Source organism: Argiope bruennichi, chromosome 1, assembly GCF_947563725.1.
Source record: "Argiope bruennichi chromosome 1, qqArgBrue1.1, whole genome shotgun sequence".
NCBI lineage: Eukaryota > Metazoa > Arthropoda > Arachnida > Araneae > Araneidae > Argiope > Argiope bruennichi.
Genome location: NC_079151.1, coordinates 75,343,522 through 75,464,506, shown reverse-complemented (window position 1 = coordinate 75,464,506; position 120,985 = coordinate 75,343,522). Strand labels below are relative to the sequence as shown.

Genomic DNA, 120,985 nt, shown 5'->3' with positions numbered 1-120,985 from the left:
ATATATATATATATATATTATTTGTTATACATTTAATCGTGAATATATACTAACATTAACAGTTTTGTTTCCTTGCTGTAAGATCTTATCTATCCATAATGTTCATGAATACTCAAATGGAAAATAATCACTAAATTCGGCATGAAACACATATTGATTCACTAACAGAAAAAAGTGCAGAGCCAAATGCAAAATAAAAATAGCGTTGAAAGAAAATATTAGTAATAATAATTGAAGTGAGAATATTATGAATCAACATAAATATAAAACAATAAAAATTGCAGATCTCAACTCATTAACCTTTGCTATAATTCAGCATAAAAATGCGTCATAAAATGTGAAATTTGCGATCATGTAATTAATCTTTATGCTTAGCTTTATTCGCACACCAATAAATCAGCCAGTTTGGAAAGGCGACAAAAAATGTCTCAGTTGCTAGAAGGCAAAATAGGAGTTGGGATTTAACATCTGATAATGAGGAAGATCATTAGAGCTGGTATAATTTTAACTTCTCTCAGCATTACAGAACACCGGTGGAGAATTATACTATATACCGATAATAATGTATAAATTGGCGCTCTTCAAGCCAGACCATTTGATCTAAAGTTATCATACTTGACATATATATGCTTTTGAAGGAAATAATGTACACTTCGGAGCAATTTTCTTTAAATTTTAATTATTTAAAAATTAAGAAAAAATTAAATGTTTTCTGTAGTAGCTTTCAGAAATATTACGGAGGAAAAAATAATATTGCATCATTTTAAAGTTTAAAAAACAATCTTTTCAAAATTATAAAGTTTTTATTGTTGTGGAACAAGCTATAAATATTCGGTTTATATTTCCATATTGAGTAGATTTGGTATAAGGTATGCTTTTAATAAATAATGGTTTTTTTTTTTTTTTACATATTTTAAAGGTTTAAGATCAGAATCAAGCAATGGTGGAAATTTTTAAAGTGCGCTCATTTTTAAACAAAACTGCTGTTTCTTCTGATATATCTGAAGATGTATACAGAAAATAGGGAAATGTATAGCGCAATGTACATAACAGTATAAGGTTTATAAAATAAAATGAGCTGTATGGCTATCAATCCTATTTTTGGTATATTTTTAATGCAAATTTTAATAAATTCAATCAACAAGCAATATGAAAGCAGCATTCGAAGTATATGCTTTCATTAGGTCCTGATAACAATGATGAAGTCTTTTGTTTTTTGAAAAAGGAAATAATGATTCAACTCTACAAAAAACGTTTTTAAAAAAATAGAAAATAATAAAAAAAATTATAGTTTATATCATTTGAATAGAATTTTTAAGAATAGTTTAGTTAAAATTTTAGATATCATTAAACATTAGTAAAGATTTATTGTCACTTGTGCATTTTGCCAGAAGAATTCTTTATCTTATTTTCAGGTGGAAAAAATATAAGAATCAAGCATTTAAGTCAATTTAAAGTTTATTTTAGTTTTGTTCTAATATTGATTCAAGCTAGTATATTAATCATTTAACTAAAAGAAGAAAAAAAAAAGTTTCGAACGAACATAAAAATCACAAAGAATAGATCATAATTATGATAATGAAAATATTTTTAAATTTAGCTTTTACTGTAATATATAGAAGAAACCAAGCACATTAAAAAAGTTTCGTATTTCATATGTAAATTGTAAATATTTCTATTTACAATTTACCTAAGTAGCGTAGAAGAAAGTGTGAGATAAATTTACGAGTTTGAAATTGAAATTCTATTTCTTATTTTATTTTTCTCAGGCTATCTGCAAAGTCTTGATATTTTGATTAAAATTAATCTGAAAATAATCTTTTTAACAATATTTTATGGAATTCCGAATGCAGTTTGGAATGCACTAATTCTAAGAAAATTAAATTTACCTCAGTCAAAGCAATTTCATTCTTTTCCCCAAGTCCCATTCCACATCAATGTGGAACAAATGCACTGATATTTATTATTAAATACTTGAATAGTTAACAAAAACAGGTGAGGGGATTGTTATTTTTATTTCATTTTTTTAATTTAAGTGTTGTATTGATTTTGTAGAATACTAAACGGACTGTAGCACTTTTTCTATAAACTTTCGACGAGTGCTGGTTCGCTTTCTGAATGATCAAACTAATTTTTAATCAACGATATTTAACTAACAATTCCATACTTTTCATCACAGAATGCTCACCTTAGAACGCCAACCACGAAACGAAAACACGAACAAGAATAATGAAGACTGATACAGTTGAAGGAGAGCCTGCTTCATCCAGAAGCTATCTCCTGTAGTGGCGTAGAGTTGCAGAATTTAGCCATGGTGTTTGGTGGATGGCCTATACTTATGGTTCCTCCATGGTGTTTCGTGATGGTCTGACGCTTTGCAGAATAATGAAGAACAAAAATCAGAATTTATGTAGAAGAACGATTGCCACAATTGGCGAACTATCATCTGACATTGCGATAATAATAATATTTTTGCTTGATATTTAACAGATTTTGTTATGGGGTAACCTTTACGATTATGCAAATACAAAGATTCATTAAATCATTATATAACTAAGTCACGACGCAAGGTAAATTCTTCAAAATTTACCAGGAACATAATTTCCAATCACTATTCTTTTTGCCGGATTTACACTCGGTCAGTTAGGAGACGGCAAGTAGGCAGCGCATGTGTAGAAAGGGTTAAAAATGCTGTTCGGTCAATGGCAAGTAATTGTCCCGAGGGGACAACTATAAGCTGCTGTACTATATTTTTTTCTTATTGCGCATGCGGTTGTAAAATTTAGCGATTTTTTTGGCGTGAAAAATGGCTCACTAATCATAGATTATTTCTGCTCTTTCTGAAGAGAGGTTGCGTTCTTTTTTCATTTTAATTGCTGTTTCTTTTCTATACTTTTCCAGATTTAGGTATGTTGACCTTCTTTTTATTTTACCATGTTTCTTTGTGTAAATATCCGTCATTTTAATGTGATGTGAAGTAGAAAGAAAAATTCAGGGAAGCCAAAGCGACAATTTATAGCTAAGCATGGAATGCCTGAATCCATCTTATAAAATTGTGGTAAACATAAAGCAGTCCCTTTCTACGCATGCGCTGCCTACATGCCGCCTTATAACTGGCCGAGTGTAAACTTTTGTTCCCGCTAATATGATGAGTGAAAAAATTCTATTTTTCTTGAATTTATTGTCAGAACACACTAATAATTCTTATCAGCAAGCACTTCAAATCTTTTTGTCTTCTCTCTCTTTAGTTACTATGTTTTCCAGTAGGTCCAGTCCGCGCATGCGTTTGTAGAATTTGGCGTTTTCTTTGGTGCGAAAAAATGGATCACTTATCGTAGACCAATTCATATATTTTTTATTTTTTGTTCTTTCTAATGCAAGGTTTTTTTTTTTCATTCTATTTGCAAATTTTTTCATATAGTTTTCCAAATTTAGGTATGTAGACCTTTTTTTTAAATTTTAATATGTTATTTTTTGTATAAATATCCATCATTTTAATACGATACGTATTGGAAAAGGAAAATTCAGGGGACGCTAAACCGGTAGTTTATAACCAATGCCTGAATATATCTTATGAAATTGTGGCAAACATGAATTAATCCCTTTCTACGTAAGCACTGCCTACTGGCCTTCTTATAACTGGTCGAGTGTAAACCTGGTACAACAGTATTTAGATTTTATCTTATTACACCACGGGGACCAACCTGATCGACGGAATATTGGTTTTCCTGGGTCTTTTACTATTATTGAAAAATTGGTAAATATTTAAAATCTTAGCATTGCTTTTTAATAAGATTTAAAAATATGATTTTAAATGAAAATTAAAGTTTATGCAAAAAGGAATCGTGTCTTTCTACAATTGCTTTAGAAAAAAATAACTTTAACATTAAACACTTTAACATAAGGAAGATTAAAAAGAGAAGCACAAAAAAAAAAAAAGTTGTTTGCATTACAATATAATACGAAATGTGCAAAATATAATATAAAATTTTCAAAAAAAAAAAAAAAACTGAAATAATTGGGAAAATGAAATTAAATTTCTAAAAATAATGTTACAAGAATTTTAAATGTCATTTAAGAGCTAACTTTAAGATTTTAACCAAACAATAAATTTTGCAAAGAGTTAACATCATCTTTTGATTTTTTTCTTACCAAAAATAACTTTAAAAAAAAGAAATTGAAATTATATAGCTTGTATAATTAAAATAAAACTAACCTTCAGTCCATAAAATTCAAGCCCATTTTCTCTCTGTTGATAATTTAACCTTTTACAACAGTTTATTTACTTATTTTTACTTTCTCGTATACGAAATATAGAGAAATATTGTAATAGTCAAAGAAATTTGAATTCTAGATTTTGGTGAATTTCCATGTTTTAGACTCCTAACTTTAAAAAACACGTTTTTGGAAAATGTCCATCTTTCTACTTGAGGCAAAGATAACTAGAAACACTTTGAGATAGACGAATGAAATTTGATATACTGTCTTTGCCCGAAATCCATAGATTTCAATCAATTGGTTTTCTCTCTAAAGCTGATTGATTAAACAAAATCCATTCATAGTAAGTCAGTTTGTTCAATTGTTCAAATATTAGTTAATTTGATATTTAAACGAAGAGAGCTAGACAGATGAAATTCTGAATACAGATTTATCATCTATATTGTAGACACCTATCAAATATTGTAAAAAATCCAACAAGAGATTGACCGTTTATCGGTCTGTGCTTTAAAAAAGCGATAATTAATAAACATAATGACTTAACATATCAAACTTCATGCGCAGTTTTTGTGTCAGTTGGCTGGGAGGAACTTATCTAAAATCCAAATCTGAGTTCGGATACTTTTAACCACATACCAATGATAAATCGCCAAAGATCACAAACTTTGGATAATTCAGCAAAAATATTAGTCACACCAAAGGTTAATATTTCGAAACTGTTATGTGCCAATGCCATGCAAAGCATTCTTTGAGATAACACCTTTATTAGAGAGTATGCGAGAAAGTTTTTGGGAGATCATTCCAGCTTTTTAATATTGGGGAGCAAGAATTTTATAGCTGTAAAGTGCTTTATGTATTTGGTCGTATCTGTACAGTAAAAAACCAATTCGAAACCAAAACCGCGGCAGCCAATAAATACACCAGAAAATAAAACTAATATATCATTTTATTATCGATTCGTAAATTATTTAAGGAATCTGTCAAATTGTCTTTTTATGTAACGACATATTGAAGCGATGATAAAATAAGATCAAAATTTTATACTTTAAATGGGCCAGTTTTTAAAATGCTTCCAAGACACTAAATTTTCTAACTATTTAGCACATTGCAAATGGAGTATTTTAAATTGTCTCAGTCTTGAATTCAAATTATTTATGGGAAAATATCAATTTATATATAGCTTTTAAATCTTTCAATAACTTTCATAACTATTCATAAAGTACTCTGATAGCTCGAGGTTGACAATACACACAAAAAGACTGAAAAGAAAATCAATGTTTAATTTTTCCTAATCTATTGAATTCTTAAAAGTTTTTTTAAATCTAACCACATTATACGATGCAAAACAATTTATATTTAAAATAATGTTTACCCTGTTGATTATGTTTATGTAATAAAAATTGTTGCTCCACCAATAAAATACGATTGCCTCCATAATTTTTGTATTCAAAATTTCTTGTTTGAACTTCCGCGTGGCGTCAGTGTGATGGTAAGGAGCATCATCATCATCACATATCATGGCGATCTGTTTTGGATAGCGCGAAAATAATTTCGTGGATTTGTCATGTTTGTTTTAGTGTGACTGATATTATGTAACTTTGCACTGGTTTAGTGAGTGCAAGGGCTTTGGAATTTCTTATTCGTCTGTTTATGTGTTTTGTGCTAAAAATGGATTACTTATGGAAATCAGTATCTATTTAAGGAATAATTAACAAGCTTAATGTTTGGTGAGATTATTTATTTTGCATAAGGATTTTTTTATTATATCGGTCTTAATTTTATATACTGTTTTATGCCTATACCTTTTGTAGAGCGAATTCATTTGTTTAATTCTGTGTGCTTATAATTCGAAACTGGAACTAATACCTGGAAATGATGTACGTGCCGGTTAATACTTTCGATTTTTTTTGTTGGATTCGGAACTTGCCGTTCGAAATGACAAGAATTGAAAGTTGAACTGTTGGAAACTCATTATTTGTTTCAACATTTAGCTAGTAAATTATCAATATCAGATTGAAGTTTTGACTTTCCTGTCAAATCATGGTGTTAATAAAAATGTGGTATGAATATTAATTGCAAATGTTTAATTTTAAACATTTCAAAAATAAAATTAGTTGATAAATGTAAAAGCAAAATTTATATTTCATTTAGATCATTGTTGGCAGTGACAGCTTGAAAAATTGTTTATTCAAGCAAATGTTAACTCATTCAAACTTTTTGAAGATGGAATGATATTTAATATATCACATCGAATTAATTTTTAAGAACATACTAAAATACCACATAATAAAGCGATTATTTACCAATTTTATTTTTTTTTATTTATTGAAGATACAAATTAAAGTATAAAAGATAAAAAAATAAAATATGGATTATACATTAATTAGTTATCATTTGTTATAATAATGCTTGACACTATGAATCTTCAAAAAATTATTTAGTTATGCCTATAATTGATCATAAAATAATAAATTTTTTCTCTTTTTATTTAGAGTGAGTTTAAGGAGTTTTGGATTTTCATGTTCCATTCCTTATTTTGGTTTAAATGATTCGTTAGCAACGCCTCAATAATGGCGTTCAACGAGGTGAGTTTAAAATTTATTATGTTAAAATAATTACTTCAGTATTTTTATAATGTAATGTCGCATGAAAAAATTAGAGGGTAAAATCTTGTTCTGTTATATTTTTACTTGTTTAAAATATTTTATAGTTTATTTTTACACTGGATCTGTATATAATTTTTTCAAACATTTCAGTTAAAAGGGTATTTATTAAAATTTTAATTTGCTGCTATCAGAGAAATAAATTGTTTCGACATCCACTTAGAGTCCTGAAGTATTAAATAAACAAAGTACACAACTAACCGGTACCTAGAAACATTTGAGGATTCCAAGTTCTTGATTTGTTTTTTACAGCACTTTTAAGATAATTTAGTGCTTTGTTTTGATTTATAAGGATCATGTATTTGAACTTACTCAAATTAAAATCTTCTGCGCATTATTCTGAATATCATTTTATTGTTTTTAAATACGCTTGCAAATTTATCTGATCCCATTTTTTAAAAAAATAATTGAATATCTGGTTTTTAAGATACAATTCTGGCATGCGTTTTAAATATTTAAAATGCATGAAAAGTTTTGTAATGTTTTTTTTTTTTTTAAATTTGTTTGAAAAAAAATTACTATTAAATTTAGTTTTAACATTATGTACAAATTCTATTGAAAGTGCACAATTAAATGTTTTATTAATTCAATTTGTAAAAATATTAATTATTTAGAAACTACTTATATGGGTATAAAGTTAATAAATAAAAAAAATTACTTGATTTTGAAAGAAAAAAAAACTCCTAAAACTTGCATTATATAAAAACATCTATCATAGTCTATCCCCAGACAGAAAATTGCTTTAATTTCAGATAACATTTTATTAATTGATTGTGGACTTATAGAAATATTTCGTGGCTTAAATGGAAAATATTGTAATTTTCTAAAATGGAATAATTCTCATGAAATTATAATTTAGTGGTTTGCCATATTTTCTTTTCTCTGCCTTCTATTGAAGCTGAATGGTGATCAATGGATGTGTTATCTATAGATATGATTATATCAAAATTTAAGTGGAAGCATGATTGTTTTAATGAAAATTTTACTTTAAAATCTCTATTAAAAAACTTTTTTTTTAATGGCAAGAATACTAAAAGTAAAATACATTTTTCTTTTAAATGAAGGTATTCTTAATACCAGTCTTCTAAATGCGTATGTATTGTATATTCATGTTCATTTACAAGATTTAATTGAGTTATGTAAATATACTTTAAAAAATTTTTCTAATTCAATAGATTAAATGTAAATACATTTATAATTAAAAGTGCATAGATTAATAAAAGTATTTTCCTAACAGATTATTAAAAGTATTTAAAATAATACTAAATAATATAATTTCTAAAATTTGTCAATCAGCAGAAGTATATTAATAAAATGGAGCTGAAATATACAACTTAGAAAGGTAAACACATCAAATCAACACATAAATTTATTAGAAGTAAAGTTTTCTCTTCTTTTCTGTACAAGACAATTATTCGATACAATATATATGAATAATTGCTTGGACTGAATTGTATTTTTCAAAAAATTGCTAGAAGTTCAGCATAACTGTTACCTTTATTTTACTTCATAGTAGAAGCGGTTGATTGAAATTTTATGTATTTGATTAATTAGTTCTTTTTAAAATTTGTTTTTCAGAATTATTCTTAAGTATAAAACTACTAATTTTATTTCTATGAGGAAAAATTAAAGCAGTTCTTTTTCAAAACCACATTGAAATTATTGTTTTGGTAGATCTGTCTATATATTTAATTGCAATGTACTCTTAAGTAAAATGCCTGTGTATATTAATCAGTCCTGATTTTAAAAGAAAAGAAACGATGAATTTTAACTCTTAGTAATCAATAATTATCACTCTTAGTAATCAATTTACAACTGTAGTTTTTAATTTTGTATGTTTCATTTCATTAATTTCTTTTATGTAAAATTTTTTTTTCCAAAGTTATTTTTGATTTTCTTTTTCTATTCAAAGTAAAAATAATTTCCCAATTAGAAATATTTTTTTGTATTCTCTATTGTTCATGGGAAATAATATATATATTTACATTTGTAATATTCAAAACTTTAATGTAAATTTAATTTAACTAATAAACTTTTGTTGATATTTTGATGGGCTGTTCAAAATAAAGTAATAAAATAATGTGATAATAATAAAGTAAAAAAAAAACCTGATTGGATATTTAGATTTCTAGAGAATATGCATGGCCTTGAAATTATTTTAATTTTGCCCATTGATGGCTAATCTAATTTAATGCATAAATATTTTTGAATTCTTTTAAAAAAATTGTGAGGATGTCAAATTAAGATAACTGTGAAGTAAAATTTAATTTCTGGGAAAAAAAGTAAATCCTATAAAGAGGATACTGGGTTTAATAGTTTAAGTCACATTTATTTTGCTTTAATTTATTATTCCAGTGCCTTAGTAATTTTTTTGAGAACATAAATTTCTAGAACATAAAAATTTGAATTAAGTAACATAATTAAGAATTAATTGATTCAAGTATGGCCTTTTTGATGTAATAAGAATTACATTTTTATATTCAGGCCTTTTATAATTTAAATGGTATATATTTATGTAATTTTAAAATGGGATTTGGGAAGTGTAAATTTTTATGTTCTGGAAAATAAATCAGCCTATTTTTTTTAATACCATATTAAATTATTCTTTTTTTGATCCTTTAATTAAAATTTTGTTTATATATGGTGTTAATTAAAAATTATGGTATATTAACAAAGTCAGATGTTTAGCATATACAGGATGAATCAAATTAACCAGATGCTTCTGAAATATTGTTTGTTTGACTTTGAAGCTTATGGAGAGGTGTATGAGTGGAGCATTTTTTTTTTATGGTATTAATATTTTAGGTTGTGTCGTATGCTGCTCTAATATCCTTAGCCATACTTTCACTTTTGATTGGTTTGTAAGGAATGGTAAATTATTAAATTAAGAAATAGTAATTATTTCACAGATTCAAATTAAAGTTTGTCGCTTCACTTGAAGTTTCCTTCTCCTGATACAATTGCGAATTGATTTAATATTGATTCCAGAGTTTCATAGATGAAAAACTATCTGTTAATCCATTTATGATATATACTCCAGAATTTGTAGAAAGGGTAAGGGAAGCAATGTTATAAATTTCACTTTGCTACACTTGGAGACATTCAACAAAATTTTACTGCCTTGCAGGAAATGAATTTTTTTGCAAAAGGGGATTTTTATATTTATGTTTGTAATCATGAATGTGTATTTGTAAATATTTTTTCTTCCCAAAATTAAAATATCCTATTAATCTGCCTTATCCTGTACTACAATAAAATGGCCAATAATTGTAATACAGCATTTTTAATATTTTGAAAGTTTTATATTCAAATCATAAAATTAAATTAGTTTAAGATAAAATATTTACTTTGTTTCATATGACAACTATGTAAAGCATTCTGATGATAAAAAAATTCAGTATTAAAATTTTGATTCCTTTTCATGTATTAAATCCTGCTTGATTAAATATTAAAAGTTGTAACGGTCCATATGCAATTAACCTGACTGGAAACATGATGAAGATAAATACAGTTTTTATTTTATATATGTGCATATGGGATGCTTGTGTGTATAAATTATTGCTTTATAATTTTTGACAATTGTTTGTGAATCTACACTATTACATTGGAAATAAGAAAGAAAAAATAAGGAAGCTGGTAAAAGTATCGGCACTTTACTTCGAATTGCATCTTTACCCAGTTAGCTTGATAATGTATGTTCATAAATTAATATCAAATAAGATGTGTAATAAATGATTTGCAATGGTTATTGTTTTTAATAGTCATCTGAATAAAATTTTAGAAAATTATTATTATTTTATTTATTATTATTTTTAAAGAATAATCTTTAACCAAAGAAGATGAATATCCAGTAAACCAAATGTTTCTATTCTGACAATAAGAATTGTAGCCAAAACTCGTAGACAGTCAGTGAAAGGGAGGGGAGAGGGGGGGGACATCAAGGGCATGAAAGTAAACTTTAGATACAAGTGGATGAAAAAAGGGAATTGATTTGCCTTGCTCCAAATAATGATTGGTTTATTTAATGCCTCTAAATTTAAAGGGATAAAAGGTGGTTTGTAGTTTCCGAATCAATGAAGAGTGCTGAGAATATTCAGAGATTGTTTGCTGACATTCACAAATTGCTTCTCTTGCTTGTTTCATCTTCTGTCTTTTCATGTTCTTTCTTTTTTTCCCTCATGGTCTTTGATTATTGATTTCTCAATAAGAAAAAATAAACTAACAGCATTCAACTCTCAAAGTACAAAAGTTGACAAATTAGGCAAAAATTGGAAATGCAGTTTTGAAAAATAATTTCAAGCCAGTCCTGCTTTTCCTGCACCAGTAATGGGCAAACCACCTTTATGTAAAATGCTAAAGTACACATTGGGCATTTTTTTTTTAGATGAAATTAAAGATTTTGAATGCAACATTTTTAAACCATTACAGTGATAAAACATTCCTAGTTAAATTTCATTGTCCATCATCTTGGGTACTTTTATCCATTTTCATCCATATTTAATTGGATTTTGGTTTTGGTCTGTTAGACTAGTTTTTTGATATTCTATATTTTATAAATATAGATTAACAATATTCTGCAACTGTATAAAAGTTCTTAGTTCTATATAAAATTCCTAAATTCATATGCTTATTATTACACTGATTTAATGAAATTTTGATTTCTGTCATGTTTGAAGGAAAATTTAAGATATTTCAATTCAAATTATTGTTTTCTTATGAACAATTATCGGTGATTTTTCAATTTTATCTGTTTTTCTACACTTTGTTTAAATATGGTTATTATATTTCAGTAAGCACATTTGGAGAATAAGGAGCAAATTTCACTCTCATGTTAATAATGGATCTTTATTTAAAAGCTAGAGGCTTATCCCAATATATCTTGCATATTTTCAAACGGGATGCTAAAATTGAGTCAAATAAAATATATCTTTTTATCACAGACCGAAATGTTTTTCCCCGTGATTTTGAATATCAGTTACATTTATCCTTCTAATAGAATGATTAGGAAATGATGAATATATTATGCTTATTGCATATTGTTTTTAATTTTGTTTTGATTTGCTATAAATGACAGAAAAATGCTATCAAATTTTTAAATATGTAAAAATTTAATAAGAAATCAAATTTAGTCATATAATGTGTATGAAGGTTTAGTAAAATATTTGTTATTATATATGAGTGTGGCTTTTAAAAGATAATCAAAAAAAAAAAAAAAACCTTGTTTCCTTTTAGGAATTTCAAGAATATTTTTTAAACATAACTACTGTATTTTATCTCAATGCATAAATCGTTGATCCGATATATATAAATTTAGAGCATTAGAAAGAATAAATATTAGTTTTATAAATTCTTAATTAAAAGATTTTTTATGTCTGTTTAAATCATCGGGATCTAAAACCATCAATAAAAGCAAATAAAAAAATAAAAACAAATTGATTGAATCATATGTAAGAGGATTAAAATACGTTGGGTAAAGGTAGAATAAAAAATATAATTAATGGAATTTGGCTTGTTACTCGCGTAATATTACTAATAGGATATGGTGTGTAAATGGGTAATATAAATATTTCAAAGATTGAAGGATGAATAATCTGGACAGATAGAATGAATAAAATATTTTTTGATTGCTGATATTTAGAATGAACTGATTGAGAATCAAATTATAAGCATTGTCTTATTTTTTCTTTCTTTCTTCCTCCAATGACAGCGATTGAAAGAACATTCTTTGTATTGCTTTTATTAAATCATTCATTTCTAAATGAAAAATAATTAGACATTGATCCTCCCTTTCCAAAACATTTGTTTCTTTTTTAATTCGAAAATATTTATTCTTTCCTTTTTATTATCTTCAATTTACAGGTGTTTCAATTTTAAGTTTTATGTGGTTGAAAATTAATCCTTCATCCTGATTTTAATTTCGTCATTCTATTCTCTTCCCCCCTCCCCAGTTCTAACAAATTTGCATTTTACCGTATTATTATTATTTATATTTAGCGAATAATTTTATAAAGTAACTGCGCTTTTAGTAATAATGCTTATGAATTTTTATTAACGGTGAGCAGATGTTTACAAGAGATATAAAGCTAATCTACCAGAGGTGAACCTGTAGTTGGTTATTCTTATGCTTCCATGAATTCATCCATTGTTTTTGTAAGCACATTAGTTATATTCTGATACTGATGTTTCTAATTCAGATTTTTCCATTATATTCAACTGTGCGCTTCTGCTGATTTTCATTTGTAAAATATGCAGCGTTGCATTTAAATTTGCTGTTTCATTTCCTGAATACTTAATATTTTTCCTTGTGCGTTTGTTAATGCTTATTTTTCTTTTTTCGGATCGGCTAGTCTAGACTTAAAGAATCACTTCAGATACATTTCCTTAAGGTTATATAAGCAGATTCTTTGTCATTTGTTGCAGGAAAATTAATATTCCGTAAGAATAAGCGACATCGCTCACCTACAAAATGTTGTTCTTAAATTTTGACTTGTGTATATCGACCTGCCGGATGCCATTTAGTATTTCACAGAAACATTCAACCTTTTAACAAATGCTTTGAATTTCAATTATCAAAACTCGCCTCTTTTTTTTTTTTTTTTTTTTTTTTTTTTCGATCCCTTGTTGAACATACAATCATGTTTCTTGTAAACTACGTTTTTTTCTTAGATAAACAAAGAATTGGGTCAAAAGACAGTTTTTGTCGTATCCGGTGGAATACGGAAATTTTGTCATTGTCTCAACCGGAAAAAAATTCTTTCTGCGTAAAATTGCTTCCATTTCTTTAAACGGAGAGTTACCCTTTGTGTTTTCCGTGACAGTTTGCTATGGTATATCCCACGATTTTCTTGCAGCAGGAATGATATATATTGTTGTATTATATATAAAAAAAATTATTGATGAAAAATCTGACTTCTTTTCCTGTCCCCAGTTCCTATTATGCAGTGCTGGAAAAAAATAATAAAGCGAAAATCTTCTATAACTTTAGTACTACATGTTTGAAATTTATGGGAGTTAACACAATGCTAGAAATAAGTTTATAAGAAAAATTTGATAATTCATTTTTTATTCGTAATTTATTTGTCTTTTATACATGTAGAAAACTGGGGGAAAATGCTAAGGCGTTCTCTTCTTTATTTACAAAATTAATCTGAAAACGTTTTCTTCTTTTCAATTAAGTTAATCACTCTTGAGATCTTGGAGTTAGAAAGTTTTTCAAAATGTTGTTTGAAATGTCCCCCCCCCCACCTATTTCAACCGCCACTTTTTTAGTTGTGTGAGTTTTATTATTTCCGTAAATTTCATGCATCAAAGTGCCCCTTAAATTTTTGTGGAGTTCAGGTCAGGGCTTTATGAGCGCCACTCAAGAAGTTGAACATTGTTATTCTGAAACCAGGATTTTGTAAAGCTTGAATTGTGTATGGATGCATTGTTCTACTGGAATACATACTCTAGATGTTATCAGGCGCGCCTCTGGTAATGAATGCCTTGGTTGTCTTCTGAATTAGTTTTTGCTTTCAAAAAAGCAACCGGTGTCGTCCCATTTAGCATCAGAACCGCTTCAAATCCTCACATATCAGCCCCCCCCCCACCATATTGTCCCTTTGAGGAACTTGATATACACGCATATCATGTCAATAATATCTAAATCTGTCTGGCCGGTCGAGTTAAATTTTTTCATCTGAAAAACAACAACATTGTGCCTTTTATCCCCAAAAGTAACATGTTTCTTTGCAAAATCTAAGTGTTCTATTTCATGTCTCTTAGTTTGAGGCTCGTTTCATTTTACTAAATTTTATAAGTGGATGTTTTGATAAAATACTATACAGTTTGGATGGTCCTGGCAGGCTCAGATCAGCCATAATTTTGAAGAAGAAAGCACGAGTTGTTCGATTAACAATTGCCCTTATTTCACGAGAAGTTAGTGCAGTGCTAATAAACTCTGCATTATTACCATTATTATTTTAAAAAATTATTCTCCACAGTCTTAAACCTGCTTAATCTTGTAGCTGTTTACCGCAAATTCAAGCCATATTCTTTAAAAGTAAAGATCTTACCTTGTCAATCAAGTTAATTGTTTGCATCTTCATATTTTGACAAAAAGTCGCACTTTTTCTCGGGCGCGCATGTATGATTTATTAACCACTAAACTGTTTTGCCCGAGTGCCATACGTGCATCGATTTATCGAATTTTGATAGTTGTAAGCAAAAAATAAAGTATTCATAACAATTATAATTCAATATTAAAATTACTTCGAATACATAGATAAGTCAAGTGTTCAATGGATTTCTATTTGAATCAAAATAAGAAAATATTTCCAAAATAGAAGGTGTCATCTTATTAGATAGTAAAGAAAATAAAACAGTTAAGGGGTTAAAGAAGGTTCACAGCTTGAAGGTTAAATGCCGCAGAAAATAAATACAAAATACACTTTAAAATTGTGGTTGGCCTTACCATATTTCAGACTTTTCACTTGTGTATACATACAAAACAAAACTATTACAAAAAAACGACCAGCATTATTTTTAAAAATTTTTTTTAAATTCTAATTGTTATGACATGTATAGTTAAAATAATTATTTTCTGCGCCATGTTTAAATAATTTTATGAAACTCAAAAGCGTAGCTGTGAAAACAATAATATTTGCTTGCCTTATTCCATTTTTTCCACCACTATAGACCATCATGTTCTCTTATTTTCAAACGTGATCTTGCCTAAATTAAAAATAATCTCTGAATTTTTTAAAATGCTTTGTTGGTTCTTCTCGTTTCCATATCCTTTGACAGAGCAGAGGAAAGTTAAAACTAATAAAACATTTATTTATATAACAGCATATGAACAATTAGCATGAATGTTTTGAAGCCATTCATATGATATAAAAGAAATCTTCATCGAATAAAATATTACTACATCAGTTTTTCAAAGAACGATAACCAGAAATATTTTAATTCATTGGTCTGTTTTCAAATCTAATAGATTGTACAGAAACATAAGAACATGACCCGAATTTTGATTCTGTCTTTCGGCTGTGAAAGTAGCGACAACATACATATAGTAATTATATTAGAATTGAAATAATTTTGAAACTAGATTTCATATGATTTTTTTTGTGGAAATTTAAATTATTATTCCGGTTTGAATTATTGTTTCTGCTCTAATGAGATTTGTCATATTGATCTTCGTAAATACTATTTAAATGTATGGATAAAACTGTATTAAAAGATATTTGTGATGAACGATGTACAATTTTTAATCTCAGATTCAATGTTAATATTATTATCTCCTAGAATTCTAATTTTTTTAGCTTATTTTTGGTGTTATTAATTTCCAAGCCCCCGTCTTTTTTTTACATAACAAATTGTATTTTACATAACAACGTCAACCTTTTTTAATATTTCTTTTTTGAAAAAAATATTTAGTCAGTTAATGCGCAATAATGTTCTACATTAATTTTTTATTCAAGAATTAATGCAGTCATTATAATACTATCCTGTATTAGTCTTCTGTACAGTCAAAATTCTTTTATCTAAATAATTTTTGTAATCAATTCTGTTTTTATAATATTGATATTTACCTTCAAAAGTGTTAAATGATGCACTATGTAACATGTTGTGCCATTCTTGATATTCGTCATAAATTTAATTAAAAAAAATTCCTCTTGAGAAAACTTTTAACCAGTTTTATTCAATTCCTTAAATATAAATGAAAAAATTATAGTGAAATGGAAATCTGTGTGGAAATTATTCACCGAATATACCAATTTTTGCCATTATTTTTTTACTTTTTGTAGTGTATTAAACGTCTTAATTTTTTTAAATATAATTATTACGTTGAGTAATACATTTTTCTAAATTTTGTACGATACACTTACATCTGAATATTAATTTTTTAGAATGGAATCGGATAATAGTTTATGCTGAATAAATATTCTATTTTGCGTGATACAATGAGAATTTATAGAAAGCGTCTCACAGTGAATATTCAGTAGCTAGCAAGAGACAAAACTCGTTTTCCGGCATCGGGAGAAACCAGAGAAGTTCGCTTAAAGCACGCTAATTGTGAACCTGCGCGGCTGCATTGTAACGGGGAAAACGAAAGTTGACTGACCTGCCTGGATGATAATATACTGCGAAGAGCAGAACCATTATCATAACAACCCCCCTTCCCTCCCTTTCTTGTTACAGCCTCTTCTATCTTTGCTATACCTTTTCTCCTCTGGCTACTCAGTGGTGCTTAAAAACTTATTTTTAATTGCAACCTGCTGGTTAATGATTCGTTATGCATTTTTCAATGCACCTTCGTGGTGGGCGTGGTTGTGTTTGATTTTAATGATTCGTGTTCCAACAAAATTATATTCTCGAACTGGTTGGAAATCAGTGATACATTGCATTTTTTTTAGTGTTCTCTATGTGGAACAATTATTTCTGCTGATGAAACTAATATCGATTTTTTAATTATTTTACTATTTTGGATTTTTAGAATAAAAGTAAAACATATATTTAACTAAACAACCTTAAAACATTTTGAAACAAACAAACATTGAGTAATTTTTTTTTCCCCCAGAAAATTTTAAAATAATGTAGCAGGGCCGTAGACTAAGCCTGTTGGCTGCAATTGCCACATCCATGTTCAGAGCTCTCTATGTTTAAGAGCATTAAAGGATAATCAGGGTGTGAGGAGTTTATATAAAAGTTTTGCAATGCTGCTTATAATATTCAGTTTGGAATATTCTTAAAGCATAAATTAATCGTCTGTTAGCTTACATAGATGAATAGTTTTGTATGTATTTCATGTTAAAAGCAATGGACTTCAATTAAAATATTATAATTAAAGTTGTGGAGATTTATTTATCTTATACCTAAAAGAAGAAGAATTTTGAGAAGAATTGGAAATGTTAATATCTAAAGATAGTTTAAGAGATAAAGAAAAATCTAGTAAAAAAAGTTATTCTTTAGTTCAGGAATTAGAAAACATAGAGAAATTATTATACCAAATTTGACAAAAAACATGCATTTCATTTTAATTTGAGGTTTTTCGTTAGAAAGTACTATCAGACATTAGAATTTGTAAAAACAACATCTGAAAATATAAAATAGCGTTAAAACGCATGTAAATGTAAATATAAAAATAAGTTTAGCTTCACAAAATATAAAACAAAATTCAGGCGGTTTAAAAAGAAACCTGTCCAAACAATAAGAATGTTAATTTTTTTTTCATAATTTCACACACAAAAAAGTTGACTTTTTAACATAATCATCTACTTAAGCTTCTAATTATAATTGACATTAAAGCCGTGTTTTTTAAAATGTCTTCTCGCTGTTTTGTTTATTGTGTTCATGAACAAAATGGATTGGAGTGTCATTAAATCACTGGATTCCACTCATGTGGGGCCATTAATAACGTCTCTTTCCAGGTATTCTTTTTCTTTTAATTGTACTTTGAACTTAGGGGTACTTCAATTTCTTATTCCGCAAGCAAATTGACGTAGAAAATGAACAGAATCTTTCTTCTTGAGCTTTCAACATTTCATATATTTAATAGTGTGAGGAAAATTACACTATTAAATATATGAGGAAGTGATGCAATTTTTTAAAATTTCACTGCGACAATTAAATCAATTATATAAAAAAAATTATTTAATAAATGTCAAAATTCCGAAAAAAAATTGCTCCTTAACTAAATTGGCATAAATGAAAAGATAATTTTTCTTATTTTAAATGTTGTAAAAGTTAGTTCTAGATGTTACTGTATACAAAAGTAATGCCAAAATCTCACTTAATTGCTAATTAGTTTGAATTCTTATTGAAATTTCAAAAAATATTATTCTAAAGTACATATTTTTGCCTTCCAAAGTTTGTTTGTGCTAAATTTAGTAGTTCTGTATCATATTGTCTATCCTGTAGAGCATTAGCAGGCTTTTTTTTGTTAATGAATAATGTATTTTTTGTTAATAAACAATATATACTAATACATTATATAATATTTACTGGTTTACTTGCCCCCCCCCCCGAAAAAAAACTGCCATTGTATATTTGCTTTTTTTTGTTAAAAAAATATTTTAATAGATGATTTTTTGACAACTTTTTGAGGTCTAACTGCAGGTAATCTCAAGTTTATTGTACCAACAATTCTCAAAAACCCGGCAGTTTCGGCATATATATTTGAATTTGACCTGATAATTGTTCATTTTTGCCTTTCGAATGACATGCATTTAATAATCTGAAATAAGAATTTATATTTGTTTATTTGTGTTAGTCATATCATTGAGCATCCTTTTGCAAGAATTACAAATTGTTAAATTTTCTATAAAGCGAAACAAGGACTTGTATTGACGAAGCTTTCCGGACTTCTTATTTCTCATGAAAGCGTGTTTTTTTTTGTTTTTTTTTTCTCTTTCATTTAAAATTTTTTAAGCGTGAATGAACTTTTTCTGTCTCCCTTTCTTTTTTTCCTTTCCACTTTCTTTTTCTTTTTTAGAAAAATTCAAACTGATCAGTCACTGGGAATTAAAATCCATTCATCCAGAAAGAATCGTCGGGAAGAAAATTCTTTATTTTGATATGAAATGCATCTGGATTTCGAAATCGTTTGCTGAACTAATCTGGGAATAATTTTTGTTTTCTTAATTAGCTCTCAAAGTATATTAAAAAAAATTTTACTCAAGATTGTTCGCAGTGTACCAGAACACCGTCTCTTTGATAAGATCACCTGGTTAAGTTATTGTGATGGGTAGAGTATTCGTCAAGGGAACTGCTTGTTCCGCACAATAGCGTGTATCATGAGAAATGTCTTTTTTTTTTCTTTTTTCTTTGAACGGAACTAACGATGGTATGGCTGCTTTGTTCTTTGTGACGTATATAGTATGAAGTGTACGTCACTACTCGATTTTTTTTTTTAACTTACGACCTTGCGTCAACGACTCTAGATGTGTTATAGATTACTCTTCTATTGTTCAAACCACATCGATTTTAACTATGTGATATATTCTATTTTAATCCGGAACTAAAATATCGGACCACAGTTTAAATAGCTTACTGTGATTATATAATAGCGGATGGTGTTTGAATCATGACTCTGTAGTAAAAAAAGCAATGGAATTGACATTTGAGTGGCAGCTAAATAAATCTTTTAAAATAACCGTGAATTTCCAAGCCTGTTTAATCATAAGCAGAAATAAAACAAATTACATTCCAAACTTTCTGTAATGATTGTTTAAATTAATCTAGATCAATTATCCTAAATTCCAAAAATAAATGAATAAGCCTTGTTCACTTTGCCATTAAAGATTCACCTTATATTGAGATTCCAAAAATTTTCAAGGGAATTTTTCTTATACATATATAATGTAAAAACATATTTTTGATACGTCAGTTCACGACGAAAGAGAAGAGCGAAAACAGACCGAAATATTTCCCCCCCCCCCAGTGATTTTATACTATAAGATTCTGATAGGTAAAATTTTCTGTAAAAATATACGGGGAATCTCTGACACGTGTAGACTTAGGAAAGGGAAATACTGGTATCTTTTAAAAGAATTCGCTTACCTTAACAGATTTTTATTCCTCCACTCGGAGAATGTAAAAATGCTGATTAAAGCAGTTTTACAGAGCTCGTGTAGCATTAATTAAATAAAAAAGGTGGAATTGAATGAAGGAATAAGAGAATATTTTAGAATTAAGTTAATATGGGTTAAATTAAGATAAAAATTGGGGAATTAATTAAATTTAAATTAGTTTTTAAAATATCATTACACACATATATATGTAAAACATATTTTTAGCCGATGCGTAGCCGTGAAGAAGAAACGTTTGAAATTTAAAACTTCGATTTATTTCACCACGGGTGGCATAATTTACGTATAAAGAATAAAGAGTAAATACACCACTCTACATAAGAGCAGAAGAGGAAAAAAGAGACCCAAATTTTCCCCTGCAATGAGATTATGATAAGGATTTCTTTGATAGGTGTAGACTTAGGAAAGTGAAATTTAGATATCTTTAAAAGAATTTTTTTAAAAACTTTTTTGAGGTGAATTGCATGAAAAATGAGCTTTTTACAGTCTGTCATTTTATTTGACTGAACCTTATACTTGTATGAAGAAATTTAATAACCTCAGAATCGATTTTTGATTATATAAATAAAAAAAATAGAGATGGATTAAATTTTCATTTTTTTTTATCCCTTCCTTTCTATTTTTTGGTTAATTCTTCCAACAATGTTGGATACCAGAATCTATAAATATGTTGTATGTGTGCGGATTTTTCCTTGCCTAGAAATAATAGATACTATTTTAATTAAATTCAATTAAAAAATTTAAATTCCGATTATTTACTATGTATAAAATAAGAAAAGAGATATCAACTGAATTTCTCAGAAGTGTTCGTTTCATTCGTCAGCTGAATGAATGCGATTCTGAAGATATTTAGATTATACATTTTGATAAGTCTCTTTTTATAACCGCAAAAGGAAAACACAAGGAAATGAATGTCGTGCGTTTGTATTTAGCCATTCCATTACCTTACTAGGCTATATCAGCAAATTTTTGAATGGCGGTTCTTCTCCGAATAAATAATATTGTTTCTTCTTTTTTTTTCATCTAAATTTTTTTCTGATACATCATTAATTTTAATCGAGATGTATAATTGTAAACATAATTTATTTTTAAAACTTTTTTGAAATATTACTGATATAAAAAATAACACGTACATTAACAGTTGGAAAAACATAAAAACATGCAACGGGCAGCTGTTTCGTATCTGCATTGAGATTATTATTTTGTCTTTTTTTGTTTAAATATAATGATAAATAAATAAATGGAATGAATTCTTTTATTTAAAGCGTATAACATGCTTCGGTGAATTTTGGCATTGCTATTTCCTCTCAATTATTACATTGTAAGCTATACAAAGTTGAAAGAAAATGAAAAAGTTAATTTTTAACACACTATTTTTGCGAATTCCAAATACTTTTAACTATACGTGATATGTCAACGGAAACCAGTGGAATAATTTAGGTCGTTTAGTACATGTTTGAATTATATATTCAACACTGTTTAATCTTCTGCGAGCTAAATAATTAAATCTAAAATAAATAAAATGCTGCAAAGTGTATTTACATTATGTTAAGCATTTTTTCTTTTGTGGCGCCATAATCAAAAATAGGCAATGTTTCATATGCTTGTTGAAATACTTTCTCCTGTTGCAATTTCTTTTAACCTGCCACCATTTAATTTTATGGACGTCCAGCATCTTGAAATTCATCATTTACGACTTGTGATTATTTCTTTATTTTTGTTTAAAATTCATTTTTTCCTTTAAGTATTTATAAAAAAAAATATTGATTTTACTTAAATTAAAAATGTTTATTTTTATAAAAAAATTACAAATTTTTATGTGAAATTTTTATATAAAGATTAATAGCTTAATTATTTATAAACTACATTAATTTCATTTGTAGGTTTGATTTTGCAACTTAGTATTATTAGCTTGATATTGCCCATGCAGCATTAATATTCTATTTATTTGTCAGTAATTTATGTCGTCTTGTGTAGGTTGTAGAAAAAAAAAGGCACCTTTATTGAAAAGTATTGTCTAGTTTCCCGATGTTTATTTTATCTACTCTTATCATATTGATTATTATAGATATAGACGTTATTTATTTTTCGAGATGAAAGATAGCTTAAGTGTGATATGTTTATGTTACAGCTGTTGCATGTTAAGTATTAATAACATCAGCTATAATAATTAACTCAGTAGGTTTAGTTTAGGTTTTAGTTTTGTCTCTATGTGACCTCTATCTCATTTTTGTTTTAAATCTGTTATAATTTTATCCAACAGTGCATTAAAATATCAAAAGAAACTTCGCAGAGAACTGTAAACAGGAAGCTTAATTTTAAAGTGTCTGCTTTGTGGCTAGAGGGTTTAGGTTCAAAATTTGATTATGTGGAGAAACCGCTTTGCTAGCGTTTCGATCTGTCAGGGGTTGTGGTCGGTGCACGCTATATCTGTGAGGACCAGATGTCTTTCCGCTGGTGTATTCGAAATTTGGAGAGAGAAATGCTGGCTTCTTTTTAGCTGACCACAGGTCAAAATTATGAGGTCCAAAATTCCATTGTGAGACTTCAAACTGAGATGTAAAAATAACTAAACTTTGTACTGGAAAATACTAAGTTATTGAAAATGAGTCATTCGATTTCAGAAGTATTTTATGTTTAAAAATAAATGACACAGAATAAGTTTATATATGAGAATGCAAAAGAAAAGTACACAAGCTTTAGGTTATGAACAGTGAATGGCGTTTGCGTGTCGATTTTCTTTTCTTTAAAGAAGTGAAAATATTGTCTAATAAGAATTTTTTTTTTTTATAAACTCTGTTTGTCTTATGCCAGCCAGTAATCGCCTTGCATCATAAATTTGTCTCCATGCAATTTCTTTATTTGGTGGTTTGTAAAAATCAGGCCTACACTGCCCGAAAATCTGTGTCAACTTAAAACTACACAATCCGACTGTTTTTTAGTAATTGCCAACGACAGTTTACAGGTGGTGCAACTGAAAATTTTAGAACATAATCGCATTCATTGTATGTTTGATTAAAGGAAGTTATATCATACCTTGTAATATTAATAATTTTATATGTTTTACCTTTTTATTCATATATTTTTTTTCATAAAATGTCATTTGTTTTTAAAATATAGAATTTTGAAATTGAATAGTTACTTTCTGAAGGAATCTGTGAAGTTAAGAGTTTTGTAACAGTTTTTATGATTTATGAATTTCAAAATTCAGCAGTTCATTTATCTGAAACAACATTAAAAAAAATATCGGTGAAAACTCATCTTGTGCCAACTTCCGATTCGCTATCATTCGCCGGCCTCTGAATGTGACACCTGTCTTTGGCTTCACATCGATCTGTTTATGCGTGTAAATAGATCTTGAAAGAAAGTGGCTTTCAATAATCCAGTTAAAAATTCATGATTTGAATTGCATAATTCATTGAAATTGTAAGAGCGCCCATGTATCAATAAATATTTATTGAATTGTTCCAAAATGGAGTGATGTGCTTGCTACATCCTATAATGTCGCCAAATACTCAGAAATAATTTAGTTTATAATAAATTTTATTATGGTTCCTGTTTCGCGACGGTAGAAATTTTATTTTGTCTCATTTATCGACGATGTATTTTAACTTCTTTCTGCCTTAGGAACTCTTAATATAACTTGTGAAAATGGAATCTCCCATTATGACCTTAACTCTGCACATCCATCTTATAAAAACAGTAGATTATTCATATTTAAAATAAATGAAAACGATTTTATTTTAACTTTGAAGCATTTTTTATTAGCACTCTGGTTTTTCTCCCCACCACCCCCAGACCTCGTAGCTGATTTTGTCGGATAAGTTGATCCATTATTTAGAAAATAAGCAACATCTGCGATTTTTACTATCTATACATTGAAATTCTAAGTTCTTAGCCATACTAGATTTCACGTAGCAATACGATTTTAAATAGCATAAAAGAAATATATATATTCTTGAGATGCAACTGTCGTTGCACTATAGAATTTTGAATAATTTGAATTCATTGATTTTTCTGATTAAAATTTCTAATTTTTTTAATGAATTGTTTCTAACATCATTGATCCTTCCAGAAGCTTTTGCAGGCATTCCCAAGAAATAATTTGAATTTAAGAAATATTCTTTTAATTTTGGAATTTTCTTCAATAGAATTCTAATACAGATTTTATGAACGAAGTGCTTAGGAATTGATGATAATTTCCTAAATATTATGATGCCTCATGTTTTCCTCCATCCATCATCGGAATTAAAATTTATTCGTTTAATTATCTCTTTTTTGATGATTGAGCACATACTTAAGTCTCTTTTCTAATTTTTTATCACTTCATACATGATGTAGCTTCTAAGTGTGAAATTCTTCTAATTTTTAAAAATTGGAGATGGGTGGTATAGATCGTTTTTTAAGTGTAAAATTTAGTTATATTAACGTCCTATTTTAAAGCAATACTAGAGCTATTTTGTGACGGACCTCGTAATTTTCAACCGCGGTCAGATGACGAGGACGGCACCTGAGCTGGCACCCCTCCCGCTTCAAACTTCAACGCTACACCAGAGGAGGCAGTTTAGTCTGACTGATTTAACGTGCACCAGGCTTTCTTACACGACAGTTCTATGGGGGAATTGGGCCTGGAACCAGAAATCCTGTTCCGAAGCCACTAGGCAGTTGGAGCCCTTTCAAGTGTAAGATTGTGCAAGTGACAGAAGACTAGGGGCTGCTAAATAAAAGGAGAAACCATTACAAATGCAAAACAGCAAGACACCAAACATCCTCATGTTAGGGTCATGGTAACTTCAGGAATGAGGAATGCATTTTCAGTAAGATGAGAAAACGGCAGAATTATGAGGTGTCTTTTCTTAAATTTGAGGCCTAGGACGCAGATATGAATATTATGCTTCCAGGAAGATTAAATCCTGATGCATATTCGAAAAGCATCATATAATTTGTTCTTTGTATAAATGAAAAATGTCTTGTGTTACTGTCAAATGTAAGTGGATTGATTCTTCTTTTGGGAAACGAGAAAAAAATTCAGACACCGAGAAAAATAAAAGTTTTTAATCTCATTCTTAAGAGAGTTTTTAATTGAGATTAATTATTTATGTTTCCTTGATGTAAATTTTTTTGAACAGTATTTAGAATTTGTTCTTGGTCAGCAGTCTAAACAAAATATCCACGTGTTACGGAAATAGCCATTCACGTGGAAGAATCTTCAGCCAAAAACACATCTATTCTTTTTTCCGGATGGAGAGAGAATGAAATGAGATATTTACGTATACAACAATTATTCAGCTCTGGTGGGACATCCGTTCAAAACACAGTCTGGGTCAGTCGACCATTATAATGACCACTTGTTTAGATGTAAAAACAAACACATTTCAGTGTACTTCAATGTTACTAGTGTCCATAGATTGCCAATGAAGCCGTATTACGCCTACATATATAGACTTGAATGCGTCTTTTTATTATGTTTTTTTACTCGCTTTTTATTCAAAGGAAAACCATTGGCTGCTGTGGACAAGAGAAATGTTTCATAGAATTTATTTCCGTTGTTATCGAGAACAATACCTTGTCAAAATTGACGATTCTTATTCCGTGCGGCGATTTTTCTATTTCCATCAAGTCTGTCACGCGTTTCTTCAGTGTTTGAATAAAGTATATTGTTCTTGATCTTACTCTTATCTCGTAGTGAGGAGCTTATAATGTGAAGTCTTAGTGCATTTCAGCTCGGTATTTACAATTATTTACATTTTCACATAAGGCCGATTTTTAAGCTTGGCAGTCTCGCGGTGCTATCTCTTCTTTAGATGCTCAGTAATTCTTCAGGCTGAATTTTATGTGTTGTACTGGGTATCTTGATTTCCTTTTCTATGTTAAGTTGTATTTTGCAAGCTATTTGAATCATTAATTACTTTCCCCAAAAACTTTTTATCAGTATCTATTTCAGTTGTTACTTATAAACTAAACATAAACATACCATTCTTGTGTGGAAAAAAGAGTTTTATGTGAAAGCAAATTTGATGTTGTTAAAACTTCTACAAATTTTCTGTCTTTTGCAATTTCTTTCTTTCTTTTTGTTGTTGCTATTTTTAGTTTGACCAGAGCTGATCCTTCTAGAGTCTTTTAGCAATATCAATTTCAGGGCCTTCTTATTCCCTTTAAAATTTCAAAACCAAATATTTTTTAAAATTTTAACTTAATATTTGTTACTTTACTCTAGAATTTGACAAATTGAAAAAGCAAAACGCTTAATTACAGGTCATTCTCTAAAAAGTTTATTTCATTATACAACGTTTTAAAAAATGTACAACTGAAATTCAAATTGACTTTAAAAAAACGATGAAAATTTTCTTACCACATTCTACATATTTAATAAATGATCGAACAATTTTTTTAAAATATGATAAAGCACTACATTTTTTTAAAACTATAAAATAACAATATTAAAACTTTCATTGATTAATTAGAAAAGTTATTAAAATATTGTTCCGAAATTTACAAAAGAATATTTCGTTTTAATTTGAATAAGTTCCATTACACCACATTTATATTTAAATTAAAATACAATTAACTCTAAAAATATAGCAAAAATAAAATCCTCTTATAATTGTATGTAGTCCCTGGGCAATTGCCCAATTAGCCTATTTAATAATCCAGCATCCCTCAGTTAATTCTCGCGTTTTAATAGATTTCTTTTAAATGTCGACTACATTACTCGTGAATACAGGAAAAGCAAAACACAGTTCCTCCCACTAACAGTACATCTTATTTTGTTTTTGGTATATGCATAATTAATATGAGTATATTTGTAAATAAAAATTGAGTTTTTAAAACTTCCTATAACATTATCGTAATTATTTTAATAATGTAAAAATTTAACTACATTATACTGAACATGGCATGCAACAAACCTATATTTCCATATCGCATCACACATGAAAATTATAGAAAATTCAAAACAGCAATTCAATTCTTTTCTTTTGTGACGCAGTATCTGGCATTCGAAATAGCACCGCTATTAGGAAAGAAGGAAAAAGACTATTTGCTCGACATTATCGTAGAATGATTATTTCCTTCGAGAGATTTCCCAACATTAAAATGAAAAGAGTCAACCTTTCAAACCAATTCTCGCCTTCTTGGCCATTAAATGAGAGCGTTTTTATACCATCCTTTGTACGTTGCGAATTCTGCTTTATAACCCTCCCTATTAACTGCCTCTTGCAAATATCATTCACCTCTTACTATTTTTCGGACCATTGAGCAGGGGCAAGAACCAGAACGGCACATAGCGAGCAACGTTTCTTTTAAATGAAATAGTTCTTACTTCGATTGTAATTTTTTTTTTTTTTGTTCTTTCGCTGCCAAACATATTGGTTTGCAGGTGGTGAGAGGAGCTGGAATTTCTTTACCTCCTTTTAATTATATAAATAATAATAATAATAATAAAAAAAAAAACTGCCATTATTTTTATGTGAAACATAAAGATTAATTTTTGTTTGCATTTCTCAGCATTCTCTTTTTTTGGGGGGGGAGGGGAGAAGCAGCACGATGCTTTTGTTTATTTTGATTTGCATATTGTTTGCCAACGGATTCTAAAACCCTCCGGGCTTTTGCGCATGCGTTAAGATGTTTAATTCAGCAAAATAGGTGTGAGAGGAAAGAGAAAAGTAGATGTTTACATTTAACAGTTTATAATAAAGTAAATTCCGGAAATGCGCACCTCTTCCGCTTGTCACCCCTTAATGAAATAGAATCGTCGAAATCGTCTCAGAATACTGAAACGAACAATATATATTTTTATATTGCGTGTTTTTTTTTAATTTCTTTTTGCCGCTGTATATTTTAATAAGTTGAAAGGTCCCGGATTTTTGTTCATATTCCTACTTAATGTTACGCTGTCGGCTGATCCTAAATTACCGTTATTATACAATACACTCCCGAGTATCCGACCTAATGTGGCGGATACTCGGAGCGAAGGTCGGTAGCAAAAAGCTGGCTGGAGTTTGATGGACTTATTTCTTCCCAACCAATACCAGAAGGCACAAGTTTTATACCAAAATTCTCTTTTATAATACGTATTTTCTCATTTCTTATTGAGTACTAAGCCTTCTATTTATCTCAAGCCACATAGAATGTGAACGTGGGCGCGGCCTGGAGAATTATAGAAGCAGTTGCCGGAAACGTATCGAGTTAGCCCTTTGGCTACCAATTTTTTAAAATATTTTTCTCTGCAATCGCGTAGAAAATGAAAATAATAGCTTCTGTATTAGACAAATCTGTTGGATTTCTTTTCCAAATGTTTTTAAATCCCCCATGGCTAGGACATAATGGCCAAACACACCCTCTGCCCCTACAAAAAAAAAAAAAAAAAAAAAAACTATTTAAGTTGATTTTAAAAGATCTGTGGGATGTATATGTCCCGTTGGTAGTCAAAAGGTTAAAATAGAAGGATCTATACTGGTAGTTTATATATGTTTATATACTGAACTGTACGTTTCAAGAATTTATTAGAGAAAAAGTAAGTAAAAGGGTATAAACTGTTCACATTTTAACATAAATTCTGTTATGCCCAACTTAAATGCAAGAAACATAAAACAAACTGTTAACGTAAATCGTAGGCCCAATTCATAAGAAAACTGGCTCAAACTGATTTTATTTTTCACTGATAAATGGTTACACAGATATGAAAATGTAATCCTAAGGGTCAAAACTTAGTTTTTCGAAAAGTCTTTAATAGATGACTTAATAGATGCCCTGCCTTCCTCATTTAATTACGAGAAAAGAAAACGAGGCCGGATAATACGGAAGCCGGATAGTCACGAATCGGATATTCGTAAATGTATTGTACTTCTATTTTGCGGGATGTTTATTTTACTTTTGCGCTATATATTTGAAAGGTCCCAGATTTTAGTTGTATATCAACTTCATATTCCTATTGATGCTGTCGGCGCTTATCCTAAATGACCGTTATTATACTTAGTTTATGAGAAAAATTTGAATCTTTCTCACGTATGGCATTTAATTTTTCAAAACAACTTTTCCGGACTTCGAACAATGAACTATTATAATGCATTACTGTATCTCGAAACTAGTTTATACTTATTCTATTGCAGGCGATGATTCACTTTTATGTGTGAAAAGAACCATTAAATTTTGGGATGACGTAATAGCTGTCACGACTTGTTTGTGTTCAAATTTACCGTTTTAGCGGTATGTTTTGTTTGGGGGGGGGGAAGAAGAATGAGTAATCTCAGATCAAAATGATTGTTCTACTGATACTGATTATTTCATGGAATGTAATATTAGTTCTATTTGGCATTTCAATTTATTTCACTCGTACAAAATCTTAGGATTGATGTTAAATATAAACTATCACTAGTTTTTCAATAAATGTTTTTAAAATGGTAATTATGAGGACTGATTTTATTCCTTTGTTATCTAACATTTTTCTGAACATTTCATAGAATTTAAAACCGAACCGAACTATTTTTCTTGTCAAATAAGCTCTTAATTTTTGAATAGAGTATGTTCTATTAACGTATTCCCATGGCACAACGAGAATTCTCATGTTGCGGTAAATAAAATCATTGAAATGCACCGTTTTGATGTGAACATTGCATCAAAAATTATAAGCTTTCTGGAGTTTATTTTTGATGAAACGTAGCAGCATTTTCGAATGATTATGAATTGAATTTAAAATTGTGAAATTGTTAATAGTTTATGCTTCAGAACCTTTATTCGTTCGTTTTGAAAATGAGCAGATGATGACCAGTTTTGTAAAATATTAGTATTTTTTATGTGTAGTTTGGGGACACCATTATTTTATAGTATTGCACGTTTCAAATATTACATATTTAATTTTTGTGTGACCGAAAAATTTTTGTTACATACATAATGACGTATTAATTTGTTATACATTTTAAATATCTACAGTAAAAAAAACTTCATTGTCAACATTATATTTAAGCGTTATAACACTATTTAGATATACAAAATAGCTTCAAAACATATTCATAAATTTAAAAAGTTATTTGTTTGTGTTAAAAGGAAAATCGTTTTTTTTTCCCCCGTCTAAAATATATTTAATTGGTACCCAAAACGATTCATTAGAGCTAGTCAAAAATTTGTTTACCGACATTATGATGGACCTCAAATTAGGTATGTTCGGATTATCCAGGGTCTTAGAGCCTGCTTGACCTGGAGAGTTTTAAGTAAACGGTGCTTTTATGGAAGATGTTGAATTTGATTTGAATATGAAAATTAATCAAACTGCCATGCTTTTTTTCGTGGTCTGTGAGATTTGATGGATGTTTTTTTTTTTTTTTTTTTTTTGTCATGTGCTTAACTTGAATCAGTTATTAATACATACATTTATTTTGACTCCTCTGAAAATAAATATTGAACTAAAATCCCAAGTTCACTAAAAACAATTTTTTATCCATTGATAGGCTTGCCCCTTTTTCCGTCTCAGGAAATCCGCCTGAATGTCATTGTCTTAATCTCACTCATGAACTGGAGAGAGTCGAAAACATCGCATGAAAACCATTAAACTTTGACTCTTCTTTTTGTTAGCTTTCTTGTTGTTTCTTTGTGTTATTCGGAAGATGGCGATAATAGTAAAAAGGTTGTTCCGTGTGAGTGCTCCGCTCATGTCTGGGGAATGGCTGTACTGGCGCATCATTCAAGTTTGTTGCACTTTTGCTTTCAAGAGCTTCAAAGCGTGATTGAACAGATTGCAGGTATTTTGCCGCAAGTGACAGAATATCAGATGAGCATTTTGGAGGCGCGTTCCCTGTGAATGCTCCTCCGATAAAACTCGGATATGCATCATTTGAGGATTATGATCATCGGGAAAAACGGCGGGGAACAATTTTTCGTTTGATTTTTTTTTTTTTCTTTCTTTCTTGAATTTTCATGCAAAGTAGTAAATAATCCTCTCATGAATGCAAGTATTTTCTTTTGATAAGAAGTCTGGAATAAAAAAATATATAAAAAAAACATGGATGAATCGCTTTTTTGAAAGATGAATTTTGTTTTGCATTTATAAATGTTGAAATTGGAGAACTATTTTTAAAACCGAAAACCGTTATGCATATTATTTGTTAAAACGTCATATTTGATACATTTGTTTTTTTCATTCGTGACTGAAACTTAGGAAATAATCGATGATTTTCAAACTCTTCGTTTCTATTTTTTCCATATATTATGTTAGATGAATTAATTATGGAACAGTGTGTAATGAAATTAATACTAACACAGAATATCACTATATAATCAACTACTAATATGGGATACTAATATATGATGAAAATTAAATAATTCTGCATCCGGTTAACAGTTCTAAAATATTGGTATAAGTCTTCTTTATGTTTTGAATTCACGTTCGGAAAATATAAAAATATTTTTGGAAAAATAAATTGTACATTCTTTAAAATCAGATATGTCTATAATTAGAAATAAGTTTTTTTTTTTTTTTTTTTTTTTGCGTACAATTTTGTGTCTTGATGAATGAAATGCATTAATAATATTACAGATGTACAGTCGTCAACAAAAAAAAAGGGGGGGGGGATAATTCTGTAACTTTATCTTTTATTATCGCATCATTATAAAATTGGTGTCAATGGAAATGGTTTAGAGACAGATTTGTTGGTATAAACTGATTAACCGAGTTGTAAAAGAATGTAACGTGTACATATAGGTTCAAATAATTTTTAAAGGAAGCGAATTGAATTGTTATTGATATGCCATGTTATTATAATAAGAGTAACATATGAATACGCAGAAATTGCGATGAAAGTGCAGGAGAAAATAGTAACTTCCAACTCGTATAAATTGGAGATATGTAGATGGAGGATCAACTTTCTGACCCGCATATTTATTATTATGATTTCGAAAGTGCACGTTAAGTATACGGGTATGGACATTCAGAGTATGATCCAGTTAGAGCCGAGATGTACCAACTCTTTTAGGAGCGGCTAAAGTGTTTAATTTATTAAAAATTTCGACAAGGATTAAAAATGTAGCCATGGCAAAATTAATATTATTGCGACGAATGAAGCTTTGAGTTTTTTTCGTTTTTAAATTCCTCATAATAATAATTGAATAGAGGTTACTGATTATGCTATTTTTAAATCGTTGATGGGCTGGATAGAACCTCTAAGAACACCGTAGTTTTTGCATCCCTGGGGTAAAATCTTAATAAGTTAGCAGCAACTTATATGAATGTGGGAGCCATCAATAAGGTATTTTATTATTATTAACTTGCTTTCTTCTTTGTCTGCCAATTCAGTGCAAATTTTGCAATAGATTTTAAACTAAATTCCCAATGAGCTAGAGATTTGAAACTTTAAACATCAGAACTGGTTGATGATGCAATATTAACTCGCTTTCTTGTCTGCCTATTTGCTTATTTGTTCGGTTATAAATTTTACAGTTAACAACTTTCATTACGGGCATATGGCGAAATGCCAAGTCTTTAGCTAATCCGGAAGTTTAAAAGTAAAAAATAATTATTCAAGTAAAATTTTTTAAAATTTATCGCGTTTCTAAAATGAACTTAAAAGTATAAAATTTCGCCTAACCCCATAAAATTGTTTTGAAAATTTGTAATTGTGAATTTTTAAAATTCACAGACTCTAATTGCTGGATAGTCTGTATGAAAATAGAAGAAATTGTTTTATATTTTTCATACCGTTTTATATTTTTCATACCGTTTTATATTTTTCATACCGTTTTATGTTTTATATTTTTCATACCGTGTATTTTTCAGTTCCCATGTCGAAATGTGCAAGTTTCGGCAACTTTCATTTTGCAAAAAAAATTTTTTTTTAGTGAAATCTAGAATATGGTGAATTCGATTCTAGAATTTTAAAAAATGAATCAGGAGGCGTACGATCGTACTGTTTGACACTCGAATGCTAAATGAGAAACTTCAAAGCAAAATTTTTAATTCCTGAATAGTTTGCTTATGTAAACATTGACGCTTGTTTGTTCTTTGCATTCGAATTGGTACAACTCATGCACCATTCTGGACTGTGAATCATCTCAATAGTTGAAAATAAAATCAATAGAGGTAGACATTTTTAAGTAATTTTTCTGAGAGGGGAGGGAAGAAAGAAAGAAAGAAAAAAGAAATCAGCTTATACAATTGTATATTATTTACTTCTTGATGGTGTAAAATAATTACACATTTAGCTGCTTTCTCGCGAAAATAGTAAATATATCAATGTTTTAACGCCTTTTTATAGATGGTAGATTTAGCTGCCTGCAGCTGTATATTACACACGCTTTCTTTAAGTAACTGTTATAAATTTAGTGCTTGAAAATTAATTTTTGTCTACTTGATTAACATGAAGCCTTGTAACATCACAATTATGTGATAATTAATCTTCCTTGTCGTTTCACGCCTCGTGTATTATGACAGACAAATAGAAGACGTTTAATTTATTTCAAAATAAGTTGTTGCGTGACATTTGATGTGTAGCATCCGAATAGATACCAATTTCATTTCAATACAATATTCTTTTCTTGAAATATCTCTAATGATTAATAATACTTATTCCTCCGACGCAGTTGTATTCTTTTTTGGTATGCCAACAAATTGTTTTCTAGACATTAATTGTACATTTTTTAAATTCAGCTCAGGATTAACATTTTCTTTTATTGATAGACTTCGCTATAGTTATTGATCCTTAGCGGCATATGGATATTGTCCCATTACCAAAATCTACGAGTATTTTGTTTACGTTGTTTTTTACTAGCAAATTTATAATTTATTATTTTATATTAAATACTGTAATATTTATTCTATGAAAAATGTGTTAAAATTTAAAAACATCTTATTTTTTATCGCAATTATCTAATCTCAGTGATTCCGTAAACTTTTAAAAACAATTTAATTGCATCGTTATCTATAAATATCTATTCGCTATGTTGTTGAATTGCTGGAATTTGTTCGTAAACATTACAGATGAACCCTGACTGAAATAGTCACTGATTTTAAATAATCGTCTGCGGTCAAATGATAAAAGTTATAATTAGAAGTTTCCGAATGATTTGCACTTGAACATCATTGGTACTTATGTTCCTTGCTTTTCCTTTATCTCATTCTTATTTTTCTAATTCGATCATTGATATCAATTTTTTTTTTTTTTAATGCAGAGTTATATGTTTCAGGATTGTCTAAGTGCTTTGAGTATTTCAGTGATCCAGGAATGCTGATATGCATTTTAACCATGATTTAATAGATATTTATCCCAGATAAATTCTATTTATATATTTGCTAACCCCTTTTTTTTAAAATTACGAGTTTATGAACCTTAACTATTATCGTACTGAATTGTTCTGCTTAAAAAGTCTTAATTGTTCTGCTCTGTTTCTACGGGAAAATTCTTGTGAGGAAAGATTTGAACCTTTTTAATTGAATTTTTCTGCTTATATGATTTTGCTTTAAGTGTAGTAATTTTTTTTCTCTGTAATTTTAATTTAGACTCCAGTGGTTTTTTTTTCTTTCTTTTTTTTTCATTTGATAAATTAAGGAAAGATTTTTCAATTTCTTTCTTCATGCATTTTTTCTTCATATTTAACTGAAGTCCATGAAACTAATTTCTTCCAAAACAGGAAGTTTTGCGTTTCGCTTACTTCTTGGTACTTGATACTTACCATTTTATATTTGGAAAATATATATATAATTGCACAATTTTGTACTTGGATCGCACGACTAAGCTGATGCATTTGAAATCAAGATATCTCCCACTTGAACGGTTAAATATTAGAGAGGGGCTTGCGGTTCAGATGGCATTTTTTCCATCTGTCCCAATGTAGCCGTCGTGTTGTTTCAAAATAGAACGTTAATTGAATTAAAGATGAAAAAAAAAATTCTGAAACAATATTTTTGCATGCTGCTTATGTTATATCATTATATTTATGGAAAAACGGAAATTTTTATATTCCGCTTAGACATTATTGTATATCAGCTAAATATAACATTTTCTAATTTCTTTCTTCTGGAATATTTAGAATCATACATTTACATTGATGATTATATAATGTCATAACATCACTTGTAAATAACATGTATTTTTAATTTTATATTTTCTAGATATTTTCGAGTTACAAATGTCAGCAAAGTAATGTATTTTTTTTTTATTTGCAATCTTTAGTGATGAATTGTTTTATTTTATGGTTCTCTCTTGTCTATTTTACGATTACTTTCATTTTATCAATAACATTTCTGGACGAAGTTCCTGCTTAAGGACGAGAATGAATGAACGAGAGGCTTACTTGTGTCGTCGTGTGCGATTTTCTTTTCTGTTTTCGTCATCCAGAGATTGATGTTTACAAGCGTAATAAGTTATTTGGAAGCAGGAAAAAGACACAAGCAAAAGCTTGTCGCATGCGTTGAAAAGGAAGTTCCTTGTCATTTTATTTTCCCATGTGCGTCGCGTTTACAGTAACAGAACTGTATCCGTAACGGCTCTAGGTAGTAATGGATCGCAAGGCCCTGACATCATTATAGCAAGAGTTTTTAAACGAATTTTGTCATTGTACAGCTTAACATTTCATGGATAGGAAGACTTTATTTTAATTGCTTTAGTTTATTTTAATTCACTCAAATTGCGTCTCATGGACAGATGTATTTGTAATTCTGCCTTCATTGATATTTTAATGCAAATTAAGCTAAATTTGGAAGCTACATTTAATTAATCTACGAATTAATTATTGAATTGACTCACTGACATTCCACTGATTCATTAATTATTGAATTGATTCATTGATTTTTTTCAGCTACCTGTCATCATAATATAGACGCGATTTTGCAATTGTCTGCATCTCCAAAATATACATTTTGAGATAATATAGTACACTCTTAAGTATCCGGCATGGTTTTCTTTTATCGTAATTAAATGGGGAAGAGAAGGCATTACATTGGCAGTATTGCCAAGGCATTGGAAGAGATTGACTGGTACAATCCTCCTATGTGCCGTGTGCAAATAAAGGGCAATAATTGTGAAAGGAAAAGAGCAGCGTTTTGCTAGTTGCTCTTTGTTTTTCAGTGTGTAACGGACGTCAATCGTTGTCGCTGCTCTTGATTATAACTGCATCGTGTACGTACAATATTCGTAAATTTTTCTTGCGGGTGTGCTTAATATTTTTTTAAGTGTACGACAGTGAAGATTACAGAATTTATGATAAAATGTGAACAGTCCTTTAACTTACTTTTTCTCTAATAAATTCTTTAAATGTGCAGTGTAATATATAAACGTATGTAAACTAGCAGTCCAGAGCCTTCTATTTTAACTCGACACGTTACCGGCAGCTGTTTCTATGATTCACCGGGCCGCGGCCCCGTTCACATTCTACGTGGCTTGAAATAAAGGGAGGGCTTGTTACTCACTAAGAAATGAAAAAATAAATACTGTAGCAGTAAGTTTTGGTATAAAAATTTTGTCTTTTGGTTTTGGTAAGCAAAGAAATGAGTTCATAGAATTCCGACCTATCCGGCTTTTTTTGTTATCCGGCCTGCCACATTAGGTAGAATATTCGGGGTTGTACTGTAGTTGATTTCGTAACTCATTAAAAAGAACTTTGATACTACATTTTTTAAAAAATATTTATCCCTGATTTGTTTATAGACCGTTGTACAATGGATTTATTGGAGTCAATTTTGTATTTTAAACTTCACGTTTATAGTAGTGAATCCTGTATAAATCTTCTCAATCGTATAACTGCTTCAGTATATTTTGAAGTTATTGATGAACAGTCGAACAAATTGGCAACTTCTGAGAACAATGGAAACAGACGATAGTAGAAATTATTCTTTTTGATAAGCTATTTTATGCGAACTCGAAAAACGGCATCCAGAACAACAACAAAAAGAATATAAAAAAGCTCCATTTTTTTCTTTTTTTCCCGAAACAAAAGAGATTTCGCGTACTTGTCTCGAATTCAGTTCTACTTCCGCATTTGTCTGCGTTCTGATCGGTGCTCTTTGTGGAAGTTTTTTTTTTTTTTTTTTTTGGATACTATGGATTTAAATTCATCATCTCTGTGGTATATGATTTTCTCACGTTCGTCTCCCCCTCCCCTCCTGTTTTTCCAAAGATGATTTTCAGGTTTTATTCCCAAATCTTTTTTTTTTTTTTTAATCTCCTCCCATATTTGTAAAATAGCGGGTTTAGATCATTCTTTTGTTTTCATTCTATGTAATCAGTGAACCGCAAACATCAGGTTGGGACAGGAGTGGGAGGGAGGTGGAAGAAGTTTCGTTTTATAAAGGTTACGATTATCATCACCGCATCGTATATGAAAACTAATAATTTTAAACTTTAAATTATGCTATTTTTGAATTTTATTAAATTTTTTTTTTCTGTAAATCACATAGCGGCGCTGTTTGAAAAGCAGAAATACCGAAATTTATTAAATTCTAATTTGCATGTATGCCCGCTTTAGTTGTTCAAGGATGTTTGTAATCTGAGCCTTAATTTTTTTTATTTTTTTATTATATCTGAGTATTTTGATAATTGTAACTTTCAATCGTTTAATTTCGTTGTATTTGAGAAGGCTTCTGATGTGAGCTTCAGAGTGAAAGATGCATTTAAAATAGTTTGCACTATGAATTTCTGAATCAATATTTTAATGAAATCGCGAAAAAATATATTGTATATATTGCAGTTTTGTTCTTAATTTTTCTTGATTTCCCCCAATTTTTTTTCTAGAACTGTATACGATATTCGAAAATATTTCTCTGTAAGATTTATTTTGCTGAATACTTATTTTTGTGAAAATATTTTCTTCTTTAAATTTAAAACGGCCAATATCGTGTTTTTTAAATATCTAATCGTGCCTGTTTGTTCTTCGATGACTTACCACTGAAAATAAAATCACAATATTTTACCTTGTAAAAAAGACTGAAATTTAACATTTTTATCATTAACATTTAACATTTTTAACATTTTATTATAACATTTTTAGCATTTAACAGTGAAATAACATTTTTAATTCTAATTTTTCAAAATGTAACTGTGAAAATATATTTTCTTTTTAATTTTAGAACGTTCATTTTGGGTATTTATATAGTTACAAGAATATTCGGACCAGTACATCCGTCATAAAATAATATTTCTTTCTTAAGAATGGAAACGATTCAAGCAGGTGGCTGATATAATTTTGTTATTCGCTATAAAGGACATGAAGCCTCAGCCATGGTGTATTTGTAAGATAGCTTGCGTAATTATATATATCATGTCACTTTATACGACGTAATTTGACACGATTAACTGATTTACTTATGGAACAAGCGAAGTGTTGCAGTTTCAAGGGTGGTTTTAGTACAAAGATAATAAATATTTTATTTTAATGCGACAAGATGAACCAGTCGATAAAGTCTTAGTCCTGGTTCAGAAGGTTAATGGATCGAATTTTTAATTCCACTTAGGCCATCGTTTATGTTAGTCTTATTTCAAATGTTAAATTTGTGTTGGCTCAGGCATACTTCAGTGTAGATGAATGTTGAATGCTGACCTAAATTTCGTTTTTATTAGATTATTAAAACCTTTCTGTCCTAGGTTTCATATAGCTTTAAAACAGGATTATAAATATATTTATGCAATAAGATTCTCTTGAGTACTCTTTGTTGTTTAAAATGATATTGAATGAAACTTAAACATTATGACAAAAATGAAGTCGATTAAATCATGGTGTCCAGCAGTTTTTTGATATTGGTATATTTAAGAGGTAAAAATCCGAAAGGCCAGTGACAAGGTGTTTTTTTATACTCAGTTGTCTAGTTATCAGTTACATTGTTATACTCAGTTGTTTCATGCAACAGGCAATAATGCATATTCTATACTGTTGAAATAAGTTCACAAAAGAAAAAAAAAATACAGTACTTTTTATACATATATGCAACATATTCAAACGTAAAAGATCAACTCTTTATCTTTTGCATCGAAAGCGACGATACTATAATTAATCTACCAATAAAATTTATAAACTTTTGCCAAATTTGTTTTCTTTGTATTAGGACAATATCAGATCATTGTATTAGAACAATATCAGAAGTGATATGTTTAAAATTTTGGTTGATTTTTTTTATAATTATGATATATAATACTTAAGGAGAAGAATATAATTGTTATTCGGCATTGAAGAATTTCTTAATTAACGCAATTCTGAATGTGCCATTATCGAGATATTGAGACTGGTAAATGTCACGAGTTCCATTAAATGAATCTTTTGTTGAATAATGCATTTTTATTTCCATACTCTGTGAATGAAATGTTGGTAGATTATTAGTCACTTATAAATGAAAAGAGAATTTTTATAACCATTTCTGTCTTTGTTAATTAATCAGCAGCCATATACGGGACATTGTCGTTGGCCCCGCCTTATGCTTTTTGCTAGCAGAAACCGTGACGGCAAGGTTCCGCACTATCCCCAATGCGTGTCCGAATTCGCTGTCTGCAGGACAAATTTCTTCCTTACGCTGATTCATCGTCCCGTTATGTAGTCCTCTCCACAAGACTTTTAACCCACATTGCACCGTTACACCTTGGTGATCATCTTTACCCTTGTGATAGAAAGACTTTTTCTACTGAAGTGTATGCAGTTCCAACAAAATCATAGGCAAGCTTAACAATATATATATATATATATATATATATATATATATATACATATATAATATATATATAATAGATTTTTCACATTTAATGACAAGAAAACCAGATTCCATTTCTTCATTATGACTTCGCCACTTTTTAACCCATTTGATAATATTAGTAAAAGAAAAAATCATTGTACGCATGACTGTATATTTTTTTGAAATTTCAAAAATCAATTTTGTACTTTTAGTTTGTATATTTTCTAAGTGTAGCGCCTCTTTTCTCCCTTGAGCAGAGAACGCCCCCTCGTGGCGTTTTACAGAAGCCCCTTGTGGCGTTTTACAGACAAGCAGTTGAACGGGAGACCTGCATCCTGAGGTCGGGTTTTTTCTATGCGCAACCCTTGCGCTAACATCGAATGCTTTCGATTGGAAACGATGGAATCCCTCCACCATACTGTTTACTTTAAATTGTCTTTTTGTGTTTTGTAAATTTTGTAGTGTAGCTGTGTTTGTGCAGATTAAAAATATTATATTTAAAAACCGGGCTTTTCAGTAGAGAATCGCAACACACTTACTATATAAGCGAGAAAGTATTATAATCGTGAAAAAAAAATCAGATTCGGAATTTATATGAATTTCTACATTTCCACTGGTTTTAGTTAAAAAAAAAAATTCTTTAGTCTCAGTTATATAATTTTTAGTTTACAATTTAAACGCGAGTCATTTTCTGAAACAATCCATCATGTATTGTTTTATGAGAAAAATATTGAGGGAAGGGGACTCTTGTTAAATAATGCGCGAGGCTTTAAAACATTTTTTACGTTCATTGTTCCCCAATACTAAAAAATATAAGTTCTAAATAGGTAACATTAGATTGTGTATACTTTTAATAGTCTGAATATTAGTTAATGAACACATAACTGCTGATTAGATTCTCCAACCTATTAGAGAAGACTGAGGGAGGGAGAGCTTTTAAAAGCTGAATATTTTTAAATATAATTTGTGTTTAAAAACAAAATATTGTTCGCTTCATAGATAGATTATAATATATGTATTTTTATTATTTATATATAAAAATACATATTTTTTAATTATATATCTATATATTTTTCATAAGTATCTGCTTTTTATTTAATTATATTAAGTGCTTGTGTAAAAGTATTGTGTCCAATAAAAAGCTTCTTTATAAGAATGGGTGGGAATGAATGATCCATTCGACTTGGGAACTTAATTACACTTTCAAAAAAACATTCTAGTCGCATCTTAATCTAGTGAATACTTTCCAAATCAGTTATGACTTGTTCTTAATACTCATCATAGTGTTAATTGAATATGAGAGGATATTCTTTTAAAACAAATATAATGATATAGATAAGGAAATCGGCGATGCGTGGCTGATTGACAATTACTGTCATTCATCTTCCTCAACCCTCAATGCGAAGAATTCAAAGGTTTCAAAATTAGGAAGTTTAGTTTGGTTCCAGTCAAGTCCCATAGACTTTTTGTAGTCGTTGAGCGGCAACTGGCCTGCAAATCAAATTGGCGGTCAAGTACTTAGTGATCCAGATCATCCTTGAAAGTTCGTTATTACTTATTCTTTTTTTTATGTAGAAAACATTGAATTATTTTAAACTAAATGCACCATTGCGTCATTGATCGTGTGTTAATTTCTGGTTGTGTTGTCGATAAAGATCATAACAACGAGTACTTTCTTCAATTAAAAACTCATTTAGGTAGTAATTTTCTGGGATTATTTTTTTTTATTCTTTTAAAAGTCACATAGGAAAATTCGATAGAGCGTAAAACATTGCATTTGTTTGCGATATCTGAAACTGTGAGAATGTATGTAGTTTGTCGATTCTTGAATTCTGTTGGGAAGATTTAGTTGTATTGGCAATATTAATTATTACTAAGATATATAATTTGGAGATACCTTTATTTTTGCATGAAACCATCGTTATATATAATATGTAATAATTTCAGTTTATATGCATTCTTAAAATTTTTTTTTTTTTTTTTACTTGAATTAAACGTCACTTTAACGTTTTTGTTTCCCAGTCTTCTCAAAGTCAATACACGCGGAAATTAGAATATTAACTTTGCTAAATTTCAGCTAATTATCTTTTAAAACTGTATAAGTTCTTACATATGTTTCAAGTCTTTTACTTTCTGTTATATATGTCGCTTTATTACTGGTCATGTCTTTTTAAGAAAAGGCTTTAAAGGCATCTCTGTAAATTAAAAATGTTTTCGTGATAATTATAAAGAATAAACCTTACATTAATATTAGGTGCTTGCATGTATTTTAATCAACGACATCTACTGGTAAACATGCGAAGTATCTATATAAACGACAATGGTTTTGAGTTTTACCAATTTTCTATTACTTTATTGTTTTTATTTTGAAAGTTTTCCATTTAATATTATTGAGTTATTCAGTGTATGAAGACCCCACATATGGAACGCTCCAAATTGCATTTTCGACATTCATTACTTTTTTGTTTGTTTGATTTGAAGAAATCTGCTCCCGGAGCCCATCAGACTCTTAGAAACTTACGGTGATGCTTCTCCGTCATATCCCAATTATCGGTTTTGATTTCAGCGATTTAAGAGTGGCGATTTCGATGTCAATTACAAAGAATGGCCTGGAGGACCTAAAAAATTCGAAGACAATCAGTTGCAAGACTTATTGGATGAAAATGGAAAAAAAATTGTAGAAAATGATGGAAAATATTTTGATTGATATATATTGCACCAATTTTTTTCAATAAATGCCTTTTTAAAGTGGAGAGAATGATCAAAATAGATGCAAGCACTTAATAATAAACTCATAACATGATCCTTCTTCTAACAAATTAGTTCATATATGTAATGAGATTTCGGACAAATGAATGGGAGAGCCGTTATGAAAATTATAGCTTTAATGACTTCTTTCATGATGAGACAAAATCCTCAATTTTTAGCGGTTATTAAAACCTTTAGGGCCAAATTATTAATTAAAAGTTTTGGTTGAATATTGGAGTACTATATCGAAGTAGAAGAAGAAAAAAGAAAGCGTAGGAACATACAAAGCTGTTATGGCTTAACACGGGAATTTTACTCTGATTTAGCTCTCAAGTATTTATTTTAAAAGCTTATTTTTCACGTGTTACAGAAGTTTCATATGGGGCAGTTAAAATGAATGAAATTGGAATCCGAGGAACGTCGAAAAGCTGGATTCTCGCGTCACTCCGAAATGATTTTTTTAACGTTTGAATATATGAGGTTATGAAATAATTAATTTAAAAAACGTGGAGAATCTGAATTTTTTTACTTATGCTGCAAATGTCCTAGTCACTAATATACGTGTATTGTTGAAACATTTATGAATAATACGTAATCATTTCTTTTGAGTAAAAGGATTTTCCCGTGAGTTATTACCTGGACGAAATGAACCGGACGTCCTGATCGACATTCAAGGAAATCAATGATACATATACTGCTTAATGATGTTCTTCATAGTTTCACAGTGATTCTAAAAATATCAAATGATCGATTTTCTTTATATATTTCTTGAAGGATGGAGTGATTAGCATTTGGAGATTTTATTTTGTTATTTCCGCTGAACATTTTAATGCAGCTTAATCTATTGGAAGATACTCTTTCGATTTGTTCCCTCTTGAAGAATTAAGTTAAATATTTTTGTGAATTCAAAACACGATTGATTGACATAACATTTATTAGATATTTCCTGAAAAAATATTTTTATTGTAGTATTTTACGTTCCTTCTTAGTTTTTCGTATGGGAAGTATATCAGGAGAAAGGAATGCAATCGTCAAAAAGTTTGACCTCGAGATTTCGACGAATTTCCAAGTTTTTAGAATTATGTCTGTTTGTGAGCACGATAAAGAAATTAAAAAAAAAAAATACTTCGAATTAGACGAATGAAATTTTATATGCAAAATGTACTGAAAATTTGTCTATCCAATTGGAGTCGACATAAGCAGTTTGTACGTTTTTTGTGTCTAAAATACAGATTCTTACCGAATTTTGAATCAAATTCTTCAAATGATTAGTGTATGTTCGCATATATGCAAATGCAATATTTCAAAAACATAATGATTTACATAAACGAAATCGGATATTTTATTAAATGTCAAAAATTTGCGGTCAGTGACATTCAATAAATGGGATGATGTAGATTTTTGTGCTTTTAATTATATTGCTCCGAAATAGAAACAGTGAACATTTTATCAAGCTTTACAAGATGCGTTATCTTTTATTTTTGAAGTTGACCTTTCGGGTTTTTTTTTTTAATTTTATTTTGTTATTTTCAAGGGATACAAATGTTGTTATGTAATATATATATTTATTCTCATTTTTTTTATTGATTTACTATTTAATCTTAAAGCATATAATTAAAAATTGAACCAGATTTGTCGGTATCCATTGTGAAACAATGAGTGTGTCGTGAATTTTTTTTAAGCAGTGGTTTTTATTTGGTGTATATTTAACCATTCAACTGCAAATCGTTTTAAATCCTTTTTAAATGCAAAGTTTGCGAATAGGCACAAACGAATCGAAGCACAGCAACAGTTATTTATATGCAACTCTATAACTGCAAGTACAATATAACTCAGCACTATAATTAATTTTAGTTCAAAGCATTACCTTGTAAAAATACAGCTAAAAATAGTCTTAGTTCGATTCTTCATTGATCACAGAATGCACAATACAGATTGCAAAAACAACAGATCCCCAAAATTTTGCTGGAAAATTAACTTAAATGTAGTTGAGCAATTGAATGTCCTAAAAATTGAACTTTTAATAATTGTGAAATTTCTTATATATACTGATATGCATGTAATGATAGAAAAATATTCAAATTGAATGAATATTTCTAATAGCTCGCTGCTATTTCGTATTTTCATTTTCGCTTATTTCGAAAAATGATACTATTTTTCAAGTCATATATAGATATTTTTATTTTGAAAAGTATATTATTTTTCAAACCACGGTAAAGATGAAAATATCGTAAAAATTTACAAATTCATATAATCTAAAAAAAGAAAGAAAAAAGAATGCTATCTGCTTTGCAAAATGCAATTGCAAAGCGATTTGATTGCAATTTTGCAAATGCAAAAGTTAATTTAATATTCAATGAGTTAACTAAACTTTTGCCTCTTTTCTACAGAAAAAACGGAGCAAATTATCCCGGAATAAATATTTTTATTCTGTCCTGAAATCCAATATTTTACCTATTCTAGGATACCGATTTCATTTTCATGCAATGATTCCTGCAATTTTTATTAATTTCTCTTAATTTAATAAATGACTTACGATTTTGAAATGAAATTTATCGGCGGTTTTTAAAAATCTTCTGATTTATTTGATATTCTCATTTTAATATTAAAAAAAACTTTTTTAGTTGATAAAATAATTTTTCATTGTAATTATTGTACAAAAGTAGTTTTTACATTGAAAATATTACACATAGTATTTTAATTTCGAGAAACTTGTTAGATACTATTACGTTATTAATTGATGGAAGAAAAAAAATCATCTTCAGAATGCTATTTAAATTTAGCGAAAGGTGGGCTGATATAGATTCTTGAAATGTGATACTTGACAAAGTCTGTGTCCACTTTCAGTTATCGAGTGAGATAGGTAAACCTGCGGCGCACCTTCTCCCGCCACTGATCGATCCCGATGGTGAAGTGTTCACCCGTTGACATTTAGCCCATCATCATCCCCTGATGTCACTGCATCTTGTGCAGTAGAGGATGAGGTAGAAGGTTTCCGCAATTGGAAGTTTCATCTTAGCAAAGGCTTATATTAGCCGTCGTTATCATCCGATTGGGAAACCCCTACTTTGGACGTATGCCAGCTACTTTTCGTTTCGCTCGTCCTTTTTTTCGCTAATAATAATGTATATAACTTTTGTTGTGCTCCTTGGGAAAATTTGCTTTCAGCAGGTGTGCCTCTGTCGTCAGAGATATTGTTGCGCTTGAGTAAGAGAGCTGTTGTATTTATAGGAGGATGGCTCGCTTCTTCTTAGAGGAGGTTTTTATTAAAGGACGGGGTCGGTCAAGTGCGTTGCGAAAAGGATGACATTGAATTGTTTAAAAGAGGTCGCGTATGTTAAAATGATAGGGCATTTGTCTGTGTGTTAGGTAATATCTTGTTGAGCCGGATTATGAAAAGTTTCATGTTGTATTTTCGTAATCGAAAAACAACTGTCAGAATATCTTAAAGAAAAAATTGCAAAAACTGAATTTGATAACTTTTTTTGTAGTCTTTCTGAATTTAAGAAAAACAAAACAAAACAAAAAAAAAAAAAAAAAAAAAAAAACTAAGTAGGATCATTGTTTAATAATTCCTTTTTGAAATATGCATCTAACATCTACTTATTAAGGATGGATTTCGATTATGCTCGTAAAATAAATTATTTTTCCCTCTAAAATTTTTGCTTTCTACCGCTTTTTCAAAAAACTCTTTGTACTCAAAAGAACAATTTGAGAAATTCTGCTTTTAGGATTTATATTCTGGCTTTTTTTTTTCAATTGGACAGATATTAAGCTTTTAATTTATGAAAGTATTTAATTTTTCCAATCTTATGTTGCTTAATGCAATAAAGATTTCATTTTGATTAGTTTCTTCATTTATATTTATTTCTATGTATGTGAAATGTACATATTTTTGAAAGTATGCAGTTTTAATTTAAAATTCCACTTCATATATATTAAAGTTAAAATGTTTTGCGTACCATTTGTAATAAGTTATATGATCTTATTAAATAATAGACTTAAAGGAATATCCTCTGAACTTAAAAAAATATATATATTTGTCCGAGTTACATCCTTATCTTTTTCATTAGTCAGTGGAAGAAATGATATTTATTACGAAAAATATGTAATTTTTTAAATTTTAATTTTTTATCAATTAATTGAATAATATATTGAGCTTAATCATTTTTCTTAGCATAAATCGTAATTTTATGACCAAAAATTTATGTGACTTTTTAAAATATATTTTTAGATAGTACTGCCATAATGAATAACTTCAGTGAATTTTAGAAATAAATTCCTACACATTTTCGAACATCATTAAAATACAGTGGCTATAAAATAACTTTTTCCTGTCTGGGGACATCTGCAAATAAAGCTAATGAACGAAATAAACTTCATATACAGGCTGTTTGAAGCACGAGGAGTTGAATATTTCTTAAAATTGTTACCCTTTACACTCGCAAAAGTAATTCCATGCATAACTATTCACCTAATATAATAATTTGTTTTTTGCTCTGAAAAATAAATAATACATAATTGTCTTAAGTCGAATTTCTTTGGAAAATTAATATACATCTTTTTACCATTCTGTAATCATTTTTAACAATCAGAATTGAAAAATAAATAAAATGACAAAATGATACACTGTCTTGAATGGTGACCGAGTCACTTACCGAGTTCAAAGGTTTAATAAGAGATTATGAACAGAGATGCTATTGTTGTTACAGTGTTGTTGCTTCAAAGCATTGCAAAATTTTTTTCAAAGCAAGCATTCAAAAAATGCAAAATTTTTTTTTAATGTATTGATTAAAAAAAAAAGCATATACTGGTATAGAACTCACAAAAAATCTTATTTATAAAAATTTGGATTTGATGGATCACATGCTACATTTCTGATGTGTCAATCTTTGATATTACATATTACAGGATTACTACTTAAACAGCATTTTATATGCTTCAGTTCATCTTCTTACATTTCCCATAATGCACATACGAAATTAGGTGTCATCTTTCATTAATGCATTACTGCAAATGTTTCCATACAGGGAATATTCATATCTTACTGTGTTCTAAGAATTTTTTTTTTTCAAATGCACCTTACTAAAATTGCTGAATTATATTTATTAAACAGCATTTTGCTTAAAATGTAAGCTTTATCTTTGCGTTATTTAAATATTGTTTTTATGTGATTTATATGGAATAAAAATTCTAATATTCCTATTCATTTATGCTCTTTTTTTTGGTCTAAAAGAATATAAAATTAACAAAATTTAAAAAAATATTTAAAATAATTAGTATAAGCGTTTTAAAGTTATACCAGGCATTTGACACGACAGTTTCAATATAAAATTTATAAGATTCAAAGAATGCTATAATGAATTTGAACTTGTTTAAATCACGTAGGGATTATCGTTGCAAATTGTTTAGTCTTCGGACATGGGTAGAAAGCAGCAAGCGATTGTGCTGCCATCTACTGGGATATCTAAATATCAACATCTTGAAGTGTAAAATATTTATAATTATTTTATTTTTATGCATTTCGCTAAATAAACAAGAAATCCTTTTTTTTTTTTTTTGAAAAAGAAAAGGAAAATATATGTTATATTTTCAATTTCAAAGGTATTTTTTATAATTCTTGTTCTGTAAGTTTACTGTGAAAATTTCCAGTTAATTTGTTTGCAGATATATTATATTAACAAAATATTTACTGAATAGAATGCAATATTTGTGTTTTCATCTTATTAAAGAATAAAACCTTTTAAAAATTATTTTCGTGTATCATTAGAAATTTGGTATTCTTTTTTTTCCAATTTATGCTAATAGATGGCGCTGCAAACCACTTCAAGACGATCTACTATATTGCTACAAAACTTTTTTTTATAAGCAGATCCGCTCAAATTAATTATTCAAATTATTAAAGGATACATTAACTTTTTATAATATGTATTTATTGTAATTTAACTTGATGCGTTGCATTTCTTAGTCAATTTAAGATAATCTTTTTAAATAATTTTTAATAAATTGTTAATAGGTAATATTTTTTATGATACACTAAATTACTTTTCTAATTAATTTCTTTGTATTTAAGTGAATAGAAATATAAAAGAATTATTGTTAACTTCTGGTTTTGAATGATGAAAAGTTAAATATCACATTAGTGAATAGATGCCGAAGTAAAAAGAATATTATGTGAATTTGTAAAGGCTTTTAAACTTAGAAATTACAAAAAATATTTAAAATTTGATTAAAACAAATTCAGAGATTAGCACGACATTTTTCAAAATGAAGGGTAGCATTTTCTCGTGTTACCTTTATCAAGTGTTTATATAATATTCATTTTTGATCGAGAGGCTTTATTTATAGAGCAATTAGATTAAACTTTTTCGAGGTTTTTTTTTTTTTTTTTTTTTTTAAGAAATTAAAAGAAGGTTACATTTCTCCTGCGTTTCATTAAAATTTAACTTAATATTACTTGACAGATGCACTGAAAGAAATTTCTGTAGATTGTCACTTTCTTCTAAACTTCACTGGTCACATGCGTTCCAATGATCTCAAGATTTTCGATGCTCTTTAAAATATTCGAATAAAATATTAAGGTGGATTAAAAGAACTCCATTGTACATGGTTGTATTCTTTATGAACTGAAATATTTCATTGTGATATTTCGTATCTTATTTGAAATGCTTACATCTTTACTGAATTACCTTAATATACCATTTTTCAAAATCTGTCTGTAGGAGAAAAAAAAAAAATAACTTCACAGTTATTACCTTTTCTTTTAGGAGATTAACGATCATTTGCTCTATTCGTACCTAACATTGATCTTCCAATCGGATTTAATACTTCACTTGGAACACTGGACATGACTCCATGGCAACCTAGAAACTCAAATACCATATCACTTAATCACAGACCCATCTTTTCATTACCAGGAACCAAATGGATCGAACCCCATCGCCTAAACCGATTATCAGCTAAATCAAAATTGCACGGCACTGACCCTCGCGGCATTTGACCCAGCGCTACGACTTCCTACTTGTGAAAGCATTAACCCAGTCTCGATTTTTATTTTCTTCTCGCCTCTCAAAAAGGCTTTGTATGACAAGTGAATTCGAAATATTAATGCTGGTCGTTGCTCTGGAAGAAATAAATAAACGTCTGTCTGTATGTCTATCGCTCGCAATTTTATTATCGCACTTTTTTTTTCTCTTAATTTAGGATATTAGGTCGTTCCTTTATTCTTTGATGTGTGTGTGCTATGCAATTTAAATATCAACGCGTGGCGAGATGTTGTTGAGAAGTGATGCATACAAATGGGTGTCACGTTTTTTTTTTTTTTTTTTTAAAGACATCATTACAATCACAAGTGGTTCACTTGGGTATTCGAATTTACGAATGTCATTTTGGCCATTTCATTTCTTAGCAGCCTAATTCGTTCTGCAGATGATGCAGTAGCTTACATTTGTGTGCTGAATGCCTCTTTTATGCAAATTCAATTTTCTTGTAGTTGATGCAGTAGCTTATATGTGTGTTGAATGTCTCTTTTATGCAAGTTCAACTTTTTTAGCATGCCTTGCCTCTGAGGTTGTAAAGTTCGGGATTGTTTATGAAATCGAATGGAGGTTAAAAACATAATTCATGAAAATAGTTCATGCCTTGATTTCTTTTTTTATTTCTTTATTTTTTTTCTTAATGAATCTTATCTGAGAAAAAAGAGCATCCGATTTCTTCTCCATTTTTTTTTTAATGTTACAGTTGAGCGCACATGATGTGGTTGTTTCGGCTTATTCTTAAAACAGGTTTTTGGCAAGATCTATGCATGCTAGATTAGTTTGAAGTGGAAGTGGTGGAAAAGAGATGAATTTCCCGATGAGGTCTAAAGTTTTTAAATTTTCATGGGTGTATTTTTGCTATTTAAAATTGACAGATAAATTTTCCGGTGTGGCCTAAAGTTCTTAAAATCTTTTCATTGGTGAATTTTGTTGCTTAAAATTGCTCCAGCCTAGATTTTTTTTTTTTTTTTTACTATTAATTAGGGCATGTAAACTATAATTTTCACATTCCATATTAACGTTTAAGGTTTCTTATTCGTTATTTTCTGTTATTCGTTTAAGATGGAGATCTCTTAAAATTTATTTATGTATTTTCGAATTGTATTTTATGATTCTCTAAAATTTCGGAATGATTTCTATTTATAACAGCATTGAAGATGCAGTATTGTTATTTGCATACAAATAATAACGTCACAAAATATGCGTAGCTCGTTAAAACATTTTTTTTTTTTTTTTTTTTTTTTGAATTTAGTGTGAATTTGCTTTAGAATGCATCTAAAGCAAATTCTTCTTATAATACTCTTTACTTTATAGCATCTCTTTACTTATAATATGCGTATTTGACAATTTTTTTTTTTTTTTTTTTTTTTGCAAAAATAATAATTTTTATTTTTAATTCTTTTAAATTAAATTTTCTAATCTTTTCCGGGATATATGTTTTCGTGTATAAACTTTATTATACGTGAATATCTACTATGATACTGAATGATGATACTGTTATATTACAGATAATTACTTGAAACTATAATGTATTTTGTCTTGCTAATTCGGACATTTTTTAAGCTTCTTTATTCCTCCTTTATATGTTGGCAGCCGTAATATTAAATAATTTTGTAATTGGCTGATTTTTTCAGTTCAATTTTATTGAATTGCGTATGAATGTAACGAAGTAAATTTAAAAAGTGTAAATCGCGGGATTATTGAACGATCTATCTTCATTTACTACCATCCAAAGCGAGTGGTGCGCGTGTTACTTGTACGCTTGCAACTTCTTTAAACACGTGTACAAATGATTATCATTGTTCATTTGTTTGGTCCAGTAGAAAATAAATTTTCTGTAAGGTTAGTATAGGGAATAGAAGAGGCAACTGCGAGTAGTAATAGGAGAAGATGTGTTTATCTTGCGATAAATTACTAGAAGAATATGAGAATAGGCAATATTTTTAGGCTGCACAAACACGGTAGTGATGTATTCAATGCAAACCTTTTAACTGTTGTGCATAATTGTGCCCTTTTAATTATTAATGATGTCAGTCTGTCGTTTTTTTGCTTCTACGTGTACGTAGCATAAAGTATAGCAATTGTCAAAAAATTCGAACCAGAAATTTTGTCGAATTTTCACGTTTTAGACACCCCCGAGTTCGAAAACACATTTTTGGAAAATATCCGTCTGTCTGTCTGTGATAAAAGTAACTCAAACCCGCCTTGGGCTAAATGGTCGAAATTTGGTATACGATCTTTAAACTAAATTTGCAGATTTCTGTCAGATTGTGAGCAAATACCGTTCAGTGGAAGTCTGCCTGTCCGGTTGTTCGAATATAAGTTAGCACGATAACTACAAAACGAAGAGAGCTAGATAGATGAGATTCGGTACACAGATTTAATATGAATGGTGTAGACACCTCTCAAAGTCTGAGACAAAACCAACTACGGATAGACTGTCTGTCTGTACTTTCGGAAACGTGTTAACTTGATAATGCAAAAGCGCAAGGACTTAAATATATCAAATTATGTAAGAGATTTTTGTAACTACAAGTGCAGTTTTGTGTCAAATCCTTGTTTCAATCGATTGAGAAAAATTTATCTAAAGCACAAATTTGATTTTTGGGTACTATTTACCTCGTACCACGGATTTATCGCCAAAAAACTCACCAAGATAGATTCACGATATATTAAGTAAAATGTTAAATTCACACCAAAAGTTAATATTTCGTCACTATTGTACGCCAATTGATGGAAGGCGTTCTCTAGCATGGCAAGTTTTTTACAGATTATGCGGGAAAGTTGAAGGGAAACCACCCCCAGTTTAAATTTCTTATTTGACCTCCCCCCCCTCCACTCCGGATTTTTTTTTTCAGCTGTCAAAATCATGATTGAACATATTCGATATATAAATATATATTAAAAATAAATTTTCAGGTAATTGTTTTTTTTAAATACATTTTGTTGAAATTGAAAACACCCTAACGATATAAATTTGCTCAAAAGAAGTACACTATTTTCAGTACCTCTAAACACTTCATTCAGATATGAATAATGGGGTTCATCACATAATCTGAAATAAGAAAGTTATTGCGAAACAAATATGATTCATGCAGCGCATGAAATAAATGTAAGGTGAATCGATTCGATTCATATGGCGGTCAACGTGTGAAATTATATAAAGAGTTAAACAATATGACTTATATATTTTATTTCTCCGTTTTGGATAAATTTCTACAATTATGATAGCGTTGAACTTTTTTTCAACCTTTATCATTAGCTAAAACAAAATAAGGAAGTATCATATATTGAGAAACTTATTAAAATTAAGTTATATTCTATAATAAAAAAGTCATTTGGAGAATTTGAACTCCTCTGAAAAAACATCTTGTTATAAAAATTGTTTATAATGTTCAAAAGACAATGACTTTCGTATAGCTACAAATTTGAATTTAGCCCGCGTTTGGAGCTCTGCACAGGATTTATATTCTTGATCACTCACCTTTGTTATCCTAAATGGGTAAGAAATGCCACGTTGGTTTATTAAGAGATGTTAAAAATATGGATATAGAAAATTCCTTTTTAAACCATTGTAGCGTTTACGTAGCTCTACTCCCTTCTCTTTTGATATAACAGATGACATTACCGCATTAAAATCAAGGTATATTTTCCATGATCCCTTTGGGGGAGGAGGGGGGTCGTTATTAGATTGCATTCTAAGTGGGTGTCATGTATTTTCATGTTCGTGTTTGTTTTGTCTTGTGAAATGTGGAACTTAGCAAATAATTAAATAACCGTTTCTGAAACTCGTCTATTATTTTCATCTACCTCATAAGGAAGTTATAAGAGTCTCGTCGCTCTACAATATTTAATTTTCAAAGTTAAACAGTATAAATTAGTTATTAGTTCATTTTAGATTGTCCTTCATTTAAGTTACTTTATTATTTTAAGAAACACAGTACTTGGATTTGAATCGTCATGATTGTTTGAGTTTGAAAAATTTGAATCTCTAAACAAGTTTCTAATGATTATTTTCTGATAGGTACTTTCAAAGATTGTGAGAAATGAATTAAATCGTAGATATTGTAATCATTTTTTATAATTTATACTAATTTAAGAATGGATACTTAATTCTTTTTCTTTTTTAAAAAAGAGAAACAATTCTTATGAATCTGTTATTGAAACAATTTGTTAACTATAAGTACCGTTAGTATGTATAGAAAAATACATGGTTGGACTCCATGTAGTATTATAAATTTACTTTTGACATCTCTACTTTTTTATGTGCAGAAAGTAAAAGACTCAACAAGAAAGAAAGGGGGGTTGGGAGTCATAAAATCACATCCTTTTTCGAAATTCGGTATTCTCACAGCCCACCCAGATAAGATTACTAGAAGATTTTATGTGATAATTTACAATATATCTACTTCCCACTCGGATATATTTTATTGGTGAATATTTAAGCATAGTTCAGCGTAATATATCGCTTGGACATTGTCTCTGAGCCTGATTCCTAGTTATATGAGCAATAATAAAAGCCCACATTCGATCCAAACTGCTGAAAGTAAAACGTTCTCAGCAGTAAATAAAAGCACTTTTAACATTTTGTGCCCACATTTGAAACGCGAAACGAGAACGACCTTGAGAAGGTCTCCAGCCTTCATTTATTATTTGGAAGAATTAGAAGAACTTTTAACTGTTAGAATTTTTATTTTGTGGGTGTAACGAAATATATATATTAGTAATGGTTGGTAAAATTCATGCACGAATTATTTCCTATTTTTAATATTTATTTCATCATTTATTTACTATGTACTGCACTCTCACTTAGTTTCCCACCTACCTATGTTGTTGAACCTGTGGGGGATGGATCGACTCTTCCGAACTTTGACCCCGGCTTGTTTCTTTTTAATCTTCTCCTATCTGGCGTTTATAAACAAGGAGTCGCCAGCCCAATAACCTGGCGTGGGAGTGGGAACATCCATCGACGACAAAATGATTCACTGCAAGGGCGTAACTGTCGTGGAATAGAGAAATAGTTGTGTAAATCCTCAATGTGCTTCATGTTTTACAGCAAAAAATTTACACAGTATCGGTGGTCCGAAGGGATATTTTACAAAAAAGCAACAGTATTAGATAATTTAAAGAAAATATTTACATTTTAAACCGTAATTGAATTTGAATGAGCCGTTCAAATAGTATTGTAAATGCAAATGATATGAGCTCCAGTGAAAATGATTCACTGCAAGGGCGTAACTGCCATGGAATAGAGAAATACTTTTGTTAATCCTGAAGTTGCTTCATGTTTTACAGCAAAAAAAAATTATTTCAGTTGTCCGAAGGAATATTTTACTAAAAACAACAATGTTATATAGTTTTAAAGAAATATATGCAGTTTTAAAAACTATAATTGAATATGTTGCTTATGTCTGAATGAGCTGTGCAAATTCTAATGTAAATGCAAATGATCAATTTTCACTGGAGCTCGTATCAACAACATGATTCACCGCGAAGGCGTAACTGTCATGGGATAGAGAAACAGTTGTGTAAATCCCGAATTTGCTCCATCTCGATTTGCAGCAAAAAATTTACATCCTTTCGATTGCTTAGAAGGATATTTTACTAAAATGAACGGTGTTGAATAGTGTAAAGAAAATATATACATATTTTTAAACCGTAATTGAATATTTTGTTTATGTTTGAATGAGCTGTACAAATTATATTGTAAGTGCAAATCGTACGTATCTCGATGAAAAGTGTAGAGGAAACAAATTTTTAAATTTCCTGTCGGAAAGTCATTTTTCAAGTTATCATAGGAAAGCTGTTTTCAATTTAAAATAATGGCGAGTTGTAAAACTGCTTGTAAGACTTTTCAGATCTCAAATGTAAACGTAGTAGTTATTTTCATTATTTATATTGCTATAGTATGTTATATTTTTGATATTTTATTCCTTCATCATGTCCTAAGTGATGCCCTAAAATAATCATCGTATTGCTCCAGAATGGAACATTAATATAACTAAATTAAACTGCAATTCAAACATAATATTTTAATACAATTTGTATATATACAAAATGTGAACAAAATAATTTTTATGTAAATTTAATGCATTATAAGCAAAGGACTTTTCTTCCCTCTTCCCCGCCCCCTCTGTGAAAAATACCCTCTTCCCCCGCCGTCAAATATCTAATTATTCGGGCCTTGTTTCAATTAATTTGAACTGTACCGTAATATCTTTCTCGAAAAGATCTGCGAATTCTGCAATGAAAGTAAAATACATTAAAATATGATTAAAATAAACATATAGTGGATAAAATACTCGATTCTGCGATACGTCTAAAGTTAAAGAGCAATGGTTGTATACTTCCACAGTAGGGAAAAAGTTAAAAAACTGATTCGTATTTCTAATCATGCTACAAATTACCAAGATGAAGTCTTAGCAATAAATTATTGTGAGGGGCTGGAAGACTGGCATAGATGCTCTATATTCTGAGACTCTGTCAGCCCGTCAGGCAATACTATCCACAAACACCAAAAATAAAAAATAAAAAAATGTGTAAAATTAAAAAAAAAAAAATGAGAAAGGCTAAAGAGAACAAATGGATTAGATCAAACTGGATTAAAGGTCACATCGGAATATGCGGACACGAGAGAGCAGGTGAATATGCAAAAAAGGCTGCACAGAAAGACCAAATAGATATTGTTGTCTCAAAATCATTCCACATGTTAAAGAAGGAAATTAGAAGAGGATGTCTGTGCAGTGGCAAGATAGATGGATCTTGTCGAGCTAAGGACGCATAACATATAAATTCATACCGGAACCAAAAATTATAAAAAGAATATTTCACCCGATGATAGTGCAAATAATATCCTGACATGGGGGATTTTCTCAATACTTCTACAGATTCGGAAGGACGCAAGACAACACACATATATGGGGGAAATAGGCTCAATCCAACATTACGTAACAGAATGTGTCGAACTCAAAGACCCATTATGAATAGTAATTTTCACTCAATATTACAATATTCTGGAAATTTAAAAATTTTCAATGAAATGATGGAAATTATTCTAGCCTTTTACCAACAGTTTGATGATTCTTTTAACTTTTGTTGGCTGTTGTTTTCTTATGCAAATATTTGGATAGTTAATGAGCATAACAACCAGTCACAGTAATTCCTGTTTATACGGCTTAGTTCTATGGTGATGGGACGACTGGCTGTAATTAATAAAAAGTCTAAAGTCAAAATATGAGGATATTTTCTTGCAGTTGTTTTTATGAAAAGGTTAATGGCACGTTAAGAAATTTACTAGTAATTTCTGCTTTAGAAAATCTTATTGTCTTTTAAAATTACTGTTGTTTTTTCTGGAAAGACTTCTACTGTTACAATAATCTTGATTCCTTATTATTATTTTTACCTTTATATTTTTGTATAACCAATTTATATCAAAAAACTTTTTTACCGGTTACTAAAATTTTTTCCTTATAAATTAGTGAAGTTTTCGGGAGATGCTCAAAAACTAATTCAAAATGTAATATCAATGAAATGCACGACCCTTTAGGAGAAAGCTTAGTAATCAAAATATGGAATCTGCATAATTCGCTTTAGCATAGGAGAAAGGAAAGGCCCGATTCAGTGCTTCCGCGAGATTTGGAACAACTATTCCATTAGAGAGAACAGGTTTACCTCTCGGTACCTGAAACAAAAAGTAAACAAATAAAAGATTTAGCTGTTTCTCAGGCGAGGCCCAAGAATGTCGTCCACGGAAGGTCGCTCGGATTCCCTCCCCACTCGCCTGTCCCTCTTTTTTTTTTTTTTTTTCCTCACCCCTAAAGGGGTTGAATATAAATTGAGTAAAGAAGGGGTTAAAAAGTTGAGAAAAATTGGGTCAGTTTTTGAAGGGAAAATATCCCTTGAGGCATACAAAAATGTATCGTTGGATTTTTTTTTAATTAAAATTTTTCGTATGCTGAATTTATTATAGAGAACTTGGCTATTGTGGGATTGAGGAAGCGCAGATCCGATTTACATGCTTCCCTAGTTACCGATTTGTAGTGTTTACAGGTTGGATAGTATCGGCGGAGAGGGGGGAGGGTAATTTTTTTTTATGCTAATAAGCCCGTTGGAAAATTTTTATAAGCAAACAGTTGTTTTCATATTTCACCTCCTGTTTATATTCACGCATTTTCATTCTTTTAACAAAATAATTAGAACAAATAATAAATTAATACAAATTGAAATTCAGCCCACAGAGCTGCATAAGCTTCAGAAATTTATATCTTAAGTAATATTGGAGTCTGCGATTTTGTTAATCAAGTTGCGGTTTCAAGACCAGAGGGTTCCTATCTGTCTAATATATGTCATGTATGTGATCTGTTTCCGAGTGAAAATGTTTGAGAGGAAACCAGAATTATAATGATTGCGACATTAAATTGAAAATAAATGTCTATACTTAGAAAGCAAAGCAAAAAAGAGTATAATCCTTATTGCCTCATTAAAAGTATCGATTTGAAACTTATGCTGAAAAATATTTCACTATTCAAAATTAAACGATTGAAATTTTGATATTAATGTAAATAAACGTATCATAGAAAGCAAATTTTGTTAACCATTGCTTTAAGGTATCTGTCTACGTGCGAAGACAAATTTTTGAAAAAACTGTTTAATTTTCATTTTTAGTTTATTTTTTAGGTTATTGCAATTCAAAACAATGAATAATACCATTTAAAAAGTTTTATGTAATTTACAACTCAGTCAAATGGGGAAATTTGGGTAAAAAACTGTGAAAATTGGTGTAAAACGCAAAACATCCTAACAAGAATTCTAATCAAAATTTTCAAATTCTTTTTCTACAAAATATAGTTAGAGCTTTAGTGAAGGCAATGAACTAGGATCTAAGAAATATTTGCATTTATAAGAAAGTTATAGCAGTTCGAGTATTTCCTAACTGAAAATTTATCAAAATTCTTATGCATAAATAACATTAATGAGCTCTAAATAAAAAACTATTCATCTCAAAACTATAATCCTAGATCTTTGCCTTTAGGATAGTATAAATAACATACATACAAAATTTCATTAAAAAAATATTCATAATATTTTGAGATATCATGTTTTGCGTATCAAAATTTTTACAAAATTAAAGTTCCTCAAAAAATGCATTTAAAGTTTTTAATTGTGTTTTATGAAAAATATCTCTTTATTTTTATTAATATTCACCACATTTATATGATACACCTTCTTTGTTAACAATTTTATCTGTTTTCTTCTTTCTAACAGCTCTTAATTTTTTCCTGGCAACTTTTGTTGTACCCAATGACTGCCTTTTTGACGTGATGATTCTTTCTTTATCGAGAGAAGGAAGTGTCTCAGGGTATAATCCCCAGGAGTTATTCCCAGTTCAAAAAAAAATTGCCAAGAGACCATAAAATCCATCATTAAAAATGATTGCAGTTATTGATGCTCCCAAACGTAAAGTCTGTAGCTCCACAAATGTGTTTTTGGAAATTATTGTCCACAAAAGATTATTGAAGCTTTCATTGGCATTTTGAGTCTTACCGTGTAAGCATTTTTTCAATAAGTTTTGATCGCATAGCTGCATATATGTTGGCTTAATGATTTTAATAATGTTCTTTGGAAGACCTGCATTTGTTTCTTTGAATTTTTTTCCACAGGAAATTGCACGTTGATATTTACACCAACTGTCCTTTCCTGTTGGGCACTGTCCATGCATGGGATGTTTATTATTAGAACATGTGTGAGCAAATGCAGCAATGGTTGCACTCTGCATTTGCAATAAATTCCCTGCATTAGCTCTAATTGCTATCCCATAGTAATTTTGCAACTTATTTATGAAGGAGTCTGTTAATTTCCCTTTGCCACCAAGAGATTTATTCGATGACTTTAATTTTCTCAAACGAGTGCCTACTCGCTTCTGAATATGGCCAATGCATTCCAGTTTTGAAACGGAATCTTTCCCATAAATGTCTTTAACTGTATCGTAGCCCTTAGAGTCACCATCTCCATAGTATTGTGAATAAATAAGTTTACGACAACTCTTGGAACGCTCAAATATTCTGTAAGCACCAAGCACTTCCATACTTCCAGATGAACCCTTATGATTTGCACACTGATGTTTTGATGCACATGATAAATTCAGCTTTTTCGTGTGACACCATTGGCAAAACTGAGACATCACTTCAATATCCAGCACCTTACCACATGTCACAGAGATTGCACTCACTACTCCATTCAGTGATGAAAACCCTCTCCGTTGCCATGTTCCATCAACAGATACACCACATTCAGTAATAGCAGCAGGGTTTTTATTGTCTTTTAACTCAGTAGCAGCAATATTCATTGAATTTTCTGCAACATAACGAGCAGCACGAAGAAGCTTCAGTTCCTGCATTCTGAATGCTTGTTTGGAAAGAAAAGATGGAAAATTGAGGGTAGCAAAAAATTTCTTTCCAGCCGTATAACCCTTTCCAATGATTCTAAGTGCACACACAAGTCGAGTGTTTATTTCATTGGATGTGTTTTTCTTTTTAGATGAAGAAAAACCTTTGTAAAAGGAGCAATTCTTGCATTTGAGGCAGACATTCGAACACAATCCAAAGGTAGAATCCTCTATCAAATACAAGTTGCTTTTGAAGCATAAAGGACAACATAAAAGAGTAAAAACACTTATTAATATCTCGATATTCATAATTCGAAATCCAGAAAGGTTATTTGTTTTCAAATCAGGAACATTATCTTCACATAACTGCGAATTCAGCAGTTTCTTTTCGCTGCAAGTCTTTTGTTTTGAATCTGATACACCAACAGAGTCTGCAGCTTGCATGGAAGAAGAATGCCTATTTCCATGAAACTTTCGTTTCTTACTTCTGTTAATGCTTTTTCCACCCATTTAAAACACTTTTTAAACAAAAAGCAATAAATATTCAAATCAAACTAAGCTGTATCCACTCGAAAAAGCAAAGTAAATAAACATATAACACGAGACGAGCAGATGTTTTCAAACGTAAACAATGTTCGAGAAGCAGCTGTTGCCAATCTTTTCTGTATATAAAGAGCTGAAAATTAATTCAAATTTAGGTGGCTTGCACATAGTTTTGTATAAATTTAAAAAAATAATTAATTTATGATTTTAGGAGCGTATGTTTGATGAAACGACGAAAAACATTCAACTTCCGGTAAGCACTTCCGGTTTCGTTTTCGACTCTTTTGAATTACATAAATCTTCATATCTCCATTTCTATCAATCGTAGGAGAAAAATAAATACAGATTTAGAAAGCTAAATAAATGCACTTTAAAATAAAAAGATAAAAAAAAATTGTGAATTTTGACCAAAAGTGGCCTTTTAGACGTAGACAGATACCTTAACAGTTGATCTTTGTTATTTTATCCAATCGTAATGTTTAAACGATTGGATAAGACAATTAAAGTAGTTTCAATTTAATTTCGGCAATGAAAAATATTGTTATTGACCTTAAAAAATATTTTTTAAAAATGTATTCAATATTGTAAAATAATTTTCGATAATCAGATTATCATGAAAAAGATTTTTGTACCTCTAAATTGGCATGAAAATCATTTTAGCGGTAATAATTTAGGGAGATATCGGGGAAAACACACACACCCGAAACATACCAATATCTTGCTTTGTTTTTAACCAGCTGAAATTTAAATCGACTTTTGAATTTCAAAAAGTTTGCTCCGTTTTCCTTCATGTTTTGGAGCTTCAAGATCGGGCAAAAATGATCGTTTTGTATTAAATACAACTATTCATTTTCATGGATTCTCTTTCAACAGAAATGGAAAAGTATATTTTTAATGTTGTTAGCCGTAATTGCCGAATTTTGCAATAAATAAATTGGAGATATAAATTTCATATCTGCAAAATTCTGAGTTTGCTTTGCATTATCTTGAATTGTTAAGGCCGATATTTCAGAATTCCATATCCAAAAGTTCTTTTGATCCTGAAAAATAATTATGACGTTTCATCGTTTGCTAATAACACATAATCATTAATCAGAATCCAAAATGCAAGGTAATTCATGGAAACTGGCCTTTTTTGAGGAAAAAAGCATTTTATTGAGTTTTGGTTAATTTAAAAGATGATATATTGACATTGAAATAATCATCATAATTCGACTTCTCAAAATGCGAAAAATGATTCTATATAAGTGGTGGTTATTTTCACGGACACACGTTTTGAGCTGCTCCCAAAAGTTTACTCTTTATCTTCCCAAATTTCTTGAATTCGAATAAACGTCTTCAGTTATTCCACTGTGTGAGTTAATCTCTCTCGCACATTTGTAATATCGAGTACTGCTGAAGGTTAAAAGAATTATGCACGAAAAAAATATACTGACTTCCTGAATTGTAGGTACATTATTTAAGTAGGATATTATCCAATTAGGAATTGAGCTGTGGCCCATTCTTTTTGAAAGTACCCTTCTTTAAATTGAATCCCCATATTCAGAATTATATTTCGCAAAGTGTTTTTTTTTTTCTTTTTTGACATGGTGTTAAATTTATGACTATATAGTGCCATAATGTTCGAGAAAAAAAAAATCGAAAATTTTGTCCGTACCAATAATGCTGCTTTTGGATTGTACAGTAGTCTGATGAAATAGAGAACCATCTGAGAATGATACTGCAACTATTCATGTAATGGAGATGCGATTGCAACGTTTGATGTTTGAAACTAACTTGAAAAAAATCGTTAGATTCTTATTCAAAACTCGTCACTTTCAACAGATATTTCGTAAAATAAATATATAAACCTTCGAGTGCTTATTTGCTCGATGGATAATTGCACTAGGAATCAGCAAACATCCGCTTCTCTTGGAGCATCCTGTGAAAAAAATAATAATGGAAGTTTGGAATATTGCTATTGATTGGAATAAGGTGCTGTAAGGATCGCCTCTATGATGATTCAAGTTAATTTTCACATCCTGGTAGTAGAAGCTAGACATAATACTTCATGATTTTTCTTACCCTGAAAGTGTATGCTGAACAATACAGCTGCTGTTTGAAGTCTCTAGAACTAGGAGGTGACTCTGTGCTGGCTTTCTTGTTCCAAAGACAATGTACTGAATATATACGTTACAGTACCCTTGAGAGTTTTGATATTTAATTTCTTTTTATCAAACTTTTGTAAATAATTTAATGTGTCTTTAAAATTTTAAAACTTTTGTAATTCTTCTGCTTTATTTTTTTTCTGTGGTTATTCATCTACGTAAATATATGCCCTTCCCCTCCGAATTTTTTTTACTGAATTAAAATTTATCCGAAGTGTGCGGTCTTCATTACATCTCAGTACTCATGCCAATCGAAATTTATTAAACGATTCAAATATCGTTAATCCCCTCCCCTGCAGAAGCATTTACTTTGCTACTCCGTGACTCATTAGAGCATTTGTTTATAACGATATTTGTGTTGGATAGTTGTATTGGAAATAGCAAAGTTTGGAAACCTGTAGTATAATGCTTTTCACATTATTAGTATTTCAGATCCATTTTATAAACATATAATCATTCAATATATAAAGAAAGATGTCGAGTTTGACTAGATGTGGGATCGTCATGCCCGCATGCATTTAGAAACTTTTTATATCCCATTACTTTTATAAAATGCTTATTTTAGTTGTGAAATCAGCCTTTTACTCCCGCGAAGTTCTTGACCGTTTCAAGTTCCCACATCTATTTTACCGTTAAGAACAATTTTCTTTTCTCTATCAAAACAACCTTTAGTAAGATTTTGATTTTATCTTAACGTGTCTCTGATGTCCCTTGAAAAAAGAAAAATGATTGGTATTTCAAGACCAAAATGCACTTGATTTTATATGTACCCCATATTCTTTTTTAATTTTCTATGTTATTGTTTTTAACGCCGTCTATTCGATATTATTATTTTTTTTTTATTGTCTTCGAATGTGTGAGTCGGGGAGTCGGTAGTCGAGTTTCCTCGTTTGGATTGTTCCACTCCAGTGAGTAACCTGAGGTGTTGTTCCAAGTCACAAACGCGTGTTACTTCGGCCTTTGCGAGGAAAACCAACCTACCTACCTACCTACTTGGGCTAGATGGCGTGCTGAGTTCTGCGTTCCGACATCATTTGAGTTTGGTTGCAGCGCGGAGAAGTGTGGCATTCCTTTCCTTCTGAGTTTCTGTTTTCTCTTTGCTGTATTTTTTCTTGTTTCCTGTGTGGGTTTTCGTTTTTTGACCCTCCCCCTCTATCTCTTGCTTTTACCTTTTGTATGAAACAGTGTGACTCAGTGTTCCTCTTCCTTCACCAAACCTGGTGTGACGCATTTTTTGGGTAGGGTGATCGTCATTAGGTGTCACTATCTGTTTAAGTTACAGACGGAACGCTTCAATCTGTGATTGCCATACTGTGGTTTACAAGCTATTTATTTAATCGACAAAATATGTGAGAGTTATGCTTGATACTTAAGCGAAATGGATGCTTCTTAAAGATATGGAATATTAATGTTGGGCAACAATTTGGTCCTGAAATTTTTCTAAATCTTATTTATTGTAAATAAGCATTTATCTTTTTTTGAAAATTTGTCAAATTACGAATTCTGGATCCTTAAACTTTTTTTTCCCTGAAAAGTTATTTTGTTTGTAGTTCTTCGCATATTGCTGAAATTTCGGAGATATGGCCTTTGTGAATAAACGTCGATAAAAAAAAAAGAAAAAAAGAGTGCAAAAAAAGGGGAAACTGAATAAATAGAGTCCGAGCGCTGTGTTGTGATGGAAGAGATAAATTCAAACTAAAGTGTCGCTTTATTTCCTTGTTGTTGGCATATTCGTGATTCATACCCCTCTCACCAATGACTCCCGAAGTCGCGTGCTGGATTGCTGAGTTAACGGTCAGAGCACCATCTGCATCTCATACGATATTCGCTGGCCGGTAAAGTTTCGTTTTCTCATGATTTGTGGCATGCCAACCAGGTTCGACTCGCCGTCCAATCGGGCCAATTTCAACGGCTGCACAATGCCTCCCGCATGGGGCTATCAGCATCAGCCCCATTTCTTGAAGTGGAGGACATGGGCTCAGCCCGCGAGGCCGGCTCATTCATTGGTAAGTAAATTGATAAATATATTTTATACTGCCTTTTTTAATAATTCAGAATATTGAATTAAATGGAACAATGCATCGTTTGAAAATACTTTTTGTGGGAATGCAAGCATTGATTTAAACTTAGCAATTAAGTGCTGTTTTAATAATAATAATAATAATAAAGAAGATTTCAATGAAATGAAAATGAAAATTTTTATCAATATTTTTTTAATGTAGGAATGTTTGATTCTTTGTGTGTGTGTGTGCGCGCGCGCGTTCCTGTTTTTATTATTTCTGCGGTGACAATTGAAATCAAAAGCTAATGTTTTGATAAATTATTTTTTTTAACTCTGCATTGCATTATGATTTTTTTAGATGACCTTATCTATTTGATTGATTTATTTCGAAAATTTAATTAGAAGTCTTATTTAATATTTTGCAAGATTTCCATTTTAGTAGCCATGCATGAAGAAATACACAGATAAAGAAAATGTAACTAACAGTCCATAATTAATTCAAATAAAAACTGTGATATGTAAATTCAGTTACTAATACTGCAGCACATTTACTTTTGAAATGCACATTAAATAGAACTGTTTTATCATTCCATAAAATTGGAAACACTCACATTTCTCGATGCTCTGTAATCACATACACATGTTCTATATATGTTTAATTAGCAAAATCATATTAAATACCAATAAATATGAGAAGTCGCCAATAATTTTTAATTTGATCAAAATAAAAAATTTTTTTGCATTTTTTAAAATTAAAAATAAATAATTTTAAGTCTTTCAAGTGTTTGAAAGCTGTAATGTAGATTTTTTTTCCCTTCTCTTTTTTTATACTTTTTTTTTTTTTTTTTTTTTTAAATCCAGATCTTCAGATTACGACGCGAGTCCCGTGGAATAGTATAGCTGAAAATGTCATTGAATCAGATTTTCACATTCTTTTAAGAAAGATTTTTCAGAAGTTTTTCCTTCTGAATTTTGATGTAATTTTTGAGAGTTTCTTTTTCAGTTTCTTTGTTGAAAATCTTGATTACTTCAATTATATCTGCCTTAAAAAATATCGTGCCAATCCAATAATCCGTCATTCCAATTGTCATGTTACATTCAAGTAGTTTCCAACGGTTGCAACTTATCAGAATGCTGAAATTCTGTTTTAGAAGATGAGACTTTCAGAATACCTATAATTTCAATTTATATTAAAATTGCTTAACGACCTTTCTAAATGATTCGTTTCCTGATGTACTAAATTCCCTTAAACCTCCTTGAAGATTCAGTAATGCTTCGGTTGTTCCAAACTTTGCTGCATGCATGATTGGCACGGATCAGACTCGGCAGTGTTTTTACGCCACTGTTACAAGCAATTAAAATCTCTTACGGAGTGACAAATATGTAACAAGGTATGTGTCCATTGTATTCGATACAATAGTGGGCTGGCATGAAGTTAGGCTGAATGTCTTTGTTCACAATGGCAGGACTTAGTGTTTACAAACACTAAGCTTATATCTTACAATTTTTAATACCTCTATGACCTTTAAAAAACTCTCGGATTGAAATAAGGGTGCTTTTTTTCTGATGTCTGAACTAGTTTTTAATCTAATTTTAAGAAGAAAAAAACCACATTGAGAGACATGTAATATGCTAATGTTAGAGAAATGGTGAAATGAGTTTCTGTACATTTTGCTTTTCATCACCTGTTGCTCTTTTTCGTGTTTCAGCGTTATTTACTCCTCATATCCACAGGTTTCTCCTTTCCCTTAATTTAAAATGTTTTTTGAAGACATTGCTTTAAAACTTCTTAGGAAATTTTCTTTGTACATTTACTTTTTCACTAAATTGAAATAATTTTTTTTTATTGTTGAGATGACTGCGGAAGAGAAGCAGAAATGAGTTGAGAGACAACCTTCAAAAGAAAAAGAAAGAAAGAAAAAAAAAAAAAAAAAAAAAGAAAAAAAAAAAGATTCTGAGCGAGTGGTGCGTGAAGGGTAAATAGTCACGAGACAAGTCGTCGGAAGTGATGTTCTATTTGATAGGCCCGTAATTTGCTACTTGTTCGAATAGTGATAGGAGATCGTAGCCTACTATTCCATATGAAGGTGTCCCCTTTCTTCAGCTTGCACCAGCATTTCTCTCATAAAAAAAATTAGAACAGTCCATTTCCTGTAACAAATTTTTGCCAGATTTTTTAGCAGCACGCTTTCTTATTTAGCGCCTTTTCTGTTTTTAATGTTTTCTTGTTTGTTTGTATTGTTTTAAAATTTCTTTCGTTATATAGTCGAAGAAATCTACCATTTCGTCTGTCAATCAGTTTTTTCTGTTTAAACCTTGCAGCGATAACTTGATACAGTCCGATGATAAATTCGTCCCCTTGTATAATGATGTATTGTTTTGACATAATTGTTGAATGCCAAAGAAGCTATTAATAAATTTCGTACAATAACTCAGTTGTTAGTTTCAATTTAACTTCGCTAATACAATTTAAACTCTAACATAAGCACGGGAATAATTTTGTGTTTATTTTTCTCTCGCATTTTGTGGTTAAGAATTAAAATCGTCTGAAATAATTCATTGAAATTGGAATCTGTTGGAAGCGAAAGTGAAACTGACCCGTCAGTTAACAATTCAGTATTGTTGAAATTTATGCATGTGCTTTACTGAAAAAGCATTGCTTTTGCTAATAATAATTGATAAAGATTCTATATACGATAATTGAGAAGTATAATAATTCTCCACATTTCATTTAAAAATGAAATCTTGGAGATAACACATGGATAGATAAGTTGATAAGAACGCCTTTTGATAAAACTTGCTTGATAAATTTTCATTTTATTGTCATCATTTAATTTTATTATATAATCTGTGGTTCCGGAATTAATCTGGATTTATTTTTGAGTCTAGATAAAAAAATAATGGATTTAACTGCACTAAATTACATTGCAATTAATATATCTTTATTAACAAAACTATATTTCACTGGATAATATCTTCATCGTCTAAAAATGCTGGAGTGCATATTTCCCATGTTTTACGCCACACACTGTGCTAAATCTATATTTTCTAGAACTCCCAGTTGACTTTACCTTGTCAATCATAACAGTTGTTTCGCTTTTAAAACGTGTTAGATTACATTTTTCTTTTGTAGTGGAGAGGGAAAAAACGTTGGTGTTGTCTATTTTATCTGGGATAGTCTCGTGCTGAAGTGTAGCTCGCCTAAGACTTGTCTTTTTAGTAAACTTGTTCCGGTGAAGGTTTCTGGCGTTTCGCTTTGCCAACTCGTTTTTCTTAGTGTGACCTTATTTTTTGTTTTCATTCGAAAATGCTTTTCTTCAGAATCACTTTAATGTTTTGGTTGTAGTAATAATACTTCTCCAGCAAACTGTTAAGGTTTTGTGGCTTATTCTGGTTTTAGATTATTCTGCTTGTTCGATTCACAAGAGAATAATAATTATATTGAAATTTGTTATATTTTAATTAATAATATAAAATGCGAAATTTCGAATGTCTGTAGAGAATTTATTTTGAATGCTGGACCATACAAGAATAATTTAATGTAATATTTCGCTTTAAAACATGGGTTTAAACTCGTCAAAATTCACTGACTCTATATAGAGCATTATTTATCAGTGGAATCTCTGTTGTCCAGCAAAAATAGACTTTTCTGGTGTCAGTTAATAAAGAGATCAAAAGAAACATTTTTTTAATGTAAAACATACCGTTTCATTTATTAAATTTATATATATACCATATTTTAAAATAACAGTGCAAATTTGTACAGTCAATAAATTAATCACTTATGCCTATTTTTATTAAAAAAATTCGAATTGGATTTAAAATGAATTAAATGAAATTTGAATGGAATATATAAAGAAAAAGGCTAAATATTTATTAAGTTTGTGATAGTGAGCAGCCCCTCTCCTCTCTAAATCATACCAGCAAGTGAAAAAATGTCTCCTCAAACTGTTCAAGATCGCTTCAATAACTTTTTTAGCCGTTATGAGTTAATTTAACATTTCTGACCCTACTTAATATGTTATTTAATTAAGGAAGAGATTAAACAAAATATTATCACTTGGTTAAAGGGAGAAACAATATTTTTTTATATGTATCGAGACAAATTTTAGCAGCCCCTCTCTCTCTAAATCATACCAGCAAGTGAAAAAATGTCTCCTCAAACTGTTCAAGATCGCTTCAATAACTTTTTTAGCCGTTATGAGTTAATTTAACATTTCTGACCCTACTTAATATGTTATTTAATTAAGGAAGAGATTAAACAAAATATTATCACTTGGTTAAAGGGAGAAACAATATTTTTTTATATGTATCGAGACAAATTTTGGTTCAGTTAATGGAAAAAGATTTTGCAAGAACTTTTTTTTTCTTTTTACCGTGTTGCTTCTGTCGGTAAAACCGTATTATATTAAAATGTTTATAATGGAATTATTTAGGATTTTACTTTTTATATTATATCTATGAATTGTAAACAAAAATATCGTTGTTTTATTGGGAAAGACATAATTTTGATGTCAGATATATATTTTTGAAGTATTTTTTTTTAATGTATATTGTTAGTAAATGTATAATATAAGGAATATGGATGCACTTTTCTTGTGCATTTCAAATGTTTATTATTTTCACGTTTTAGTATTATCTCTTATACTTGGAGAATCAGCATATTAATATTGGAATGACAGCTTTTTTTCAAAAAAATATTTATTAATGATGGGTCATTGTATCTTCTTGAATATGTACTTTTAATGAAGGATTTTGTCTTTTCAAACTTTAGTATTTTAAATATTGCTGTATAAAAAATTTATATAGAGATATGTTATCGACGAATATGTCTGTCACTTGCTGAAATAATAAAAAAATCTTAACACTACAGCGTGTCCTGCAGCCATTAAATGACATTTTTATTTCCATTTATAAGATTCACGCAACTGTTCCAAAACACTACTATGAGTATTTTGAATTCCTTTCTTAAATGCTTTTTGAAAAAATTTGTAGAAAGGATTGATAGGTGATAATAATGATACAAGAACTGAACTGGAAAAATACCTAGATATCTGTTGTATGAATAATTCTACCATTAAAAGTACTATCAAATTATATATAATATTGCAATTTTATAAAAAATGTATTGATAAAAAGGGACTTCTACTTTTATTATAGAATTGTTATAATGTGATTTGTATCACTGGGATAGTATTTAATTTATAATGTAGTCGTTTGAAATATTTTAATTTTTTGAAAAAAAATTGAATTTTTTGTAAATAATTTTTTTGAATTATATTTATTTTAAATAATTGCATATATTTTTTGCATGCATTTTAGTATTAAATATATCTTAAGCAGATGGGGTGGTAATTAATAGCGGAATGCATGTAGAAGGCTGCTGGTACGAAGGTGGTTTTTTTTTTTTTTTTTTAAATTCAAAAATAATGACATAGAGCAGACGTTATTGTTAAATCCCAAATCTCATGTTAAGCTACAGTCCTTATGTTGTTTTGTATTTTCTACTTGAGTGTAGGCAATGTTCAATGTACTTTTTCATTTGCATAAGTGCATTCATTCAAGGCAGACATTTTGCGACAAATAAAATTAATCAGATTGTTAGGTTGAAAGAAGCACTCTATAATTCAGATTAACTTCAAGGGTTTTTGAAAAGAGATGCATCCATGTAATTGCATCTCCAACGAGAAGATTTGTGTGTTTTAAATGGTTTCAAGGCTTTATTCACAATCTTATTCTAAGAGATTGTAGATGTTTGCTATTCGTCAAAAAAGTTGAATTATTTTCGATGATTAATTTCGCTGGTTATGAAGTGACAAATGGATAACGCTTAGTTCCTTATAAACATATCTTGGGAACCGCGCAACCTTTCGTTTATTATTAGATTAAAATGGCCATAAGAGTGATATTTAGGTCGTTTTGACTGATTGCTATTGTTCTGTCTATCACCATTTTTTGCCAGTTTAGTTGTTCTAGATTTTCTTTTGCACTTCCTTATTTCATTGGATCTAGTTTTCGAGTATCTGATAATAGTAACTTTTAATATAATAAAAATATATAATTCTAAGAATTTACATCATTACGACGGTTTTTTTTTAATAAAATATATACGAATAATGATTTTATATATTTTGTTATATTGCTCTCAGTAGTTAAGTCTTTCTATTGAAATCATTCCATTCTTTTAATCTCTGTTCCTAAACGTGACCTTTCACAATTTTGCCGTATGATGCAAGAAGTATTATTTTAAGGGGTGAGGTGTGGTCTGTTAAACTTTTCTTTGACCTAAATATTGTACCCTTGTAAGGGCGTGCGAAGTTAAATTTAAGAAGAAAAAAAATTATGGCTAGTCGATAAAAATGTTTTAAAATTATTTGAAAGAGAATAGCTATTTTTCTTTTTCTTTCTTTTAACGTAGACTAGTTGCAAAAATAAGGCAGATATTTATCTGAAATTCTCTTGCACGTGTTGAAATTTCTAAGCCATTAGCTGTTCCGAAGATTAATTGGCAATTCTTTAGTTTGTCGCAACCTCTTTTAGTTATTTTTAGAGAAAACGTTATATAAAAATTAAAGTTTAATCAATAGTTAAGACCTCAATCTCGTAAAAATAATCGCCTGGCTATTAAAAAAAATCTGTCATTAGTAACCCACGCAGAACGATAAAGAATAGTTTGCTTGCTTGTTTTACTTTGCATGCATTTGAGCAGTTGATGAACAGCCAAAAATTATTACAGATGTTTTCCTTTTGTGATGATTCTTTTAAAATTGCAATTAAGAATAATGTCGCATTTTTATTTTCAAACTATTACATTTACACTTTATCCCTTAGAATTTGAAATGATAATAGTTTTATGAAAAGTAGGCGATTAAAATCATGATTTCATGAAGTTTATGTTAGATACATTTTTATATTGCCACTAGTTGATATATCTGGATTACTAAATACTTTCATTTATCATATTTTTAATGGCTCTGGTCATCGCCCGAAAATGATGGGCATATCAGTTCATTTAGGCACTAAATACATTGGAGTCGTAATGTTATTTAATTTCAAAATCATTTACGTTATTTTTTAAAAGAATCAATAAAAATTGGAGAAAAAAATTGCCCGCCGAGATTAACTCCCGGAAAGATAACATTTTGCATTTTAAGGTGGTATTAAAATATTTCTTGTAAAATAACTCATTCCGAAGTTATTATCGGAGAAACAGAATTTAGGATAATTTTTAATTATTGAATATTAAATTAACTTTTGCACTTTAATATGTTCACGACATTCTTTCTTTTGTTTTAAAAAATAAATGTTCAAAATTGGGTTGAACTCGATCTAGTCATTTTCGAGATAAACATGCATGCGTTTTAAAGTGCTATGTCTTTTATTATGTTATGAAATTTTAGAAGGAGGTAGATAATGAAACTCAACCTGTCACTTCGTTATCTAAATACATTTCAAATGTGCGAGGTCTGCTTTCGGTAGTTATAAAATATTATTTTGATATATGCAAATTAGGACCGTCGAATTTTAATCGAAATTCTGCGAGATTTCTCTTTCCTTCCAACTTGGCATTCAGAAAATCAAGTGAATCTGCAAAAGTTGAAGGTGGAGCTGAGTCTTGGACGCATCATTGGGTAAGCCTGGATATCCATTTATCATATTTAATGGAAACCATCACACGGCGCCTGCTTGCCGGGGACTGTCTCAATTGAGATAGTCTTTAACGTCTACTTAATTATCTTGTTTTCTTGACACTATATTTGGAAGTTTGCATCGGTTTGTGCGGAATGACCGAAAACATTTCGGCCATTGGCCATACTTTTTCTATCAGTTGGATTCCTTTAATTATTTTGCCCGCAATACTTGAAAAAAAGAAATGACAGAATGAGGTTCAATGACAATGACATACCAAGGCCTTCCATAAATACTGTTTTTTACACGAATCATGCGATGGTGAATTGCAGTTGAAAGCAGAACTGGTGTTTATTGTATCAGTTTTGGTGATTAACTAATAGGTTCAAGGCTTTGCACATTCCTTACGGGTATTAATTCATTTCTTTTATCATTTATTTCTCTTTCATTCTTTTCCATCAATGTAATGTGACAAAGCAGTACTTGGTGTAACAAATTTATTGTTATGTTCCATTTAATATATTTTTTTCTCCTTATGAATATGAGGAGAGCAGGAGAATTAAGGGGGGGGGGACATCTTACAGTATTCGATTTTTCTGTAGTTTTGTTAGTGTTGTGAAATAAAATAGTGCTACATGTTTTTATACACGTTTCTTATCTTAATTAATGAAAATTATGTAATTCAAAATTGGTGAGACTTAAAGTAAAAATTTGATTTATTTAGAAATTTAAATTAAAGAGAATGGAGTCCAAAAATATCTACACCGTTAGAGAAAGACAGTTTTTAATTTTTTTACAGACAGTTTTTTAGTGACAATGATGTATTTTTAGCGTCCGCTCTCTTTAACAAGTAATATATAATTAATAAATAAAAAAATCACTTTTAATGAATAAGCTGTTAATAATCATAGTTAAATTTTTGTAAACAATATTTTTAATAAATGAGTATTTTTATCAACAATTTACAACATTTCGAAACGAGAACAAACTGAATCGAGAACAAAATAAACTGCATAACTAAACTGTTCATTTTTTTTTTTTAACAAAGTAAGACATTTTATTACTTTTAAATTGAAAACATTGTATAGTATTTTTAGTTAGTTACTTGTGAATTCATTAACTAACGAGGAAAGAAAATCATTAATAAAAATAGTTTTTACGATTTTTAATTTTAACTTTGAATCAACCAAAATAAATTTGAATAATAGTTCATATTTTTATATTTTAATAGAAAATTCAAGGTGAAAAATAAAGAATTCGAATTAAAGATATTGGAATTAAACAAATTACAATGCACTCTGTTCCGCTTAGATGTTTATCCAATGTTTCCGTTCGAAATTTTACTGTCCGTTTCTGTTCTCTGTATATAGTTGAAAGAAAATCTTACGACAGGTGTATGTGACATATATATATTAACTGTTATTGACCACTCGTATAAATAAATATAAAATTAAAAAAAAAATTGAAATTCAGGCATGATTGTTCTATTACAATCATTATTACTTCATTTCTCATAAACATCCACGTTGCATTGATTCCTTCTTCTTTTTTTTTCCCCTCCCCTGCAAATTCACTTTCAGTCTCTCTGTCTCATTGTTCTCTTTCTTGGGCTCAATTTTCATTGTTTCTTACCTCCATGCGTTTGCATACGAGTGCATGTTTGTCGTGACATAGTAGTCTACTGAGTCCGTTCGACTTTTCCACAATTGTCCGGATATGGAAGAAGGGAACAAAAAGGAAGGGAAAAAAATTTACTGCAACCTACGGGAAGCAGCTGGTTTTAGCACGGTATCGAATCTGCTGTGAATTGCAAGTCCTACTTATTTCCTCTTCGACATGGCTCCCAGCTGAACCGCAAGCTGGGAAACGGCTTAAAAGAGATTCATTGATGAATTCACAGGGGCCTTGGTGGTTCGATGCATTATGAAATAGAACTGTTAATTCAGCGCATTTCATAATAAGTTTATGCATTTTCTTGGTGGATCTCTCCCGCAGAGAGTGGATTCCAGTTTGGTCTCCTGCGATGCGGTCGGCCTCATAGGAAAAGAAGACTCTGTTTAAAATTATGCTGTTAAGATATGTAATTATGGGAATTATGTAACATCTGTTATAATGCTTAAATATAAAGTCTGAAACGGTACTGAATGATTGCAAATCCTGGAAGCCGTTTTCCAGCTCCGATGATGTTTCTGTAGTTCTCAAAATGCGAAAAGAAAAGCAGTTAATGTTGTAAATTGGAATCTTTCGAGCCTATTTTATATTTCATGACTTCCTGTAGTTTCTTTCCTGCTTGCTGGCTTATTACGTGCAACTAAAATTCTCATACAAATGATGAAATTTCTCATGATATATATACTTATATTATGCCGACTTCTTTTTTTTTTCCCTGGTGATACAGGACTTCTTTAAAATTATAAATAAAATTTTTGTGATTTTAAAATATTCTGCATAAATTTTTTGGCTGGCTTCAAAATAAGTTTTTAAAATGCTATTGTTAGATTTCTGTGATAAATAAATATGTATGGCCAACATAGCAAAAACCAAACATTTATTTTATATTTTTAAAGTAAAGTTTATTTTATATTTTTAAAGTTCAATCATGCATATACCATTATCTGCCAAACTTTTGCAATTTGTCTTCGTAAAACCTGCAGAAAAAATAAAGGATTTAAACGATTCAAACTTTGCTAAATATTTTGTTGCGATTCCTAAATTGATTATTATCGAAAATTCGATTGTTTATCTAATATATAAAATTCTCGTGTCACAGTTTTCGTTGCCATACTCCTCCGAAACGGCTTGACCGATTTTGATGAAATTTTTTGTGCTTATCCGGTATCTATGAGAATCGGCCAACATCTATTTTTCATCCCCCTAAATGTTAGGGGTAGTCAATTATTAATTAAAAACTAACTTTCCCGCCAAAAAAATCTTCCATTTTTCCCAACGCCAACTTTTCCGCCAAAAAAATCTTCCATTTTCCCCATCGCCAAATAAGTAAGGCATCAGTTGTTTTTTTCTCCCAACAGTAATTAGGCTAGAGTTAACATTTTTCGACGGATTATTTCAAACGATTCTGTTTATTTTCTTAATGTTTTATGCATTTAAAATTAAACATTGTTAATTAATCCATGTTTCACATTCATTCTGAAGTACTTTTGAATTAAAATAACACAGAATAAAGGAAATTAAAAATGTCTAATCTGCATAGCGTTACCCCAACTGGCGTAGAAAAATTTACGCATTTGCGTTGACGTAACTGGCGAAGAAAATCCACGCATGCGCATTGTTCTGATTGTTGGCATGACAACCAACGGACGATTTAAATTATTTTTAGGTTAGTTGCATGCTTTTGTAAGTAAAATGTATTTATGTTAGTTATATATTTTTTGTATATGCTTATAGTTTTAAGTACATCGTTTTTTAAGTAGATTTTTTTGAACCTGTTTTCGACCGATTATTTTAAACGATTCATTTTATTTTCTTAGTGTTTGATGCATTTAAAATGAAACATTGTTAATGAATCGATCTGTTCATGATGAATCTGAGAAATTTTTGTTGACAAATTCTTGAGATATTACATAAATTAAGAAAGATATTCTTTAGTGACCATAAAGTTTAAACGCTCAGTGACTCTATTATCAGTAATCATATTATTAAAAAAAATGCTTTGTTTCAGTAAAAAATATTATATTAATTGCAGATTAATCATTTACACTGTAATTTAAAGCATAATTTCTACGAGGGGTAACAGAAAATTAGAGAGATATATATCACGCTATAACTGAAGGCCTTTATAATATTATGAGTGAATTATATGACTATCAAAATTTGAAGTTTTAAAATATTTTACTGAAGAATCTATTAAAGTTGGAATTGCGTAAAATGTTTAATGGTACGACCGGAGTTTTATCCCCTGCTTGGCGAAATTTTTAAAAATCGCAAACAACGGCCTTGCGAAATGTTCAAAAGCAAAGAAGCAGATGTTCAATTATAGTGCATAATAAAGATTGCCAGCTTTGGTGCGTTATCGCAACTTGGCGAAGAAGGGGGTTAAACTCCGGTTAAACCTATTTAATTATTAAAATTTAAACGAACATTAAGATTGGCGAACCGGCTGGTCGCCAAAGGCGGCTAGTATATATATATGTTTATGTAATAAACGATTTGCGATTATATTTATTTTGCAATTTTATTTTTGTTATTTTATCTTAAACACTGTGATGCTTGTTGATACTGGTCTGGTGATAATAGTGATATGAGAAAAAGTTTGATAAAAAATTTTCTTTCTTGCGATATTTTAAAATTTTTGTATTTCCCCCTCCATTTTATTACGCGGAAATCCAAATATTTTCGTTATGAATTTTAATCAGTGTTCGGCATGAGTGCCATTCCTCAATGTAAAGGTACGATTATATTTCATCATAAATTTATTTATCCCTTACTGGCTTCATAAAAATTCAAAAGAGTTATTGTAATTTTAGTGGAATTTTAATAAAGTTCGTATAATATTTAAATTGTTTATTTTGATGAGAAATATAGTGAATAAAAACACTCCAAGACAATAATGAAATAAGATTTCTCATGGAAAAACTACGAATTTTTTTAAAATTGAAGATAGGAGGGGAAAAAAAAAAAAAAAACTGGGATCGAGATTGAAATAAAATTGAATCATTCTAGTTATTCAAATTTGCATGAATTCTGCACCCCTCCCCTTTATTCGAAGTATAAATAAAATATTGGAATAATAAAAAAATTCGGACTGAAGATTTTGGCGAAACCCCGCAATTCAGAATTTTCCTTAATCTGAAAAACATATTTTTGCCATTTATCTGTTTGTCTATGACAAAGATCATTTAAAAGCACTTTGAGCTATATGTTTCTTTATTGATTTGCTGTCAAATTTTGGGAAAATTCCATTTACTGTCCCGAGTGTCTGTCCTACTGTTCAAATATAAATTAACACTATAACTACAAAACAACGAGAGCGAAATGGATAATATTCGATCTGTGATATAGACACCTATCAAAATTTGAGCAGATTCAACGAGGAGTTGATCATCTGTTTGTACTTTTAGAACCTTGTAAACGCGATAACACAAAATGGCTTAAATATAACAATTTTTTATACGACTTTGTGAATACAAATGTATTTCCTTTTCAAATTTTGCCTTCTATACTTATGAGTTCACTCGGTTGGGAAAAACGCATCTAAAACACAAATTCTATCTTTTGTGTCTGTTAATTATATGCCAGGGAATAATCGCCAAAGAACTCGTCAAGGATCAGGCGATAGATTCAATAAAAATTGTAAGTTCACGCCAAATATTAATATTTCTACTATAACTATTGTACGCCAGTGTCAAGCAATACGTTCTGTGTCTTACCCAAGGTCCATCTAGTTCCACAATTATTTGTGGAGGGTATAATGACACCTTTGTTAGAGAGTATACAAGAAAGTTTTTGGAAGACCCCTTCTACTGGTTCTTGTCAGTGTTTACATAGTATGCCAAATTAATTAGTTCTATGCTTATGAGACCATACAGCACTGTTAATTTTGAAATATTTAGTGTTTAAAATTTAGATTATTTTTCCCTTATTGTTAATATTTTCTTCTTTTGTAAAAGATACTGAAAACAAACTTTTCGCTCATTTTTGCTTTTCTTTCATGCCATGGGAAAGTCACCCCGTTGCCGAGAGAGTGTTACCTTGGAAACGAAGGTTACGATTTAGCGTAAGCCGTTAAATAACACTACTTTTTTTTTTATTATTGCGTACGGAAAACCAATCTTTTTCACATTATATTACGGTTGGTGAAAACTTCCCGTTTCCTGAACATAATATTACTTTTATGTTTCGGAGTTCTTGGAACAGTATGATTAGACACGTTTTACTTGCAATACGTGCATATATGGTGCGTTTGTCGAAGGACATAGTGTTTTTATGATACGCATTTTGATTTCCCGTAATTTTAATATGTTTCAGGTAATTGAGTAAATATGGAAGAAAGATAAAGTGCAATGATTAGCATTGTAATAGAAGTTTCCACTTTTTCTCCAACAGATTGTTTTTTTAAAAACTATGACTGGTACCCTTTTTGAAGAAACAAAATTATTAATTAGTGAAAACTAGTAAATTAAAAACTAGTTTGCAATTATTTGAAAATTGGAGCAGCAATTGTTTCCTAATAGCTTTCACTCATTTGATTCCGATGGTCGCTGTGATTTTGAATTAGATAATCACTGTTTCGAGGTTTAATTCCATCAAAAACATCGTATAATTTGATCCTGGTGCAGTATGAATGTGTAATTGCATGTCAAACGCGACCTTACTTTAAATAAAGTACTGCTAAGAATGCAGGTGCTTTTCAAGTATCTCGTTTTATGACCATATTTCAAAATTACTAGTTCTGATTCAAAATAGCTGAATATCCATAAAAATTGGGATGCTAATAATAATAATAATAAAAAAAAACGAAATAAGATTTGAATTTTATTGCTTAAAAAATTTTCTGAATCATAATCTATTTTAAGTTTTTGGCTTGTATAATGATCACCTTTTCTCTTGCTTTAAGCACCTGCATGTTTCAAAAATAATATAAGCTTTTGGGGAAGACAGAGTTTAACGATATCTATATGTTGAATGAAGATTGGCAAAGATTCAGGAATAAAATATTTTTAAGCAGCAAAGGCATTTTTTTAAAAAAATATAAAATATCTGGATTTGAACGTGCTATGTTGTTTGAAATTGAAGCTGCATTCTGAGTAGTCAAAGTTTCAACTAAATAAATGCTGGAAGTGAAATTTTGAAAGTATGAAAATTGTATATTAAATCCACGATTTCTCTATGTGTGTAATTTGGAAAAGATAAGGGAAACGTATTCAGATTTTGTTATTAATTTATTAAGGAGATTAAAATATATTAAAGAAATTAAGGGGAATATTCCGTATCAAAATTGATATAGCGTTTTAATGATTCTCAAGTTAACTAAACAATGGCGAAACTCTTAAATTTGAATCCACAATTATCTCATTGTGCTGCCTTTTTTGTAATGATTTATATGAATAAATGAAATAATCGTAAAACAAACAGCCTATAGAAACATAGATAATAAAATCCGTTAATTCTCGGTTATCTTAAAAGATTTACAGCTGTAATACTCAACTACCGTTGAGCTTGATATGAACTAAAATGAAACTAAAAACTGATATCTACAAGCGCACTGCCAGAGCAATATTTCACAATATCCAAACAAATAGTGAAGTAATTTTCTAAAATGGCTTGTTAGTTATCAGATTTTTGTCTTTTAAGTAATTTTTGCTAAAGAATATAATAATTGTAAAAAAAAAAAAAAAAAAAAAAGCATATAAGTAGATGATTTTAGTTAAGAATATAATTCTTTCATTAAAAAAATTATGATTATTTCAGATCTGACCAAAATGGAACTAAGAATTAGTTATGTACTGTCTCATTTGCAATAAATTGTAAAACAGTTTTCTGAAAATAAAGATAACTTATTTCGAATTCTGCTTTTTATTGTGCATTGTAAATTTCTTTTTTAATCCTTTCCAAACAAAATTACTTTTTCTTTCCATATTTGACTGAAAGGATTTCTGTTAACATTGTTATACAAAGTAGATTATTTGTGACTGCTTATCAAATGTATTTTCTCTTTATTTATTCAGTTCATGGATTTATCTTTTGATATAATCCTTTTTTAAACCAATATATAATAAGAATATGAACATAAATTACTGGTATTAAAATATTAAAATTGTATATTCTATTTTCGGGCAGTGTTTGTTAGGGAATAATGGCGTATATTTAATATTAATTCGTTGGTTACGCAGAAAAACTTGGTTATTTTAACAAAATCAACGTCCTGTGCTTTTCTTGAGGCGTTCTTTGTTTGATGGACTTTTTTCGAGTATTCTATGCAGTTGTAATGATATAAAACATCCTATAAGAGCAGTTTTCAAAATTTCTTGATCCCACCTATTCTCGCCTCTGAAGAGTTGAACTTTGTTGTTTAAAAAATTTTGTTAAAAATATTTTATTATATAAGACTAATATAACTGGGGGCTGTATAAATATTTAGACTTTGTAATTTTTCAGCATTACATTTATAGACTCGAAACAAGATGTAAAAATACAAATATTGACAAATGCAGTTGAAGGGTTTGTTGCAAAAAGGATGTAGCTCCAACTTAGGGGAATTTGGAGTTACCTGCACTATCATGTGGTAAAATAAAAAACGTGTTCACTTGGTGCCAGAAAGATGTAACTCCAATCGTTAGTTCTCACATTACTCAAGCCATGCCTCATCAGTTTGTTACAATGTAGAGGTAGCTCCTGGATCTACCGTCATTTCTCCATCAATCTTGCCTTCGGAAACATTGAAAAATGTATAAGGAAAGTACAAAGAGTTTTTCCACTGTGTGAGATTACTGGTATCATACAGAAGACGTTAAAAGTTTGTTGTTACTAAAGTTACCCAAGGAATGATTTTCAACTTCGTTGACCTATTTAAAAGTTTCTTCCTGAAAACTCCTTACATCCTTTCTAATGGTAACAAAAGTATTTTATTACGAAATATAGAGTTTTTGCTTATGAAAAATCATAAATTAATACAGGAAACATATTATGTAGAGAAAATTTTGAACTGCTCTGTAACAAGCGAGTAAGAATATTCAACATCCAAAACATTACTTCGTTAAAGTTAAACAATATTCAGCCATCTTACTCTCACTCTCTTCCACTTAAGAACTCAAAATGTAAAGATGTAATGGAACTAGCTCGCAAATACGTCCCACAAAATGATAAGTAGATCTACAATAGCCTACACCCCGACGACACAGCAGATGAGCCCGACGTTACAGAAGGGGAGTGTGATGAATTATTGGGAATATAATTTTTCGTTTTTAAAACCAAGTTGTATGTATATTTTGTTAGTTTATTTTAAATAAAAAATATTATAGTAAAATGCATTTTTATTGTGAAATGTTTTTGTAGAGGTAGACAGACTATTTGGTTGCAAGAAAGAGGTAGCTCCAACATGTATCACGCCATCTGGAAATTATATTTTTGAGTGAAAATACTGTCATAATATGTAGGAATAATTAAGAAGTTTGATAAAAAGGAAAATCATCACACAATTTGGAATATATTATTTTCAAACGTTTTTTTATGGTTTTCTACAAACTTGAATAATTGGAGCTACCTCCTTTTTACAGCAAACACTTCAATTCCTACAGGCATTAAAAGTATTTTTAAAATGGGAAGTATAATTCAATCTCTAACAGTTAATAAGCCACGTTAGAACGCTGTATATTATAATGCTAAGTTTTGAATTGGTTCTACAGAATATTTGTGAACATATAGATTCAAAATTTTTAAGGTATATAAAGCAAAACTAATCATTAATTATTTAATTGTATTATTATTAAATACAATATACTAGAATACATAAATTTAATGTGAAGCCTCTGGCTTTTAATACCAGTGCTTCCAAATCTGTTTAGTGAAACTGGTCTGTAAGAGTACATTGTGGGCTCAAAGTAATTATTGCTTGAAAATTAGCTGGGAAAGAAATTCACTGTGTACATTGGCCTGTACGAATATCTGAAAGCTCTTTCATCAGTTTAAGTTTGTGATATTTCTTTTTCTCACTAATTGTCATTTCTTTTTCTTTCTCATCTGTTGTATCGTTGTGTGCATACAATGATACATTTGACTCGAAAGAAAAAAAATGATCACTAATGGGGGAAAAAAATCAAATCACAAGCTTGAATTAATGAAATTACATTTAGGCTTAAGTGTAGAGTTAAAATTTATAAGTAAGAGAGTAGCATTTTATAAGTAATAGAATACATATATATAATCTTATGGCGTTTATTTATGGGTAAGTAGCAAAGGCTTACAAAACTAAGTAGTTAGCAGTTTAATCATCTCTATTGGTTGGGAATCATCTGGATTCTAGATGCAGGGAGGGTAGGAGGGATAGCAGTAGTGTTGAAGCATTGTCACGAAATTTAATTTGTTTAGTAATCATAGAAATAATCTCATATAAATTCTTTGTTATTGTAATAAATTTTACTCTGCATTTAAATATACCCCCTCAAAATTATTTCTTAAAATTCAAAGCACTCACGGTTCATGAGGTAAGAAACGATTTAGATAATGTAAACTGTTAATAGTTTACATTATCTAAATCGTTAAGATAGAATTGATAGTCCATCAGAATGAATGCTTGCACGCTTTTCAAAGATTTTAAAGGATATTTTTTTTTTTTTGCTATTGTTAGAATTTCATATTTATCATTTTTTATTCCTTTGCAAGGATGATAAAAACTCTGAATCAGAATAATAATTATCTCTGTATTATTTGCTACTAATCTGAGTCCCAAGTTTATTATTACTTTCACTTATATATATTTGATTGGAAGATTTTGTTTAGTATATAAAATAGTTGTTGCACTCGTAGTTATTATTATAATTATTATCTTTAAAAATTTTTTAAGTAAAAACTAATGTGTCAATTACTGATTATTTAACCCATTTTCAATCTCTTGTTATTTGTTGTAGGTTCACAATTAGAATTGCTTTTGTTTTTTTGTGAAGATAACAAATATTATCTTATTTATATAAATATTTAAATAATATTGGAATATATTCTTTTGAAAAATTATCCTGTTTAAAAATAGTACCGAGGAAACATTGTCTTTACAAGCTGATGGATTAATGCAGTGTCATGCTTTGGCATTTTCTCAACCCTCCCCTCCCTTCCGCACATCTAACCATCTCTTTAACTTTTTCCCTCAAGGTTTAAATGTTGTTGTTCAAATGAATTGTTCTTTTACCACGCTTTTTTTTAATGTAAAGTTTTAAGTTCTCACCCTGCCGGATATCGAATGCATGGATGAATCTTAACCTGCCGTTTCTTTCCATTTCAATAGATTTAGCATCCATTAGTCCCAGAGAGTTGATTTTTCAATTTAGAAATTCGTATGCTGTAGTGTCATAGTACTCGCTCGAGTGGTGACAAAATATCGCTTTCAAATTAAAAAGAGTTTAAAACAATAGCTGAACGTGGAAAGGCATCTGGGAGTTTTCAAATTTCTTTTTTGTCTTGTAAAAATTCCCAGTAGGATAAAAGCTAAAAAAATTGTTGTGTAAATGAACTGAATGTTTTATGAGAAATAAGCGGTTTAAAAAAAAAATGTTTTTTTCCAACAGTGTGAACAATCATATTGTTTTATTATTTAGTGACAAGAATGGATTGGCAAAATTAAAAAAAAAAAAAAAAATTGTAAAAATTAACATTTAACTTCCTTTCTCATATCTCTTTGTACTTTTGAATATTAAATGTTTATGGTTAAATGAATATGAACCGTCTGCAATTAGAATACTATAATTTATTACTTTCCATCTCGATTCATTAATAATGATTAAAAAAAAAGAATGGCATTCTGTTTGTGTCAAAATGCTTAGACCAGCACTTTTCGATGCATGCACTTTGATAAGGGATGGTACACAGAAAGATGAGGCTTTATTACGCCTCCTAATTCCATGAATAATCAAAGTTCACCCTATTGCTAATTGTAAATATTTTCTCTCCCCCCCCTTTTTAGCGAAAGAACAAATTCTGACGCATGCGCAAAAGCGCGGAGGATTTCAGAATCCGAGAATGAACAGTCGAAGTAAACAGCTGGTATTGACCACTAGTTTGAATACATTTCATTACATGGCGTTGACTTGCTTTATTGCAATTATGCATTTTTCAATAATTTTTTCTCTTTATTTGCTACACAAGTGAAGAGGATAGGTTCTGAATGTGACAAATTTGCACAATTTTTTCTTTCTTCAAATGATTTTTTAGATAGAGATTAAACATGGTGGATAAATAGGATCCTGGGAAACTATTTATACTAACTACTATTTAATTTTAAAACGTTCAGGGCATGTATGTATTTCGTTCGGGGATATTTTTAGCTTTTTGACAACTAACTGCTTCAACGAAAAATTCTAATCCATGAGAATTCCAAAATATATATGTAATATTCCGAAAAATGATTCATTTAAATGTCGTGAAGTTTTTTCGCCGTTTAACTGAGTTTAATGCGCGATTCATCATTTACCATAAGATTAAATCTGATGACTGATGATGATCCCCCCCCCCTACTGTAAATCCCGTAACCCCTCGCCATGTACACACATTCCATTTTTTATTAGTTTTTTTTAAAAAATCAAATTTAATTTTTTGAAAAACTTTGTTTTACTTCTGAAGAAAATAAAGTAAATATTAACAAATTTTCGTATTTGATTCTTAAGTAAACATTAGCCAAGCGTGCTAAATTGAACAGAATTGCATTAAGGTCATAACCGGTTGAAATTTAAAACCTAAATTATGGTACGACAGCCAATTGAGCTGATTCATACTCCTTGCTTTTAAATGCACAACTTACTTAATCAATGGGGGTGTGGAGTAGAGCAAGTGTGACGAAGCGTGATATTCTTTGTAATGGTGAAAATTCATTGGCGGTGAACGTAGAAAACAATGCATACAACTGAGTTGCGTCATGTTGCAAAATCATTGAGTCATTATTATTGAGATAATTCGGAGGATATAAAGACAAAAGCGCTCTTGTCCATTGTTAACTAGCAGCCACTTTTGCACGCCTTTTAACTTGGTGAGATAACCGCTCTGGAAAATGGTGCCATTTAGAATGCATTGTGACTTGTGTTATGTAAACTAGTAATAGTTATTAAATAATTTGCTTTTATTGATTTAAACACAAACTTTTTTTTAAATCATTCTTGTCCCTTGTGTTTTCCGGACAACTGCCGTTTCGTTCAGTCGTCAAATATCTGCTAAACTGCATGGGGGGGGGGTATGTAATAAAGAGAAAAATAAATTAATGCTTGTAGCATCATTCCTAGTGATGGATGGGGTTAAAATCAGTATCAAAACTTATTAACTCTAAACGCATTTAGGTAGTTGAAGATGGGAAGTTTAAAATCGAAACAAGAATGAATCATCTAACTGAAATCAAGCAAAATTAAACAGCGTATTGTCAATTATATTTTACTGCCATCTATGTAAGAAAAAATGGCCTGGATAGCCTGGCTGGTAGGGCGTTGGATTCTCATCTCTTGGGTTGTGAGTTCGAACCCCGCCGGCCGAAGACTCTCCGTGTATATGGTGACTGCTTCACGTATAAATTTGTCGTAGTAACAAAATCTTCCAGGTCGAGACAATACCACTGGGGTTACTGAATCAGAGGTGATTGTTCTTTGATTCAGGTCTAAATTACGATCTGCGGAAGAATGAATGAAGAGTACGAATAAAGTCCATCTCGTGAAAAGGGCTATGACGCATGAATAGCAAAGACGAATTCTTGGCCCTAGATGGCGCTATTAAAACTTTAGCCGCTAAAACTCGGCTTAAAATTGCAGACTTCGTCAGCGGGTTTGTTTATGACAAGTGCCATAAGCAACAATAACATGTGTGTGTGTGTGGGGGGGGGGAACTGCTATATTATGCTGTAATATAATTTTTTAAACACTATAAAATTTTACAATTCCATTAGTATTTATTTAAGTAGCATAAATATTGAAAAGAATGATACCTAACCGTAAACTTGATAATATGCGTCTTATTAAAACATTTTAGGTTTCAACTTATCTTTTTCTTTTTAGAGTAGATATAACACGTCAGGCTTTAGAGTAAGACATTTAATTCGTCAGTCTTCGTACTTAATTTAATTTGTTTCTAGTATATTTATAACTAACTATATTTTTAATTTGCTTGCATTTTTTTAACGAAAAACGACTTTCAAGTAAATATCTGAAAGTAGAACACAACAAAGTTAAAATTTCAGAATAGTATTCTTTTTTGTCTATATTTCTGCTCAACTCCTTAGGGAAAGGACAAGAGACATGGCACTTACTTGTGCTGAAATAGATTTGAAAGTTCTCAGGTATTTAAGGTTATCGGGTTTCTTTTTATTTTCCAATAACTATAAAGAAACTCCTTTCATTACTGCTGCAGTTAACTATTTGAGGACAGTAGCTTGACTATAAACCAGAATGGTGGTAAACGTTATTCCGCCCTTTTATCACTGTTTTACTACTTCCCTATTCAAAATTAATTGCATGTTTTGTTGGTGCCGAAGGTGATCTTGATCTAGTTGTGAACAGTCACTAATGGGAAAAAGCGGAGAGAGAAAAAAAAAATGAATGCTGTTTTTAAAGAGCCTTTAGGGGCTCGAAAATGAGGTTTTCGTGCTGAGTAACTTCAAGTGCCATCTGGAAGAGCTTAGTATCTAATTATGAAAAGTACAACAACCTTTATTTATGAATTAAAGGATAGTTATGTATTGAGAGCAAACGCCACAAACTTTTCATAAATATTTTCTAAGTTGAATAGGTACGATTTGAAAATTGATTACGAAGTGAAAGTGAGGAATTTCACCGAGATCTGAAACTTAGATGAATCTGCATGCTGTCTGACATGATACTTGCCTAAATGATTTAAATCTTGAAAACGAAAGAATTTGACCTACGAAGATAAGATTATTATACGAGGGCAGTGATTATTATCATTGAAATCGGGACAAAAATGTAAATCTTTTGGACATCCAAGAAGGAAAGTGATTCTGATAATGCCTAAAGGGCAGTTTCAAAATTACTAATCCATCTTATGTTGCCAAGTGTTTAGACATTATCTGGACGAGTTGATCTTATTTTACAGCACTTAAAAGGCAATTCTATAATCTTTAATACTTACTTTTGTTTATTTTTCATCCGATAGCTTTTAAAAGAGTGATCATTCCTCCTCCAAATTCTCCGAATTCATTTTTTTTGAAGCCTGATTAGATAAAATTTGTGTAATATTAAAATCGTGGTTGCCCATTCCTGTGTATTGTGTTTTATCATTGTAACAAGGTGAATTGTTCGCCATTCAATCTAGAGAAACTAGATTTAAAAAAGTAAAAATCCTCGGAAGTAATAGCCATAAGTATAGAGTGAAATTTTCACCTATGCGTATTCATTCTTTTTTTATCATTTAATAATTCGTTTAAAAGCAAATTTTGATTTTTAAAAAACAAAGCCTGTGCCCTCCCATATTTGTTTATTTTATATACTGTTAATTGAAGGACTATATAGTTCTTTGCCATTTTTACTGTCAACTCTGCCGCCTAACGAATTTCGATTGTACAATCGTAATTATTAAAGTTATTATTTTTCGAAGTTTGAATAAGTATTATTTGTTGGATTTAAATCGTATTAAAAATAAAGAAATCGCGCACCAGAGCGTTGTTTTTGATATAATAGAAAAATTTATAATGGAAATTTATTGTTTTATTATTTTAAAAATGTCAGTTTGTATCGGAAATTACAGTATAATAAATTAAAATCAAACTGAACAATTCTTTCTAATGTTCTTTAGCATGATAAATTATTTAAACAAGAACCAAATAAATAAAAATTAACTTTTACCGGTAGAGACAGTATATATTTATCTTTAAATATGATACGCGTTCTAGCTTACTGTAATTATTACTTGTTTAATACTTATGCTTTCTATCAAGTATTAAATACTTGTTTAATACTTAAGATAATTTTCGATGCTTATAATTATTATAAGCATCGAAAGCATAAGTATTAAATAATGGATTTTAAAGTAATTTTGTTATAATAATTTGTTTATTTTTAAAACAACTCGAAAGCATTTCAAAAAATTGAATGCATGGTCATTGAAAATGTTCCATGCATTTCATTAAGAGCAGAATAAATAAAGTTTGCTTATACAAAGAGAAGCATGTATGCTAATATAGGTTATAGGTTGTTATACTATCTATAAATTGTGTCATGCGATCGCGTGACTTAACAGCTCAGAACATTCTGCATGGCAAAGCTTTGAACCTAAAGGCATCAAATTTGGCTAGTAATTAAAATCTGTGTAATAGGTGTTCATTAAAAAGGAATTTCCAAATCTTTAATTAATTTTAAATTAAAAATTAACATTTTTCTTCAATAACTTCATAACATAGTACCATAAAAATGCCATTTATATACCATTTAAGAAACTTTCCACTGATATTAATTTTATCTCCATGCAGATTTTTTTCTAATATTCAATGAATTCAAAAATATTTTTGAGAACATTTTCCAGTACTACGTTTCATTGTTTTTTTTTCATTGCATTTATGTTGACGTATGTTATGACAATATGCAGTTATTTATTTTGTGCGTGTACGTGTCAGTGCTATGTTATCAAAAGTAAATTTTTAAAAAAATGAAGACAAATCTAGTATAAAACATTATGCACAATGTTTCGGGTAAAGAGATTTGAATCTTTAAATTTTTCTATTTCTTACTCTACTTAAGCATTCGAAGCAAATACATTTATGCTATTTTTACGAAAAATTTAAAATTAGTTATAAAAATTGAATAAAGTAGAGATTTATCTGAAATTTTTTGAGTTACGCGCTAATAATTTTGATGGAATTAAACAGATAAGTTCTCTTAACAAATGCATTTTGGTCTGAAAGTAAAACCAGATGATATTTGCATTTTAATCTATACTCTTGCTCCATAGAAATTCAAGTCTTTAATAAAGTATTTAGTGGATTAGGAAACTGAGTTAACACGGATGAATGCACACCATTATGTCTAAACTTAAAAAGAGGGTTATTTCATTTATTTCACTTTTCTTTTATTTGAATGGCCTCCACTGTACATGACAGCTCTGAATGACAAATACTGTTTTAAAGCGCTGTTTGAGATATTGCAAGGTTTTTGCAAAACCAGCCGTTCCACATGTCTTCCGGTTAGACTTGAAATAATTTGCTTTCTTTTCGAAACTTGGCTTTTTGAAAAGCTGAGGAATGGGAGCGAGAACGTGTTTGGTAAATCAACAACTTTTATTTTCCTTCCAAAAGAAAGATCATCCTTGAACTCATTGTCTAGTAATCTTGTTGAACACGTGCCAGTTTGTGTTATTAGATGCCTTGTGGCAAGCCGACGTTTAAAGTTTTAGGAAAATATGTACTTTAAAAGACATAAATTTTAAAGAGATTTCAGATTTTTATCTATGTGAAAATTCTCGTTTAAAGCGTTGAGCCAGTATATCTATCCTGAAATCATTTCCTTCAAGCCATTTTTTTTTCCAATCATTTAATATTTTTTCAAGAATGTTCATCAAATATCTGCATATATTTTTTTATAAACATGAAATATGTAGTAAATGATTTAAATGTACGTTAACCGGAAAAGATCTGCCCCTTTTTCCCTCTCTCAAAATAAATGTAGTTCTTTCAACATGCTTTTATGACTAATTTATGGTCAAGAAATTTTTTCTCGTCTGGAAATCGTGATTGAATTACAGGTTTCTTTCCTTGAATTCATATTCTGATAATAATCATCAGATTAAGTACAGAATTTACTGTTAATAAAGTCACTATTGCATTAATTTTAGATACTGATTTGTTTTTTCTCTGAAGAAAGCAATGCATATGCATCCTAATACAAATTCATATGCCGTGTGATAACTACTTAATGCTCCATTTTAAATTGCAAAAAATGAACTCTTTTATGCAATTGTGTTGAACATATGTGCGATACTGTTGTATACTTATAACTAGAGTTGGTTATAAAGTAGTTTTCTTTAGCATTAACTAACAATTAATATCTTCTTCTTTTTCCATCTTTGATTTTCTACCATCCAAATATAAGAAGCAATAAACTTCTCTTTATTTGAGAATTTTTATCTACTTTTTCGTATCTCCCTGAACTTCGACATAAGAAAGATTTGATTTATGCCGTGGTCATAAAGTGATTTCTTGTTTAGAGGCACCAACACCTAAAATTAATTAAAAGAATGAAACCTGTTTTGTATACTGACTGTCGAATGGAATGCATTTTGCGAAGGGAATAGAAAAATGAATTTCGAAAAACGTTTATTAAAAAGCCGATCGCTGTCAAAACAAAAACAGGCCAATGATTACAATGATGAATGTAGTTTATACATAATTTCGTTAATGTTCAATTGGTTAAAAAACTGTACAATCAGTAATGCAGTATGAAACTCACAGAAAATAAACTTTTATTAATCAACATTAGGGCCCCCGATCCAAATACAACATTTCTAATATACCTTTTAGATAGATTCCTGTAGGAAGACCATCTGTTGCGATGGTTCTCATGACAAGACTTCAGGAAAATTTCTTCAGTTCTTCCCCGACCATGATCCCTAGCACCCCAAACCACCCTTCGTTCAAAAGTTATATAATATGCATATAAAAGTTATATATATATATATATATATATATATATATATATATATATATATATATATATATATATATATATATATATATATATATATATATAATGTTATCTTGTGAGCAGGATGACTAGAGTAATTTTCTATGGCTTTTTACTGGCTTGGAAAATGTTGTTAGAAATGTAAAAACCTAGGACGAGTTCGCAAATGGCTCATCTAGCTAAAATGGGGTGGGAATTGCGAGGGGTGAAATTTTCCTTTTGTTTAACTTTCTTAGTATTGAAAAGAAAAAGGAAAAAAAAAAAAAAAAAAAAAATCCACTTAGCCAAATTAGCGCCCCATTAAAGCGAATAACTTTTGTATTTAAAGTTCTTCGAATAGCTGCAATATCTTAGAAGTTAGGAACTGAAAAGTGATTTTCAAGCTCTAATTTTGACTGTTTCTGGCATCAACAATTTATGTTACTAGATATTAACTTACATATAAAGGAATCTATCTATCTTTGCCTTCCAGCTTCGTGTGTGTGTGTGTGTGTGTGTGTGTGTGTGTGTGTGTGTGTGTGTGTGTGTGTGTGTGTGTGTGTGTGTGTGTGTGTCCGCGTGTATGCGCGCGCATGCGCGCGCGCGCGCAAGGTATTGATTGCGGCTACTCTTATTTTTTGTGGAATTCATTTCCCTATTTTTTCCACATTTAAAGTTTGTCTGAATTTGGTTCCATTTTGTTCAATAGTTTTAATTACAGAAGCCTTTAAATGCGAAAAATAATTTTATGGCCACCTTGTACTTACTTCTATGATCCCCCCCCCCGTATTTTGGCTACTAACCACCCCTCCACCACAAGAAAGAGGAGAGAGTGATTTGATAATTGAAATGGTGTTGGTAAATAACTTCCCTTCAAAAGCGCTAATTCATTCATCCATTCATTGTCTAATGATTTACAACCGTTTTTCTGTTTCCATGATAATAGTCAGAGGAGTGTCTGCTGCCATGTGTTTTGTGTTCGTGCGCTGTCAAAGATAAACGGTCGATAGAAAGGCTAATGAGGTGTTTGCTCTCAGTAGAATTTTTCATTACGTACATCGAACCCTCAACCCTTTCGACACGATCTCGAAGCACGACTTTTGGATGCCAGTGGAACGAATCGCTGTGAGCGGAATATGAAATCCCCAGTTGAATCTTTTATTTTTTTACTAATTTTCGATTCTTAATGACAAAAAAATATTTATAATTTAGTTTTAATTTTGATTTGTGTTTGACTGTAGCTATATTTTATAGATTTTTTTCCCCCCCTTCTTATGTTGATGCGTTTAAAACATGTTACAGTGTTTCCGCAAAAGAAACAGTTAGTAATTACAGTTTCAAATCCCTCCCCTTCAAATTATTTTTAAACAAGGAGGCGTTTTAAATATCGATGCTTATTCAGCGTGTTTTTAGAACTTTTTCTGATATTTTGTACATCAAAGAATCTACATATTAAGTTAGTTCGTTGCTTAAAATTTAGCTTTACTCAACACTAAGAACATTTATTCAGTTTTGTGAAGTATTCAGAAAGCATTTTTTAAAAAAAAATACATTTATTCAAAATTTCAATTTCATAAGCCTCTTTGCATTTCGCTAAGCTCATTGAAACATTTTAAGTTCTTTTCGAGTTTTCTTGATTATTAAAATCTTTTAAGTGGAAACATTAGTTTAGGATTAAATAAATTGCTCTTTGTTTACAACTTATGTGCTAACTTCCTACATATAAATAAAATAAAATCACCAGGAAAATGAGTTAAGAATTTCATTCTTTAATCCTATTAAAAGATTATCGTCACTATGTTCGTAATAAATTTTTCTCAACGCTATACTGTTCTTGGTGGGTTTATTTTAGATTGTTTATTTTAGATTAATTCATTTACCTTACCAATACCACTTAGATGGTCTTGAGAAAAGCCTTATTTATTAATGTTTTGCAATTTGTTGTTCCGTTGCTATTGAAGTGGGATAATTTCATTCTTTATTTATTGAATTTTATTCTTTCACCGCGTTCCCAACAAAAATTCTTAAGAATATGTAAGCCTTAATAAAAGTCTATTGCTCTTTTTCCTGTATAAGTTGTCTTTTATTTCAGTGGTCCTAGAAAGCAGCTTCGGTTTTATTAAGTGATTAAATATTTAAGTCAAATTTTCTCGGTTACTTGGATACAACATAATATTTAAATTATTGAGTTTTGAGATCTCATTTAGTTTCAGATTAAAATTAACTGTTTTTATGCTGTAGATTGCGATGGAATTTTGCGCGTGAACACTCGTTCCACCTTCTTTCTTTTAAAAATAATCAAATTGACGGAGACAGTACAAATCCCTCCCCCCGCTCCCTTTTTTTTTTATGTATCTGTTCGATAATTGTAGACTAAACATTGATGATAAAAACAGTATTATACAAGTCTCCTTTCATTATACCGGATATATTTTAAATTTGAATGTGAATAAAACATCCATACCTTTCCAATTTTAAAACATATTTTTTAATTAAATTAGTAATTTTCCTGTACTTGTCAAATTTACACTGAATACAGTAATGGTCAGGGTAGTCAGCGTAGATTCAAATTTCCCAATTGTTCCCACTTGAATTAGTTATAAATTTTATGCCTTGTTTTTGAATGCTGATACTTTTTTTTTCAATGGTTATATTTATGTAAAATAATGACTATGTTATTGTACAAAACCCAAATTAGAATTTTACCATAATTAGAAAATAGAAATGCGTTAAACATTAATTATGATTATCAAGTTAGTAATATTTGATCGATTTGTATATTCGTGTTACTTTCGTATTGACATGTAGTAATTCTGTGTCAAGCACTAACTCATTGGAATATTGTTTTGGGTTTGCGTTTATGTTCTAATTTTTTTTCAATAAAACATGATAAAATCAAAATGCAACTCAAATTTTTATCGTTTAAAAAATTTCTTGCTAAATCTATATAAAATTTATCAATTATTATTCAGCCACTAACTTTTCACATTACTGAATTTAGTTACTGTATTATTATCTTTAAATAGTTTCATAAAAGTTCTCTTCAACTGTTCTTTTAAAATGGAAGTTTTTATTAAATCGATGGTCTTTTATTGAAACTGTATTCTATGAGTTTGTATTCAGATAAGAAAGTATCTGGTCACTGAAAAGTTCTCTTTGTTATACATTTGATTTATAAATTATTTCCTAGTTTTCTTTTAAAACATTTTTATCAGTAATATTGGAGAGAAAAATTATTTAAAACTGTTACGGTTAATTTTGTTATCTATCATGCCCCACAATGTGAAAGTAAGATTTTGCATTATATTTTTAACCGTCTTCAATAAATCGATAATTTTTTTCATTTATTTAATATATCTTTGCCAGGCCAGTGTTATCAATTATCTACAAGATGTGTGATAAGCAAAAGGATTTTGCTTTCGCACTTCATAAATGATCGAAAAGGGGATGCTTCTTATCAGTGTTTGTTTACAGTAAAAATGCGACATCTGGAATCCCGTTCGCTTAATATATTCATACGGTTTTCGTCTGACATAGCTGTTAAACACTTTTTTTTTATTACTTCATCGTAAACGAAAGCATCAGGTTTTTGAATAACCTTTATTACCACAACACATTGTACAAATGCTTAAGTATGCATAAAATATTTCAAGAATGAAATGAAACTTGATGCATTTTATTTATTGAATAAATTTTTATCATGACAATTTGTTAATTAGGAAATAAGCAGTACTGCAACAAATATTTTACAAGAGAATACAGTTAAAATACAATTCTTAAAAATCGTCTTTACTTCTAGATTGCCTAAAACTTCTAATTGTTTAGAAATTCGTCGCTGTATCATTTCTTAGACTAGTGATTTTTCATTAAAAAATAAAAACGAATATTTAATATATATATTAAAACATATGAGTTTCCGTCGGCGCAACGTGAAACTCAAACAAGAATTAAATAATAGCTAATGAAAAAAGCAAAGAAAAAAAAAAGCTTGGCAGGTGGGGGGAGGATTGATTGCTTGTGCACCAAGTCCAGTTTCCACGCAGAAAATCTCAGCTATTGCGTGGTGAAGGAATTTGGTGCCTTCAGCAATTGGTCTCTGCGCAACCGAAAATCATATATTCCCTACTAACTGATTCATTTTCTGTCATCTTTTGTTTGTTTATTTATTTATTTATTTTTATTTTCTTTGTATGTTGAGTTCTTAATGTGAAAAAAAAATAATCAAACGATTTAGAAATTTTCATTAAGAAATTAAAGATAATAATATTTATATTTTGCATTTCTAAATACCAAATGATTTTAATAAAAGTATATTGTAGTATATTTTATCTTATTTGGACATCTATGAATTGAAATCTTTATTAATCGAATCTGTGCCAAAAAATTGATATGTATTTTTCGTTTTTTAATAAAGCTAACAAATTTGTCAGAAAAAATTTATCAAATTTGGCATTGGAGTCGGTTTTTAGGATGCAAAGATTTGTGAAAGATCGTTATCATGTGGTGATCTTTTATAATTGAAGAAATTATTTGGAAAGAAAAAAAAATTAAACTGCTGTTAAATTCTTAAACACTTCAATAGTAATGTAAGTCGGTCCCATAAATTTTCATGGAAAAAAAAAGGCACTATAAATGTTTCATTTTATATTCTTTGAAAACACCCACAAAAGAATCATTAGAGAAAAATACAAATTAAGTAGGAAAATGTGCAACTACTCTTCTTTTCTCTTCTTTAAGTTCGATAAACAATAAAAGAATTCTTGAAAATGTTATTACTTTTATAGTATTTGGGAACTTATTTTCATAACTGCATTACTTTTCAAATTTCCAAGGTGATTCTGCTGTATGTATACCATTTCCGTCCTCCCACCACTTTGCAGAATTTTTTTCCACGATTTTGACAGATCGAAATATATTACCGATTGAAAATCCTACATACTTATTTTTAAATAGATTTTGATTGTTATCAGAGGTTTATAGATTATAATCAGAGATTTTTAATATAAATTAAAATAATAGTTGGGTTTTTCCATCCTCAAAATTCAGGACCATCTTTTATCACTGTCCGTGCTTATTATTTTCGTTTCTCTGTGAACCCCTGTGCGGCCGAAATTATTTTAGATTGCATCTATTCATTTATTCATTTAGTGTGTTTGTTTTCGCTGTTAGGAGAGTGAAATGCAAGGAGTGGATACCCTGTCGTTAAGGCACATTGTCTTCACTAAAAGAGAAACCGTGTAATGCATTATTCATGGCCGAAAAGGGAGGTTGGATGTTTTTGTGATTTGCTGTATTTGTTGTGCCTGTGAGAGATATCAATCCATCCACACTTCTACCTCTACCTCCTTCCATTGTTCCAAGACTTATTATTATTGTTGGAACAGATCGTTCCATGCAAGAAACCTCCATCTTCGGAATCGGGTCACGCGATTTGTCACCCATTTCGCAATTCACATCTAATACTTCCTTCCAATTCTTATTTTCTTCTTTATGAACAAGTCGTAACTCTTCAGTTAACGCTGGACAGAAAAGTAATATGCAGCTCGTTAATTTATTTTCCTTCTTTATCCGCTATCGCGATTAATATCGCACTGAGGTTGATGTTCGTTGGGTTGACTTCATCTGTGAAGTACGTACTTTAGCTCTTTCGCTTTCCATTGTTCAGAACTTTTTGTATGAAAGTTACACGTTGCGAGGAGCAGTTTTTGAAACAATAACAGTCGAACAACACATGCTACTGGGTCCATGACGTTTCGTGTCGCAATCCAGACATTTCTTTGATCCTGGGGTAGGGCAGTGTGTATAGTAATGGGAAAGACAGTATCACTTTTAATATTGTTGTGCATAATATTGCTTCCTTTTCTGTTGTGTTAAAATACATTTATTTTAAAAATGTATAAACATTTCATTATGTACATTATAAATTTGTTTGTAAAGCATTCATCATTTTGATAAACATTGATGTTTTAAATTGATTTTAGTGTTTTTCTTTTCTTTTTACTCCTTCCTCTCTCATTCTTTGGTGCATTTAAAAAAAATTTCTTCGTTTCAAATATTTCAAAAAAAAAAAAAAAAAAAAAAAAAGAAGACGTTGAATATTTCTGAAGCAGAATTTTTATTAATATCAGTTCAAAACAATTTATGAATTTTCTATTATAAATTTCTTCAGATTTTTTTTTTTCCCCTAATTTTCTGACAAATAGAGCCGAAAAATTCCTTTGAAAAAATAAACCAATCAAATATTTTTGAGAGCTAGGTTGGGTATACAAATTTCTTGAATACAAAGTATATTACCTGATAATAAATTGCTTGGCATACATTAATAAATAAAATTAGTTTAAGCCATAAGAGAAAGAATGAAAATTTTTCTTCTTTATTTCTTCTTTTATATGAAAATAATAATTAAAAAAATAGAATGGAAAATAAACTTTTCACCAACATCATCAATTTAAAACATAACATTTTTGCTTGTTGTTGTTCAACAAAGCATATACGATAGATATCATTCGTCTTTTGTGCGCACGTTGAATATCATCTGTTAACAACCACAACAACAACAAAAAAAATTATCCTCGCCACTCGGAAGATAAAATCCAAATAAAGCTATCTCAGTTGGCAAAGGGTTTGTACACTGTGACTTCACCCATCCCGCTTTCCTTTTTTACTTGTGTATTAATAAACTTATCAGTTTTGGGAATGCTTATCGGTGTTTCTCGCTCTCTCCACTGCTGCAGAGTAATTGCCTCGCAATTGTTGGTTTAGTAGCCATGGTGATGAATTTTCGCCATCTGCAAGACTAAACTACAGGTTGGAAGTTTTCGATTTCGCTTACAGTTAGGTGGTCGATTCGCATGTCGAGTGAGCCGTTTCACTATGATGCAGCGACCCCGCCAGGTAAAAACTGCATATTCATTCATTCTTTCTTTCCCCTCTGAGATTGACCCCATTCATGAGTCTGACGTAATGGCGAATCTGTACTTTGACTTCTTTCGTAGTCCTTGAGGAAAGAGATGACTTATGCCTTCGGGGATTTGGACGTTTTATGGGTTACATAATATTCAGAATTGGGTTGGAAATGTATAAGAAATACATTGTGTTTTATCCAAAAAAAAAAAAAAAGTGTACTTACAACTATTAAATATCATATAGAACGAATTCTTTTTACTGTAGTATTTGATTTCAGAATAATTATTTATTTATTTTTTGATATAAACACTGAACATATATAAAACACCTCATTCTTATGTTTTTATATTCTGTTTAAAATATTTTCAAACCTATTGCACTTTCATTATTAAAACTATTATTTGTTCCCAATTTATAAATAAAAATCTTTGATAGCTTAATTATGAAATTGTTTTTAGTTACTTATGTTAAATTAGAACATTGAAATTAAGTTAAATGAGATGTGCATAATTTAATTCAAATATTAGTATATCAACTTCTCAATCTGCTAAAGAAAATTTTATGTACAGAAATGAGATAATTGAAGCATAACACTGTCATTTTTATCTTAATACCATCCTCAAAGAATACAAAGCAAGTATTTCTTATAATTACTTAAGTTTTTTTTAATGCCCTTATAAATCCATGATGTTTCTCATCTTAAATAATTGATTCCAGTTTTTTTTTAAACAAATTAAAACATAAAAATCTTAATTTGTTTTCATGTTGCATTTTATTGTGGTAGTTTTCTGTATGGTATTCTTTAAGAAAATAAGAATGCAATGGAAAATTAAATTTTATTTATGACATTTATAATATTTTTTATAAATTAAAATTTTGATTAAAAATATTTTTGATTTTTTTTTTTCATTAATTTACAATTTTCTTTCTTTCTGTCCCAATGCACTGTTTATGATTAATATATAATATGGCTTTGTAAAATTGTTTATTTACAAAATTATTTTTTCTCAATTTTAGAAGGTGGACCCAGAATTAATATTTACGAAGCAGGAAAGGATAGGAAAGGGTTCCTTCGGAGAAGTTTTTAAAGGGATTGATAACAGAACACAACAAGTTGTTGCCATCAAAATAATCGATCTTGAAGTTGCTGAAGATGAGATTGAAGACATTCAGCAAGAAATTATGGTGTTGTCACAATGTGACAGTCCATATGTGACAAAATACTATGGTTCCTATCTAAAGGTAAGGTTGGAAATTTTTGTAAATATATAGAAGTATTTTTTGTTCTGCTACTTTGCATTTAGAGTAGTATCCATTTATTTATTAATAATAAGCATGGATTAATCATGTGCAATAGACATGGAATAAGTTTATATCAAAAACTAAACTATTTCATTTTATATTGAATTGATAATAATATCAGAATCCTGAAGGAAAAAGGTTTAGTTCATTGTAATATGTTATTTACTAACTGAACATTTCGATAGCATAAATTCATTTTAAAAATCTTAAATAAAAAGACAGTGTCAAATGAATTTTAATTGAATGCCATGATATAGAATTGGGAGCAAAAAGGTATATTTATTGATATTTGAATTTTTGAAAGGCTTGCAACAATATAGTTTATTGTCGTCATTCCACATTTCCTTAACACTTTAAATCATTGTAACACATAATTTATTACTATGAGTTGTATCAGTGCTTCTATTGTCAGTTTTCTGATAAATTAGAAATAATAATTTTTATATGCATTGCTTCCCTCGCCGCAAAATAGGGAGACTATGAGAAATGTGTCCACCAACTTGCTCTGTTCAATACTAACTCATTTTCTAATATCCCCATGAAGACTGTTATCCTTGATAGAAGTTTAATATTTTTACTAAGAAATTCTTGCTCATTCACCATTTATATTCAAGGTATGAATTGAAGTGCTAGAAAAATGATTGCATTATATAAAATAGTGATAATAGAAACTGCTGATGTGCTGAACACTTTTTAATAATATATATTGCATGATTACTATAAGTAATAATTATGAATACAATTTACACAATTGCTACAAATAATTTCTTTTACAGAATGCCTCTTTTTATACAGTTTAAAAAAAATTACTATCCTATATTTAATTATCTGTATTTTTTTCAGCAGTTATTTAAAAATAATATTTACTTGCAATATTATCATTTTGTTGATTCCCATAGTCTGTTAGTGTTATAATTGGTTTTACGCTTATAGCTGAATTTAATATTCAGTATAAATAACAGATAGCTATTTTTTTACATTAAAAACATTGTGTTTAATGCACATTTGCTGAAAATTGAAATATTTCTCAAAATCTATAACTTTCTGAAATATCTGTAAAATTCTGTAGAGGCCACAATCTGTAATATATTGTGAAACATAAAATTTCAATATTGCTTAGTCATAAATATGTACACTGATGTAAATGTGGCTTTTACAAAAGATTTCTAGTTTCTGTATGTTTGTAGGTAATCGGGTAACAATAAATTATATTGTATTAGATTAACAATAAATTAGTTATTTCTAATTTTAATATTTAAAGTTGAATACTTTTCATCTTTTACATAATACTGATACTACTGAAGGCAAATGAAATATTTTGAAACAGATTCAGTTTATAAAATTATCTTTTATTATGATGCAAAATTATTAATTGTACTTAAATATAGAGGTGCTAGGAATGGTAAAAAGTAATATTAACAGCAGTATATTCAATAAAAATACGGTATCTAAAATATTTAATATTTGATTTGCTTATTTAAGAATCGCTAAGCATTTTCTTTATTTTTATTTTTGCTAAGTTAAAACAAATTAGAAAAACTGTTTCAATGCAACTTTTTTTAAATATATGCTTGCTATATTTTTATATAAATTATATAATCTATATTACATATAGAAAACTGTTATGTACTTAATTCCCTTTTTTAAGAAAACAGTATTGTTCAACATACTTTCCTGTGAAATATTTTATTAAAAAGTATGAAATTTCTTTTAGGGTACAAAGTTATGGATTATTATGGAATATTTAGGGGGTGGCTCTGTGCTGGATATGATGAAAGTAGTATTTTTTGAAGAAACACATATTGCAATAATCTTGAGAGAAGTATTAAAAGGCTTAGACTATTTGCATTCAGAACGAAAGCTTCATCGTGATATTAAAGGTAAATAAAATCATTTTGCACTCATTAATGAAATATAGCTGAATTATAACTGTATAGTTAATTATGTATTGGACATAAAATTTCCTTCAATCTAAATAGTTAATTTTTAATGCACATTATTTAATTTTTGTTTGATTTAAGGTTTTGCAAATTGTGAACCAAACATATTTTTAGTAAATGCACACACACACTTTTTTATAGATTTAATTACTTACAATGTTTAACAACAAAAAAGGAAATAGTGAATAAGCTAACTAAAGTGAATCCTTTAATGTCGACATTTAATTCATTATTAGGTTTTATTATTGGTGGCAGAATCATAATATATTGTTCTCATATCAAAATTAGTAATAAGATTCAGCAATATTTAAAGGAATGTATATTGTTTACTTTCACATTGTTCAGTTATAACTTGTCATTTATATTTTGTTTCATTGAAATAAATAATACTTTCTTCATTAATTTTGAATTCACATGAACACTTGAAGTATAATAAATAGTGTTTAATCAAAAATTCATTAGTTTCTTTGTATATTATTATTTTTAAAATTACTTTTTTTTTGCTATAGTTAAATCATATGATTCAAATTTTCAAAATTTTTGTCTATATAATACAAAGTTTTCAGTAGCTTGCATAATAAAATCACAATTTATTAATTTTATTTTAGTCAATAAATAAATGTTTAAATTATTTCAGCTGCTAATGTTCTACTGTCTGAAATGGGTGATGTAAAATTAGCAGATTTTGGTGTTGCTGGTCAGTTAACTACTACTACTAGCAAACGAAATACTTTTGTTGGTACACCTTTCTGGATGGCACCTGAAGTTATTAAACAATCAGCGTATGATTCTAAGGTAAATAACCTTTATAATAAGTGAAATACTTTCAATTACTTACCATACATTATTTAAACGCTTAAAATTGTTTTAGAAGCCTATTATTCTAAATTATTATATCTTTTAAAAATGTTCTTTTTATTTGCCTTTTTATTATGTTTAAATAATTATGCTCAGTTTTAATTATATATTAAATTATTATTAATACTCCCCATAGCAAAGTGACATCACAGAACCATTTCACCATATAATTTAAGAATTTATTTATAAAAATTTTTTAATGATTCTTGATCAAATTACTTAATTAAATCACCATTCTTATTGTTAAAGCATTTTTTCAGCATTTTTTATGATCTAAAAATCCTTGAGAACTATGAAGGAAAGAAAGGAAGAAAGTTTTTTTAATGTTGTCATTGCTATTCAGAAATAAAACTGAATTGCCATGAAGAATAGTTAATATATTAACATTAGTGAATAATGTAAATAAGTTTATAGTATTTGCATAGTGATTATTTCCTTTTGACTCCTATATAAGATTAGGTCTCTAAAATGCAACCAATTGCAAATATACCAAAGAAAATGCCATAGTAACAGTACTAAGATTGGTTAAAAAAAGAAAGAGGTACAGTTACTTCATCTTCAGTTAAATTTTTTAATTTCTTGTTAAAGAAGTTGAAGAATTGAAATTGAAACAAATTATGGAATTCTAGCTTACTTATCATATGTGTAAGTTATTTAATTGATTTTAAAATGTTAAATCCGAGTGAGAAATCTAATTGAATCTAATGTAAAGGTAGACACTAAAAAAAAAAAAGACTTGTTTATTGTAATTATTGTTCAGGTTGCTGAGTAAATTAAATGTTTTTATTAATTAATATGACACAGTTATAAATTCTCTGTTTATGATATAAATTTAAAAAGTGTTTAACTTTTGTACATTTTCTATTAAATGTTTCTTATTTTTCTTAGTACAGTTTAAAGAAATTTTTTTATCTGTTTCTCAAATTTGTTTTCTAAATAAATTTTAGGCTGATATATGGAGTCTTGGAATTACTGCTATTGAACTAGCAAAAGGAGAACCTCCCAATTCTGATTTGCATCCTATGAGAGTATTGTTTCTAATTCCAAAAAATAACCCTCCTCAGCTGACAGGAAATTACAGTAAACCATTCAAAGAGTTTGTGGAGGCTTGCTTAAATAAGGACCCAGAAAATGTAAGAATGCATTTTAACTTTCTGTTTTAAATGATTATATACAGTTATATCATGAATTTGTTACTAATCATTTAATTAAAACCATGACTTTTTAAAAAATTTGTTGAGTTTACACACTTAAAAAAAGAAAAAAGCTTATTGAAAAATTACTCTTCTCTTAAATACTTATTTTCGTGCTTTCATTCTTTTTTAGCGCCCTACAGCCAAAGAGCTTCTCAAGTTTCCTTTTATTCGTAAAGCTAAAAAGAATTCTTATTTAATTGACCTCATTGAAAAGTACAAACGGTTTAAAGCCGCTGGAGGTGGCCAAAGCGACAGTGATTCAGAAGCTTCAGATTCGTAAGTTTCTTATAACTATTCTTGATTATAGAAGAAATGACATTTCTTATAAAGAACCCCCCACCCCCTTTTTTTTGGTAAAAACTGTTGTTTGTATCTAAAATTTGAAATATGACCTATTTAATTTGAAATTGAATGTATCAACATCCTTCTGTCTGAAAATTGAGGTCATACTAGTTAAATTTCAACATGTTTACAAGTTTTCACTTTTTAAAATACATGATTTTTAGAATTATTTATGATTTTAAACTTTACTTTTACTTGATTTAAAGTTTGCTCTAGTGAGAATTCAATGAGAACTATTTATTGAATTGTATTGTAATATTTATGTTTTAAAGTTCTCTCGCAGTTTTACTTATAAAGGTAAATATTTTCTCAGTAATATTTAATGCTTTACTCAGTACTGAGTATAAAAGTATCTCAGTATTCTATAAAATAAGTTTTTTCTTTCATTTCTCATTTTTATTTATTAATAATAGTTTTTTTACAAAATTTATTAATTTTATTGTTGCATGCTAATGTTTAATACCGACATTTGTCTTGTATTATGTTATTGTAGTGAAATAATGAGAAATTAAAAATGTGCTAAAGTACTCTCTTCTGAATATTAATTTTTATCAAAATCAGTTTTATTGTTATTTTTAAAGACGTTTTTTAGTATGCAAAGAATGTACCTCACGTTCAGAATGTTCTTATATTTATGCTTGTATTTTTATGAAAATTATATATATTTAATGAAATTGTGCCTTTTCCTTGCTGTATTTTCAAATACTGGTAGAAATATTGCATTTTTTTTAAAGTCAGGTTTGAATCTCTAAAATATTATATTCGGTAAATAATAAATAATGATGTATTCAGTATTTTGTTATAACTTTTTAAAATTAAACTATCCTTACTGAAATATGAGATATCTACACTAGTACACTTTGAATTTGCCATTGATAATTTTTTTAAATTTTAATTAGGTGTTTATTATCCCATTTTGTTCTTCATATTTACAAAATTTCAAATTTTGAAGTAACACTTATATGAAATTGACTGCCCTTCTGTTTCATATCGAAGCACACACTGCTGTTAAATCAACTGCTGTTTAGTCAACAAGTTATTTAAAAAAAAAGTTTTTTAAAACTTTGTGCATTTTTAATCCATTTGCATCTTTCTCACTCTCTCTCTTTTGTCAAAATAGTGTACAGTTTTACATAAATATATTTGAAATATTATTATTTTATTATTGAATTACTAAGAGATCAATTTTAACTTTAGTCTGTGTATTATGAATAAATTCATTGTTTTAAATAATAATTTGGGATCTGGCAGGATGCTAATTCTTATAAATATTTTAAATATTTAGTTAAACCTAGAAGGAAATCTTTAAAACTTTTTTTTTAGAAAACTTCATTGATATTGGAATTTAAGGGTTCAAAATTTAATCCTAAATTTAAAATGGCTATTTCTTAAAGAATAAAGAAGAAAAACTTGCATGAACAATTTTTTTTCCTTCTGTTTTTGTGTGTATTATCTATTTTTTAAGTAATTCTTTTCTTTTAGTGATGAATCTAAAGCGAATGATACTTGGAAAAGCTGGCGTTGGGACTTGGGAACGGTCAAAGGACCCGGTGCATGCGACATCCCATTGTCTCCTGCTTTGGATGGAGAAAATAATGTGATGCCCATGAAAGTATCAAAAATTCCTGCTCCTTCAAAGCACCAGCAGAATGGAGATTCAACTTCACCGACACCCCATTCACCAAATTCCCATCCAGAAGAAGTGACTTTCTTTAGACAAGAGAACAGGCAGCAGATTTCTGTGAGTAATGTTCTAATGACTTTGCTGTAGTTTTTTCATGCGTTCTGTATTACTAGTTTAAAAAATATTTTTCAGTGACTTGACATTGATATAAAATTTTATTTCTAATTTAGTTTTCTACTATTTTTTAAGAATACTACATTGAAAATTTTATAACAATGTTGCTGTGTACTTGTTGAACTATTATAGGCATGTAATTTTTTTAATGGAAAATTTGTTAGTTTTATTAGATGCTCTTGTGATGTGTAGTAGAGAATTGAACTTCAACTGAACGTTGAAGTTATTGTTCTCCAGATGGGATACTATAAGATTTCCTTTTGCATGTAAAAACCATAGATTTTCAATTAATTTCACGATATGTATTAGATGATTGAAATAAAGCCAGAGAATTAGACCTAAGCTTCAAATTGCATTATCTGACAAAACCTTGTTAAGCTACATATTTATGAAATAGATATTATTTTGCAATGCACTGTGCTGAAAAGTTATGCATCTTTTATCAAGAGAACTGAATTTGTTAAGAAGAATTTAAGTTATGTTGTATCACAAATCCGAACACTGGTCAAGATATTTCTGTAGTCAAAATGATTTAATTGTCAATTAGGATGGTTTTAACATTAGAAAGGTTTTTATTTCAAACCTAAGTGTGTTTTGTAGCCATTTGGCTACACATTTTTATTTCCATTTATTAGCTTTATATTACTGTTCCAAAGGGCAATAATTGTTTAAAAGTCCTTTTGCAAAAAAAAAAAAAAAAAAAAAAAAGCATTTATAGAAAATTAGGCTTAAATTGGTAATTTGGAAAAGTACCAAAATAACTGTTGTATAAGTAGTTCTGCAATTAAAAATACTTTATTTTTACAATGCAAAAATTAATAAATAAAAAAATGAAAAGACTTATTGCAGAATTGTTATAATGTGATTTGTTGCACTGGGACTAAAGTGTTATAATAAAGTGAAACAATATCAATTTATGTGACACATTTTAATTTTTGAAATTTTACAAAAATTTAAATAATTTATCTAAATTATGTAGAGTTATTCAAAACACATTTTTTTCTTTGTAAAAAAAATTAAAAATTTATGCATTCCAAGGTTAAGGATTATTGTAAAATCATTTGCAGCACATTCAGTTTTTTTGAATATAATGGAATTATCTTTAAAACATCACTTAGTTGTTAGAAAGTTTTGTGTCATTAATTTAATTTTTAAACATTATTTTTTGAAAAAATTCTGCCATTTTGGCTTTATTCTTTCAATTCATTTTCACTGCCATTTTACTAACGTTTGTTTTTCCCTTACTAATAACTGTATCAATTGCATTGTTATACTTAAATCTATACTTGTGATTGTTCCACTGCTACTATCACTGATTAGTTTTTAATGTTTCTTAGCAACTTTAAAAATGAAGAAATTTTATTTATTCTCAATTTTGTGTGTTCAGAAAATATGTTCACTGTTACAAATCAGCTAATGTTTTAATTTCCTTTGAACAATATTTTAATTGCATTGAATATTCCTTGTATTGGGATCTTCATAAAAAATAAATATATAGACATTAAAATTACTACTGAATTGTGGGCCAGTCTGTATAGCAGAAAATTTGTTGCTGTAATAGTAATGACAAATTTTGGAAAAGATAATTTGCAACAACTTAATTTTTTAATATCAATGATTGGCATTGATTTATTCAACATGTTTGAATGAGTATAATTAGCTATTTTGAAATCTTTTGTATAAACTTAGAACAATTTATAGATTTTTGTTCTTAACATTATCCATTATTTTCATTTTTAGACAAGGCCCACAAGCATGGCACCACCACCGCCTTCACAGCCCAAAATAATTTCTCCTGTAAGAAATGCAGAAGGTCCAAAGAAAAAGAAACAAGACTTTAATCGTCCTAAAGATAGTGAACCTGAGCGGATGAATGATGCTGTTGCCAGGAGGAGTTCCTGGGATGAAAGGAGAGAAGTTAGAGAAAAAAAGAAAGAAGGGCATAAAATTCCTGATTCTCCTGTTAAGCAGTCATTAGGCAAAGGCTCTATTTCATCTCCAGTCTTACACTCATTAATGTCTGAGGTAATTTATATATTTTATAAAATACTGTTTTATAAATATTTGTTTACTTAAGATATTTGTTTGTGCCTCACAAAATTATGGAAAAAATTTGTGTTAGTGTAAATTTTATATGTTACAATTTTGATACCTTTGGACAATGGTAGTAATAAAATGTATTTCTCTTAAATAATACTTAATTCTTCCATGTTTTTAAGAATATCATAGCTAAAAAATATGATCAAACTGAAAGCTATCCACAAAAATATACCATTGAAACTATTAAATTTCTATATTCCTAAATAAGTATTTGTATTTGTCTATATTACCACTGAAACATTAATCAATCAAGGTGACAAAGAACGAGAATGTAGAATAAATTCTTATAAGGTAATTGTGCATGATATATATAAACATTTGCTGAAGGCAAAGATGTTTTTAGTGTTGCACAAATTGAATTTTGTTTAAAAATTTTAATCTCAAAAAGTGGGAAATCTCAGAAATGAGAGAAGTTGAATAATTGCAAGTGCAAATATGCAAATTTACTATTAAAATATGCTGAATTTCTGTCTTATCTCTGTATTCTATAAATTAAATATGTCTATTTATTTATAAAGATTCTGAAAATTTTTGAGACTATTGAAGAGACAATAAACATATCCTATATTGTATACTTTTGGACATTTACTTCATGTTTGTAATTTGTTACTGATACAAAAAAACATTTATTAATATTTATTCAATTCCTTAATAGCTTTTCAGCTTTCAATTATCACCATTCAAACTTATCAGCTGAAATTAGATTCAGCTTAAAATTCAAAGACACTATAGTTAATACAAATGTCACAATAATTCACAAATGCCTCAAATATTCTACAGATATCTTGATTCAGTAAAGTATATTCTTGAAATTGTAGGAACTTGAATTATCATTGAATTAGATTATATAAAAAAGTAGTTAAAGGGTTAAATAAGAATCAATTAAAGAAAATTCAAGCAAAATTATTTCATTTGTTCCATAATTTATTTCTGTAGTTTAATTAAAATAGCATATGTGACTATGTGATATTTGTACTAATAATGTTACAATTATTTTTTTTCTTAATAATTTTCACAGTTAGATAAATAAATGTCTGTTTATATATAATGGTTATGTACATGACTTGGGAACTGTGTCATTAAAAGTTTTTATAACTGCACTTAAATCAATACTTTGTTGATCAATGAAGTTGAAAATATTATTAGAAATGCTTTGGATAGGATTCAGAAAAATGGAGATATAAAACTAATTCAGAAATAGGCATTAAACAAAATTTAATTGTGTGAAAATAGGCTTAACAGCATTGCCAAATATATAATTGTTATACTTACCCATGATAGTTGATGACTGTATTTTCCAAAACCATTATCCAACCAAAATGGTGTTTGCTTATATTAAACCCAAAAGAATTATCTTTTTAATGATACCAATTTCATTTTGATACTATATTTAATTTTCATAATTTTGTAAAATGTAAAGCACAATTTGCAACAATTATTATTTAATATTATAATGAAGTTCAAAAATCCATTAAAATATTCAGTTGTATATCATTCAGTTAAAATTAAGATTGAAAATGCCTTTATTTTACATTATTTCTGAAATAGGATCTTCACTTCCACTTTTATTTTAATGTATATACACTTTTAACTTACATTAGAATTAGTGTAGATTTATTAGGTTAAATTCATGTTTTTCCGTCTTATCAAATAACACAATGAAAAATTGCATATTATGTTAGTATTGTCACTAAAGGCTCCGAGTTTTAAATACTCTATTAACCTTGTACAAACCATATTTAAATCTAGATTTTTATATATATAATACTGGGTATATTGAATATTTCTCTCAATGCTTTAGTTTCAAACTATAAATCATTGAAATAAGAAATAATTTAAATATATGTTAATGAATCTAAAATTAATATTTAATTGGGGACAATAGCCATTTCTTACTATATTCATTATGTGTTAAAAAACGAAATATAGTGATGTTCAACCTGAATAATGAGGAAAGTAATGAAAAATTTATTTTTATAACTAAACAAAAATAAAAATTTAATTTGATTGTGGATTTAAATAAAGAAAAAAAAATCTTCTTGCACAAAATATACAAAAGAGTTGAAATTTATAACTTTGTTCTCTGAGAAATTATTCAAACATAATTTCTGTACCTCTGTGCATTGTGGTCTAGTTTTTTCTCCATATTATATAATATTAAATATTTGCTTTAAATCATTGCTCTTCTGCTGTGACATACAACTATTAACTTGTGACCCTTTATAGTGTCTTTTTATTTTTTATTTCCTTTCTTATAAAAGAAATTTGTAATTTCTCAAGACTTGAGATGTGCGAGTTGGATATTATTCTTTGTGTAACCATATAGCTATAACAGCCATATTTAATGCATTTGAAAATAAATTCCATTACCATTCTATTTTACAATTCTGTGACAATATATGCTAAACATTTCATTTAATTGATCAATTCGATTTTTGTGTATGAATCAAATGGGGTTGTTCTATGTGTAACTTTTTATTTTATATAAGAATATCTTTTAGTTAATTGAAATAGAAGAAATGAAATTAAGAATTATTTTTCAATTATTATTCTTTTATTACTCAAACAGAATTGCCATTTTTGTGTCATGTAACTGCTAATGTCATATTTGTAATTTAATGTCCCGGAATATTTGTGAAAATTAGATATTTTTACTAGAATCGAAGCATTTCTCTTCATCCCTAAAAGGGAATTCTCTTCAATTGTGATTAGAAGGTCCTTTTTTTTATTCATTTTTCAGTGGATAAAAAAAATCGTTCTTTCAAAAAAATAGCAACAATTGACCAATGTTCCCAATTGATAGCATGGAGTTTAAGGAATTATACAAATTCTATTTCTTTTTTATATTATCATATCTTATATGTTATTAATAATATGGCTATTATTCAATGTTATTACAGATTTTTAGAAATTTTGGATTGCTTCTTAATTTTACACAAGTTTTTGTGTTGAACACAATTTAAAATGTAACAGAATGGGAATTAGTATGATTTGCTTAATATTACCTGTTTTACATGAGAAACGTTTTCTGTATTTTGTCTAGCTGTCTTTTGTTGTTTTTTTAAATCAACCTGAATGAAATTTTATCATTAAATGGTTCTGTATTCCTATTTGGGACATTGACTTGTAAAGAATTAATTCTGTTGTACTGAATATTTTATCTTAATTTTCAGCTTAAAAAGAAGCACAAGAACGATATGAAAAGTCTTGATAGTCCGACAAAAACTGATGCCATTGAGGAACTGCATAATGCTTTTGAATTAGCTGAACGGTCCTATGCAGGGATTAGTGATTTGTTTGTCAAAGAACTGTTTCATCGTCTATTACCTTCATATGGTAGTCACATGTTGCAAGATATAATGGAAAAACTATCCAGGTATGTTTCTTCTCTGTTGATAAAATAAGTATTTAATTGAATTCGTCCATTATTTGTTTGTTCTTTTTGTTTTTTAAAAAGTATACATGTTTTCAAAAATATTTTTTCTCATCTTTATTGACAAATAAATACCTAAACTTAACTTGATTGTGATGCTGTTTTCTTGTCCTTTTAATTTTTGAAGAATGATGTAAAATGAACTAATGGAATGAAAATAATATGTGCTTAAATGCATTGAAGTTTAATAAAATTTTTCAATTTTTATCAGTTCTGATCGATTTTTAATTAGATGGGAAGAAAATTAAGTGATTATTTAACGGAAATTGAAACAAAGTGTTGTATTACAGTTTAATTTAAGTATACAAGCATTTTTTAAATTCAGTGTTCAATCAGTTATGTTCAAATGTATGTTAATCAGAATAGATTTTAAGTAAATAAACTTTCATCAAATAGATTACTAACTCCTCCCAATTTTATGAATTCAAAATCTTCCTTTTGCACTCACGCCATCTCACTTGCAGTACTTTCGTAATTATTAAAATGTAAATTATTATTCATAGTTATTCAAAGATGATAAGCATAGCTGTACATTTGCTATTTTTTAAATTTTGTTATATTATTGTATAATTGTCGAATGTTTAGTGATAATGATTAGAAGTCTACATTAGCACAGTGATTGGGCACTGACCATTTTTGCATTTTACTGCCACCTTAAATATATAATTTTTTTTGACGCAGCATGACCAAATATGGCTCTTGCGCCAGTGAACAACAACATATATATATATATATATATATATATATATATATATATATATATATATATATGAAAGATAAATTCAAGAAAAGATCAAGCAAATACAAAATTTATCTTGCTATTCACTTAAGAAACACAGAATGACAAAAGTATGTTTATGACTACAGCATTAAAGCTGTTTGTGGAGAGCAATTTTTAGCATGTGCCATGCTAACTGCAAATGTTAATTTTTACTTTTTATAGTTGAGATTTTACAAAACTTCTTTGAAATTGTTCTTTAATAATTTGTTTATTATAAATAAAGGGAATAGGAAAGTATACTTTTAAACTTTGTGTGTAATTACTTACTACATAGATTAATAGTTACTCTGTTTTAAATTTAATTTTCTGTGATTAAATGCTGTGCATTGTAAACAGATTAAAGTTTAATTATTTTTGCATCACAACTTGCATTTCTTTAGACATTCAAAAATTATCAGTGTAATCTTAATATTGCTTTCATGCATAAACTATTGCTATTTTAATTAAAAGACTTGGAAACTATAGTCTGCAATTTCTTTCTAATTATCAGTTTCTTAAAACTTGTGTTATCACTCAGTAAAAAATAATACCATTAATAAAGTTATTCTTCTTGTTAATTTAATGCAATAAACTGTATTTTTGATTTGAAAATTTAATTTTTATATGTTGTTTTTTGTTATAATAATGTGGTTTGCATTTTACACATTTGTTAAAATATTCTTTTCTAGGGATGGATCATAAGGGCATAAACAAGATGTAGAGGAATCTGTGGCCCCTGTGAATTTTGTTTTGTCAACTGTTCTATATTTGGAACCTTCATAGATCTATCTATATACATAAATGCATATATATTTATCCACCTTGTGTGCCTAAAATGGTATGGTCCCCCTTAACTCCTTACATTCCATCTGTTTGTGTACTTGGCTCGCAACCAACTACAAATTCCAGCTTTCATTTTGAAATAAAAGAGCAGTTTCTCTGCATTTGTGAAACCATGATCTACAATCCTGAAGTTTCTATCTGTGAACACAGGGTATTTTTAGATGGTCACTTTTTAACTGATGCATTAAAGAGTGCTACAGGTGTTCTCTCTTGTGTATTTGTGCTTGGACACTCATGTGGTTTCTCTCCTGCCCCTTACCTTTGAAAAGAAACAATCTCTTTGTTGTTTGTTGTTAAAAATATTTTATTAATATTATAATTGAATCATTCCAAATGGTAGGTAACAAAGCACTGCTATAAAAATATAAAGAGAAAGATCTTTACACCATATCATTATTTGTACTCTGTGATACTGCATTCTCAGTGTTTTGGCCATTTTGAAATAGCAGTTTTACAGTAGCAAAGGGATAAGTAAATTTTGAAAACTGCTGTCAGATATCTGATTAGAAATGACAAAAAGTTACTGAATAATCTTTTTTTCTTCTTTTTTTTTTCTCTTTTGCTCCTGGTATACTGTTGAACTTTTTATGGTTTCAATTAGAGCAATGTTTTCTAGATTGTAGTTTTTGTTCTACTGGTGTAAATGATTGTTCTTTTTTCGTTTTCTTTCTGCAGAAAAGTGCTATTGAGAAAATAGTCTAGTAATAGAACAATATAACCATAAAATAGAAACAGATGTAAATTTTGAAAAATATTGGTGTCAGAGCTCTAGTTTTTGACGTATTTTGTCATGTTGCCTTTCAAAAAGCAGCTCATTACAGACTTACAGAACTGTTAATCGTCCATATGTGCTGTAAAAAAAGTTTGTGACTGTTGATTTGTGTGAAGAAAATTAATTGGAAATGAAGAAAGCACATATTTAAATAGCTTTATTCCTTATTGTACTTTTAAATACAAACTGTATTTTAGAAATCTGAAGAACTCAAGAAATAAGTTTAATTCTTTAAACTTTACCACATTTTATTTGTTTTGTATTTCAGAATAATATTTGTATTCACAATTTTGTAGCTTCAGATTTCCATAATGTTTGCATTTTGTTTTACATCAGTATTACTTTTTTTTTTTTTTTTTTGCTTGTTTTGTACATTTTAGTTAAATTTAAAAAAAAATTTTCTTGTTAAATGTATCAATTCCATCTTCCAAATAGCTGTGTTCCTGATATTTTTTTAAAATTCAGAATAGTCTGAATTTTTATGTTCCATTTGAAAAAGAAGCCAATAAACTATTTACACTGCTGTTTCAAATAAAAAGAAGAAAAGAAAGAAAAATCTTAATGTGAGTTGCATTAAGAATGCAACGAGATATGTCATTCTTTGAACTTTCAAACTCATTGAAATATGAACTTCAATAACTTTTTTAGTTTATTTTCAACATCTTAAAACAGGTGCTGTATACAATTGTATCTAGCAAAGTCACCAGAGATTAATATTTTCATACCTGCTATTAAGTGTTGATGAAAATTAATTGTATAATGCAAATTTTATCCCAGTGTAGTTGTACCATTTAAGGGTACTAAAGCTCAAAATACTTATCGTCATTCTTGTGTTATATTTTTTATCTGAAGTTAAAAAAAAAAAATGTCCCAATATGTGCAATGCTGTAAAATCTGTTTTGATCACTGTTATGTTATATATATATTAGGTGTTTTATTTGTAGCAGTTATGTCATATATAAAATCAATTAATTCAATTGCCACAGTAAACCTGTCATTCTTCCATATCATGTTGCCATATTTCTGTGTAGGTTATATTATAGTTATCAAAGATTTGTTGAAAAAATTATTTACACTTGTAAAATGTATTAATCTTAGCATTATTGCAATATGATATATTTAGTTATCTTAATTCCTTTAATTTTTAAGAAATTGATAATGGTTTAAAAACTCACATGCAAGGTATCCTCTGAATTCATTTTATTGATTCTTAAAAGTGGTTGAAAATAATATTTTGCTACAGTTTCCTCTGCTCTAACTTAAGAGATGTTTGGTTTTGGTGCTTGATAAAGGGAATTTCCTGGTGTTGTAATCTCTGTTAAACAAAACCAGTGATCATTAAATATTAATGAATGTTCAATAATTTATCATGATAAAAATTTCTTTCTATGAATAAAAATCAGATGTATTGTGATATTAAGATTTTATCTGAAGAGGGGGATCCATAATTTATTTTATTTATTCGAGATGATTTTCAAATCTTTAAACTTTGTCTCCTTCCTTCAGAATGTAGTTATTGCAAAATGTTGAACATCGAGTAGATGTATTTAGTATCATTTCAGGCATCTTGTATTTATGAAATGCATATATCATTTAATAATCATTAAATGCTAAAAAGTTCAATATGTCTAGTAAAAATTTTTATTATCAAAAAGTTATAATTAATGTTTTGTTCTTTAGTAATATCTGCATAGTAAATCATTGTCCCTATTTAAAAATCAGTTTTATAGATGGTTCTACAAAGTAGTAGTCATGGACAACTTGCTGATGATAAATTTATTTTTAGTGAATCAAATGAATAGGAGGTACCCTGTATTTATATATTTTAAAATACCATTTAGAATTGACACTTCATTTTTATTTAGTAAAATAAATGCATATTTGCATTTTACTTTATTTAATTTTTTTACATTTGAAAGAACAGCTATTCCTGTATGTGTGCTTATACATCATGAATTGGATCTTGACGGTTTCCTTTGTAGTTAATGTGGCTGTAATTTAGCCTCACTACTTGCTCAAGTGTAATATATATCTCCTGTATTATGTATAACACAATTCTATTGTATGTTAAAAAAAAGGTTTTAACTCTGAATAATTTAATTGATTTTAATAGAAATTTATAAAGATGCAACTATTTTTTATTTGAATGATTATAATACCAACAGAATTTTACACAACACTATTGTACTAAATAATTATTGAAATATCATACATTTTAAAAGTAAATACGATACCATGATGTAACTATGTAACTTTTTCACATTAATTTGGCACTATGGGATTTTAAAAACCTTTCTTCATTGATAATAGCATCCCATTTGCATTTGGATTTTTTTCTTCTTTTTTTCCTGGCAAAATATAAAATGCAGCATTTTGCATCTTCTAATTAAATAAGAGATGACATTTTTCATCTTAATTTATTTCATTTTAAATATCATGCTTACTTTTTTCAATACTTGAGGTGTATTGGATGAAAAATGTTATGGGAGTCTTCAAATGCATTTCATATTGTTAGTCACACACTTGATAAATGATTACTTCATCTAAATTGCTGTAGCTGAAATACAATGCTTTCTTATTTGCAGTTTAGCCAGACATTGCATGTTTCATTATGTGTAAATTGTTTTCTCTTTGATATTTTAGTCATTGTTTCATTTCTGCTCGAATCATATATGTGTACTTACTTTAGGTTTTTATAGAGATAAGCAGTACTTGGTAACTCCAAAACAGAAAGACCAGGGATTGTTGACAGTAATTATTTTTTGGCTATATGAAGGATGAATGTAAATATTTAAAATATGAGAGTTGAAATTAAAATGTGTTTATTTAGTGACATTTGTTGTGATTTTATTTTGAATATTTGCATTAAAAAAAATACATATTTTTCACTTGGGAGAAGATTATCGCAGACATTAATGGTGATTTTATAATAATCCGAAGCATTGTTACGTTATAATGTTTTTAGCTTGATTCGTCTATCTTTATTTATTTTTTTAATTTGGCGATAGCTATACAGCAATGCATAAAAATGTATTTAATATTCTCAAAATGCATATAAATATCAGTTCAATAGCGAAAGATAAGAAATGTATTCTTGTGAAGCATACTTATTTTTTTTTTTTTTTTAATTTTAAATATACTAAAATTAGAAGGAAAAAAATTAAGGAAAATCGGCATGATTGAAAAGCTAACTTTTTGGATTTGAAACTGATGCAAAAATAATGTTGGTACAATAACATGTCTCAAAATTATTGAGGAAAAACTAAAATTTTGGAAGGGGGAAAAAAATAGCACACACTGCCCATAAGTGATTTTGTGTTGAATTTGGTTATTCTAGATCCAAAGGTTTGCCTTGTAAAGCATTTTGAACCCCACCCTTCCTTCCATTCTTCATATAATTTAATCACGGTGTATTAGTCTGTAAGCATCATGTTAAAAAGTTAAATTTACTGCTAACACATTTGAAGTTTACTTAAGTGGATTTATCATTCTTTCTTACCTCAATTGTCGAGTGACAAATATTGAAAATGAATTTGTGACATTTTTTTTTTCAAAGAAAAATATACATGATTTAAAGTCTTCAAAACAAAAATACAATAAACAAACAAACAAAACCCTGGAAAGATCTGTATTGTACCATTTTTCTCCCAAGCAAATAATGCTATTATTTATTTATTGTATATCAGTGCAAAATAGACATTTGAGTTTTTATGCAACTGAATCTAATTAAACTTTCATTGCTTAATTGGTGCCCAAGGTGACTAAATCATAGTCAATACAATAATTTATATACGCAAGATTAACAAAATAATTGAGTTGTATATAATTTATAGAGTTACCATCACTTATTCCAAATTAAATTATTAAACAGTATCCTTAAAAAATAAACGTGGAAAGATAATAAATGTTAAAAAAAAGTAGTTGAAATAAAATAAAACTGTATATTTTTTAATTTAGCTTTATGACTTAAACTATAATCGGTTACTGCATGGGTTTCAGTTAACTTAACAACATTCAGGTGATATCATCTGAATGAACTTGAAGAAAATAATAATAAACTTTCGTTTGTTATAAATTTTTAAAGTAATATTACATTGTTTAAATTAAAAGTTAAATTTATAAATTGAAAATTATAAATTAATATTATTTAAAATTATAAATTGAATTTAAATTATTAAAATAATGTAATAAAATAAATGTTTAATTTCCTTAGGGTTTTTTTTATTTAATGAATTTATATATTAAAGCTAATATTTTTTTATTATTCATTTCAGTTGCCTTCTATTTCAAATTATTGTACACATTCTTTCTAGAAATAGCTAAAATACATTTGAAATAATTTAATGATTGAAAATTTCAAGATTTTTCTTTAGTAGATAAATAAAATGCATACTATGTTTGAGGTCAAAATGAAATAATTGTCTAACCCCCCCCCCCCCCCCCTTTGAGAAATATTTCCATTCAGAATTGTCCTTAAAAGAAAACCAGAATGTATCGTTCTGAACAATCGTATCGATTATTTGAAGCGAAATCATCGCAATTATTGTGATCTCTCTATAATCCGGCCCCATCCAGCAGTCTTGACTTTTTCAGAAAGGTAATTTATATCTTTTTAACTTAAGCGTTTTTAATATTCAAAATTGAAAAATAAATAAATGTCAAAATGACGTACCTTCTTGAATGATGAGTGAGAGTCACGGTCCGAGTGCAAAGTGTTTATTAATTTCTACTATTCTTATCGTAAATCTTTATTATAAATTTCGTTCATATAAATGTGAGATCTACACAATTTTAAGTTGCCATGTTCACAGGTATAAGGACAGGCTTTACTCAGATAGATTTTGCTTAAATTTTGTTGGAAATAAACAAATTTAGTATTAAAACTATATACCAATTTTCATTCCTTTAATGTTATACGGTTTTATATTATCGTGTTTATAGATACACATAAGTTCAGAACTCGGGTTGGTCTGAAACGTGGAAATTTCGAGATCGATTTTTTGGTGATTAAAATGCTCTTTGTATTTAAGTAAATAAAATCTTTGATATTTAATATTATTTAAAGTGTTTCCTAAAGTAACCATTTGGGAAGAAATGAGCATGCGTCGCAACAATATTAGGGGAATGGCAACGTTTGAAAGCAACTGTTCCCTCCCATCAGTAGCTGATCGACTGGCAGTGTGGCTATTTTCTAATTGATGTGTAAATGAATGACAAAAATATTCGAGCCCTGTCAACCTTTTCTTTTTAGCCAACTGAATTTTTATTACTTTGCTGTGTTTTAACTAATCTTAAAAAAACTGTCTGGACTCTAATTTACAGTTATATCAATGCCTTTTAATATTTCGCATATCACATACAGAAAGAGAAACGTTGTCGAAAGATTCGACCCGAATTAAAATTGTGTACTTAGGCCGCAAATACCACGAATGTTCAGATTTTTATCTTCAGAGTTCAAAAAGAGAGTCGAGAGAAATCTTCAGAGTACAGAAAGAGATTTGTAGTATAATGAATTAAAAAAAAAAACAGTTCTATGTATCAGTTTGAAATTAGAGAAAATTGCGCTTTAAATAGTTTCAGCATTTAACACAATTTTATTTTTCTTTGATACATTTTTGACTTTACATTTACATGTTTACGGAAGAAAAGACAGGCGATCAACTCCTTGGCGGATTTGATTAAATATTTGAAATAAACCTCCATTTTAGATACTACATATGTGTAAAAAGGTTCATACATTTATCTCCTTTTATTTTATAGTTATTGTTTTCACCTGTATTCAATCATACAGATTTTTTTTCTTCTGAATTTCACTCAGGATTTGATAGAAATCCACAAATTTGGTGTAATGACAACATACAAATTTTATCCGTCGTATTATCGTATTCATAAACGGACATAATTCTAAAAATTACACTAAGGGAGATTTCAAACGTGGAAATTCGTCAAAATGGTGGATTCGAATTTTTTAACGATTACTGTATCTTTGTATACACTTCATATCCGAGAAAATAAAAATGTTTCTTTTTTACGTAATTAAAACTTACCGATCTGTGAATCATTGATTGAATTGAATATAGCGTTTTTAAACCATTTCAGTGGCCATCTTGAGAAAGATAAGATAATGCCTCAAAATTTCAATATGTGATCAGTTTTAATAGGAGGAGACTTCTTTTGAATATAATGCCTGATTTACACTCGGCCAATATGTTTTATAAGATGGCCAGTATGCAGCGCATGAGTAGAAAGGTTGAAAAATGCTGTTTGGTCCATGGCAAGTAATTGTCCCGATGGGACAACAACAACATGCCGCTGTATTGTATTTCTTTCTTACTACGCATGCGTTTGTAGAATTTGACGTTTGTTTTGGCCAAACAAATCATAGATTACTTCAGACTTATCGTAGATCATTGATCACTTATAGATTAATTCCGACATTTTTTGCTCTTTCTGATGCGAGGTTGTGTGTGTGTGTGCGATGTGCGAGTAGGCAGCGCACGCGTAGAAAGAGACCGATTTAGGTTTGCCACAATTTTATAAGATAGATTCAGGCATTCCATTCTTGGCTACAAATAGCCGTTTTGGCGTCCCTGCATTTTTCTTTTTCAATGCGTATCTTATGCGTCCTGCATTATATCTTATGCGTCTTTTTCAATGCGTCCCTGCATTATATTTACGCAAAGAAACATTGTAAAATAAAAAATAAAGATCAAGACACTTAAATTTGAAACACTATAAAAAGAAAACACAATCTCACATCAGAAAGAACAAAAAAAGTTGAAATTAATCTATGATAAGTGATCAATTTTTTCACTCCAAAGGAACCGCCAAATTTTTCAAGCGCATGCGCAGTAAGAAAAAAAAAATACAATACAGCGACATGTTGTTCTATCGGGACAATTACTTCCCATCGACTGAACAGTATTTTTCAGCATTTCTACACATGTGTTGCCTACTGGCTGGGTGTAAATCCGGCATAACATCAAGTATATTCGTATAATATCAAGAATATTTTACTCAATATGACAGTTATGTATGGACACTTCAGAAAAGTTTAAATTTCATAGTTTTCCAGCGGTTTTAAAAAGATTCAAACGATATAAACTACAAAGTGTTACGTCATTGAAAGCACTTTGACAATTAGACGTATACGCCTATCTGTAATGATTTAGAAATTAGCTATTTGGGTCTCGATCAGATAGAAACAATCTCATGTTTCTATCCGAATTATTTTTGTAAATCATTTTGATTTTCAAGGAAAAAACATTTTTGGTGAGTATTTTTATAATTTTTTTAAATTTATTGTTATGTTGTTTTTTAACAAGATATTGTAGCTGCAGAATAAATACGAAATTGCTTTAAAGTTGTCAGTTGTTTATCTTGGTTGAAAATTTAATATGCGAGATTATGAGAAATTTCTTGCTTGTATAAATATAGATAACGATTCAGATTTTTTAAAAAAAATTCAAACTTTAATGTCAAGAGATACTTTCAAAACTGAATTGAATTTTTTAAAAAAACTCTGAAAACAGTTGTGCAATTATAAAATGATATGTTAAGCTAACAAACCGTTGCTATGATTTTGTTTTCACCACTGCATCTTATTAGAAACACTATAAAATTAGATCATCTTCTAATTAGACTAAATGTCGTTGAGAAACCTTGAAATGAATGAGTCTAATTCAACTTCCATTTTCATATCGAAGAGATTAATTTATGAAAGAAGAAAAGTTTCTGATGTAATATTTGGAAAGAAACAACAATATTTACTTTGTCTTAGTATCCAAATAGGATGCCGATGATCCAATAATTTTCATTTGATTTTTTTTTTCAGATTCAAACTTTC

The 120,985-nt window shown here is 29.2% G+C and overlaps 1 protein-coding gene across 3 annotated transcripts; it reads left to right on the top strand.

Moving 5' to 3' along the window:
* The first annotated feature begins 5,707 nt into the window (after positions 1 to 5,707).
* LOC129958142 (serine/threonine-protein kinase 26-like) lies at positions 5,708 to 115,972 on the top strand. Of its 3 annotated transcripts, XM_056070570.1 has the most exons (11): positions 5,708 to 5,945; positions 6,711 to 6,803; positions 98,813 to 99,037; positions 100,812 to 100,977; positions 101,675 to 101,832; positions 102,843 to 103,028; positions 103,222 to 103,367; positions 104,916 to 105,174; positions 106,972 to 107,256; positions 110,505 to 110,707; positions 112,214 to 115,972. In XM_056070570.1, exons 2-11 carry the CDS (start codon positions 6,789 to 6,791, stop codon positions 112,224 to 112,226), a joined length of 1,656 nt encoding a protein of 551 aa, XP_055926545.1. In that variant the 5' UTR covers positions 5,708 to 5,945; positions 6,711 to 6,788; the 3' UTR covers positions 112,227 to 115,972. The 3 variants fall into 3 exon arrangements, with proteins under 3 accessions (XP_055926545.1, XP_055926377.1, XP_055926461.1); XM_056070402.1 differs by lacking the exons at positions 5,708 to 5,945; positions 6,711 to 6,803 and adding an exon at positions 63,989 to 64,956; XM_056070486.1 differs by lacking the exons at positions 5,708 to 5,945; positions 6,711 to 6,803 and adding an exon at positions 97,616 to 97,783.
* Positions 115,973 to 120,985: the final 5,013 nt, after the last annotated feature.

Bases quoted from the DNA above. Each gene is read 5' to 3' on its own strand.
- LOC129958142 (XM_056070402.1), top strand. From the start codon at position 64,804: ATGATTTGTGGCATGCCAACCAGGTTCGACTCGCCGTCCAATCGGGCC. The intron at 100,978-101,674 runs GTAAATAAAATC...AAATTATTTCAG, and splicing joins GCTTCATCGTGATATTAAAG to CTGCTAATGTTCTACTGTCT. The intron at 107,257-110,504 runs GTAATTTATATA...CTTAATTTTCAG, and splicing joins TACACTCATTAATGTCTGAG to CTTAAAAAGAAGCACAAGAA.